Source organism: Antennarius striatus, chromosome 13, assembly GCF_040054535.1.
Source record: "Antennarius striatus isolate MH-2024 chromosome 13, ASM4005453v1, whole genome shotgun sequence".
Classification (NCBI taxonomy): Eukaryota; Metazoa; Chordata; class Actinopteri; order Lophiiformes; family Antennariidae; genus Antennarius; species Antennarius striatus.
The window spans coordinates 9907540-10020040 of record NC_090788.1 but is presented as its reverse complement, the minus strand read 5'-3'; the positions used below and the strand labels follow the sequence as shown (position 1 = coordinate 10020040).

The window sequence follows — 112501 nt, the reverse complement described above, 5'->3', positions numbered from 1 at the left end:
TTTTTTGTTTTTTTTGTTTTTTTTTAACTAATTTGTATATGTCCTACAGTGTAGGAATATTGGTATAAATCAAATATTTTGTGGGATAATAAGAAAGATTTTTTTATATTACCACCATAAACAGATGACTCAATTGTTTATCAAATTTATTTTCAATAAGTGTGATAAATGATAGTATGACCTATCCTTTCTGTAATGCAGTCACTTTTTCTTATTCATATATCTTCTCTCTTAGGTCACTCAGACATCCTGATTAAAACATTGACATTTGTCAGAGTGGAATGATTTACATGTCTCAATTATAGTCTGACCCTTAGGCATGTCTTTAGAAACAAGATGAATATGTCATAAGTATGAATGGTATGAATTGGTTAATTTGGTAGTTTGTGTACAAAGCCCAGACGTAAGCTAACTAAAGAACAGCGCCCCCCTGTGGCTTATTGGTGTTGCTGTAAAACCCACCAGAGAATCCACTGAACACTAACAAAAAAGATGTGTCTCCGCACAATGTGGACATAGATCATATTATGTGGTCCAGACTACTGTGTTTCCTAGTCATTTCTTGGTTTGGTATGAATTTGGGGGTTTTTGTCAGGAGATGAGATGAAATAAGATGAGAGATAGTACATTATTGATCCCCAAGGGGAAAAAACAGAACTGCAAATCAGACAGGAATTAAATGAATAAATATTGTCTTTGGTATAAGACAAGAGTAAAATACAACTTTGAAAAAGGACTGTATTTCAAATGTATATATTTTTGTTTAAGATATGTAAACTTGTCGAGTATGTGATGTAGAAGTACCTTTTTTATTTTCATGTCTGCACACCACTTTGTTTTTTCACAGCAAACAGTAATAAAACATAACAGTTCTTCATTGGGGCGGTAAGGCAGCACAGCTCCCCACTGTGCTGCCTTACCGCGAGAAGGTTCAGGGTGTGAGTTGGTCACATCAAATTGTCTGTGGTTGGTACTGTGAGTGTGCATGGTTGTTTGTCTTTTATGTGACCCCAAGATAACCTGGCATCTCTTTGGGTCAAGATAACCTGCCTTTCACCAATAGCAACCTGGAACATGCTCCAGCAGGCCCGTGACCCACAAGACGGATAAACAGATATAGACAATTGCAATCAACTTGTCTACAAAAAAATGGATGAAAGTTATTGATTAAGATTAAAAGGATGAAATTAAGCGTAAAAGATGGCTGATGTCACAATTAGAGTAGAGTAGAGTAGGACTTTATTCATCCCTTCAGGAGGTTCCATCAGGGAAATTATTAATTAATTAATAATTAATCATATTTAATTATTGATTATTAGTTAAGTATTAATAATTATTAATTATTAATTATTAATAATTAATTGTTTATTAATTAGTTGCTTTTAAAGAACAAATACGGGCAAAACAAAATTTTGGAACAGCCAATTAACCTGAACAAACATTTATCAATCATCTGTCCCTGTGGAATCAATAAAGATGTGACAACAGACCATTTATAAACCTATTCATAGTCATAGTCAGCTTTATTGTGATATGTACCATATATATGCACGGCATACAGCTCAGATGAAATTACAGTCCTCTCAGACCCACAAGCATTAAAAACACACAAAAGAACCACTCTAGCGGGAGAGGAGCCACTGCGTGTGCATGCACCGCCATCCTATCCTATCCAAAATAGGTTTGTCACGGTGAAGCTATTGCAGTCTGTTATATTGCTGTCTAGACTATAGGTGTGAACTGTGAGCTGCCACACAGAAAAACTTGAACAAATAAATCATACTGAGAAAAAAACCATCATCAATGAACATAGCTGTCCATCTCAATTTGATATTTAGACACTGAACCACAATGGGTTGTGTTCTTTTACAGACCTGATCAAAATTTTAAGACCAGCTGAAAAATTGCAAGAATTCACATTTTACGATGTAGGATCTTAAGGAGGTTCTAGGTAGTTCTTCAAAATGCAAAAAGAAGAAATGGGAGTGAGACAAAAAAAAATTGAATAAGTAATTTATTGCAAACAACCATTAAACTGAAATAGGCTGTTCATCAGCTGATCAAAAGTTTGAAGACCACGACCTTTAAAAGCCCAATTTTCTGTCAGGCAATCACACCCTTATGACCTCCTGATGGCAAATGCAAAAAAACTTTAGAACGTGTTTGGACTGTCTAGTCGCATCAGCAAGGCATCTTCCAGCGTGCTGTTGCTGCTGAAGTTGGATGAAGTAAGACAATCATTTTTAAATTCTTAAAAGATACTGAGGGTTGTAAGAAAAAAAAATCAATTGGTAGACCCAAAAAAATTTCATCAGCCCCAGTCTGGGGGATCCAATTGGCTGTGGGTTGAGACGGGATGAACCTTGACCCAAATTAAGCTGATCACTGGTGCCAACTGCAGTCCCATAACCATTAGACGACATCTGCCAGAGAACGGTATAAGAACAAAAAACGTCTTTAAAGACCTTGTCTCCTTCAACGGCACAAAATTACCTGTTAGGAGTTTGCATGACAGCAGCAAATATGGGACATTGAAAGGTGGAAGAAAGTTTTATTCTCTGATGAGAAAGAATTCAACCAGGACCATTCTGGTGGCTTCCAACTTTACTGACATGACTAGGAGATCCACCTGAGATGTTTCCTACATGGCACAGTGGAGGGGGCACTATCATGATCTGGTGGGCTTTTTCCTTCAATGGAACAATGAAGCTTCAGGTGGTGCAGAGGCATCAAAACGGCAGTTGGCTATGTGGAGAAGTTGCAGGGGGAATCCCTCATGACTGAAGGCATCGTCTGTGTGGTAATGACTGGGTTCTTCAACAGGACAATGCTGCAGTTCACAATGTCCACCTGACAAGAGACCTCCTCCTGAGAAATAACATCACTCTTTCAATCATCCTGTGTGTTCCCCTGATCTAAATCTAACTGAGAACATTTGGAGTTGAATGGCAAGGAAAATTTACAAAAATGGACACCAGTTCCGGACCGTTGATGCCCTCCATGAAGCCATCTTCACCACTTGGAGCAACATTTCAACCAGCCTCCTGGAAACACCAGCATCAAGCATGACTAAACACATTTTTTAACATTTCAACAAGAATGCGCATCACTGAGTGCATTTTTGGAAATTCTATTTCTATTTTACGGTGGTGTTTTGGGTTTTTTTGAGATGTGGTCTTAAACTGTTGATCAGCTTATGAAGAACCTATTTCAGTTTAATGGTTGTTTGCAATAAATTCCTTACTCGAATTTTTTTGTCTCACTCCCATTTCTTCTTTTTGAATTTTGAATTAGTACTTAGATTCTTGTTAAGATCGAACAATACAAAATGGAAATTCTTCCATTTTTTCAACTGGTCTTAAAATTTTGATCATGTCTGTATTTTTCACCAATCTATGTGGGTCTTCTCTATCAATCTATACTGTGATACAAGCTTTAGTGGAAAAATAGAAGTTTTACTAATGACATTTGGGAGCAAGATAAATATAGGCGTGGTGGTGGTGGTGGGTTGGATTTCTTTACACATGGAATTCAGCAAATGCATGATTTTGATATAAGAATTATTTTTCTTCACCCTGATGTTGTGCAGGTTTCATAGATTTTTATCCATCACAGACAAACAACGGCCTTTGGGATCTATCCACTTATATAGTCTTAATGTGCATCATTGTCTTAAAATACAAAGTGTAAGTTAGGTTTAAGTTGTTTTTATGGATCATTTCCACGATATATGTAATCATAGTACAGCATGATATAATATGCACAGTCTTATGATGTCTTCATTGAAACTAGTCAAATGGACGTAGGAAAATCTTGAAAACATTTTACCTTTCATCCAAGGGGCTTCGCCAGTTGAGCTAGCTTTAGTCAACCCAGAGATCTATTATATCCTGAATGAGAATCTTCCCAGAAGTCTCATGAGTTTTCCTGTTCTGTCCTGTTTAATTAATGCTTGGGTTACCTCACTGAAAGGGAAGAAAAACACAAAAAGCCAAGGTTTATGAGCTTCAATGTTATTGAAAGGCTTTAAAAACATCTGATAGCTTCAACAACAATGTTTCTCACTCTGGTTCTCACACCTGTTGTGTGTCTTTCTCATTATTTTCCACCTGGAAATGTTCTCAAGCAACATCCGAATGAGACCTTGGCAGTTATAATGTGATCCAGAACTGATGTGAAACAGCTTGTCTGCTGAGCTCCATGCCAAGATATGAGTGCAATAACTCACAGGCCTCCTCCTGCATCCCTGTACAGATGTACCTCATTCAGAGAGCTCAGTGTGTCCCAGTGCGCCATAGTTGCACCACAGCTCCTCACTGTCCTGGTTTCATTCTGTCAAATTATTATATAATTTTGAAGTAGAGCAGCAGGGTGACCTCCAGTAAATAGTTTGGGGAGAAAGATGGGTAAGAAAAGGGATGGGAGAGATAGAATATGAGCCCAACCACCACAGAAATAGCATACCTGCCCCTGGGAGATGACTCAAAAAGTGTTGGGGATAAAAATATCTTTTAGTGGGTCACATTGGCCAGACTCTAACCCAGTGCTACCTGTGGCTACTGAAGACATCAAACATTTATTGCTGCTGGATAAATACAGTTTCAGTTAAATTTGGAAGCCATTATGCAGCAACATAATGATGCTGCAATGACTTGAATATTTCAAATCTGTCACTTAGAAACAGCTTTCTTCTTCCAATTCACTGTTTTACGACATGGAATGAGGAATATTTTATTGATCCCTGCAGGGAAATTGTAGAATTGCAGTCATCCACATTATGTGCAAGAGGCAGACAGCAAGATAAAAATATAAAATTTCAACAGGAGACAAAAAATATGAGCCAAAAAAAGAAACTGCAATAAAATACAAATCATGCTACAGTATTCATAGTGCCAGAAACGCTATGATTGCACTATAATAAAAGCAGCATAATCCATTCTTGCACATTTATCCTCAAATGTTACAGCAATGGGCACATTATTGCACATACTGTACTGCAGTGTGACGAAAATGAGTCTACCTCCTGCCTCACAGTGTGTGTTAGTAAAAGCCATGACTTGTAACATTTAATGGCTGCATAAATGAATGAACTCTGAGGCATATCTCTAAGGGAATCAGTCATTCACTGACAGGGCTTATGGGCTGAACATCATCACATGAGGAGAACTGGAGTTCTGCAGGACGGGACACACTTCACACAACCTCTTCTCTGATGCTGCTGTCAGAGAGGACAACTCCACCCTGGCTGTCACATACCCAGCTGAAAGTTGGACAAAAAAGGGGAGAACAAACAGGCTGTAACTAAAATAAACTTTCCATCCATCCATTCTCTTCCGCTTATCCGGGGTCGGGTCGCTGGGGCAGCAGCTTAAGCAGGGAAGCCCAAACTTCCCTCTCCCTAGCCACTTGGTCCAGCTCCTCCAGGAGAATCCCAAGGCGTTCCCAGGCCGGCCGGGAGGCATAGTCTCTCCAGCGTGTCCTGGGTCGTCCCCGGGGCCTCCTCCCGGTAGGACGTGCCTGGAACACCTCACCAGGGAGGCGTCCAGGAGGCATCCTTACCAGATGCCCGAGCCACCTCATCTGGCTCCTCTCGATGCGGAGGAGCAGCGGCTCGACTCTGAGTCCCTCCCGGATGACCGAACTTCTCACCCTATCTCTAAGGGAGAGCCCGGACACCCTGCGAAGGAAACTCATTTTGGCCGCTTGTATCCGGGATCTCGTTCTTTCGGTCACGACCCCCAGCTCATGACCATAGGTGAGGGCAGGAACGTAGATTGACTGGTAAATTGAGAGCTTTGCCTTTCGGCTCAGCTCCTTCTTCACCACGACGGACCGATACAGAGTCCGCATCACTGCAGACGCTGCACCGATCCGCCTGTCGATCTCCCGTTCCATTGTACCCTCACTCGTGAACGAGACCCCAAGATACTTGAACTCTTCCACTTGGGGCAGGATCTCATCCCCAACCTGGAGAGGGCACTCCACCCTTTTCTGACTGAGGACCATGGTCTCAGATTTGGAGGTGCTGATTCTCATCCCAACTGCTTCACACTCGGCTGCGAACCGCTCCAGTGAGAGTTGGAGATCACGGCTTGATGAAGCCAACAGCACCACGTCATCTGCAAAAAGCAGAGACGCAATACTGAGGCCACCAAACAGGACACCCTCAACGCCTTGGCTGCGCCTAGAAATTCTGTCCATAAAAGTTATGAACAGAATTGGTGACAAAGGGCAGCCTTGGCGGAGTCCAACCCTCACTGGAAATGAATCCGACTTACTGCCGGCAATGCGGACCAAACTCTGACATTGGTCGTACAGGGACCGAACAGCCCTTATCAAGGGGTCCGGTATGGTACCCCATACTCCTGAAGCACCCCCCACAGAACCCCCCGAGGAACATGGTCAAACGCCTTCTCCAAGTCCACAAAACACATGTAGACTGGTTGGGCGAACTCCCATGCCCCCTCAAGGACCCTGCGGAGGGTGTAGAGCTGGTCCACTGTTCCACGGCCAGGACGAAAACCACACTGCTCCTCCTGAATCCGAGATTCGACTTCCCGACGGACCCTCCTCTCCAGAACCCCTGAATAGACCTTGCCAGGGAGGCTGAGGAGTGTGATGCCCCTGTAGTTGGAGCACAACCTCCTGTCCCCCTTCTTAAAAAGGGGGACCACCACCCCAGTCTGCCAATCCAGAGGTACTGTCCCCGATGTCCACGCGATGTTGCAGAGGCGTGTCAACCAGGACAGCCCCACAACATCCAGAGCCTTTAGGAACTCTGGGCGGATCTCATCCACCCCCGGGGCCCTGCCACCGAGGAGCTTTTTAACTACCTCGGTGACCTCAACCCCAGAGATAGGAGAGCCAGCCTCAGAGAACCCAGAATCTGCTTCCTCATGGGAAGGCGTGTCTGCGGGATTGAGGAGGTCTTCGAAGTATTCTCCCCAGCGACTCACAACGTCCTGAGTTGAGGTCAGCAGTGCCCCATCCCCACTATATACAGTGTGGATGCTGCACTGCTTCCCCCTCCTGGACCAGAATTTCTTTGAAGCCATCTTGAAGTCGTCCTCCAAGGCCTCACCGAACTCCTCCCACGCCCGGGTTTTTGCCTCAGCAACCACCAAAGCCGCATTCCGCTTGGCCAGCCGGTACCTATCAGCTGCTTCAGGAGTCCCACAGGCTAAAAAGGTCTGATAGGACTCCTTCTTCAGCTTGACGGCATCCCTTACCGCTGATGTCCACCAACGGGTTCTGGGGTTGCCGCCACGACAGGCACCGACCACCTTACGGCCGCAGCTGCGGTCGGCCGCCTCGACAATGGAAGTGCGGAACATGGTCCACTCAGACTCAATGTCCCCCGCCTCCCCCGGAACGTGAGTGAAGTTCTGCCGGAGGTGGGAGTTGAAACTCCTTCTGACAGGGGATTCCGCCAGGCGTTCCCAGCAGACCCTCACAATACGTTTGGGTCTGCCAGGTCGGACCGGCATCTTCCCCCACCATCGGAGCCAACACACCACCAGGTGGTGATCGGTTGACAGCTCTGCCCCTCTCTTCACCCGAGTGTCCAAGACATGCGGCCGCAAGTCCGATGACACGACCACAAAGTCGATCATCGAACTGCGGCCTAGGGTGTCCTGGTGCCAAGTGCACATATGGACACCCTTATGTCTGAACACGGTGTTTGTTATGGACAGTCCGTGACGAGCACAGAAGTCCAATAACTGAACACCACTTGGGTTCTGATCGGGGGGGCCGTTCCTCCCAATCACACCCTTCCAGGTCTCACTGTCATTGCCCATGTGAGCATTGAAGTCCCCCAGCAGAACGATGGAGTCCCCAGTGGGAGCGCTCTCCAGCACCCCCTCCAAGGACTCCAAAAAGGGTGGGTACTCTGAACTGCTGTTTGGTGCATACGCACAAACAACAGTCAGGACCCGGCCCCCCACCCGAAGGCGAAGGGAGGCTACCCTCTCGTCCACCGGGGTGAACCCCAATGTACAGGCGCCAAGCCGGGGGGCTATAAGTATACCCACACCTGCTTGGCATCTGTCACCATGGGCAACTCCAGAGTGGAAGAGAGTCCAACCCCTCTAGAGAGGACTGGTACCGGAGCCCAAGCTGTGTGGGGAGGTGAGCCCGACTATGTCTAGTCATAACTTCTCGACCTCACACACCAGCTCAGGCTCCTTCCATGCCAGAGAGGTGACATTCCACGTCCCAAGGAGCCAGCTTCTGTAGCCGGGGATCGAATCGCCAAGGTCCCTGCCTTCGGCCACCGCCCAGCTCACAATGCACCCGACCCCTATGGCCCCTCCCACAGGTGGTGAGCCCATGGGAAGAGGGACCCACGTTGTCCTTTCGGGCTGCGCCCGACCGGGCCCCATGGGTGCAGGCCAGGCCACCAGGCGCTCGCCTTCGAGCCCCACCTCCAGGCCTGGCTCCAGAGGGGGGCCCCGGGACCCGCATCTGGGCAAGGGAAAACGTGTTCCAATGTTTTTCATCATCATGTGGGGTCTTTGAGCAGTACTTTGTCTGGCCCCTCACCTAGGACCTGTTTGCCATGGGTGACTCTACCAGGGGCAGAAAGCCCCAGACAACTTAGCTCCTGGGATCATTGGGACACACAAACCCCTCCACCACGATAAGGTGACCACTCAAGGAAGGGCTATAAAGGAAGGGCTATAAACTTTATTGTTCATAAATAACAGCAACTGAGAAAATCAGACACAAAATACCCAATTCAAACAGCAAGGAAGCGGAAAAAGGAAAAAGAAACCATCTGACTGCCACTAGTTTATGTAGATCGGATGAGTTGAATTACCCTGATAAACCAACTCCACCAGTCACTACTTCTGGAGGAAGAAGAGGAGTGTTTTCACTCTCGTGGAAATAAGTAGAATAAAAAAGTACATTAAAACATTTCCCACTACACTACGGTGTTTTTTAAGGATGTTCGAAGTTTGCAGAACTCTCTCTGGTAGTTGAAGTCTGTGGATTTCATGGTGAAGAGGAACGGACTCTTCACAACGATGTGGCAAACGACACAGTGAAACAGACACACACCTTGAAGACTTACAGTCAGGTAGCTGATAACCTACGACGTAAGGAGGACATCAACATGCATCACTGTAAGCGTCTCACACACTGGAGCCACATCGTCTGTGTCAAAATTACTGGAGAGGTCAAGGAACTCGAATCTCTCAGTCAGGGAGTGGGTGAATTAATTAAGGAGGCAGATGATTGTGTCCTTCAGGTCAACAAGCCTGTCACTTCAGGTTAGTCTTTAGTCATCAGTGTCTCTGTAATTGGAATAATTGATTTAAATTAAACAGTGAAAAGAATCAATGGGAAAATAAATAAAAATAAACAAGACATTCTATTAGAATGTCTTGTTTATTTTTCTCCATCAAACAGCTTTGTGTGTTTTTGGTACTAGTCTCCTCTGTGGATTCCCCAGTGAGCAATGGTAGATTTATGAAATGCATTTAACCATAGATTGTCTGTGGAAATAAAAGATGAAAAGGGCAACTGAATTGATAACATACAGTGTAGGAACCCATCCCTGAAATAACTTAATAAATGAGATAAGTTGCCTTGCCAGTATGCCTTAGCAAGGAACCTTTTCCATGCCCAGCCAAATGGAAGCAGAATTGCCATCAGAGCATCAGAGGGGATACTAAGGATGCAAACCAGTACTGCAGCTTTATATAGAGGAAGCACATCTCACAAAATAACGTACTGTAGCAGCTAAAGATAACTTAAACTGATAGATCTAAACGTTTAATCCAGTGGCAATAAGATATCTTTGCAGTACAATGATTTTTTTAGTTCAGATTTCACTATGGGATTTGTTTTAATTGGACAACTGACATTATATTACAAGTATTAGCTTCAGGTTATCCTGTGTGTTTAATACGCAGCTCCAGGTCACAGAGACCTGTTGGATCTATCTGGAGTAGATCAGATGATTTTGTCAAGGATTGCTTAGAGAAATCCTGCCAAGAATTTGAGTCACGTGACCCAACTTCAAGGTCAAATATCAGTCGCACATTGTGCTCCAAAGAAAAGACTGATGATCGTGTCTACCCAGCTGGGATGCCTCACAGTCACACTAACTTTCCCAAAACACAAGACCCCCAATTCTACCCTGGTTACTGTATGCACTGACGTTGACCCCACTCACCCAGGTCCCATCTATAGTGAGCAGACAGAGGGGGGGTTTAGCTCAAACTGCTGTAATCTGCAGAAAGTACTGTGTTAGACACACTGTGGCAGGCGGAGACAGCCTTATATCCTACGCTCAGCTCTTTCCTTTTATCACAGTGGATTGTGGATGAGCTCTATGCTGGGGTGTTAGGGTAGAGGTGGGGACAGGGGCTGTGGCCGTAAACAGGTTGAATGTGTGTGTGTGTGTGTGTGTGTGTGTGTGTGTGTGTGTGTGTGTGTGTGTGTGTGTGTGTGTGTGTGTGTGTGTGTGTGTGTGTGTGTGTGTGTGTGTGTGTGTGTGTGTGTTTGCTATCAATATAGAAACAGACCAGAGTTGTGAAGCCCCTTAGCTATAAATATTATTGTACAGCATCTGGACGAACAGACAGACAGACAGACAGACAGTCAAGCTGACTGACTGATTGACTAACTAACTGACTAACTGACTGACTGATGCATAGAACTCTTCAGTGACTACATGCACTTGACTTAAAATGTGTCCTTATATTAGCAGCCATGTTGATCTGTTCTTTGAATTCCTCAGTGATGATGACAGTCCTGGGGCCTCTTTTGTAGTTATTGTCTAGTCTAGCGTATAAAGCTCAATGTGAAAAAACAAAATAATATAGAAACAAATGAATGAATGAATCAGTCAGTCAGTCATTTTCATATTACCACCGCTGTATCCGCCACAGCGGGTCACGGGGAGCTGGAACCTATCCCAGTGGCATAGGGCGTGAGGCGGGGGACACTCCGGGCACGACGCCAGTGCACCGCGGAGCCACACACAAAGACAAACAACCACCCACACACACACTCACTCCTACGGGCAATTTGGGACCGGTCAATAAACCTGAAGCGCATGCTTTTGGAGGTGGGAGGAAGCCGGAGAACCCGGAGAGAACCCACGCAGACACGGGGAGAGCATGCAAACTCCGCACAGAGCGGGACTCGAACCCAGGTCCGCCGTGTTGTGAGGCGACAGCGCTACCCACTGCGCCAATGTGCCTCCCTGAATGAATGAATGAATCAATAAAATTAATTAAAAGCAATCCGACTGAAAAGTCAATAGTATTAACTGGAGGAGTAAAATATCAACAGTTTTCCATTTCAAAGTGCTTTCCAGATTAATAGATATACAAAATAAAAATCCAAAGCGAAACCATATCAACACCTATTATGAACATGACAGAACATGTATCATGCAGCCCTGATACCAATATTGAACACATACTGATCACACTGCAATAGTATAAAATGACAAAAACACAACACATAATTAACTCTTAAAGAGGGGATGATTAGGTAGATAAAAAAAGCACTCATACCCAGGAGGTCTGATAAACAGGTAATAACCATCTGGCAGATAGATTTTCAATAAAAGAAGGACGTTTTACATTTCAAATAAATGAAAGTGTATTATTTTATATATAGTAGTAAAAAAAAACTAGAACCAATGCAGTCACAGACCTGAATTAAAAATTTTACCCTGACTTAGTAGCATACGTCAAAGATCAAAGCTAGTGCTCTGACCTACTGTCATTGATCAAATCACTAGCTTTTATCAAAGCACTAGCTTTGATCAAAGCACTAGCTTTGATCTATGGTCCTACTCACACTGGTCTTCTCCCTCGTTTTTCTATCTTGTCCAGTTCCTGAAAGTACAAAAGTTGAAATTTGACTTTGACCTAGTTTTCTCAAGGTCAAGGTCATCATCTCATTTTCATCCCCTTTGCTGCCGGAGTAATGTGCTTTTTGTTTCAAATTTCTATCTGCAATGGTTGCGAAGTTATTTGGTGGACATACTAACGGACGGATGAACGAACACATGAACACTGACAATAACAATACATCACCACTTTGAAGCAAGATGTAATCAAATATATGTAATTATATATAAATATATATAATTATAAGATGTAATTAAATATGTCATGACAACAAATAAAACACAATAATTAGTAACATAAGAGGAAATATGAAGGACTGTGGTAAGAACAACAACAAAGGCATGGGTTGCCTTGTAAAACAGTTAAAGAGGCCCTTAAAGCTGCTGTGGAATCTGCCTGTCTCGCACTGAGGGTGTTCCAAAGCTGAGGGGCAGTAACTTGAAATATCCCAGTAACTCTGGCTGGTGGAACAGATAAAAGGTCTCCATCAGCTGATCTAAGGGTATAAGCAGTTAAAAGTGTTTTTAAAGTAATCCAGAGCCAAACCATGGATAACCTCGTGGGTGATTACTACAATTTTAAAGTGTCAGTCAGCGCAATAATGCTAACATACCTCATAGTCATGATGATAATGGAACTACTGTGTTATGAATGAACCACAATTGAAGAAGACGAAGAAGAAGTATACTTTATTGATCCCCGCAAGGGGAAATTACATGGCCACTCAGGTTAGTTGACAGTATACAGGGCCCCTGAACACAGCACACAAGGGGGCCTGTAAGCATGCAGTTAATATATTCACATCAAACTACACACACACTGGGAGGCAGAGTGACGGGCAGCGGCTTCGGACCGCGCCCCAAATTGAGCAGCTTGTAGGGGGGATGGCGCCTTGCTCAAGGGCGCCTCAGCAGTGGCTGGGAGGTGAGCTGACACCTCCCACCGTCAGCTCACACTCCTGGTGACATCATGGTGGGAGCGGGATTCGATCTACCGATGGCTGGGGCTATCTGTCTAATAGACATCTGCTCTACCGCTGAGCCACTGCTGCCCCAGAAATTGTGAAACTAAGCAGGGCTGGAAGAATTCAGGCACCAACTTTAAGTGGTAAGACACTGGTGTACAGAATATATGATGTACTGAATTTATGGTGAAACCAATATCTCTGCCAAGAATACTGTGTTTTGGGTCAGGTTTCTCCATTTGGAATTTTATACTTGTTTTTTGTCAAACATAAAAACCACAGGGATCAACATGAAACTGGGTGGGGCTGCTGTGAGGAAATTAATCTGGAAAAAACAACCCTATAAGTGAAAATTGGTTTTTCTTGAATAACAAGCAGAATTGGTGTCTGTGCCTCCTGAATGTTGTCTGGTTGAGTTTACAAAAACTTCAAGATGTTATAACAACTGCACAGTGTCATAAAAACACAGGGATCTAAATAAACATTTGACCACAACAACATGGATGCCATTTTTTTCAAATACTTACTGCAGCTTACAGGCATTTTCTCCACTGTAGGGTGGCACACAAATGAATATTGTGGGTTTGTGATGATCCAATGTGTTTAAAATGGTCTTTAGCTGTCTTATGTGATTTTATGTGATTTTATGTTATATTGAAAAAGTTTTTACAATAGGACTTAATAAATGTCATTAAGATACTTAACACACCAACAATGTGATAGAATAAATGTTTTATATCTGGTGTGTAAACTTCTGGTGCTCATGGAAAATTCACTATTGTGAGATAATATATAATAATACTAGAGGCCTGAAATATGTTTAAGATTAAATATATGATTGGTTTTAGTGCACAAAACATTGTGAGCAGGGACATATTTCCTAAAACATGTGGGTACATATCAATAGTGACCTCCGATGCAAAGCTGTAGTTTAAAATATCCCTCCCACTGACAAAGCTTGAACCACACTAACACATTGACAGTAAAAAATACTAGAGACAAGCCACGGCAGCAACACAACAGAGATTTCCATTATCACTAACTGCTTATAATGAGCAGCATGCTATTCTAAACTTCACCACCACCATTTTGTTGGTTCAGCTACACCCATACTCGTATTCATCCTATAGAGGTACTGTGCACATAAAAAACACTAAGACTCAAACATATTTCAAATATTAGAGCTCTGGTCCAAAAAGCCTCTCAGTATCAGATCACTGCTCATATTATGGCATGGAAGAGGAAAACATCCATCCATCTATCCATCCATTTTCTGCCGCTTTATCGTCCGCAGCGGGTCACGGGGAGCTGGAGCCTATCCCAGCTGGCATAGAGCGTGAGGCAGGGGACACTCTGGGCACGATGCCAATGCACCGCAGAGCCACATACAAAGACAGACAACCATGCATACACACACTCACTCCTACGTGCAATTTGGGACTGGCCAATCAACTGCATGCTTTTGGAGGTGGGAGGAAGCCAGAGAACCTGGAGAGAACCCATGCAGACACGGGGAGAGCATGCAAACTCCGCACAGAGCGGGACTCAAACCCAGAACCGCCGTGTTGTGAGGTGACAGCGCTACCCCCTGCGCCACCCTGAAAGAGGAAAACAGAGGAATAAAAACCCATCATGGTTTTCAGCCTGTCTCAAATATGGATATTTCAAGGACTTTGTGATAAATCTAAATCCTGATGGTACACAACAACGAAGTGCTTTATATTATCTCAGGAATAATTTACCAGAAGGAAAAAATCAAAATAAGTGAGGGAAAACTTAAAGAAAGGTATTACGATATTAACTTTATATTCAGTATTATGCAAAAGCATCGATGGTTTGATTTTACCTAGTGTTAGAGAGAGCATTCTTTTATCTGCCTATGCTGATGATGTTGTTGTTCTTATCAAAAACCAAAGGGATGTTGATGTTTTGGTGGGTTTGACAAACTCATTCAATGTTTTAACTGCTGCAAAAGTAAACTGGAACAAAAGTGAAGCCCTTGCTGTTGATGAGTGGCATGGCAACCTCCCGGTTCTTCCTCAAAACTTGTGTTGCAAGTGTGATGGTCTCAAATATCTCGGTGTGTACCTGGGAAATGAGACAACAACCAGGAAGAACTGGGAGAGGGTCATTGAAAAAATAGAAGGGAAACTTAAAAAATGGAAATGGTTGCTCCCCAGAATGTCGTACAGAGGTGGAGTTTTAGTGACAAACAACCTGGTGGCCTCACAGCTGTGGCACCGCTTGGCCTGTATGGACCCCCCATCAGGGTTTCTAGTCCAGATCCAGACCAAACTTGTTAACTTTTTCTGGGATGGGCTGCAGTGGGTGCCTCAAGGAGTGTTGTTTTTATCAAGAGAGGAGGGGGGACAAGGCCTCATCCACCTGGCTAGTACAACAGCCAGGTTCAGATTACAGTTCATCCAGCGATTTCTGACCGGACCAGCGGATCTGACGTGGAGAGAGGTGGCCTGCTGCATATTCAGACGAGTGAGTAACTTGGACCTGGATGCTGCACTGTTTTAATGGACTCTAAGTTTCTAAAGTTAAATGGTTTGCCTCAGTTTTATCATGGCGTTTTTAAGTCATGGGCCCTATTTAAAAGCAGCCCAGGAAAAAGCTCTGACTCTCTGTTCTGGTTACTGAAGGAACCACTAGTGCATGGAGCCAGGCTGGATGTCTGCAGTGGAGCCACACCTGGGCTGTCTGCAGTGCTTTGCAGAACCAGGACCATGACCCTCCAGCAGCTGGTGGACAACGCCGGGCCAGCGCTGGCGGATGCCCAGGCTGTGAGCTCCCTGCTGAACATCCAGTCCACCAGGGTGGCTCAGAGGGTGCTACAACTGTGGAGGCAAAGACTCTCTGGGAAGGAGAGAAGCCTCCTCCTAGGCTATAGTACACGGACTGTGCTGGACAGCAAAGATCCTTTCCCTGAGGTCCACATCAGTCCCCTGTTTGGAGAACTGGAGGGTCCTCTCCTCGGAGATGAACGACAAATCAGCCTGCACAAGGCCAACAAAAAATACTGTACAAACAATGTGTAAAAGTAATCAACAAGAGAAGCCTGTGTGACAGAGCACCCTCTACCTGGTCCAACAGGATGACAGGAAACGGACCTGACCCACAGTGGAGACTTTTATACAAACCTCCCCTCAATAAAAGACAGAGGACCTCCAGCGGAGGATTTTACGTGGTGCCATCGGTTCCAATGCTTTTATCTCTGTTTTCAACCCTGCGGTGTCCAGCCAGTGTCCCTTCTGTCCCCTTCGTGAAGCGGTCTTTCAAGCTTTCAGTGAGTGTGGAAGACTTGCAGTGCTCTTCACTCTTCTAACAAATGTTTTTAATTTGTTCAGTGAAACTTTTAGTATCAGGAAATTCATCTACGGTGCTGGGTACAATAAATCGAATCAGAGAAAGTGGCAGCTTTTAAATTTTATCTCTGGAGAGGCAAAGCTCGCAATTTATGTGACTAGGACGAGGAGAATTGAAAACAATACGGTTCAAGACGCAGCTACTGTTTTTTGCTGTAACATCAGATGTCGCTTAAAGGGACAGTAAAGTTAATTTTAAGTAACATATATGTTAGTCATTATTATGAAAAATAGAAGAAAAAATAATTTTTATATGTGTAGCATCATCCGTTTGGTCAAAAAAGCTTAAAATCTGCGCCGCAGCAGCTTCCGCGTTCAGTGGTCACGTGGGCGTCATACGTCACTGGCGCCCAAACTAGCTTAGCAGCCATAAGAAACAATGCAACTCTAGACGCGATTAACTCCAAAACTATCATGGTTATCTGCGGTTGTGTCAACAGATCAGCAAGAAGACACAAAGACAAGGACCTGTCGTTCTTCAGAATAACTTCTGAGAAGCTAGGAAGGAGAAGGAGAGCAGGCATAAACCGGATCAAAATGACCCAGGATCCAAGGATCTCCATGAACACTTTACCTCGGAGGGTTTCAGAGAGATTTGAAGGTAAGATCATTTTCAGACAACCCATAGTATTTATTCTGAATTCACAAGGTTTAGTGGATAATGAATTTATGGCTGGAGCTAATGTATAAATGTTGTTATCACCAGGAGAATTGAAAACAATACTGTTCAAGTAGCAGCTACTGTTTTTTGCTGTAACATCAGATGTCGCTTAAAACTAGAATTTGGTTTCTATAAAATGACAAAAGACCTGAATAACTTTAGGAACATCTAGTGTTACAAAAATATCCTATGCACTTCAGTTGATGACCACCTCACTTTTGCAAACTTCCTATTATAATGCACTAAGTTTTATATTGTATTTCCTTTTGTTTATTGGTGTTTAGTGTTTTTGAGTGTTAGTGTTTTTGAAGTTTCATCTAATGAAAAATTGTAAAATGTTCTAAATGTTCTGAATGTGATTGAAGTTTTTTTGCAAAAAATCTTCTTCTTCTGAAGCACTTTAGTGCTTTCATCTAATGTAAAATTGTAAAATGTTTGAATGTAATTAAAGTGTTTTTGCAAAAATAAAAAAAAATCTTCTTCTTCTTCTTCTTCTTCTTCTTCTTCTTCTTCTTCTTCTTCTTATTATTATTATTATTATTATTATTATTATTATTATTATTACTATTTACCAAAGACATTTACTGTTAAGGCTTAAATTTATATGAAAGATCCCTGCTTGCTGCCTAAGCAACAATATTTCTCCCTGCTGACCCAAAAGCACAAGAAAAGTCAGGTCCAGTTCACTCTTAACCAGATAAGCCAAAGGATATTACTGTGGAATGATGAAACAAAACTGTGACTTCACAGGCCTGTGCATCAGCAGTATGTCTGGAGGAGGGCAAATGAAGCATTGCTGAAAATAACACCTACAGTGTAACATGGCGGTGACTCAGTGATGCTCTGTGGCTGCGTTGCTTACTTTGGCACTGGAAATATGCAGCATGTGGAGTTTAATATGGATTTCATCAAGCATTGTGCAATCTAAGAAGAAAATGTCTCACCATCTGTGCAGTAGCTGAAGTTTATTCATCCATAAACATTCCAAAAGGACAGTGATCCCAAGCAAACCCCAAAGACCACCGAGGCTTGCTTTCAGGAGAGGTCCTGTATCACTCTAGAGTGGCCATCAGTTGCCTGATTTTGTATCCTATAACATATCTCAGGGATGGGGGGGTTGAAAGTGGTTGCAGGATTCAAACTCATGATTATTACAGAACTGGAAGCATTTGCCTGTAAGGAGTGGGCTAGGTCTGTTATTTAATTTATTTTTGTTATATTTGATGAAATCACTTGTAATAGCTAGATAGCTAGATAGATACTTTGATAATCCCGGACTAAATTGCACATATCCACTGCTCAGCCAAACACCAGGAAAAAACAAAAACAAAAACAAAACAGAATATATCACAAGACATACACTACACACTACACTAACAGACACATGTAGCATTAACAGTACATATACTAAAAAATAAAAATAAAAATATAAACAGTTTAAAATTAAAATATAAACAGTATAAAATTAAATTAAATTAAATCCATTAAACCGTGTGCTGACCTCGCCACCTCCCCCCGCTCCTCCTGAGAGAGTCATTGTACCCCCTGATGGCACGGGGCACGAAGGAGGACCTCAGCCTCTCTGTGGAGGTGCTGTGTGACAGCAGTCTGCCACTGAAGGTGCTCCTCTGCTGGGAGAAGGTGGTGTGCAGGGGTTGGCTGGTGTTGTTCATGATGAATATCTGTTGCAATAAACTATCCCCACCTATATATTTGAATAAGCTCACTTCAAAAGTCTCACGCTGTCACCGTGTCACCAACTCCATCCACTACCTGTCAATCAAGTGCCCAACCAATTACGGCTCATCTGCCAGAAGGAATCACGTGAATAATATGGCGTAAGGCATCTGCTTATGTTAGAAGAAGAAATAACTATACATAGACTTCCCAGTTAACATAATTTTAGATTGTCATAACTGTTCCAACAATTTTCTTGTTTTTGAGCAGAAAGTCCAAACAGCAGGAACGACACAGAAAACGGCAACGAATTCTGAGTGAAACTAGCTGACTAGCACGAACAGTCTGTCCAGGGCATCGATGTAGTATCCAAAATGCTCCTCGGGCATCTGACAAAAACGGTCTTTAAGTAACTACATCCGGTTCTGTTCATGTAGTCAGCTAACAGAACTATCACTTCTCTAAAATTTCTTTTCCACTTGCTCTTATGACAGGGGCCTTTTCCTTTAACGTTAGCTCCTTTCCCAATCTCACGATTTGTTAGCTTTCTTTCTCCAGATGATTGCTAACATTCATCTACGGCTTCGCAATGCCCGCCCAGTGCAATCCTTTTTTCTTTTTTTTTCTCTTTTTAAAATAAAATTTAGTACAGAAAATTCAGGACAGTATACAAAAACAGTACACAATACAAACAGAGAACATATAAGAGAGTTGACAGGGGGCATGACCACATGTCCTTACATTACACAAAAACATCTAAAGCAGAACATATGTTTAAGGTCTTTACAGCTTATTTGTTGTCAGAGCTATCAATAAGCTGTATACAGTATATTGTTCAACATCTTTGAGAAAATGAATAAAACTAGGTTTTTTGTTGCTGAATTTACCTTTATGAGTAAAGAATTTAGCCAAAATTATTAACAGATTTATAAGAAAAAAAAGCTTTTTCCTCTTTCTTAGAGCACTTGTAAAAACAGAAAACAACATTTTCCCAAGATAGAGTGACGTCTTTGGAAACATAATCTATAATGAATCCGCTGAAATCCTTCCAAAGTTTTTTTTGTATAAGGGTAATGCCAAAATAGATGTAACAGTCTCTGGGTAGTCCTCACAGAAAGATCAGTCTGTATTTATGTTCCTTTTGAATTAAACCATGTAGTGATTTGCAGGATAGTATTTATGAATAATTCTGAAGGAAACTTCCTTCACCTTATTGGAGATGAGATATTTATGTGGAATCATCCAAACCTTGTTCCAATCAATGTCATTCACAAAACGATTCCAACGCCCAGCGCAATCCATGAATTTGCCAATACAAAGTCGTTACGTCACTACGTTGATTTTGGACTACACTGGGTTGTAATACCAATACATTTGTTTTCATATGTTTGGTATGAAGTCTGATAGTTTTGTTTTATCGTGGAATTTCCAAGGGTTCTCGCTAGTTTAATATAAAATTATATTAAATATAATATAAAATTAATATTAAATTATATACTATATATTATTCCGTTTGCCGTGAATGTGATGGATTTCAGTGCTAGCACCAGGGACAGCACCAGATTGTCTGTTCGTCTTTCAGTGTTGGGGAGTTATTGTTGTGAATACTGTTTCACGTGTGACTGTGGGTCAGCAGAACCCACCCACACACCCACACACCCACACACCACCACCACCTCCACCACCTCCACCACCTCCTACCCACACGCTCCACGCACACATCGACTTTTTCATTCTTTCCCCTGTTGAACGGGAATACGGGCAGCGGGAGTGAGAGAGAGACTCGAACGGTCTCTTGGATGCCCGGTCGTGGGGGGGGGGAAGCAGCCGCTGCGGATATCCGACTCATACCTGCCTCCGAACGGTTCTTCTCATCGCTTTCTATTCCCTCCCTGTTGATTATTCTGGGGTGAAACCCAGAAACCTATATAAAAAGCTTAATTTATTTCGTGTGGCGCTGCTACCGTTACAGCGCGGAGGCAGAATTGTGTCTCTTGGGGGATGCGACGGATGTAACGGAAAGACGTTATCCGTGTCACCTGGAGGTCTGTGAGCGTTACGGGTCGGATTAGCTCCAGTCGCGCGCGCGTCGCTAGTCAGGTCAGACATCGTTCATGTCTGGTGAAATATCCCACGTAGAGACGCGGTGAGAAGAATATCGACAGCCACTGTAGCTGAAGACAAAAACAAAGGGTAAGCGTGATGTTTTCTTTTTTTTTTATTATTATTTTTATCCTCCCCTAGCAGCAGGCTAACCATTAATAACAAAGCTAATGAAAGAGTCTGCTATCCAGGTGAACGCTGCTAGCTTCCCTCAGCTATTAGCTGCCCACACAGATAATGTCAATATATCGTAGCTAATACCGTTTGAGGAAGTATACGTTGGTTTACATTAACCCACAGTTAGCGTAAATTCTGGTGTGTTATTTGCCTGCTTGAAACGTGTGTTTAACTGCAACCTCTTATTGAGAAGTATCTGTGTGTCTTCCTTCTTGCCTTTTGTTGGAATCGATGTCAAACGCAGCCACATTTTATCTGCGTGGTCCACACAAGCAGCCTGTGGATCTTTTGATTCTACATCTACTGTTCAACCTACCGACCGACCTTAGCTGTGTGGCTGCAAGCTTTGGTATTATTAGTGTTTCAAAAAAAGATTTGGTGCGATGCTGGCTGGCATTTTGTAAATCTGCAGTTTTTGGCTTTGGACAATGCCGTCTGTGTTATGATGGAACTGAGATTTATACTGCGCTCCTGGCCTGGATTGTGAATCATAGCGGGGTGCATCTGGTCAAAGTGTGAAATGTAACAAGCAAAATATCAATGAATAAAAAGGCCAGTGACAAAACTAGTGGTTGTATAAATTCTGAGCTTGCTTCAAACATTTTACACGTTCAAGGCCAATACCTTTTCATTTTTGTTGATATTAAGAGCTGACGATAGCTGGCCACCACGTGTAACCGTGTTTCATCTGCCCTCTGAAAAATATGACCAAAAAATACGCAACACCTCGTTTTGTCCGATAATGAAGGAGAATTCTTCTGATGAGCTGTTCTATGTTTCAGGCATTTGTGCACTTCATTGAGGATAGTTAAAGTTCTATATCAGGAAGGCAGGCTTTAATTACTGTAAGAGAGCTGAAAAGAGAAGCCCGTCTTACAGTCTGACCGATTCATATAATTAAAGATATCTACATTGATAACGATTTGAGAAAGCATTAATACATTCAAGTGTTACAGTGACTTTGAGAATTATTACTTTATCAATTTCTATCTAACTACATCCCGCTTCAAAGCGGTGATGTATTGTAGTTGTCAGCGTTTATGTATTCGTCCATTCGTCTGTCCGTTTGTTAGTCCATCTTCGCAACAGTTGCAGATAGAACTAGAATCAATGCAGTCACTGACTGCAACATCCCGTGACACCCTGGAATTCAAAGATTTACCCTGACCTACTTGCATAGCTCAAAAAACAAAACACATTACTCGGGCAGCAAAGGGGATGAAAATGAGATGATGACCTTGAGAAAACTAGGTCAAGGTCAAATTTCAACTTTTGTACACTCAGGAACTGGATAAGATAGAAAGACGAGGCAGAAGGCCAGTGTAAGTAAGACCTTTGATCAAAGCTAGTGTATTGATCTATGAAAGTAGGTCAGAGTACTAGCTTTGATCTTTGACCTATGCTAATAGGTCAGGGTAAAATTTTGAATTCAGGTGTGTCGCGGGATGTTGCAGTCTGTGGCTGCCTTTTTCATAGTTTGTATTCAAACATTCATGGCAACTATTTATTTTGTATAAACTGCCTTCTACCATGTTAGTCAACACAACATCATTGCAGGAGACAGAAAAAGGTAGTACATTTAAGACAAAATGTACCTATGCAACACTAAAACCCTCCATTTTCAGATGCAAAATATTAGAAATTCTAGCCTCTTCATCTGATATGTATTGAATCAGCAAATTCTTTCAAATGCACATTGTAAGTAAGAATTATTGCTAGCTATAGCAACAGACTACCAAAATATATATGGCTAGGTGTTTTTAAAGGACTATTTGGTGAATGCACAGCTTCTCATTTACAGGATGGTCATTTATTGACATAGGACTTTTTTGTGTAAAGTTAGCATGTTCTTTCTGTGTCTGCATCTTTGCTCATTTTTATTCGTCCCACAGACACAAACCATGCAATATAGGAGAATCTGTGACTGTAATTGGCTCATAAGTGTGAATGTGAGTTTAAATTGTTGTTCGAGTTGTTTGGCCCTGTGATGAACCTGCAACATGTCCAGGGTGTACCCTGCCTTTTGACCATGTGTGTTTTGGAGTTGGACCCAGCACCTCACAATTCCACCACAGATGAACAACTTCAGAAAATGAATGTATAGAATAGATTTAATAAAGTGACATAATGAGATGAGAACACTTCTAACTTAAGGAAATGACAATGTAGATCTTAGGTATAATTGACTACTTTTACCAATTAGTGCTATGCATGTTTTAGCTTTTCCTTTGTGTCTTCAGATTCTGAGTGCATCCTTTTCATTTACATTGTTATTTAACAGAAGTATACTGAACTTACACTAATATGAAGTTTCATATTGTCTGGGATTTTAGCTGTTATTTTATCCTTTAAGTATGGTGGTGTGACTATGTCAGCTTTAATTTTCAGTAATTTAAGAATGCAAAGTAATGAAGATTCGTTCATTTAAATATTTAACCCGTTTACAGTAAGTACCCAGGCTTTGTTTGTTTGATTTTAGACTTCCACCACCAGAGGGCGACAGGATGGGTTTCCATTTCTGTAGAAATGGTGTTCATGGACCTTTGTCTCCAGGCAGCATTATGTGTGAGGTTGACTCAGGCTACAAACAGTACTTAATAATTAACAATATCTCTCTGGAGCCCAGGCTGAAATATAACCGCAGAAGCGTGCTACGATATCGCTCAACACCATCTCGCACACACAAGCACGTCTGAGATCTGCTTAGGACTAGTGACACAGATACAATTATTCCATAAACGTGAAGAATATATACATATATATTATGTCCCTTTTTTGTTGTCTGTTTTTAGAAAATGGTTTGTAATCCATTTAAGTTTGTAGTGTGTCCTGGAAGAACATTTCCATTTTCCAAGCTAACTGGGTAAAATGTGCTCACACTGGCTAAAATATGTTTGCATTGTTGTATCTGTGTAGACTTATTGTGGTTGTTCTTAGAAGCCCTTGTGTGTACCTCGTTGAAGTATTGGTGGTCAGACAGACTGTACAACCCTTTTGATGAGACACAGCCTGGTTGTGATGATAGACGAATGAGATACGGCTGTTAACTGGTCTGCTGGATGGCTGGCCAGATGAACAGAGTTCAACAATGGAATTGGTCTGTGAATGTGGGCCCCCCATAGTGCTGATGCTTAAAATCCCTCTGGAACACGCCTTCTTTTTTAGTTCCTGCCATTCATGCTGTCATTGTGCTGCAGTGAACCATATTAGTACCCCTGCACACACCTCATGTATCAAGGAGTGCTCACAGATGTACTGTTTTCATATAGCATTTCAATCTCTGTATACTTCAACATTACATTACAATGGAAAGTATCTTGAGTTAAAGTGCTTTCTTCCATATTTATTTGGCCTCTCACTTGCAGTAATGTCAGATTCAAACCATCTGAAAGCCCTTTTGGCACGTGTGGCCTTTGTTCTGAGGCCAGAAAGTGACATTGCACACAGAGAGAGCAGTGATGGCCATCATTTCCCTTCAAGACTAGCAGTCAGCAGAGTCATTTATTAATTGTATGGTGTTATGTTCCAAAGTTTTGTTTTCTGTGTGTGTATGTCATTCAAGGAGACCAGAAAATATTTTTTAAATTTAAAAATTTTTTTTTTTTTTTAGGGACATGAAATACTTTTATTTCCATCAATTAATTTTTTAAATTAAAATAATGTTTTTTGTCCCTGTAATTCACCTGTAAATGAGTTAAAACTGTTACAAAATTTTGATGCTTAATTGGCTGTTGCGTTCAATAGATAGCAGTTTTATGGCTTTTATTTATTTATTTATTTATGTAGTCCCAAGTCAAATAAAAAATGCTCTTTAAACATGCAATGAATGCAATATTCTCACTGACAGCGGCGTATACTCGTATTCTTATTGGTTTACTCCCTAATATTATGTAACATGAAATAATTTTGCTAATATTTATTCAGAAATATTGAAAATACCAGACATATCTGGAAAGTGTCATTACCCATTACTGCATTACAGTTTTTAGTATTGTAAGCACTAGTTACAATATCATAACTTTATAGCATAGCAGTAAAAGTTGAAATTCCACATATCTACATGACAGAGGTTTAGATAGAGGTCAGTGCAACACACATGAAGTGTAAAAGGAGCAATAATAATCATGTACAGCTAATGATTAGGTAATTGTTTATGCTCTGTGCATTTTTTGGGTGCAGACTTTTCATGCAGATGCAGAAATTTAGAGCAGTTGTTGAATTTGTGTGTCATTTTATCAAACTCGAAATATCCTATTGCTTGCTCATTTTAGGCTCTAACATTTACAGTTAGAGTTCTAACATCTCGGATTTTGGCCTGTGGATTATTTGCAATGGGTACTGATAAACAAAGAACTGTTTGTTAATATCTGTAATCAGAATTATATTTTTCATTGTTTGTGCTCATTTCAGTCTAATCATTGTGGGAGAGACTGCTCTGAAACTGTGATAAGAATGTACAGCTTCTAAGTGCTCTTTTTGTTTTATCAAAGGGTGCTCATAAGTCATCATGACCTCATTCAGTGGCTCTTACTACATATAAAATGCTGACATAATTTGTGGTACACTATCACATCAGTAAATTCCATTATTTCTAATTAAATTCTATTGTTAACTGCAATCAAAAAATATTTCATCAACTTGTGGTCAATATCTTAATGTCATTTAATGATCTCTAGCACTCTTTCAAGGTCAAAAGACATTGACACCCATAAAATGTGGTCACATACTTGATTTGGGTCCATATTTCTGTCTATGGTGATATTGTCTTGTTGGCGCGAGGTACGGTTAGCTTCTTGAATTGTCAAATCATCAAGCATGCCTCGGCATCATTCCTCGCCCACAATCGATCAGCCTGATCTGCATGAAGAATTCATTCACTGATGTGTTGAACATGACTTTGTTGTTGTCGAGGTGGCCGCTACTACACAAAACAGAGCTGGAACCACCATGACTTTTGCTTGGCTTTTTTCACAGTCTGGCTGTTATGAAACAAAAAAAAATTGAGTAAAGAGCAGAGCTGTGCTTTCGGAAAGGCCAGACTGTTACCTGTCAGATAAGAAAAATCAGCTTGGCTAAAATAATGACCTGTGATGTGTCAGGGCTCCACTGTCTCACAGTGGACTTATTAAAACCATGGAAAGCATGACGGGAACACAATTTAAGCCTCTGTCCATTAAAATTTTAAAATATAATGCAGTGGATGTTTGTATTTGAGACATAAAAAGAAAATGCTTAGTTATTGTCAATAGATTGTCATTTCCTGATTCATAAGAACGATTTGTAAATGTCCAGAATTTTGAGGTTACCTTTGAATTCTAAAAAATAAGTGGCAGAATTTGTCAAAGAGGTAATATTTTGTAATGACTTGGGCAGTTATTTCAACTTAAAATTTTTTATATGGTACCTGCAGTCAAAAATAGTGTCCCAAAAGTTGTCCCTTTTTAAATGAAACATTTATTAAATTAAATGCCATTGTGTTGTATATAGAACTGAAGCCCAAAGTAAATTGTCGATCCGTGTGTGGAGAGTATGCTGACTGATTTAGTGTTTGATGAATGTGATGCTACAGGTCAACAAAGGACCATTGGTGTCCTATTCAGCAGGGCTTTCAGGCTGGGATCAGCAGCCAGTGGATGGGCCTCTGGCTGCCTCATCTCTACAAACAGGAAGGGATTGAACGGCTATCCTCAACTCTCTGCTGACTCCTTGCATTGTATGGGGCCAGTTAGTTGAGCCACGCTTTGTACATTGCATTCTGGGCTCTGCCTCTCCACCATGCAGGCACTTTCAGGTATCGCGGATCTGATTTTGGTCTCATTCACTTAGCTGGCAGCTCCTTTAGTACATTATATATACATTTTTGTAAAAAATTTAAAACTTAATTTATATTGTATGCTATTGACTTTTGGTAAGGGTTTTATGGTAACCCAGATACCTTCTTTGTTTTGTGTTATATGAAGCGTTTGTGTCTGAGTCGTAGCGTGGATGGCTAATGTTCACTGGCCTATTTCCCCACATGTGACTGTTTGTGGCACTATTTCTCCAATTAATGGGTTCACTGAGAACAAAACCAGCTGGGAAGCATCTCTGGAAGGGAAGATGAATGGAAAGATTGCGAGGGAGACAGAAAGAGGTGGTGGTGTCTGTCACATGGCTGGCTCCGCCCGGCTTTCATCGTGGGTCTCATCAGAGTGACAGTCTGCTGTGAGTCTGCCTGGTCAGAAACTGGGGCTTTGGCCTGAGGCTTCGTCTGTGCCCCACTTTCATTCTTTTTTTAAAGAAGGACTGTTCTTATTCAGAAATACTTCAGTAAATATTCTGCTTTGCTATCTTGAATTTAGAGAAGCAATGGTGGTGTCATGTATGGAAAGATTAGCTTCCACATAGGCCATGGCTTGTTAGCTTTATAGTGTTTCACAACAGCACTGATTACACACTATCTATGAATCTAATTCCATTAAAGCATTACGTTACGGTTGCTGTTTTTTGTTTGTCTTGATAGCACACTCAAGTGTTGTTTTTCAAAGGATGAGTAATACGTGACAGACTCTAAATCGTTCAGTACATTAATGTGTGTCTTTTGTGTGTTTGAGGATTAGGCCTTGTGGAGATTTCCTTTCACAGAATCTCTTTTATGCCCCTGTTGTGTGGTACATCTGTCTGACTGCCTAAATCCTGTCTTCTTTTGAGATGAGCAGTGTTGTTGAAAGGTGCATCACAGATATTTGATCTTTCCAGAAGTTTCTTATAAAACAAGTTGTGCTCATAAGGCTCCATCATGCCTTTTAGCTTTGAGGAATGAAGTTACAGTTTACAGGTTCTGTTTAGTTTCTCTCGGGACTTGAACGAGTCAACTACACATCTGTCTAACATGATGGTGGGTGTTGAGCTGACCCATTTTTTGTGTAGACTGCTGATACACTTTATGGTTACATGTGGGTAGTAGGTGGATTGACTGTGTTCTGTTTAGAATTTCAGCGGTTTGGTGTTGATGGGGGTGTAAAAACTTGATCTGCCTGTGTGGGTTTGTGCTACACTTGTGTGTGTGAAGAATGAGTACAGTGTGTTGAATCATAGTGGGTCAGGGGATTGTTTGTCTGATCCATTGAGGAGCGATTAGCTCAGACATTGAGCCTCTCTTTAACCACAACAACACAAGGATTGCCCTCCATTTGCCACAGCCAGACCTCACTGGCCCCACCCCTCTCCAACCCCACCCTGGTCCACTCCCACAGACAGATTGACTCCATTGCCACCCAGCCTGGATAATGTATGGCTCTTTCCTAGATGCTGTGACATTTTGATTATTTAAGCTGAGAATAAATCTCACCCTGTAGCTCTTTGTCCGTAACATCACTACTCGCACAACAATGACTTGATGATATTTAGGGGTTTATTGAAACGTGAACATTGTTGACTGTTTAGTTAATTTCAGAGAATGTTAAACCCTTAAACATCTCACCCTTAATTTGTTTGGTTGCTAGAACACGTTTACAGGCCTCTTGGATATCCACTATGAAAAAAGATCCAAATTCCAATGGACAGACTGAACGGTTTACGTTTCCCTGAATTCCGTTGTATTCTCATCAAAGCCTGCAGCAGAACTATTTTTCCTGCTGTATTAAAATCTTCATGGCCTGAATTTGGGCCAGGGTGTGCAAATTGACGAACCTTGTTTTAAAACAAAGTTGAATGCGTCTTTGTAGTTTAAAAAATTAAAACCATACAGTATTCCACATACTTGCAGTTTTTCTGGTTTGGCTTTTTGACCTTTACTGCATCAATTTTCTCTTTGTGTCTTGCTTGTATGATATCCAAAATGAAAACTGAAATGAAATACGCCAAATTACAGAACCATAAACATGTTCTGCAGCATCCTAGCATTTATTTGTCACCATTCTCCCTCTGTCATGCATCACATCCACAGACAAAGCTACCAGACATGAAGATAGAATATATACATTAGCAAACTGCTCAACATTGTCTATTAATCTGTTCAATGGTCTTAAACAAATGGCTCATGTCGCTTAATGTGCCTCTCAGTTGGGGGTTTAATCTACATGTACATCCCCCTTTAGACATCAGTGCCTGATACTAAGGACGTGATGTGTGTGTCTGAATGGGTGTAAGCAAATTCTCTGTCTGCCTGTGGAAAGCTGAACTATGAGTTAAACCTCCATGTTAATTAAATATTGATTATTGCTGTTCAAGAATTTTGCTGTTCTAATACAGGTATAGTTGGAATTAGCAAACAGGATGAAAATGTGCATGCTACAAGCACCTCATAAGCGATAGTAACAATTATCTGACAAGTTGTGAATTTAATTTCTAGTGTGGAATGGTTGTCAAGCACAGCAGACATAAAATAGACATAATATGATTTGAACAAAGTAAAAAAAGCAAATTTTCAAATAGCTAAAGTTGAGGTTTAGTGTGTGTGTGTGTGTGTGTGTGTGTTTTTGTGTGGAGGGTTATATTTATAGATTTTTTACATAGACATGTAAATCTATTATTACTCCAGACAGCAGTTGCTGCTATCAACACACAGGCAAAAATTAGATTATTGGAGTTTCCATGTTTCACAGGAGTAGTTATGCTCAGCTGAACGTTACAAACCTAACTACTTAATGATGAATGTTTTACTTATCTGAAGTATTTATGTCATCACACACTGGGCAGTTGTAATGTCCAAGCTACTACTTGCATGTGATATTCTGGCACATAAAACTTGAGTGCATCATCTGTGAAGCATAGAAGAAGGTGCTGATGACACCATCACACAGTTTAACAAATTTTGCTTACAAACATTTCAAGGGCCATGTGTCTCTGTGTCTGAACTGTAGGTTTAATGTGTTTTCCTCCAGGCCAGACACCATGAGCACCATCTCACCAACGGACTTCGACAGCTTAGAGATCCAGCAGCAGTATAATGACATCAACAACCGCTGGGACCTAGCAGCAGAGACAGACTGGGACAATGAGAACAGCTCTGCACGCCTTTTCGAGCGGTCACGTATCAAGGCTCTTGCAGGTAAACTATAATTCAAGTTCCATAAATATATGAAGATGCAGGGTGTCACCATGTATCTACATGCAGTGTATGTCTGTTATGACGGTTGACAAATAATTAGTCGTGTGTGCAAAAAATTTTCTTTTGTCATCAATTGAAACACATTTCTCATTGTGTGACAAAGAAGACTTTTTCTTCCTGTAGCACCCCCCCCCCCCACAAACACAAAAACCAAACAATTTAATTTATCCTCCCGGATTGACTGTGCTGTACCATTAGCAGAAAACCATAAAAATAGTGTGGCTTCTTTACAGATAAGTATGTAAGGAAGTGGGTGAGTCAATGAATAGCTAAACTTCCCAAAAGCAAATTTTACAGAGGAAAAGAAACATGTACAGTATCTTCTTCTTTTCCTTTTGGCTTTTCCCCTCAGGGGTCGCCACAGCGAATCAATTGCCTCCATCTAACCCTAGTCCTTTGCATCCTCTTCTCTCACACCAACTACCTTCATGTCCTCCCTCATTACATCCATAAACCTCCTCTTTGGTCTTCCTCTAGGCCTCCTGCCTGGCAGTTCAAAATTCAGCATCCTTCTACCAATATATTCACTATCTCTCCTCTGGACATGTCCAAACCATCTCAGTCTGGCCACTCTGACTTTATCTCCAAAACCTCTAACATGTGCTGTCCCTCTGATGTACTCATTCCTGATCGTATCCTTCCTGGTCACTCCCAGAGAGAAACTCAGCATCTTCATCTCTGCTACCTCCAGCTCTGTCTCCTGTCTTTTCCTCAGTGACACTGTCTCTAGACCAAACAACATCGCTGGTCTCACCACAGTTTTGTACACCTTTCCTTTCATTTTAGCTGAAACTCTTCTATCACACATCAAACCCGGCACTTTTCTCCCCCCGTTAGGGTGCAATATGTCAATCAACAAATGTTGCAGCTTCTGAACAACAAAAAAGTTTATCTGGTGTTCCCCAGCTTAACTTAAAGTAATTTTGGGACACAGAGAAAGGTTGACAATGCTTCTAATATCACTTTCAGACACTTTCAAGCCTTGACTTTCTATCATTAGCTTCTGAGTTTGTAAATATTAGTCCATGTCCCTTGCTGAAAACTGCTGCTGTGGTCAGCAGGACTTTTAGCTACATTTAATCCCATGTTAGATTAAGGTTAGTCAGACAGTTAGAAGCTGTGACTTATGTCATTACTGATCATGGGCAATGTTTTTTAGGATTAACCTTCCAAGCTGTAGTTTTGTTTCATTGTTGAGTCGTATAATTTATTTTTTTAATTCAACCAACTGGTGTCAAATTGACAGTATATTGAACAAAGCTATTGCTGGAGACTTGGGAACATACTTTATTCTCCTCTATCCCAAAAGGCACAATTCTCATTTTGTAGGGCAAGACAGAAATACTTCCAAAAGGAGGACAAAGTCAGGTGGCAACTTGTGCAATTCACAGAAGAGCAATGAGCAGTGATAGAACAAGGTATTGAGGATAGACTTTAGGCCGAGAAAAAGTGAAAATCTTCAATATCATTACAATTCAGCCATCCAAAATTTAAATTATAATTGGTTTCCAATGTAGACACTACATGACTATTCAGTTTGTCTGGCTTGAAGTTGTTTTAAGTTGACAATTCTTGGAACCCTTTACATTGGAAATTGTGTTGTGTGTTGTATTTGATCTTTAATACTTGAGTATTAAATGCCAATATCAATTTGATTATGGCTTTATACCGTCCAATTTCAAATGCAGTAATTACAAAGGGGCACCAGTGATGTTGTTTAGATGTTTAGATGTTGTAGAGACAGTGTCACTGAAGAAAAGACAGGAGACAGAGCTGGAGGTAGCAGAGATGAAGATGCTGAGGTTCTCTCTGGGAGTGACCAGGAAGGATAGGATCAGGAATGAGTACATCAGAGGGACAGCACATGTTAGACGTTTTGGAGATAAAGTGAGAGAGGCCAGACTGAGATGGTTTGGACATGTCCAGAGGAGAGATAGCGAACATATTGGTAGACGGATGTTGAGTTTTGAACTGCCAGGCAGGAGGCCTAGAGGAAGACCAAAGAGGAGGTTTATGGATGTAATGAGGGAAGACATGAAGGTAGCTGGTGTGAGAGAAGAGGATTCAAAGGACAGGGCTAGATGGAGGAAATTGATTCGCTGTGGCGACCCCTGAAGGGAAAAGCCGAAAGGAAAAGAAGAAGACCGTAGATGATGATTCTGTGGTGATGACTGATAGCTGTTCTCAAATCTTTGTCATAAGATTGCTAATCTTTGGTGGAAGTTTGTAATTCTGTCCAAACAATCACTTTGTATAGATAACTTGATAAGAGGTATTTAGTTCATATAAGAAGTAGAAAATTGGACACAGTTTAGTTAGGCAGCATGCAATATAAACACAATAAGCTTACAAAGATGATATTACATGTGTGATAAAAAATTTAATAAACACTATTCTGCAAAAGTTTCAGACAAGTGTCAAGAAAGCCGTGAGGTAAGAATGATTAAAAAATTCAGTCAATATTTACACAGTTCCTCTATTGAACACTTTGCACAGAGTTGGGAATTTTACAGGATCATCTTCAGTCAGCATTCTCTCTATAGCACATATGTCAAAATCATAGCCCGGGGGCCAGATCCGGCCCGCGACTGAATTATCTATGGCCCCCTGGATGTTATTTAATTACTATTAGAACCTGACCACAGGCCACAGCCACCTGCTGGTCTTTTGTACGCACCAACACTGCAACGATAGCCCACAGAGTCACTGCAACAAACTGGCCTCAGCTTCATTATTCACCAGCCATCAGAGCGGAAGTTAACTTTCAGCTCCTCCAAATGTGTAAATGGAAGGTGGACGCTGAGAACAGGGGGTTTTCAAGCAAGGTGGGAGTCATAAGACATGTTCACAGAGGTAAAAAGCAAACCTGTGCGCCTTCTGTGTGGAGAAAGTTTGGCTGTAATGAAAGAATATAATCTAAGAAGGCACCATCAAACATCTCAAACACAAAGACGTGATTTTTCTTTTGAAAGAAGTTCATTTTTGTCTGTGTACCTGTTGAAAATGTTTTTCACTCGAAATTACTGACAGAGCCATAAGAATGTATTGCTTTATTCATTTAAGCATTTAATAATGTGCCCTCGTTCCTCACGGTTAATGCATTCCAGGAGCCACACGCGATTAGTGAATTCTGCGATAGAGCGACAAACTATTTATCTTATTATTCACGGTAATTTAAACGTTTATGAACCCTCCCCATACTGATAAACCACCTTTTGTCTGTATTACCTTTCCCCACACTCTTATCAACTGTTTAAAGCACTTTTGTGTCTCAAGTAAGTCCGAGACTCACAGAACAGAGTGCACCGAATGCCATGAGCCAATAGAATGTGTATACGGTGTCATGTGACTGCCTACCAAAAATGAGGTTAAGTCGTGAGCGCTGATCCGCGAGTGCGCACTGTATACACTGCTGGTTTAATAGGCTATGTGCAATCATTTCAAATTGTTTTAATAACCATTGAACCAGTACGGCCCTCGGCTAGAAGCAAATTTGTTTTTTTGTCCCTCTGGGTATTTGACTTTGACATTCCTGCTCTACAGCATTTCATCACACCTACTTATGACTGTGTAGGTGTCAAGTGGACGTTTGTCAATTGTTTGAAAAACAAATGCAGTTGAAACTTCTGGGGAAACATTAGATTACACTACAGCCTACTTGCCGTTACAAACGTGTCTCACTACTTTACCTTGTCCTGATATCTGAAGTTGACATTTGTCCGCAGAGTAACCACAGAGCATTCCAATTTTTTCTAAGGCAGGCTTTTGGTCTTACTGTTCTTACCGCTGACGGAACGCTGTTGACCTCAGGAATGGTGACATGTGATGTCATCTTGAAGATTATGTCACATGATGTGTGTGGATGTCAACTATACTTGACCTTCCTGCTGTCATATTCTAAAGATCAAAACTATCATTACCCAGGTTGCAGTGTCTTCAAAATCCCAGCAGAGGGGAGCAACAGACAGATGGGCACTAAGACACACACACACACACACACACACACACACACACACACACACACACACACACACACACACACACACACACACACACACACACACACACACCACATTAGCTTTGAGTATTGCAGTAGTCAACATGTCTGATAGATAAATGACTTACAAATACATGCCAATTTAAGTCTTCCGACCTAGTGGAGCACATTTCAAGTGTTTTCTCTATGATGGTTTGTAATGCATTTAAAGATATTGTTCTGTCATGTAATTATGGTGATGTGTGCGGATGTTCTGCCATTTGAATTCCTGTAATGCCATCATTATTTGACAAGTCATGGCTTGACGTGCACATTCCTTGACATGTTGCAGCACCTATATCCCCCCCAGGATAGCTCATGGACACCTACATTTGACTTTTTACCTCCAAATGTCAGACCTTCATTACACTGCTGCTTGCTCATGCTGCTCTCTAAAATAGTGTTTTTCATTGAATCTTTCTTTGTCTTTTCCTGTAATATGATCGCTTCATTTCCTGGTTTAGACTGGGTACACTCCTCTGGTCTGTTGGAATTGTCTCACTCCAGGTGTGAGGCAGCAGAGACACACATTTCTATTTACCATGTTAAGATCACTGTAATTTGCATAAATAACCACTCTCATATACTCTTGTCTAGAGAGGCAAACTGTGCAAATTAGTGCCCTGCTTCTTGGCCAGACAGTTACGTGTACTGTATTTGTGGAAACTGCGACAAAAATACCTTTAATTAACATTATGTTATCCATTACAACATATCCATGTCATTGTAAAAGATATGAATTGAAACTGGAAGGCACTGATGTTATATTCAGGTTATGCCTGTATTTTTAATGCGTTAATATTACCAAGAAAAAAACCCACTGTAACACATGCTGAAAAAAAGGAGCTAAGTTTTCAATATTGATAATACCCAATGAATAAATTAATGCCAACAGGGAAGAAAGCATACAATTGGCAATGCTTTTATTTTACATTCACAAGGATGTAAATGCAGATCAGAGAGGAGAAAGGAAGTTGGGAGAGCAGTACCTCCTGAATGCAAATAAACTGGCAGCAGTATTTAAAGGTGCTCCTTTGTCAGCAGAAAAACTGGTACGTTTACATATGAGAAAGACAGTTTTCCTTTTAATGAGGCCCTGGACAACATTCTGGGAAATTAGTCATCAAGTGTAGGGAGGGGCTGTTTGTATAGATGATACAAAACAGGATCATGGTATGTCAGGAAAAGTTCATTGTATTTTGAAAAAAAACAAAACTGGTTTGGACTTCTGGGTGCAAAAGACTTGTATGAAATGAACTGCACATACTCTAAGAAATTTCCTTCAAATCATATGTTTACAGGCAACTTTTGGAGTGTGGTGTATTCTTCTGCACTGCTGTCCTTAGCAGGGGTTGTGCTTTAGGATTGTTAAAATATACATGTGAAGCAATATACCATTCCTTTCTCCCTCTGGCAGTTTGCACTCCCCTAGAATGTGCTATCATTTCCTCCTTTTCTGAGTTCATTCATCCCACCAGACCACCATTAATTATCATTACTTTCTCGTTGCTCATTGCAGGTTTTTCAACACAGCTCTGCTTCTCTCTCATTGGCATTTATAGAATATAGAAATGTGTTTATTAGCATTTCCAAACATTGTATTGGCTGTCAATGGAAGAAACTATGTTAACATGATACTGTTAAATTATATACTGGGCTTGCACTAGGAGGTAGTATGACTAAGCCACTGTGGCTCAGTGCAAAAGAATTGAGTAAGCTACAAAAAGCCACATTCGGTGAACAAGACAACGGCGCAGCGCGCCCCTCCGACGAGTGTTTGAAAGAGTAAGAGAAATAAGAATGAGAGCGAGAGAAAAAGTTTGTTATGTTATCACTCAGGGATTTTTCCTGAAAATAAGAACGCCATTGTGGCTTCACAGACTAAAAACCTTGTAGCCACTCTGGAATTTACTTCGCCTATGGTGTAGTGGCGATCGGCTAGCGCAAGCCCAGTTTATATATATATGACTTCATGTAAAGCTGCCATTACATTTGCATCAGTTTAATTGTGCCTGTGATAATAAAAAAATGACCCTTTCTTCATTTCTCTCTGCATGTGTCCATCACCTTGTGTCTGTTCCACAGACGTAAGCGTGTTTCCGATTGGATCTCATTTGTTGAGCCCCCCTTCATAAATTCCCAGTCGTAGAAGGCCCGAGGCATTTGCTCCTCTAATGATACTTGTCCAGATGCTCCCTACTCATCATGACGCATAGATAAAAACAAAACAAAACCTTAACTATTAATTTAAACCACAGCCCCCTTGCACACCAAAATGGTACCCTTGGAGACTCAATAATATGTTTGAAGGCTTTATTTACCATTTCTGTGACATTATGGTCCCTTATTCAGTAATGATAAAAAATTTTTGGCTTGCAACTTTAATCAGCCAGCAGCTCCATTTTCTTCAACTGTGTTCAATCACTTCATTTGACATTTAAACAAAATTAACCAATTAAACATTTAAAAAGCCATATTTTATTCCTTAACAATGTGTGCAAAGCATCTATATTTTTACTTAATGTGATTGAAATGTGGTTTATTTAGCTTTATAAATGTTTAGGACAGGTTGTACGACACCCACAGCACCACCTAGACATCTTTCTGAAAAACAGATGCACACTTTTGCAATTTAAACTGTTATTCAGGCCGGAAAGAGATTTTTTTTGTTGCTAAGACTGACACAGTAACTTCCTTCCTGTCTTAAGGTCTTATCGTACGGCAAAACCTGTAAACGGCATTAAATGATGCCTTAGAATTTGAAAGAGGTAGAGAGAACCACACAGCCTGCCAGTGGGATAAGAAGACTTTTGTGGTATACCTTTATGGCTGGCCACGCCTCCGTGCTCCATGGAATTAAAGTGGAGTTGAATAATCCCCCTGAAGCTACACTGTGTGGGGCACTCTAATGGTTTAGTCCACTTTGACACCTCCTACATCCGTTCATCTCTCCACCATATTCTCGCTTTGTGCTCCTCCCTCAAACACACCTTATGCAAATGTACAATTTTCAGACGGCGCAGCAGGCTTTGTTTACACAGCTTTCTGACTGCAGCCAGTCACCCTGCTCTGTTCTACTCCGTTCAGCAAATGCCTTTCTAGAGGTTGGAGGAAAGGAATCACAAGCGCTTTTTTGTTTGTTTTTTGCTGGACCAACAAGGGAGTGCAACCAAAAGTTTTAATTTTGCTTAGAGGCCACATGTGTGGTGAAATTCTGCACAAGAGGAGGTAAAACAAGAGAACGTTTTGTTCCTCAGTTTGAAATGATTCCTTGAAAAAAATCCTCCACTCATGCACTCACTACTGTGTTTTCATTGGGTAAGGTGGACAAATTGTAGATGAAGAAATGAACACTGTCACATTTTCAAGCTTGTGTTTTACATTACTGAGCACAGCATTGCAGGAATCAAGAAGAGAAGGATAAACCAAGACATTGTGGAGAGCTGAAACTTTTATCTTGTAGAAACCCTCTAAAAGGATTTCATAAATTTTTTGTGGGAAAGCTTGTCTCCCACTGTGCTATGTACGAAAACTCCCATTCATTCGCAATCTGAGGAATATTTACAAGTACGATTCAGAAAATAGCTATGGAGTGGGACCACAGGGACAGACAGCCTTGCTTATCCCCAGCAGCGTTTGTTAATCAAGTACAATACTCCAACATCCTGGAAGGACGGTTTAAACAACTGCAAGGTAAGAGTCATCATGACACACTGATTCGATGGAAAGTTTATTTCCATTCAGTTTTCTGAACACATTTTTCCAAAGGATTTAGATCAAGCATAAATTGTCATATGTTACCATTTTATTTCAGTTTGTCTTGCTGTTACAGGCAGGAGTGTCAAGTTGTTTGATGTATTACTCATGGAGGTAGTCGTTACTGTTAAACCATTGATTAGACTGTACAAGAGTTTATTGAAACAGGAAGTGATAAGTGGAATTCATCTATTTAGCTGTCATTCTAGTGGTAGGTCTGTAGCAGGTACCTACAGTTATTAAAGATTCCCCAAAAAGCTCAGCATTTTTTGGTGTAAGTAGAGGCCCCTTCCATACTTCACCTGTTCTGAGCTTCAGGAGGAGGGAATTGAAAGTAGCAATAGTAGATACATTGTAGGCTTTTGCCTAGCTCAAAACCAGGCAGGCAGTCTGGCACCTGATAACTGGGCCACCTGTCCGTTCTTATCTCATTACAATGCATGACTCTGTCTCGGGCTATGGCCTGTGAGATCTGCAAGGTCTCGAAAAACAGATCACAAAGGCCAAGGGTTTTTTAATAAGGAAAAGTGATGTGTTCGAAAGTAATCCTTTAACTCTCAGAGCAGTCTTTCTTAACTACCATTTATAAATTGTATACAAACCTACCAAGCATCAGTACATTTGTGATGAATTGCTGTAAAACAGTTAAACTGTGACGCAGAATCCTTTTTTTAAACTTTGTTACCTATTTGACTTCTTATATGGTGTATGAAACTGACACATCCCTCGGGGGTGTGTGTGTATGAAGATCATAGTTTTGCTAGCTTCCGGTCCCACCCTGGTTGCTGTCTGGTAGGAAGAGCTGTCTTAACCTTTACTTGAGGGACTGTCTACTTACTGTACATGTTTGACATTCCTAAAGTGGTCCAGCAATTTTTTACTTCCTATATAAGCAATATTCTTATTGATGTTGAAGAAGTTGTCTTTATAAAAAAAAAACATACATCTGTGTGATGCCTGAATGAAACAATGTCTATGCCTTCACATTGACAGCTCCAACACTCTTGACATAGTCTCTCTTTTGTGATTCTTATCTATCTTGTAGTGAAAAGAATGTACAAAATGTATTTTGTTATCAGATTCAGCCCTGTAACCTCACACAAAGAGCCTGAGGATACTTGGCTATACTTCTTCTTCAGCTTGTCTGACAAGAAAACCTTTAACTGGATGAACCATTTCAGGGGTCAGAGTTCAGTCCAGAAAATTTTGCAGTCAGTTTTTTTTCACCACTTCACAACAACAAGAATATTGCAATATGAATTCAAATGAAACTGTTTCTCAATGCGTATTGATGAGTGAAATAAGATGACAAAAAAAGACGTGTCATTCCAGTTCCTCCTTTGTTCTTTGTTGCTCATCTCTATGCATGAATGATTTCTTAATAAAAACATTTTCTGTAAATATACATGTGCATATGCTCAGTCAAAGAAACGCAGCTTGGCAACACCCACTTGTATTTCCAGTTTGACTGCCCTTGAGGCTCATTCCTGGAGTCACTCCCTCCCTCCTTTGCTTCGTCCTTCCTTGTTTTGGACCATGATATCTGGTGGAATGATGAAGTAGAAGATATGCAAGCATTCATATAATTGTTTTTTGTGCATGTACACAAAACAGATACTGTATGTATATGTACATATGTTGACATCAGTTTGACATTTTCAGCTTCTTGTGTGCTGATATTACATGGTTACCAAATTTCTTCTAAAGATAAACCAAAACCTTAAACTTGACTTTAACCATGCTTCTAATTTGAATATTCAACATCAACATAAATACTCCTGGAGAAATACTTGTGACACTTTTTCAGATCTCATATACTTGTGAAAACACTGAACGCTTACAAAAGATAAGAAGGCATAATATTTGACTCAGTGGTAAATGATGTCCAACTTGTAAAGGATAAACTGAGTAACTATAACTGCACCCAAGGAAGACAGGTTTAATGAAACACTGGGCCACGTGGATTTAGCAGCACGCAAAAGCCAGGCCAAAGCCTCCATTTTTGTGCCACTGTATTTTTAAAGAAAAATGTGTATTTCTCTTTTTGCCCATCTGTGCAATATCCTTTTACATGACCTCTTAGGAGAAAATAGGCCTTACTTCAAACTATGGCATTTCTTACATGATGAAGACTAAAACACATAGCTGCTAAACCCATTTTTACAAGGTCTATATGTAAGACACTGTGCTTTGGTAATTTTTGACTTTGATTCAAGATGTACACGGCTAGTTTCTTTTTAAAAAAGTCTTTTTAGTAATCCAAATCACAGTAGCTTAAATTATGCAGTCTCATTTTGCCATTTCTGTGTTAAGTGCCCGAGATACGGTGTGAAAGTTCAAGTTGCATTATATGTCCAGTTACTGATCTTGATAAAAACAACGTCAGTTTGGTTTGATATTCCGGTACATAGATAATCACGGTCATAGTCCAAAGTGTGGCTTTCTTGGCTCACCACACAGTCAACTTCTGTGGACTTGAATTTACATAATGGCACAACAGGTAGTATTAGCAAAAGCTGTTAATTGAAGATTGAATGCGAACATAAGAATTGAAAAGATGTTGAAAGGAAGTATTCCGCTTAGATATGTTTGTAATAAATTGACTAATTTCACACTGCACTATTAGGTATTTGCTTATTGATATCTACCATCTATCTTTTTTCCTCACTCAATTTAGTTTTAACATTTTGGTCTTTTTAAATCAGTTCAGACATGAATGAGTTCGCCAAACATGTATCTCAGTTAATTAATACTACAGATGTCTCTGTTGGAAGCATTTTTGTTATACTTTATTGAAGCATTTGAAATAATATTGAGAGAGCAATGTCTGTTCAAGTTTCAAGTCAACTGACACAATGAATTGAACATTGTAACTTAATATTTATAATACTCTGAGTTAAAGCTCTGTCTCGAGTGGCTTCCAGCTGTGACTGGGCATCACATTACCTTAGTGAGGGTTCACCGTATGTAGAAACACACTCGCAAAATGCCTCTTTGTTTGTACAGTTCTACTAATATTGACCCTCTGCTGCATGAAAGAGTAACAACAAAGTGCAGTATTGGGGGCTTTTAAGACACGTTTGCACAACCCTGTTTTCAAGGGGAAAAGAAAACCCTTGATATTTTTCAAAACTTACGCATTCATGAGGCATCATTTCCAAAGCTATACTCGTTCACATGAATCCACAAACATGATTTATATTCTCTAATGTGTATGCCAAGGATGGTCAGCTACACCCCATACACAGGACAAGTATTTATAGAAAATAAATGAATGCATGCTCAGGTGAGAATAAGATCACTGTGTTGCTGCTATTGTCTCTGCACATGAAAAAGACTACCACAGTTATTCCTGAAGCACAGCTGTTTCACCTTTTGTGTTCAGTCATTGTTGTGTTTTGAAAAGTCTCCACTATTGAGCCTGTTTTCAAAATTCAGTGGTTTCAGAGCAGAAAGTCACATTCTCATATAAGCAAAAGGCTCAAAGGCAACATAGGTTTTCATTTTTGGGTGAAACATTTGACATGACACCTGGGTCCAATAAAACAATTATTTCTCTATGGTATTTCAGCCCTTATCTGTGCTCATTTCTTATAAGTTTTCTTACATTTGTCTGGCAATTTTTGGAGAAGAAATAGACACAATTTCAGTACAATGTTCAAAAGTGTGTTCCTCCATTTGATAGTCTGGATATGAATGCAGACCTGTTCTACAAGCGCACGACTTAGTTTGGCTGCAATCCTGCTTTTCCAGAGAATGTTTTTGGTAGCTGCTCCTCAATAGATAAATCTGGTGTGGTTGGAGCCTGAGGACAGTTTTTGCCTTGTCAACATTTCACACCCATTTGTATAAGATGTTGTGTCTAAAAGGCTCCTGTCTTCATCTTATTTCCCATGAGACTAACCTTGGCCAATTCCCACTTCCCTATCTTTCCCTTTATTTGTAACAGGTGCAAATGCAACAAAGGTACATGACCTGAGGGGCTTGCAAAATGCTTTCACTACTTTTAGAGAGGCAATGAGGACATTGTTCATAAGGGCTTCTCAAACTATTTACTCTGTTGGTTCATTCAATGTATGAACAAACTTGGTACAGTTGGGGGAAAAACACTTTTCCTTTCTTTATTTGTGACGTCAAACTTATATGTGTAAAAATAACTGCCACATGTGGCAAGGCAGTGGTTATACCACAGCCTTACTTTCAAAGTCATAAGTAAAGCAGGGGCAGTTCTCCTTTTTCAGGAGGACAAATGTTTTTTACAGATTTTTTCAGTTTTGCACTCATGTTACTTCATATTAGAGTAATTTTTGTGATTTGTGCAGACAATATAGTTGGAGAAAAACATTTGGCAATTTGGGCTTTAGCAATACAATAGAAAACTCATCAAAATAAATTTTATCTTTTGGCCATTTTATTCTCATTGTTTGCATTGGTTACATGATCGAAAAAGTGTCACGCACGGCAGTGTTAGTTGACTCCCTTCTAAAAGCAGTTCTTGTTATTGAACAGATGCTGATTACCCATATCACCTCGAGATAAATCTCTTTATTTCCCAGCCTTCCATAGCATACAAACCAGTATTCTGTGGCGCCTTCCCATGACTGGTATACAGTACTAGTAATGGTGTGATCAACCAACAAGACCCATTTACCTAAGTTGAGTGTGGAGTGACTGGTTCTTCTAAAGCAAACAGCAGTATGGTGACACCTACCTTGCCAAACACATGCTCACTGTGTTGGTTTAATTTATTCTCACTGCTAGTTGGGAAGACATGTTATCTGCACTTTAAGGTTACTTTATTGAGTATCTTTGGTGTACTCTTTAATCACAGAACATATCCAAACTTTGATGGTTGAGACATTATTCCTAGAGCAGTTGTTACTGTCTTGGAAGAATTCACTTTATTCACATCACATGTATGCATTTTACAGGCACTTTCTTAAGTTTAAATATATTTTTGATTTGTAGTTGTGGGAGATAATACCAGCTTTTTTTTAACCTTGTGTATTTTTTTGTACACTGAATCGATGCAAATGTAATTTCAAGTCTTGCTCTAATTATTTTTAAATGCTTTTTATATTAACCCAGCAAAGAATGTGAACTAATTGCATGTAGTATATTGGATTGGTCAAATAGAATGATATGAGGTGCTACTTTGCCTTCATGCAAATTTATCAAAATGTATGTCAAACATGGCAAATGTTAAGTGATAAAGAGACCAAACAAGGGCAGAGCAGACTCCCACTGATGAGCTTTCTCTTTACCCTTTGGCACAAAACCATAATCTTGTCTGTGTAGGAATGTCTAAGAGAAGGTCATTAAAGCAGATTAAAGCAGACAGATTGATGGAAGTAGTTTACTCATTCTTTCTGAGGACAGAGTGACCACAGACACTCCTTGTGCAAGCTCAAACTGGGTGAGGGGCATGGTGTAAAAAGTTGGAGTCAAGAATATTTTAACCCACCCTGAGAGGGAGCCAGCTAGTGAAAAGGCATAGCCTGGGCAGGAAATGAAAGGGATTAAATTGTCGGGAGTATTTAATGTTTACCAGGAACATTAGGTCAAGAATGGTTGCTTTTTTATGTCCTCTGAGAACTACTTTATTTATAGGGGCAAAGAAATAATTACAAAACATTGCAGTGTCTTGACAAGGGCAAGGCGTTTGAGAATGTAGTCTCTCTATATCATTTGTATTGAAGGCAATGCATGCTTTGCATATTGTGAGCAACAATAACAAAACTTGACAAATGCATTTCAGATTGTAGAACTGCCACAGTTAATCAGTAGATAATAAGAAAATTACCTCACTAAAATGGCAACCAACTTTACAACTACACAATATAGCAACAGATATCCATCACTACTGATAGTGGGTTTATTACTTGATAATTCGTTGCATGATTCACCTCATCAACCCCTGAATGTACATGAAACTTGATGTAATTATATGATTTTTTTTAAAATCAGTAAACACTTCAAATATGTTGACTGCATAGATGCAAGGTTCCTTCATAGATGTGCGTCATCCTTGGCACATTTATTATTGTTGTGTTCTGCATTTCTCTCTGTTTTATCATCAAACACAATCCGAGCCACTATGAGCCACACATACAGGATTAAGTCTGGCGGCATATTTGCTCAGATTACCTGTAGATAATCGTTGCTATCAACAGTGAACAATTTTGTATTTGGGGTTATATAAAAATGGCAGCAAGCTAAATTCCTATACCTTCAACATTAGTAAAGTATCAGTAGTGGCAGAGATATTCTGTTCCCTGACCCAGATTTATACTTAAAACTTGCAGACATTTCCAATGTGACTGGTCATATCCAAGCATGCGTTTTAAACATCTGATAAAGCCCGTAACCACTAGTTCTAATCTACCATTAGTAAACAATGTCGAAAGAAAAAAAAGCAACGTAAAGGATTGAAATCACTTATTTTGGTAGTTTGTACACAAACAGATCCTAGATGAACAGTTAGCACTAAAAAAAAACAGTGGGGGAGATTTTAAGCAGCTTTGAATCTCATTTCTATGAAGACATTTAAATATTTTTCACAAAATATTGGCATGTTTTAAAAATGTTTAGAGTTTGAAAGAATCTCCCATAACAAGGACAGAGATTGAATCCACCTTAGACATACTGTATTCTACACATGATACTCTGTCCAACCATAATCTCTGTTGAGTTGTAGGTTTGTCAATATACTGTAAGACAGTTTCATCAAATCTTGCAACCCCTAACTTTGGAAGACAACTGATTGTCAGGCTAGTATTCTGAAGTGTGCATTTTCCCACTCTATTATCTTGTCTCTGACTGTGTAGCAATGCTGACAAGTTCTGCAGGTATTTTGCATGACGTGAGACTTAAAACATTTGCCACCATAGAAGAGGTCTTGTTCCCTCATACATTTTTTTACCTTCATTGTCTGACTCAACACTTGAAACTTTCTGTGCAATAAGAGAAACATATACTAAACAAATAGTTAAAAAGACGTTTAAAACCATTTCAATGGTTAATGGGTTCTCAAATATTTGAGTTGACACTTCATGCCAGTACTGTCACAAATGTCACATTATTAGAAAAAATGACTAGACTGGTTTTGTCCTTATCTGCGACAGCCAAAACTAATAACAGGTTTGTGTATGCTTACCATAATTACCCCACACGTCAGACTGGTGTCTGTATGTTATTTTTTTGTACAGTAGCCCTGTTATTAGCACCAGCATTGTAGCAACGTTTGTTCTTGAGGACAACTGCCCCCTGCCTCCCCCCTCAGAGCTGGGTGCTGTCACAACATGACCGAATGTGAGAAGGAATGTAGAATGGTGCAGTGGAGCCAGACCTGGTGGGTGCAAGAGATGCGTTTAGAGTCATTTCTTGAAAGTTTAAGATGGGATAAAATGGTTTGACACAGAAGCTCCTTAACAACCGGCATGCCCAGTTGCAACAATTGGAGGAAAAACACAGATAAAGAAAAGCAGGGTTGTTTGACTGCTAGTCTCAATCTGTGCATGATGCTATGACACTTTTTTGGAATGTCCTTGAGTTTAGGTAGACCAGGGGAAAAGCACACATATCTAGGAAACAACAGTACTGCTGAGATAACAGAGAAATGCCTGTCTGCCTCCAGCCCTGGCTGGTGGGTTGTGTCTATTTCAGTGTCTGTTGCCAGCTTTTTATTATTATACTTTTGTTTGTTTTAACTGAATCTGGTGATTCAAAACACATTTTTGGAACCTTCTTTGTAAAACTGTATACTTTTGTATACATTTTATCTATTTATTGTAATCTTTTTGAATTTGACTGCATAGATAACCTGATGCCATCTCCCTATTTCATTGTGCTGTTTGATAGACGTACAGTGTTATCTCATGTTCAGTGCTTTGTTTGTGATGCATATGCTCCCAAAAAGTTACCCAAGAATTCAAACAGGAACTTTATCATTGCACCTGGTGAACATGCTTTTCTTGGTTATGCTGTCTTTTGTGAGAAAACTTTGTTAACCACAAACCATATTGAACATATGTGACCTGTGGGGAAAATCTTATGCCTTCACTGGTGAGACTTTCAGCATTCAGCAGAAAGTTGTATTCCACCACTCAAATGCACATGCGTATTTCTTGTAGCAATATTACTGATATGACAGAATACAGAAGCCTGCTTTTTAAAACCTCACTGTGCAAGGTCACCAAAGTTCAGAAACTGCACAAGATAAAATGCAGCTGTCGCAGCTATAGGGCAAAGTTGACACTGGATGGCTTTCAGTAGATGTTGTAATAGCACATTGCATTATTTGCATTGTTTATTTCAAAAGAGGTCCCCTGTGGTACAGTTTAGAAACAGGAAGCACCCTCAGCTTGTAGCAGGTCAAGAGTTATGTTCTGTGGTGTATTACTCCATTGTAGGATTTGTGTAAAATTTCAAAATCTGTTTTTTTTTTTAAACTGATGGTGCAGTTGAATACTCACCAAAGCCAAACCCACTAAAATACCTCAAAACATTTGGCAACATTTAAGTGCTTGTTTGTTGGTAAGCCAATGTTAGTACTTCCTACAAAGTTATATAATGATGGGGCCTAATGATGAGAACTTTCATTTACGTATACCTGTGAATCTCATACTAGATCTTGACCCACACAAATTCTCTTCCCCCTCCATATTTTGGTTTTGCATTTTTTTAATATATACTATATAAATATTTTTTTCTTCATCCAGCATCCATAGCACATTAGATATACAGCAATTTGGACGTTGTATATTTAATTTATGACAAATCTTTTGAAATGAAAAAACTGAAAACTATTTTTGTTTTGCAACTAATATATATAATTTCTTTACTTAATTATTGCAGAGCTTTTTGTCTGAGCTGTTTTGTGTTTGCTTCAGTGTTGTTCTATAGTGGCTTGTGTTCAAAGCTTTGCATTAAGTACAACATTGTGTTTTCAAGGAAGAACTTGTCCCCAAGAAATGAGGTCACCTTGTTAGGTGACAGAGCAGGATTAGCTTCTTATTCCCTTGGTCCATATGTCTGAGCTGCTGTTACAGCTTAATTTATTGTGATTCTTTATTTAGTGCTGCTTCAACATGGATATGACACTTATGCTCAACAATTGTCATTGCTGTCATATGCAATTTTGTGTTGGGTTTAGCTCTTTTGAACATGAACACAAACATATCCAATTTCAAACTTTATGTTTGGTCTGAATAGTGAAAACGTCACTAAGCTGTCAGTACAGTGATCGTAGACACTTAATGGTAGAGCTTATCTATAAAATGAACTGCTCAGGACAGGTGCTTAAGACAGTTTGTTATTTATGGTTAACCGTTTGCCTTCACAAGTTGTTGTTCACATTGGTTTATTGGGAGAAAATCGGTTATTGGGAGAAAGTCAATTACTGTAATTTAAATGTTTACTAGCAGGAAGCCGTGGAAATTCCACGATAAAACAATATCAGACTTCATATCAAACATATGAAAACAAATGTATTGTTATTATAAGCGCACCAAACGTAGTCCTAAATCAACGTTGTGACGGAACGACTTTGTGTTGGCAAATCATGGATTGCGCTGGGTGGGCATTGCAAAGCCGTAGATTAATCAATCAACTTTTATTTATATAGCGCTTAATCACATCTGAAGACATTTCAAAGTGCTTTACAGATAGAAAGCCAAAAATGCTCTCCAGAGCAAGCATAAGCGATGGTGGCTGGGAAAAATTCCCTCATTGAGGAAGAAACTCCGGGCAGGACCCAGGCTCTGGAGGGCAGTTATCCGCCTTGACCTGTTGGTTGGGAAAGTGAAATACATTGGGGAAAGAGATAGGTCAAGAGATGGGGCGGCAGTGGCTCAGTGGTAGAGCACGCGGTAGAGCGGGTCGTCCAATGCTTCAAAGATCGGCGGTTCGATTCCCGCTCCCGCCCAAAAGAGAACACCCGGAGGTGAGCTGACATTGGGAGGTGTCAGCTCATCTCTGGAGCACTGCCGAGGCGCCCCTTAGCAAGGCGCCGTCCCCCTTACAAGTTGCTCATTTGGGCTGCACCAATAAAGGAGCTGCCCGCCACTCTACCTCCACTGCATGTATACAGGCCACATGTGTGTGTTTGTGTTTAGGGCCTGTACACACACACACACACATACACATTTTATATATGTATATATATGTATATGTATATGTATATATACAGTATATGGGCTTGCACTAGGAGCTAGTATGACTAAGCTACTGTGGCTCAGTGTAAAAGAATTGAGCAAGCCACAAAAAGCCACACTCGGTGTCCAAGACAGTGGCGCACGGGCGGACGAACCACACTCGTCACGGGGGTGTGGGGGTGTCCGGGTGTCCGGGGGCCCTCCCCAGGAAATTTTTTAGAAATGGGGTTGTTTTCCTGCATACTGAGGGCAGAATCTTCTGTTCAGTTTACCTACAAAATTACACTAAAGTCAACAGTTCAAGCTGAACTATCTTTATTTCTGTCCTACTTTATGCAGGTATGAATGTGAGATTCAACAATTGAAAACTTCCATTCACTATGTGAAGATACATTCATACAAAATATTACTCAATGTTTACTTGTAAGTTTTACTTAGACAAGAAGATATTTTAACTTTGACCACCACCAACACCATTGGTATGCCATAGTTTGTTTTATTTTATTTTTTTATTCAATAACATGATTTTTCATTTCAATTGAAAAAGGCGTGAAAAATATCAAGCGAGGTGAATACACATTTATATGCATCGCTGGTTATTCCTGGCGATCATAGGGAACAAAAGTCTAAGACTACAAACAAGTATTGATAATATCTTTCATTTACCTTCTGATCGGTCTGTCACCACTCCTCCCCCCTCCCAGCATTCACCATTTGTTTATTAATGAGGACTTTAACACAAACTCTACTATAAAACACTGGATTCTTTTGATCGATCGTCTTCGCCTTGTCTTACACCAATTCGTGGGTTCAGCTTGTAAAAAAACAATTTTTTTGTTTTTCATTGAATGAAAGGAGGTCATGACCCGATTGTCTATTTAATGATAGGGAACGTTCGGGTCACTTCAGCTAAATTCCATCAGCATGCGGAATTAGCGGCGCTATTTTCGCTAGCGCCGCTCGCCATCGGAAGTACCGGCACTAGCGCCACTTGCTTGCGGAAATAGTGAGCGCCGCTAGCGAGCGAAAAAGTTGTAAGTTTTAGCCTTTTTTCCATAAAAATAAGAACGCCACCATGGCTACACAGTCTAAAAACCTTGTAGCCAATCTGGAATTTACTCCGATTATGGTGAAGTGGCGAATAGCTAGCGCAACCCCAGTTATCCATCCATCCATCCATTCTCTTCCGCTTATCCGGGGTCGGGTCGCGGGGGCAGCAGCTTCAGCAGGGAAGCCCAGATTTCCCTCTCCCTAGCCACTTCGTCCAGCTCCTCCGGGGGAATCCCAAGGCGTTCCCAGGCCAGCCGGGAGACATAGTCTCTCCAGCGTGTCCTGGGTCGTCCCCGGGGCCTCCTCCTGGTAGGACATGCCCGGAACACCTCACCAGGGAGGCGTCCAGGAGGCATCCTGACCAGATACCCGAGCCACCTCATCTGGCTCCTCTCGATGCGGAGGAGCAGCAGCTCTACTCTGAGGCCCTCCCGGATGACCGAACTTCTCACCCTATCTCTAAGGGAGAGCCCGGACACCCTGCGAAGGAAACTCATTTTGGCCGCTTGTATCCGGGATCTCGTTCTTTCGGTCACGACCCACAGCTTGTGACCATAGGTGAGAGCAGGAACTTAGATCGACCGGTTAATCGAGAGCTTTGCCTTTCGGCTCAGCTCCTTCTTCACCACGACGGACTGATACAGAGTCCGCATCACTGCAGACGCTGCACTGATCCGCCTGTCGATCTCCATTGTACCCTCACTCGTGAACGAGACCCCAAGATACTTGAACTCCTCTACTTGGGGCTGCGGAGGGTGTAGAGCTGGTCCACTGTTCCACGGCCAGGACGAAAACCACACTGCTCCTCCTGAATCCGAGATTCGACTTCCCGACAGACCGTCCTCTCCAGAACCCCTGAATAGACCTTGCCAGGGAGGCTGAGGAGTGTGATCCCCTTGTAGTTGGAGCACACCCTCCTGTCCCCCTTCTTAAAAAGGGGGACCACCACCCCAGTCTGCCAATCCAGAGGCACTGTCCCCGATGTCCACGCGATGTTGCAGAGGCGTGTCAACCAGGACAGCCCCACAACATCCAGAGCCTTTAGGAAGTCCGGGCGGATCTCATCCACCCCCGGGGCCCTGCCACCGAGGAGCTTTTTAACTACCTCGGTGACCTCAACCCCAGAGAGAAGAGAACTCTGCTTCCTCATGGGAAGGCGTGTCTGCGGGATTGAGGAGGTCTTCGAAGTATTCTCCCCACCGAGTCACAACGTCCCGAGTTGAGGTCAGCAGTGCCCCATCCCCACTATATACAGTGTGGATACTGCACTGCTTCCCCCTCCTGAGACGCGTGATGGTGGACCAGAATTTCTTCGAACCCGTCTGGAAGTCGTCCTCCAAGGCCTCACCGAACTCCTCCCACGCCCAAGTTTTTGCCTCAGCAACCACCAAAGCTGCATTCCGCTTGGACAGCCGGTACCTATCAGCTGCTTCAGGAGTCCCACAGGCCAAAAAGGCCTGATAGGACTCCTTCTTCAGCTTGATGGCATCCCTTACCGCTGATGTCCACCAACGGGTTCTGGGGTTGCCGCCACGACAGGCACCGACCACCTTACGGCCGCAGCTGCGGTCGGCCGCCTCGACAATGGAGGCGCGGAACATGGTCCACTCAGACTCAATGTCCCCCGCCTCCCCCGGAACGTGAGTGAAGTTCTGCCGGAGGTGGGAGTTGAAAATCCTTCTGACAGGGGATTACGCCAGGGGTTCCCAGCAGACCCTCATAATACGTTTGGGTCTGTGTTTTGTGAAAAACTTGAATAAATAGGTTCGTAGGAGGTGGGTACACAGAAAACTCACTCACACAATGAATCAAGCCACTCCTCTAGGGCTATAATAAATGTGTGATTTATTACACGCAGAGAATAGAGATATTAAGAAACAATACGTACAAACAACAAACAAACAATAAGTCAAAAGACCTCTATGATGCTAGACCAAATGTGTCGTTTAGTCCCCGCAGCGCATAGCAATGCAAACAAACAAATTCTATGATGCTCGAATAAACTTGTAGTTTAATTCCCCACAGAGCACAGAAACAATTCTATGATACTCGAATAAACTTGTAGTTTAATTCCCCACAGAGCACAGAAACAATTCTATGGTGCTAGAATAAACTTGTAGTTTAATTCCCCACAGAGCACAGAAACAATTCTATGATACTCGAATAAACTTGTAGTTTAATTCCCCACAGAGCACAGAAACAAACAAATAGTTGGTTGAGCTAAGGCAATATATGGTGGCATTCCAAATATGCTTGGCCTCTTACCTTGATACAGGGAAGGAGATCCTACAACCCAGGCAGAGTAGCTTCAACCAGGCTGGGCGTCCGTATGTAACCCGCAGCTGACTCTCTCTATCTTCCTATCTTTCTCTCTCTTACCTTCTTTCTCACTTCCTTGAGACTGAAACTCCTCACCTTTTATACCTTTTAAGAAGAAAGGCCTGCATGCGAGCAGGAATGGCCAGTTCCAGCTCTCAGGCAGCCCTCCTTTTGGTGGTACCCCCCGCTGAGGAATAAACATCACCATCCTCGAAAATGCAGTGTAGGAAGCTTTCACGCACTCGTAAACCATCTGTATCAGGAGACCTTACACCTTTGGAATGCACCAAACTTATCACACCAAAACTAAGAAAACTAAGAGATCTTTATTACACATTGGAATGTAATTTAAAGGCTTTCATGCACCCATAAAACATCTTACACCTTGACTGAAAACAGGTCTCCATCTCCTCTCCATCGGTTCTCCTTTGGTTCTCCATCTGGTTGGATGGGCTGTGACCTGCTGTGACCTCTTTGTCCAAACAAACTAAGATGTGACTTAGCCCAGCAGTTGCATGGAGAGGTTTTGAAGCAAGTTCTCAGTAATGACATGATAAGAGTCAAATCAGGACACACACAATACAAATTTCCATTACAGTCTGCCAGGTCAGACCGGCATCTTCCCACACCATCGGAGCCAACACACCACCAGGTGGTGATCGGTTGACAGCTCCGCCCCTCTCTTCACCCAAGTGTCCAAGACATGCGGCCGCAAGTCCGATGACACGACCACAAAGTCGATCATCGAACTGCGGCCTAGGGTGTCCTGGTGCCAAGTGCACATATGGACACCCTTATGTCTGAACATGGTGTTTGTTATGGACAGTCTGTGACAAGTACAGAAGTCCAATAACTGAATACCACTCGGGTTCTGATCGGGGGGGGGCGTTCCTCCCAATCACACCCTTCCAGGTCTCACTGTCATTGCCCACGTGAGCATTGAAGTCCCCAAACAGAACGATGGAGTACCCAGTGGGAGCGCTCTCCAGCACCCCCTCCAAGGACTCCAAAAAGGGTGGGTACTCTGAACTGCTGATTGGTGCATAAGCACAAACAACAGTCAGGACCCGTCCCCCCACCCGAAGGCGGAGGGAGGCTACCCTCTCGTCCACCGGGGTGAACCCCAATGTACAGGCGCCAAGCCGGGGGGCTATAAGTATACCCACACCTGCTCGGCGTCTCTCACCATGGGCAACTCCAGAGTGGAAGAGAGTCCAACCCCTCTCGAGAGGACTGGTACCAGAGCCCAAGCTGAGTGTGGAGGTGAGCCCGACTATATCTAGTCGGAACTTCTCGACCTCACACACCAGCTCAGGCTCCTTCCCTGCCAGAGAGGTGACATTCCATGTCCCAAGAGCCAGCTTCTGTAGCCGGGGATTGGATCGCCAAGGTGCCTGCCTTCAGCCACCGCCGAGCTCACAATGCACCCGACCCCTATGGCCCCTCCCACAGGTGGTGAGCCCATGGGAAGATGGACCCACGTTGTCCTTTCGGGCTGCGCCCGACCGGGCCCCATGGGTGCAGGCCCGGCCACCAGGCGCTCGCCTTCGAGCCCCACCTCCAGGCCTGGTTCCAGAGTGGGGCCCCGGTGACCCGCATCCGGGCAAGGGAAAACGTGTTCCAATGTTTTTAATCATCATTTAGGGTCTTCGAGCAGTCCTTTGTCTGGTCCCTCACCTAGGACCTGTTTTCCATGGGTGACCCTACCAAGGGCAGAAAGCCCCAGACAACTTGGCTCCTAGGATCATTTGGACACACAAACCCCTCCACCACGATAAGGTGACCACTCAAGGAAGGGAAGCCCCCAGGAGTCCCCAGGGACAACATGCCCCTGAAGGCCTCCTTCTTCAGTCGGATGGCTTCCCTGACCACCATGTGTTCGAGGGTTACCGCCCCTTGAGGCACCAAGGACCTTGAGACCACAGCTCTCAGCTGTAGCTTCAGCAATGGAAGCTTTGAACACCGACCATTCAGGGACGATGCTCCCATCCTCCACAGGGATGCACCAGAAGCTCCTTCGGAGGTGGGAGTTGAAGGCCTCGCGGACCGAGTCCTCCTCCAGACGTTCCCAGTTCACCCGCACTACTCGTTTGGGCTTACCAGGGCTATCCAAAAGTTTCCTCCGCCTACGGACCCAACTCACCACCAGGTGGTGATCAGTTGACAGCTCTGCCCCTCACCCGAGTGTCCAAAACACATGGTCGAAGGTCAGCTGATTCGATCACAAGATCAATCATTGACTTCCGACCCAGGGTGCTCTGGTACTAGGTACACTTATGAGCATCTTTGTGTTCGAACATGGTGTTAGTTATGAACAATCTGTGACTAGCACAGATGTCCAACAACATAACACCGCTCGGGTTCAGATCAGGGAGGCCATTCCTCCCAATCACGCCCCTCCAAGTGTCTCCATCATTGCTGACGTGTGCATTGAAGTCCCCCAGAAGAAAAATGGAGTCCCGTGCAGGGATCCCATCAAGGACCCCATTTAGGGACCCCAAAAAGGCCGAATACTCTGAACTGATATTTGGTGCGTATGCATAAATAACAGTTTTCCCTCCCACAGTCTTAAAGCGTAGGGAAGCTACCCTCTCATCCACCGGGGTAAACTCCAGCACAGCGGCGCTCAGCCGAGGGCTTGTGAGTATCCCCACACCCGCCCTGTGCCTCACGCCTGACGCAATTCCGGAGTAAAACAAGGTCCAACCCCTATCCAGGAGTTTGGATCCAGAACCGAGGCTATGCGTGGAGGTAAGCCCCACCAGATCCAACTGGTAACACTCCGCTTCCAACACAAGCTCCGGCTCCTTCCCCGCCAGTGAGGTGACATTCCACATCCCCAAAGCCAGCTTTTGCCGCCCGGGTCTGGTCCGTCGTGACCCCCTTTCGTCACTGCCACCCATATGGCAGCGCACCCGATCCCATTGGTCTGCCCAGCGGGTGGTGGGTCCACAGGGGTGGGAAGAGTCCACGTTGGCTTTTCTGGCTGAGCCTGGCCGGGCCCCGTGGCAGAACCTTGCCACCAGACGCTCGCTGACGGGCCCTCCATCCAGGCCTGGCTCCAGACGTGGGCAGGGTCACATTATCCGTTTTTCATGGGATCTTCTGGAACCATTCTTTGTCTGGCCCTTCACCTGAGACCTGTTTGCCTTGGGTGACCCTACCAGGAGTACAAGACTCCCGACAACATAGCACCCAGGATCCTTAGGGCACACAAACCTCTCCACCACGATAAGGTGATGGTTCTTTGGAGATGTGCTCTAGTATCTAGAGGATGTTAAAATAAGTAATTAGTAATTTAGTAATTTAGTAATGGCAGGTCACTGTGTGTGTGTGTGTGTGTGTGTGTGTGTGTGTGTGTGAGTATGTGTGTATGTGCATTAAAATAAATCAAATAACTCAACGAATAATTCCTGTTGGGAAAGTCTTCAAAGTGGTGCTGTTATACTGTATGTCAGAAAATAGCCAGTTTTAACTCTGTCTATTCTGTGTGTACATGTAGACACGAGTCGCACACACTAACGTCACAGCTTTTTGTCGCAGAGAGACACCCCCCGGATAGAAAACGTTTCGGTTACAACGTCCACACGACAACGCATACCCGGCGTTTTCAAAAAACTTCACTTTGGCCAGCGTTTTTATCCCAGTTATCTGCATTGTCGTTAGACAAAAGGAGTTACCGCAACAAAAATCCTTGCTCTCCGATGCGTTGCACCATATTGTTCACGTGATTCCTTCTGGCAGATGCTTGATTGGTTGGGCGCTGTAATTGGTTTGGCACTTGATTGACAGGTAGTGGGTGGAGTTAAAAAGCGTGACAGCGTGAGGTTTTCAAGTTAGCTTATGAAACTATATACAGGTCCTTCTCAAAAAATTAGCATATTATGATAAAGTTCATTATTTTCCATAATGTAATGATAGAAATTAAATGTTCATATATTTTCGATTCATTGCACACTAACTGAAATATTTCATGTCTTTATTGTTTTAATACTGATGATTTTGGCATACAGCTCACGACAACCCAAAATTCCTATCTCAAAAAATTAGCATATCATAAAAAGGTGCCTTACACGAGCTATTAACCTTATAATCTGAATCAAAAAAATAACTCTAAACACCTGCAAAAGATTCGTGAGGCTTTAAAAAACTCCCAGCCTGGTTCATTACTCAAAACCACAATCATGGGTAAGACTGCCGACCTGACTGCTGTCCAGAAGGCCATCATTGACACCCTCAAGCAAGAGGGTAAGACACAGAAATAAATTTCTGAGCGAATAGGCTGTTCCCAGAGTGCTGTATCAAGGCACCTCAGTGGGAAGTCTGTGAGAGGAAAAATGTGGCAGAAAATGCTGCACAACCAGAAGAGGTGACCGGACCCTGAGAAAGATTGTGGAGGAGGGCCGATTTCAGACCCTGGGGGACCTGTGGAATCAGTGGACTGAGTCTGGAGTAGAAACATCCACAGCCACTGTGCACAGGTGTGTGCAAGAAATGGGCTACAGGTGCCGCATTCCCCAGGTCAAGCCACTTTTGAACCAGAAACAGCGACAGAAGCACCTGACCTGGGCTACAGAGAAGCAGCACTGGACTGTTGCTCAGTGGTCCACAGTACTTTTTCGGATGAAAGCAAATTTTGCATGTCATTCGGAAATCACGGTGCCAGAGTCTGGAGGAAGACTGGGGAGAAGGAAATGCCAAAATGCCTGAAGTCCAGTGTCAAGTACCCAGTGCCCACAGTCAGTGATGGTCTGGGGTGCCATGTCAGCTGCTGGTGTTGGTCCAGTGTGTTTTTATCAAGGGCAGGGTCAATGCAGCTAGCTAACAGGAGATTTCCCTGGCATTAATGAACATGCCATTGACATTTTGGTTTTAATCAGATGAGAGATAGTTGTTTACTGCAGTAGGTAATACAGTACAGTGCGCCCTCACGCATTTGCGCATCAAGCATTTGCGCATCAAAGCATGTGACTTCACCTCATCGCGGATTTTTGGTAGGCAGTCACGTGATTCCGTACACGCATTCTATTGGCAGACAGCATCCGGAAGTGCGCTCGGTTCCATGAGTCTGACTTACCTGAGACACAAAAGTGCTTTAAACAGTCGATAAGATTGTGGGAAAAGGTAATACAGATAGAACGTGGTTTAATATCAGTATGGGGAGGGTCATAAACATTTAAATTACCGTACATAATAAGATAAATAGTTTGTCGCTCTATCGCGGAATTCATTAATCGCGTGTGGTTCCTGGAATACCGCAAAGAACGAAGGCCCACTGTATATGATAATTAAGTCATATCAGACGTTCTTTGGGGCTTCGAAAATATTAGGAGATTTTGTGATTGAGGAGATTTTGACCTGAGCATTAGTTAGAGAACTTTCCCATGGAGTTGAGACACTGGTGGTGGCGGCCGCTGATGACTTTTCTGAGCCTGGTAAAGTGATGAAATTAGTTGATCTGTGAAAACTGAGCAGATAGATATAACACAGCTCTCCTTTTGTTGTGTATTTTGCAGATGAACGTGAAGCAGTACAAAAGAAGACCTTCACCAAATGGGTAAACTCTCACTTAGGCCGAGTGACCTGTCGCATTGGTGACTTGTACACCGATCTACGGGATGGCCATATGCTGATCCGCCTATTGGAAGTACTCTCAGGAGAACAACTGGTCAGTATTTTCCACCCTCCTTCTCTGTCCTAACTCTGGCTCTGACCCTCTACAAATCTGTGTAGAAGACAAAGTAATGCATGTCTTCTCTTTGCCCTTTATGTGTGGTTTGCTTCCGTTTGTGCAACTTCTTGTTTTTCATATCCTAAAATTCTTCATGTGTTGTAATCACTTTATTCATTTTTTTGTTTGATCTGGTGCTCTTGCTCTGCTCCTGCAGCCAAGGCCCACCAAAGGACGCATGCGTATTCACTGCCTGGAAAATGTTGACAAAGCCCTGCAGTTTCTCAAGGAGCAAAAAGTCCATCTAGAAAACATGGGGTCACATGACATTGTAGATGGGAATCATCGTCTCACCCTGGGTCTCATCTGGACCATCATCCTTCGCTTCCAGGTAACAAATACTTAACTACAGCAGTAACATTGCCACTTTTAACTAGAGCTTATTTAAAATTATATAATTTTATCATATCTGAACAAAACATAGATCCAGGACATCAGTGTGGAGACGGAGGACAACAAGGAGAAAAAATCTGCAAAAGATGCCCTCCTGCTTTGGTGCCAAATGAAAACTGCTGGGTAAGGAAACAGAAGGAAATGAGAGACAATTTAATCATACTGGACAAACAAAAAGATATTTGATCATTTGTGCTTCTCATGGTTTTACAGAGGCAGCTACTGATGGATGTTGGTGGTTTAAGTTAATGATTAATGTCTTGTCATCTGGCCTTTACAGATACCCCAATGTCAATATCCACAACTTCACAACCAGCTGGAGAGACGGTCTAGCGTTCAATGCCATTGTGCACAAACACAGGTCATTGACTTCTTCCTGTACTTGATGATACCTACGGCACTGGACCGGCAGATACTTAGTTTGAGGGGTTTCTGTCTTGTGAGGATTTCATTTCCTGCCGATTAAAATATTACATATTTTTACACTGTAATTTTTTGTCTGTTGCAGTACCCATCAAAATTTCTCTGGGTTTTATTTTAATTAATTCCCTTTTTTTGTTAATGTGTCTTGTTACTCCCATCTGACAGTCTTCTGTATGGTTGAAAGGATTAAAATAACAAAAAGGAATAAAACGACCTAGATCACAGAAATAATTACATTTTTTTCCAATGAAGGGCCATACTAAAGAACTCACTCGCACACCCTGTTGGTTACAGTACCAAAGCCATATCCTTAACTCCCAAGTCAAATGAAACACAGTGTATTGGTCATGAAGAAAACAAATTGTGATTTACTGAATTGTAGGATATTTTGTGAAAACATACACTGTTGTGTACATGATTAGGTCCCATTTGTGATAAAGAAAATTCTCGATGGCAGATAGTTTTGTTTTTCTCCCTAAAGGTGGGTGCAACAAATTTGATTCAAAATTATTTTTCCTACATTCACATATGTTATTTATTAATTTTTTATTGTACAGGCCCTTTAAACCAATGCCCAAAAGAGCTCACAATGTAAAACATATTTCAGGCATAAAAAAGCAGTTATTGGCAGCACAACAACAGATTAAAAGCATGAAGATAACAGTACTTGCATTCAGTGGATTATGTAATGCGTGTTGGTCATAAAACACCGGTTTATCTGAGAGGGTTGTTTTTTGTTTCTTTACAAGGAGGTGATACTGTATGTCAGCATGCATACTGTCATCACTGTCAACACTCCCCTGTAATCTTTTAGAAAAATTCTAAAGCAAAATTGTTTCTTTGTCTTTTTCAGACCTGACCTAATTGAGTTTGACAGCCTGAAGAGATCCAATGCTCACTACAATCTCCAGAATGCTTTCAATGTTGCTGAGAAGGAAATGGGCCTCACCAAGTTGCTTGACCCAGAAGGTTAGTGGACAAAGTCAAACATTTTGGCACCAATTAAATTCTAATTCTAATTAAATTAAATAAAAGGCAGATGAGTCCATGTACAGATTGTAATGATACCCCTCCTACCCAGATGTTAATGTTGACCAGCCTGATGAAAAATCTATCATTACGTATGTGGCAACCTACTACCATTACTTCTCCAAGATGAAAGCTCTGGCAGTAGAGGGCAAACGAATTGGCAAAGTAAGTGAGCTCTGTGGTTGTTGATGGTGTCCATTCAAGTTAAACAGGAAGCACTAGCGCAAATGTTTGCCCATCAATTACTTTGCTTATCTGTTTTGGATACAGGTGTTGGACTATGCTATTGAGGCTGACCAGTTAATAGAGAAGTATGAAACCCTGGCCTCAGAGCTTCTTCAGTGGATTGAGCAGACCATAGTGACACTCAATGATCGGCAGCTAGCTAATTCACTGAGTGGTGTACAGAACCAGCTTCAGGCTTTCAACTCTTACAGAACTGTGGAAAAACCCCCTAAGTGAGTAACAAACCGGCTTCATTTTACCCAGTGAATGAGCCAAAGCCTGTTACACGATATCCATGGTAAAACAGTGTATAGTATGCTGAATGGAGCCGACTGTCTCCACAGATTTACAGAAAAAGGGAACCTAGAGGTTCTTCTCTTTACTATCCAAAGCAAGATGAGAGCAAACAATCAGAAAGTCTACATGCCAAGAGAGGGTAAACTCATCTCTGACATCAACAAGGTATGGGCCTCTCTGGACCAGGATAGAAATGGTTTTCCTAATGAAAGCCTGAAAGGATTATCACCAACTTTACATAAAGAATTTGTCCCATTGTCTATCTAGTATTAAGGATATTACCAACCTCGTCTTTATATATTTGTGTGTCAGGCCTGGGAGCGACTGGAAAAGGCAGAGCATGAACGTGAGCTGGCACTGAGGAATGAGTTGATTCGCCAAGAGAAACTGGAGATGCTTGCTGCTCGTTTTGACCGTAAAGCAGCGATGAGAGAGACGTGGCTTAGTGAGAACCAGAGGCTTGTGTCTCAGGTAGATAAAAACAATTAATTTATCAATGTGTTGCTCATCGATATATTCTTGTTCCTGACTTGAATACATAGATTTATGGTCATAACCAATATATATATGTGTTATTAGGACAACTTTGGAACTGACTTGGGAGCTGTGGAAGCTGCCACCCGGAAACATGAGGCCATTGAGACTGACATCGGAGCATATTGGGAACGTGTGGCTGCTGTGGAGGCTGTTGCCAAGGAGCTAGAAGTTGAGCGATACCATGATGTGCGGCGTATTGTTGCGAGAAGGGATAATGTGCTTCGACTCTGGGAATACCTAAAAGAGCTTCTGGCTGCACGCAGAGAACGTCTGAATGCCCATCGGGACCTACAGAGGCTGTTTCAGGAGATGCGTTACATCATGGATTGGATGGCAGAAATGAAGGTACTGATCCACAAAATGCATACATCTGTTATTTTAACTAACTTGAAATTGATTGGCCTTGTGTGCAATCAAAAAAGGAATTTCCTCTCAAATTCATATTTATTCGGATATGACAGCAGCAGTTTTAAAGTCTATGTTTTATCTGGTCAGTGGTTTCTGTCATGGCATAATTTTGGTGAAACAATTCATTCAGATGTAATTCTTTCAGCTTGTGTTAAGTGACTCTGTCTCCATGTGCTGCTATAAAACTATATAATTTTATAAAATTTAAATGGCACTAATGTCATAATGTCTTAGCACAGACACACATTATAGTAGTATATCTTCTTAACCACATTAAAGGGTTAAATGGTTAAATAGAGAACCTGCTGTAGGGCTGCAGTAATAAATAATTTCTTTCATCTATTAATCTGTTGGTTATTTTTAGAATAAGTACAGTACTGCATAAGGAATATTGCATGCTCTGCAAGACCAATACTGTATAAAAAATAACAAGTAAGTTAGGCCTAAGATGAAAAACTAATTGTTTTCCTTTTTTAACTGCATGTTAAAGAAATCCTTGAACATTATCACATGTATAAAGAAAACTCAGTGCATTTTAGTGTGACATCACATTTGGTTTTTAAGAAAACATTTTATCAAATATAAATACAAATAATATAAAAGTTCAAATTCAAACACATCTATCTATCTATCAAAAGAAACATACTACATAAAAGAGCTCTGCGAGCGTGCGTGTGTGCGTGCGTGCGTGTGTGAAGTCTTCAAAGGAAGTTGTAGTTGAGATGATGAAAACATAACTTGCTCAGAACTGAAGCTTTATTAAATATGTTCTGCCTAAATTCTGGGTGATACTCATTTGTAATTCAAAACATATTATTGTTGTAAATTATTATACAGGTAAATGTAATGGAGGATAGCATGGTTGGAGAGTCAATTAAGACATTAATTCTGTTATATTGACTGGTAACTTGAATCTATGGGATGTGCTGGAGAAGACCTTGCAGAGTGGTATGACTCCTATGGTCAATACAAGAACTTGGCCAAAAATTAATGCAATTCTGGACAGAAATAAATGCTGTGACGTTGTACGAAGTTGTCGAAACAATGCCGCGGCAAATGCGCACTGCAATCAAAGCTATAGGCAGTCCCACGAAATGTTAGAGTGTGTGACTTTTTTTATGGCCGGGCAGTGTATTATCTCTGCTTGAATTTTAATAAGGTTTTGGCTACTAGAGTGTTTGAGTTAATGATATGAAGCTATAGCTTGTTGAAATTCTGCTGTTTGTGTATATTATATTTGGTTGTTTGAAATGTGACAAATCGTAACAATCATTTAATTGTTTTGAATTTTTTAATGAAACAAGTATTATTCTTGTCTGTTTTAGGGTCGTCTCCAATCTCAGGACTGTGGCAAACATTTGCATGATGTGTTAGACCTGCTGCAGAAACACACTTTGGTTGAGGCTGACATTTCAGCTCAGGCAGAGAGGATCAAGGCAGAGCAGGATGCTGCACAGCGTTTCACTTTCTATGAACAGAGTTAGTCTTCAAAAATGCTTTTCAACATTTTACAATGTTTTGCTAAATCTAATTGCCTTATATCTCTTTTAAATACTAGCCTATAAACCGTGTGAACCGGGGCTGGTTAATGACAAGGTTGAACTACTGGGACAAGCCTATGAGGAACTTGGGCAACTTGCTGGGGAACGCAGGGAACGCCTGGAAGATTCACGGCGCCTGTGGCAGTTCCTCTGGGATCTTGGAGAAGAGGCAGCCTGGATAAGAGAGCAGGAGCAGATCCTGGCTAGTGGAGACTGTGGCCGCGACCTCACCTCTGCCCTTCATCTGCTAAGTAAACATGAGGCATTCAGGGATGAAATGGCAGCCCGTTATGGCCCCCTAAGTAATAGCATTGCTGCTGGTGAGACTTTGATTAAGGAGGGACACTTTGGAGCCCCACAAGTCACAGAGAGGATCGAAGACATCCGCGCCCAGTGGGCACATCTGGAGGAGGTGATCATGAATCTCTGTACCTGTGTACAACATGAATACAGTGTGCCCTCATTGCTTGCGGTTAATGTGTTCCAGGAATCACACGCGAATAATGAATTCCATGATGTAGCGACAAACTATCTTATTATTTACTGTATTTTAAATGTTTGTGAACCATCCCCATACTGATAGTAAACTACCTTCCATCTGTATTACCTTTTCCCAAACGCTTATTGACTGTTTAAAGCACTTTTGTGTCTCACGGAATTCCGAGACTCACAGAACGTTGTGCACTTCTGGATGCTGTCAGGCAATAGAATGCGCGTGCGGTATCACGTGACTGCCTACCAAAAATCCGCGTTGAGGTGAAGTCGCGAGTGTTCATGTGCGAATGCGCGAGGGCACATTGTAAATGAATAGCATAAACCTATTTTCTCAAATATTGTTTTTCTCCCTAGACCACCAAGCTCAGAGAGCAGAGTCTCAAAGAAGCAGTGGCCCTTCACCAGTTTCAAACAGATGCCAATGACATGGAGGCATGGATAATAGAGACGCTTAGACAGGTGTCCAGTCAGGAGGTTGGACATGATGAGTTCTCCACCCAGACTTTAGCTCGCAAACAGAGGGAGGTAGAGGAGGAGATACAGAGTCACCATCCCCTCATCGACTCCCTGCATGAGCAGGTGCAGGCGCTGCCACAAGCTTATTTGCAGTACCCTGAGGTATGTTTGTAACCCCCCCCCATACTTCATCAGTGATGAGATGCTTTCTGCTATGCTATATTGTTGGTTTTCATTGACTGCAGGTAGATGGCCGAGTACCTGCAATTGAACAGCGCTATGAAGAATTGGAGTCTCTTTCAGCAGCACGACGCCAGGCTCTGGAAGGGGCCCTGGCTCTTTACCGTATGTTTAGTGAAGCTGGTGCCTGCCTGCTCTGGGTGGAGGAAAAGGAGCAATGGTTACATGGCATGGAGATCCCTACCAAACTGGAGGACTTGGAGGTCGTGCAGCAGAGGTTAGTGTGTTGTGAAGGAAGGGAACATTGATAGGCAACACAGCAGTTCCCTGAGAAACAAACATCCAACTTATGAATGTTTGGATGTTTGTATCTCTGGGAACGGGGAACTGCCGGGTGTAGTTCCCCTTTATGCTGCAACCCCCGCTAGGCAGCACTGCTCTGTAGACGTATCTCCAACACTCCGATATTAATTTGCAATCTATAACTTAAAGAACTACCTGGGCGAGACAAGGGAGATAACTGTTGGAGATGCGCATAAGGGTTGTGGCAGAAAGGGAAACTACATATATAACGACTTATGAACAATTCAGCTGACAGACTCTTGGGACCTATTATCTTTGCAAGTCGGACACTGTTTGTACAAAAACTTTAACAAGGAATGAACCTGATGAAAGCTAAATTCTTGTCCCTCAAAAACTGCTTGAAAGCTCATTTGTTTCCCTCAAAAAAAAGTTTTTTCTTTCACATCTGAAGTTAAAAACTGTTAAATTCCACAGAAGGGTCGTTAAATTTCACAACGTTATTTCACATTGACTTTAATTGTTTGTGTAAATATCTAGAATAGGTTTGATGAAACATTTCAGAATGAGTGAATAGATATTTGTGTATTATTTGTGGCTGCAGATTTGAGACACTCGAACCTGAGATGAACAATGTAGGTGCCCGTGTTGCTGATGTCAACCAGGTGGCTGATCAGCTGCTCAGCTCTGACAACTGCAACAAAGACCAAATCAACCAGACAAGAGATCAGCTGAACAACAGGTAAAACTTTTCTTTTAAAACAAAGAGCTTCCTCCAGAAATGCATTACAACTCACTGGAGAGCTATTTGGTTTGGTCCTTAGATGGAAGGAGTTTGACCAACTGGCTGGTCAAAAGAAACAAGATCTTGAGTCAGCCCTAAATATCCAGAACTACCACTTGGAGTGTAATGAGATCCAGACTTGGATGAAGGAAAAGACCAAAGTGATCGAATCCACCCAGAGCCTGGGCAATGACCTAGCTGGGGTCATGGCGCTGCAACGTAAACTTACTGGCATGGAGAGAGACTTGGAGGCCATTCAGGTAAAAGGAACAGACATGCAGTGATACACAACAGACCGTGGTATAAATGTGTATAAAATGGTTAGTAAGTTTACCTTAGATTTGTTTTGGACTTAGCCTTTCATCATAAATGTTCTTGTACTTTCAGGGCAAATTGGATGACTTGAGGAATGAGGCAGAAAAATTGGCAGAAGAGCACCCAGATCAGGCGGGAGAGATCCAAGGGGGCTTATCAGAGATACAGGAAGTGTGGGAGGAGTTGAATGACACCATGAAGCGGCGTGAGGAGTCATTGGGTGAAGCTAGCAAGCTGCAGGGCTTCCTTCGTGATCTGGATGACTTCCAGTCCTGGCTGTCCCGCACTCAGACAGCTGTGGCCTCAGAGGACAGTCCCACCTCTTTGACTGAGGCAGAGAATTTGCTAGCTCAGCACGAAAGTATTAAGAATGAGGTGGACAACTATAAGGAGGACTATGAAAAGATGCGTGCAGTTGGTGAGGAGGTGACCCAAGGGCAGACAGACGCCCAGCACATGTTCTTGGGCCAGAGGCTCCAGGCGCTGGACACTGGCTGGCATGAGTTGCGTCGCATGTGGGAGAACCGCCACAGTCTTTTGGCCCAAGCCTTTGACTTCCAGACATTTTTGAGAGATGCAAACCAGGCAGAGGCTTTCCTCAACAGTCAGGTTAGGAATCATGGAATTACAGCCCACTCCAAAATTATAGCATCTTTAAAACAAGTATTATAATATTGTCTTTAAAATGCAGTCTACTGTCCAGCATTTTACTGTCAAATTCAAGTCAGACAACTGTAGACCCTAAATACTGTAGAATTCAGTTTAATTTTACTGGACAGTATACGTATATGTACTGATAGAAAACTAAATCTAATCAAATTTCTTACTAGATATATTTCCCTTTTGCTCCTCCCTTTGTTTTTCTCACATTATGGTAACTTACATAGTGACATTATGTAGTTATGATAACAATTAGATTGTGTATTAAAACCATTAATAGTAATAGTAAAAATAATAGCCATTATGATATAGTTCTTTTAAAATAAACATACGCAACTTCAGCTTGCTCTGCTCCCACAATGGCTTATGTGCAAAAAGGTCTTCTTTCTGTCATCATAAATATTTTTTTATGATGGTCACGTTGGCCATGTTTATGGTTGGTTAACAGAAAATTAAAGATGAAGTCATCTTTATTTGTCCCACAGCGGGGAAATGTACAAGGTTACAGTTGTAAAGAGCAATATGCAAGCACTATAAATGTGTTGAAAACTAATCAGTCTGTAATAATCCAGAGGATTTTCTCATACCTAGCTTTCATATCAGGTAAAAATAAGGTGTGAGGAAAGTGGACCACAGATTTCTATCTTTACAGTGCACATAAAGTCTGATAAGTCAATTATGTCATAAATGTCATGTTATAAAACATAGTAATTACAGTTCTCAATTGCTGAAAGTAAATTAAAAGAAAAATTAACTGACATTTAAGGATTAAAACTCCATGAGTAAGTATTCATAGACTCGTGTAGAAAAGTGATAATTTTTGTAATGTTGAATATTACAATAACTTTTATTAATTGTTGAATTTTAAAAAATGATTGGAATTAGATAATTGCTTATCAGAAATGTAAAAGAAATCTAAAATTCCTTTGCTCTGTGTAGGAGTATGTGCTTTCCCACACTGAGATGCCTACAAGTCTTCAAGGAGCAGAGGAGGCCATTAAGAAGCACGAGGATTTCCTCACAACCACAGAGGCCAGTGAGGAGAAGATAACTGGGGTAGTGGAGGCTGGACGGCGCCTCATTAATGACTGTAATGCAAACTCTGATAAGATCCAAGAAAAAGTTGATTCCATCCAGGAAAGGTTAGACCACAGCTGGGAACAAGTTTAAATTAACTAAGCTTTTCATTGTTTGGATATTTCAGAAATAGCTCATTCATCTTTCTGTTTAATTTTCTCCAGGCATTTTAAGAATAAGAAAGCTGCAAATGAATTGCTGGCTAAGCTTAAGGATAACCGTGAACTTCAACATTTCCTCCAAGATGGACAAGAGGTAACATGGTTTTGAAAGAAATAAAAGCATAATCAAGAAATAAAAAATGTGAAAGTTAATAACAGTTGTTAGTAGAAATGTCTTTAACTACATATTTAACCATAGAGATGTATTTTTACATTACGTTTTCATTGGATTGTTTCTTTAAGACTCAGCCAAATGAATGTGACAGGCATTTGTTCTTTCTCGCAGAAATAATCAGAAATAATATGCGTTATTTTATGATTCTTCTGTTGTTAGCTCACATTGTGGATCAATGAGAAGATGTTGACGGCGCAGGACATGTCTTACGATGAGGCTAGAAATCTTCACAGCAAGTGGCAGAAACATCAAGCCTTCATGGCAGAGCTGGCCTCCAACAAAGACTGGCTGGACAAAATTGATAAGGTGTGACCATTTTCATGTTGATCTTTGGTGATATGGTTACATCCACTCATCAGTCTGATGATGGGCTTGCTAATGGGCAAGCAGACCAATAAGGCTGTCCTTGTCACACAATACTGCATTAACATTAACCAAATTTGTTCTGTTTTGGTGTCCTCAACAGGAAGGCCAGGCTCTGGTGGCAGAGAAGCCTGAGCTGAAACCTGTTGTTCAGCAGACTTTGGAGGACCTGCAGCGTCAGTGGGAGGAGCTGGAGGGAACCACCCAAACCAAGGCCCAGTGTTTGTTTGATGCCAATCGGGCAGAGCTCTTCACGCAGAGCTGCTCTTCTCTGGATGTGTGGCTGAAAAACCTTGAGAGTCAGCTGCTAAGTGACGACTATGGCAAAGATTTAACCAGTGTCAACATCTTGCTCAAGAAACACCAGGTAAACCACCATGTACAAACAAAGCCCAAACTTTGCTATCAAAATGTATAAAAGAAAATAAGCATTTTGTTTGAAAAATTACTTTAATGCTGTAATTAAGTCATGCTGTAATTCATTTAATTCTAATAAAACTAATAAAACACATGAGTTTGCTAAACTGGGTGTGTGGGGGAACTTGTCAAAGCTGTTGAGTTGACATTAGTAAAGGCTGTATCAATGTGTTTCACACACTTGCACTACCCCTGTGTAGATGGTGGAAAATCAGATGGAGGTCAGGGAGAAGGAGGTGCAGTCCCTCCAGTCTCAAGCTCTGGCCCTGTCCCAGGAGGATGCTGGACTCACTGAGATCGATGGCCAGAGAAGGCGTGTCACTGACACCTTCTCAAGTCTTCAGGAGCCTCTCAAACTGAGGAGACAGCAGCTGCTTGCCTCCAAAGAAGCGCATCAGTTCAACAGAGATCTGGAGGATGAAATTGTGAGTTGAAGGGCTTGTCTGACTGCATCAGATAGGCGCTTAAACTTTTATGTATGGCATTAATAACTCTTTCATTTTGTCGTGTTTTGCCTGATACTGACATTGAATTCTTTTTTGTCCTCTTAGCTATGGGTTAAAGAGAGGATGCCCCTGGCGACTTCCACAGACCATGGGAAAGATCTACCCACTGTACAGTTGCTTATCAAAAAGAACCAGGTGCTATAATTTTGTTCAAAAATTTTGTAATGCAGGACAGTTAAAAGAAAGTGATACAATGTGAAATCTAAATTATGAAACCCCTTCAATGTCTCTGAATTAGACCCTGCAGAAGGAGATCCACGGTCACCAGCCTCGCATTGATGACATTCATAGACGAGGCAAGTCCCAGAGCCAGGTAGATGGTGATAGACAGTCTCACCGAGAAGAGCGCCTTGTAGAGCTGCAGGGCCTGTGGGACCAACTTATCACAGAAACAGACAAGCGTCATACCCGTCTAATAGAGGCGAATCGTGCCCAGCAATTTTATGCTGATGCCGCGGAAGCAGAAGCCTGGATGGGAGAGCAAGAGCTGCACATGATGTCAGAGGAAAAAGCCAAGGTAAAATTTGGCAATTATAAAATATGATCTTAGTGTTACTCGTTCATGATTGTCTGTCTTGAAAGAACCTGGCAATTTCCTTTTTGTCTCTCAGGATGAACAAAGTGCCCTTGTAATGGTCAAGAAGCACCAGACACTGGAACAGGCACTTGAAGACTATGCCCAGACTATTCACCAGCTTGCCAACAGTAGCCGCCTTATGGTCACCAGTGAACATCCGGAGAGGTCAGAGCACACATAATGACCCGAATCTTTCCATTTTTCCTTTAGATGCATTTTATAAGCAAAGTTGGACAGCTTAAACATTTTTTCTGTGTTTCATTCATTTTTGTTTAAACAGTGAGAGAATCACTTTACGGCAAGCTCAAGTCGACAAGCTGTACGCAGGGCTGAAAGACCTGGCTGAGGAGCGCCGTGGGAGACTTCAGGAGAGGCTACGACTGACCCAGCTGAAGCGGGAGGTGGATGACCTGGAACAGTGGATTGCGGAGAGGGAGGTTGTTGCTGGCTCCCATGAACTAGGACAGGACTACGAACACGTTACAGTGAGTTCATTTTGTCAGTCGTATGCATTAGACACACAGTCTCAGGTACATCTAACTGAATAATTTCTTACTATCTCCCTTATCTCTCTACTTTGCACAGATGTTGAGGGACAAGTTCAGGGAGTTTGCTCGTGACACCAGCACCATCGGCCAAGAGCGTGTGGATGGTGTAAATGTGCTGGCAGATGACCTGATTGAGTCGGGTCACCCAGAGAACGCCAGTGTAGCTGAGTGGAAGGACGGGTTAAATGAGGCTTGGGCTGATCTGCTAGAACTGATCGACACGCGCACACAAATGTTGGCAGCCTCGTATGAGTTACACCGCTTCCATCAGGATGCCATGGAGGTTCTTGGACGTGTTAAGGAGAAGAGGGAAGGTTTGCCTTCTGACCTTGGCCGTGACCTGAACACTGTTCAGCATCTACACAGACAGCACAACACTTTTGAAAATGACATCCAGGCACTCAGTGGACAGGTCAGACACTAGTTACCTGATGAAATTAAATTAAATTTCACCGTGGCCACGTGTAAACTGAATGCCCTGGCTCCTTTTTAAAAAAAATTGTTCTCTTAGGTGAACCAGGTGCAAGATGATGCAGCTAGGCTACAGAAGGCCTATGCTGGGGAGAAAGCTGATGACATTCAAAGAAGTGAACATGCCGTGACTTCAGCCTGGGAGGGTCTTCTCGAGGCTGGTCAGGCTCGCAGGGTCCTCCTACTGGACACCGTGGAGAAGTTCCGTTTTTTCAACATGGTCCGAGACCTCATGCTCTGGATGGATGGTGTCAACCTGCAGATCGATGCACATGACAGCCCCAGGTGAATCTCATTTTATTTTAAGTCTTTCACTTACTGTAAAAATCATAATTGCATATCAAATAAAATGTAAATATCCTCTCTCTTCTCTGTTTTCTCAGGGATGTATCTTCTGCAGGGTTAGTCATTGCCAATCACCAGGACATCAAGTCAGAGATTGAGACAAGGGCAGACAGCTTCACTTCCTGCTTTGACATGGGAAATACTCTCATTAACAATAATCACTATGCATCTGATGAGGTACTGTGTAATAGGTCAGATGCATGTATTTACAAGAGACAATATAAAGGGACATGCTCTAAAGCTTTGTGTGGGTTACTACTTGTTGATTCACAGATCAGAGAGAAACTGGCTCAACTCCAGGAAAAGAGGGAAAGGATCAACAAAAAGTGGCAAGACAAGATGGACCATTTACAAATTGGTATGTGTTGGCATATTCAGTGTAATATTTAGAAGTACGGGAGTTGCAGACTTTTAGCTATAACCTGAAGATTGCAGTTAAAAACTGAAATATAAACCCACTCCTAGGGCTTTTGAAATTTAAATGTTTTCTACCATCAGGACTGATGAGATAGTAGTCAAACTCTGTACTGTAAATTTGTATACAACTACAGTTTCATCTACATGATGCTTACATTTACTGTACTTAGTGTTTATTTTGCAATGACTCAAGCAAAAGTACTTCTTGTTTGGCCGTAACATGTTTCCCTCTTTGCCAGGACAACCAATCTGACACTTGCACGCCTGACTCGGTACTAATTTCTTTTGATTTATATCCTCATGCGTTTGTCTGTCTTTTGTTTTCTCTGCACTTCAGTCCTTGAGGTCTTGCAGTTTGGACGTGATGCCTACATTGCAGAGTCTTGGTTGGCAGGGCAAGAACCTCTGGTAAGAGCAGCAGAGCTGGGGTCGAATGTGGATGAAGTAGAGAGCCTAATTAAGCGCCATGAGGCCTTTGAGAAACTTGCTGCATCCTGGGATGAACGCTTTGTGATGCTGGAGAAACTCACAACAGTAAGTAGAGAGTTGATTTAAATCAACTATAAAGGCTGGAAAAGAATGATTGCACAGTTATGAAGATAGACACTGATTTTCCCTGACTGATGATGTGGTAAGTTTAGATGACAATACTGAGTTCCCATTTTTCAGCTTGAGGAGCAGGAGATCCAGAGAAGACGAGAGGAGGAGGAGAGAGCACGGCAGCCCCCTACACCACCCCCAGTAGAAGTTGTCCAATCTGAGGCAGAAAGTCAAGCACATGATTCTGCAGCCAGGTAAAAGCAAAATGTAGCTGGTAGAGCCAAAATTTTTTGCTGTACTGTATCAATGGATGTTATTTTGTTGGTTTACATTTGTGCATTTCCCATCACCCTGAATCTCAGAACCAGTCTAGACCAGACCACACTTAACCAATCAGTGTCGGTGAATGGCGTCCACAGCGACAATGACACCTCACAGGTGAGACATTTGTATCGTGCTTGCTATGTCATTGTATTATGTTATGGCTCTTGCATGAGCCATTGACGACTACGTTCTCATCTTAACCTTAAAATGCATTTAAAGGTCTCATCGAAAAGTCAAAAACCACTGGTAATTAGCTTCTTCCATACAAAGATTTGCTAACTATATATTACTGACCAAGAATCTGAATCTGAGTCTGAAATATGATATATAGGTAACTGAATGTGAGCTCTGTCTGCTCAATCAACAAAATGTTGTTTCATGATATTAAACAGTGTCCCCTCGTTCTTTGCCATTAATCCGTTCCAGCAACCACACGCAATTGAGGAATCCGTGATCAAGACTGAGATCTAGTTATGTAATTGTTTATGGTAATTTAAACATTTATGAACCCTTCCAATACTGATATTAAACCACCTTCTATCTGTGTTATCTTTTCCCACACTCTTACTGACTGTTTAAAGCACTTTTGTGTCTCGCGAAAGTCCGAGACTGACAGAACAGAGCGCACTTCCGGATGCCGTCAGCCAATAGAATGCGCTTACGGTATCACATGACTGCCTACTAAAAATCAGCGATGAGGTGGGGTCTCAATTGTAATGTCAACTATTAAGTAAAAGTCTTTTGGGAATGTTTTTGTATATGAAATTCAAGCAAAATACAATTTATAATATATGTTAGTAAAATTTTGAATTGTGGGTGAACCGCTGAAGTTCTGCTGATACTAAACTCACTTCCTGTTCTCTGGGTAGTGGCGGTGGTGGATGATCTGAACAGTAAACTTGATTGCTGTGCAAAGACTCCTAGTGAAAGGTTTATTTGTTGTCTTTATGTGTGTCAAAGGAGACGATGGAGAAATTGTGATTTCAAACCCTTCACTAATTTTGCATTTGCTGCCACAGGCAAACACCTCTTAACAATTTCTTATTGCATTTTTACCAGCGGTCAATGTCAGTATCGTTGTCAGTGGGAAAGAAATCAGAGCCTAAACGTGTCTGTAAACCAAAGCACCCGGAGCGTGTGAGTACCAAACCATGGCCCACTTTGTAGACTCCCCTCGTCCCCATCACAGCCTCGGGCGCCACTCCTGGTCAACTGCTGTGACTGTTTTTATTTGAAAAGCCATTGCTCTCTACATCAGATGCCAACCATCGCTTTATTTATTCATGCGCTACGTGGCTTTTTATTTATTAGTCCCATTGCTGTTTAAAGGCATGATTGAGATTCATGAACTGGTTGTTTTCATGGATCGGTCTGCTGTCGTAAATGTTCCCACTTTGACCAGGGTGAGAGTGACTGTACGTGAAGTCCAGCGTAGTAGTAAGTGTGGTGATAGCTGTAGCTGTTCAAAGCCTTTTTATGTGTAGTTTGTTTTAGTCTTATCTCACGTGTACATGTTGTGTAATGAATCTGAAAGTAATTTAATGAAATCATTAACAGCTACTTGTAGAAAACTCAGTTTTATTTATGAAAAGAAAAAAATACAAATATCACTTTTGCTGAGAATGTTTCTATTACTTTGCATTCAAGTACTGTGCATAAAAACACATTATGTTGTCTGTGGATTGAGAAGTAAAGGTGTTAATGGTTTAATGTGGAAAGCTAAGTTTGTTTATTTGTTTTTTTTTCTCTTTGGTAAAACATTGATTATCATTGACTCATTTATGATGACTCAATGAATAACAAAGCTTTGACTGTAGAAGCACAGATCATCTAGTAAAATATAATAATAATAATAATTACAGTTATATTGGAAGCTATATCCTCTTATGTTCCAATCTGATTTGATCAGGCTCTTATTTTTGAAAATGTAAATTTTTTTCACCAAGTCCGCTGTAGTGTGACTTTTAACTGTAACGTCTTGTGTTTAATATCAGTGTACTGTGATTATTTGGACATTCTGAGCCCATTCTATGCTCTAATCTCCAGTAATCATACGGTGCCATCAAAGCAAGCGTCATCATGGCTTTTGGTGTTTGGCTGTGAATGGCTTCTTTGCTGCTCACCGTCTCCATCCGACCATGTTTTTCTAGCTCCTTACCTTCATTCATGTGCTGGTTTGAACCATAGGGCTCTGAGTCCGAGTCTGTGAATGGACCAGGTCGGGACAGTGGGCTGGCATCCTCTCGCCTCGAGCCATCTGCCACTTTACCAGGCAGGGGGGCAGCAGAGTCCGAGCCAGAGACCATGGAGGGCATGCTCTATCGAAAACAAGAGATGGAGTCCCACAGCAAAAAGGCAGCTACCAGGTAAGCACTGTCAAGATGTCAGACAACGAAGACTTGAGCACGGGTAGAGTTTAGGTGGTCTGTTTCAGAATGAAAAAATAATAATGCTCGACCACTACAATCTTGTGTCTCTGCCTTACTTTGTTTTGGGGTTTTTTCTTTTCTTATTAAGTGCATCTAATCAAATCTTTGCTGCCACAGGTCCTGGCAGAATGTATACTGTGTCTTAAGAAAAGGGAGTCTAGGTTTTTATAAGGATGGGAAGAGCGCCAGCAACGGCATTCCATACCATGGAGAGGTACCCATCAGCCTGGGAGAGGCTGTATGTGAGGTAGCCCACGACTATAAGAAGAGGAAATATGTGTTCAAGCTCAGGTGAAAAAAATACAAAAACCTCAGACATTTTAAAAATGAAATAAGATAAAATACCAAGAATACTCTGTAGATGTTGTTCCGACTAATGCTTTTCCTTTCCATCATTGTCTGCAGGCTAGGCGATGGAAAGGAGTACCTGTTCCAAGCAAAGGATGAGGTGAGATGTAAAACAGTGACTGATGTATTTCACCATTCTGCCTGTATGGTGAAATACAATAAAGGTTTGTGTTTCTCTTAGGCGGAAATGAGCTCCTGGATCCGTTCCATTCTCAGTTCCATTCCAGCAGGAGCCGGAGACTCCCCTGGAGGTCCAAAGGCGCTGAGCCGTGCCATGACAATGCCTCCCATCTCCCCCAGCTCAGGCGATGCTGGCAGCGTGACCATGCGCAACAAAGATGGGAAAGAGAAGGATCGTGAGAAGAGGTTCAGTTTCTTTGGAAAGAAAAAATAGAACTTTTCTAAAAACACTGGAAGCTATATTTGTCAAAATTTCAAAACACTGAAGGAGGCAGCAAGGAAACTGGTCCCACAAACACATTTTTCTTTCAGACCACAAGGAATATTTCAGTTTGTGGCTTACAGAGAACTGTTCCTTTTTTGTTTCTCCCTCACCAGTTCTGTCACTTTTAGTTCAACCAATCTAATGAAAGCTTTCACCCAACTTCAGGTAATGTCAACCAATCAGCAACGCGTATTCTGAGTGAGTATCAGATGTGGTTGACGATAGCAGGGATTCAGGTTCAGTTCCAGTCCACCAAAACAGTTCTCGTTCAGCACCAATGTTTCCTCTAATCTGAGTCTTGACCAGTTGATTCCGTTACCAAGCTTCAATAATGAAATGATGGAGGTGATTTTCTACTGTGGTGCATCTTCATTTTCCCTCTTTAGGAAGGATCTCATCATTCTCTGTTTCTGTTATTGGTATAAATGTTATTAACTTGACAGATATCGTTATTATTTATCTTTTGCTTTTGATGGTTTGAGAAAACAAACAAAAATAATGTTACGGTAGAAAATCTTGGTTCATGTTGTGGAGAGAAAGACATTTGGTTAAAATAGTGGGGCTTTCTCTTGTCTGTATTTTTTAATTATTTTTAGGAATGACAGTTTATGAGGTGTTTTTGGAAGAAATAAAGTTCATTAAATTTTAGGTGTGTGCAGTAAGTGATCACAAGTTTCATTGGGAAAATTATATATATTTAATAAGTGGTTTTATTTTTATTTCATCCCTAATTTTGCCTGTATTTGATTATGTCTTTCGAGTGATCTTTTCTGCTTGATTTTCAACTTTCATTTTTCTGTACAAAGCAGAGAAGAATAGTTTTCTAGTGTGCATGCGTGTGTATGTGTGTGTGTGTGTGTGTGTGTGTGTGTGTGTGAGAGAGAGAGAGAGAGAGAGAGAGAGAGCGAGAGTGAGTTGTGGTGCTGTGAATTTTGCACGTTTATGTTCTTCGTCATCAAACGTGGCCAGATGAATGCTGCTTTTAAATTCACAAATGTAGACAAAAATCAGACACAAGCAACATAAAATAATGGAATAATTTCATACAGTAGGCTTTTTCTTTGCTTTTTTGTTTTATTATGTGTAAAAACTTGGCATTAACAATGAAGTTTCTATAGGTTTATTCATTCTGTTTTATCTTCCGTATAAACTGGTGTGAAGGTTTGTAGATAAAAGTCTGAAGCACATTTTCCGTGGCAGACCACAGGGATGGGAGCAGCGCAGATGGACAACAGGCAGGTCTCATTATAGAAGAAGTGAGGAGTGTGGAAGTGAATTGGATAGATGGTGAAGAATGAGCTCTATGTGCGAATCAACAAAGGTGTACTGAAAACTTAAACCCATTATGGACACACAGTGGGTTTATTGACCTTTTTACAGGTCAATATTTAGCATACAATGTTTTAAAACAATCTGATGTATGTCTGGATTATATAAACAGGTAAAGAAAAATTCTTTAAAATATTGGAAAGCTTTGCACACTATTAGCGTCACAAAAACACTTAACATTTAGGTTTAATAGCACTGAAATACATGTAAATGACATGAACAACAATGTAAAACTAAATGGCAATCCAGCATTGATAGTGTTTATTAGGGGGAATTCTTTGTGCTTGAAATTGTAAGGGCATTTGCAGCATTGTGCAGTAGTGCAGAGACCGTTGTATTGGTTGTGAAATGCTATGATGGACAGTCTCTTCAGTCACGTACAAGTTTGCCTTTACTGTCTGCCAAAATAAAACAGGAATTTACTGGATAACAATTTTAATTTGAAGACATATTGAAAGTAATGAGCTGGATGTCTGTGTTGTGCCTGAGAGGACTGATAAGTCCAGAGTAATAGGGCACCAAAATGCTCTGACAACATCTGGTCATAAACTTGTAAACTTAACAGGTTGGCCTTATTTTCCAGTCCCACATGAATGGAGTCAGTGGTCTGCCCGTAACAGCACCTGGTGCAAATTTGATCATGCTGCCTTGTCTTTGACAGTGGGACTACGTATCTTGTGCATGTAAGAGAACTCTTAGGAGAAATTACTGCTAACAAAGATCCAACCTAGGAGCACAGATAAGGTCATTTCATGAAAGAGTGGAGGAGTCTGCCACTCCCCAGTGGCTGGTTTTAGTGATAATTACTACCTTTTTTCTGCTCAGCACATCAACACACGGCATCCAGTCGATGTTGGGGAGTTCCTTTTTTAATGTCATTCAGTGCATTTTCTTATCCACTCATTTGAATGTGAATGATTCTAATTAGTTTGGCCAAATTGGTCACATACAGCAAAAATGTCTCACATACTTGACGTATGGTGCAGGAGTACTCTCGTACGATCCAGCGTTGCATATGACATTCTTTTAGAAATGACTCAGTGCTGGTGGTGAGCTGAGACCAGAGCATGGAAAGTGTGAATTATTGGTGTTAAAGAAATGGGTTTTTGATTTTGTGAGTACAAATAATGAAGTACTTAATGAAGAGGGGAAAAACAACTTTTACATGTAATGTATTATATACCAGGGAAAGTGGACCGGTGACAATTTGAGCTTCCTTTTTTAAAGAAGACAGAATACTTGCTGTTCAGTGGGAGCTTGTATTTTGTCATCAAGTGGTCTGTCCTGCAGCATTTGATAAGCCTGTCCACCTTCATTTCTCATTACTTTTGACAAATGTTCTTTCCTCTGCAATCCAGAGTTGTTGATACCACTACTCTTATTAATTGCTATTACATGATTGCTACTGTTGTTACTGTTACTACTGCTGTTACTAATGCAACTTATTGCAAAAATTACAACTGCTGTCCATTTTCAGGTACGTGTCTGTAATACCAGACCCTTCTACACGATGTCGGTGTGATGTGGAGCATTTTCATTACGAATTGAAAAAATGTTTGTTGACTTGTGTATCTACATCTAATATTAGGAATAATAAAACATGGTTTAATCAGAAAACAGTGGTGTGAAGAGTTTATGATTGAAAAAGACTGGCCATGCTTATCAGCTATATTCTGATTGGTGCACAAAAGACATTAAGTTTTATATTTTAACTATAACATTTTCATTCATTTCATCTGGATTGTGAACTGACAGTGAGAGATGCTGTTCAAATACTATTCTTGATCATAAATGTCATATTGAAACAACTACGAAAGACAAAAGAATCATTAAATCCCGCTTCAAATCAGTGACATATTGTAATTGTCAGTGTTTGTGTGTTCGTCTGTTAGTCCATTCGTTCGTCCATTGCTTGCAAATATCTTTGCAACCATTGCAGATAGAAAGATTAAACAAAAAGCACATTACTCGTGCAGCAAAGGGGATGAAAATGAGATGATCACGTTGAACTTGAGAAAACTAGGTCAAGGTCAAATTTTAACTTGTACACTCAGGAACCAGATAAAATGGAATGATTGGGAGAAGGCCAGAGTGAGTAAGACATTAGATCAAAGCTAGTGCTTTGATCTATGAAAGTAGGTAAGAGCACTAACTGATCTTTTGATTTTGAAGTCATGGTTGTTGCAGGATGTTGTCGTCTCTGACTATTGGTTTTTGTTCCACTTTAGAAATGTCAACACCAAGTCATTGGAAGGTTTGGTTTGATTTTAAATTTGAGTTAAAGTATAAACTTTGACGTATATTAGTATCACATTACATAGCTTAAATGGTGGTGTCCTAATTTTTGCATTACGATTAATTTTGCTTTTATAACATTACTTATTAGCACAACAGACTTCCAGTCCAAACTGCAAAAATATGGCTAGAGGAAAAACTTACATGAAGGCTTTAAATCTTCAATAAACAAACATCTATCAAGTACGTAATATGATGAATCAGTGGATTCTGAGAATGATAGATAGATAGATAGATAGATAGATAGATACTTTATTAATCCCGGAAGAAATTGTATAATTAAAGGGCTGAGGAAACCGCTAATGAGACTTCCTAAATGGAACCTGAGCCTTATGTTCATCACGGTGACAATAAATTCCATTGAAAAACAAGAGGCTGAGGATGGAAAACAAACACAAGAAAATGAGCCGGTCACATCATGTAGTCTATATTAAAGTGACAGTAAAGTTAATTTTAAGTGACACATTGTTATTCATCATTAAGAAAAATAGAAGAAAAAATAAATTATGTGTGTAACATCATCCGTTTGGTCAGAAAAAGTTTATAATCTGCGCCGCAGCAGCTTCTGCATTCAGTGGTCACGTGGGCGTCTACGTCACTGGGGCCAAACATAGTTTAGGCGCTATAAGAAACAATGCAATTCTAGACGCGATTAACACCAAAAGTATCATGGTTACCTGCGCGGTGAACGGTTGTGTCAACAGAACAGCAAAAAGACGCGAAGACAAGGACCTGACGTTCTTTAGAATACCTTCTGTGAAGGTATCGCGCTATAAATGCTAACGCGCTAGCCCGTCAACGGGATTATCTATTATATGATAGCATTGAGCTAACCGTCATTTATTACTATTGGACTGTGGAATTAATAACAACTGTAGTTGTTATTTATTTGAAAGTCACGTCTTTTTGCTGTTCTGTCGCGATGAACACAACCGTTCATCGCGCAGGTAACCATGATACTTTTGGTGTTAATCGCGTTTAGAATTGCATTGTTTCTTAAGGCTGCTAAACTAATATTTGGCCCCTGTGACGTAGACGCCCACGTGACCACTGAATGGGGAAGCCGCTGAAACGCAGATTTTAAGCTTTTTTGACCAAACGGATGATGCTACACACATCAAATTTATTTTTTCTTCTATTTTTCATAATGATGAATAACATATATGTCACTTAAAATTAACTTTACTGTCTCTTCAAGAAAGGGCTGTATGTGGGATGTGAAGTCCATAGGTTATTTATGTGTGAGACAAATCTTTGAAACTAACTCCATAACTCAAGATGTTAAATTCACAGGGAAATATTTAATTCAACCCTATATAAAGCAATTTGGTTGTAAATGTAAAAAAAAAAATCACAGTTCAGATACTGACACATTTTTGGGTGTCCTTGTGAGTCTTCATAATGGTGACAGAGAGCCTTCCTGCACAACACAAGGGCCCTGACAGAAATGCTACAAATAAAATTGATTCAGTTTGCCATGACTGGAAAATCAACACCAAATGAAGGTTGAAGAATTAGTTGAGTGCATTCTTAACATTCCCATGGTCCAGAAGGAGGTCTTCCCTGAGAGGTACAAACAACGTAATCACCTTTTCTGTGGAGCATGTGGTTTTGAGATTTTTTAAAAGACTGGCAATTTCACATTACCACCAGAAGGGGACGCTAAGTTCCACATTTTTGCCTTCAAGTCCTTTCGGAGGGCATTGACAACCCACACCCATTTCCCCCATGCAATAAAGCAAGATGGCAGCTGTTGTTGAGAATGTTGTCAAACTGTAAGTGTTACACTTTTCGACAAACCTTTCTCCTGGTTAGTTACCACAACACGGCAGGCAGGTCATGATTAAACAGTCACCGGCCATGTCTGTCGTTAGTTTAACGACATTTCTAGTGAATTAGTATTGTTAGCCAGCGTTATCGGACCGTCGTGTGTGTTCACATCCTGGAATGGAAGTGAACGATAGCAGACACGCAGAGGACGTTTCTGAAACATGAATCATGAGCCTGAGTAATAATAGTAACATGCGTCACTTTGATCATAAGAGTGTTTATAGAGACACTTTTGCTCGCGTTAGTTTGTGTATCTTTAAAACCGAGCAGCTTCCGTGGTGCTACCGTCAGTTAAGTCCATCAGCTAAGCGGCTCTGACGCTAACAGGCTAAAGGGAACAGGCTCGTCTGCTGGAGCCAGCTGGAGATCACTGACAATGAATGAAAGGCTGGACTTGAAGTCACTCCTGTCGGGTTGGAACCCCAGAGCTGTGACCATCCGAGCTGTTAGAACACTCGTAGAGTCTGTAATAGTACCAGTTGTCAGCGCACCTTTCCCCTATGAACTGAAACCTGCTCCTTCTCCAGCCGTGTGTCTGAAACTGCTGTATATCAGACGTTTTACGTAACTACAAGAACTAAGTTACCACGGTAACTTCTGAAACTTAAAAACTCACCTGAAACCCTGTTCCACATGCACGTTTCTTCTGAATTGACTCTTTTTTGTTGTACTTTCTATATCTGGTACATATAGACAGGTCTGTCTGTCTGTTCTGGATTAGATTTCAGGAAAAGATAATGTCTTATTAGTGATTTGTCTTTTTTTTGAAAGTTTGAAGTGAGACTTCACTTTGAAATGGCAGCACACGTTGATTTTAATCTTTTAATACACCAGTCAATCACATGTGGCTCTGGTTTCCTGACAGGCTGGGAGAGCAGTACTACAGAGACGCCATGGAGCAGTGTCATAACTACAATGCCAGGCTCTGTGCTGAGAGGAGCGTCCGAATGCCGTTCCTTGACTCTCAGACCGGTGTGGCTCAGAGTAATTGCTATATTTGGATGGAAAAGAGACACAGGGGACCGGGTGAGGCACGAATACATAGTGTGTCACATATCACGCTTGCAAGGCTTCTTTCAAAAATTTTTATTTATTCATTTGCAGCTATCAGAAATGCTCAGTTAAGTGGACTGAGATAATAATTATAATAATAATAATAACTTTATTTATACAGCACCTTTAAAATGAGACTGTTCTGATTTCCTTTAGGCCTGGCTCCAGGTCAGCTCTACACATACCCTTCCAGGAGATGGAGGAAGAGACGGCGAGCCCATCCTCCAGAGGACCCCCGGCTTGTCTTCCCTCCTGTCAAGTCAGGTACCAACATCCTCCAATTTGGCATGTCAACCCGTGAAAGTATTTTTAAAAAAACATTGAAGTATAACTCCTTCCATGAAAGCTTGATGATATCTATTTGTCTTCTAATAAATACTTCAGTGTTCTTCTGTGCCAGTGTCTTAACTCATGTGTTTTATTCATAGAGGCAGATCTAGCACTGAAGAAGGATGCTCTGTTGTCAGGGGATGGCAGCAGCTTGGAGGCCCTGCTGAAGGGGGAATCTCTGGAACGACGGCCAGCTGCAGATCTCCGAGGGTCCGAGGAGGATTCGAATCAGAGCGATTATACTGGAGGCCTCAACCCCGCCTCTCGGATCAGAAAGGTTCTGACCGTCAGAACAATGACTCGAGAGCATGTTTGGCCTTTGTGTTTGTTTGCCTCTTTTTCTGATTGCATCATTGTCTTGACACAGAGAATAATTGATCCAGATGACTTCCTAGATGATCTGGATGATGAAGACTACGAAGAAGACACGCCGAAACGGCGAGGCAAAGGGAAAGGGAAGGTAAAGTTAGAAGTTTCTTGAGAATTTTCTGCTTGCCTGATGCTTCATGAGTGTTTTTCCAATACTAGGGATGAGTGTTTGAGACCTGTTTGACACCGGTAGGAACTAGACAACCTTCCCTTAAAAAGATTTTTGAGATGTCTAGAAATAATTTCCAATGCCAAATAAATTCAATCACAAAGGAAGACAAAGTCCTCCAGTTTGTTAGGTTAATGTGAAAATCGTTGCATTTAATGGACAAAAAAAAAAACACTTTAGAAAAAAAATAGTCTGACCTGTTTTTAAAGGTTTTTAAATCCTGTCTCTTCAACTTTCCACACAGTCCCTTATCTTCCCATTCATCCCTAAAACCCATTTACAAAACACAGTGATAGGGGCGTGTGTACATAGGTACACTCAAAAGTTGTGTGTCTGTGCTCAGGGTCGAGGGGTCAGCGGTAGCCGGAAGAAGCTGGACCTGGCGGCGCTGGAGGACAGAGACAAGCCGTACGCCTGCGACAGTGAGTCCTGATGGCGAGGAGTCGAGCGTCATGCTAACATTAATAGCTGTAATGTTTCTACACTGTTGAAGAAAGAGTTCATCAAAATCTTCATTCTCTGTCTCCTTATTCATCCCTTTTTCAAGCATCTTTTTTCTGCTCTTTCTTAGACGTCCTAATGCTGATACTTTTAAAGTTAGCAGTTGTGTGTATGTGTTAGTCATTTTGGCATCACATATTTCTGAAACTGTACTTCTGGTGTTGTCAGACTGTATCTGCTCTGGCTGATCTGTCTCCTCTTTTAAGCATTTCCACACGAAGCTGCGGCTCACAGCAGGAAGACGCTGACTGTTCCTCTGTTAGTCTATGAACCTGTTCTTTCGAATCTCTGCCTGCTTTCTTTTCTTCTTCTCTTCTCTCTTTCAGACACTATCAAACAAAAGCATATTTCAAAACCTTCTGAAAGAGGTATATTTCTCTCACTCTTTTTTAGTCTACTTCGCTTTGCCCTTGCTCTGCACTATCTGTTTTATTGTAGTAGATTTACTCTGTGTTTTTCGGTTTGTTGGGTATTGTTTTGTTTGATACAGTAAACTTAAGGTAATGACTGGATTTAAAAAATACATATATTATAACCCAAATTAAGTATAACTGGGTCAAAGTATTTTGTCTCAGCCAACAAAAGATGCATGAAAATGATTAGATACTTCGATTCAGTCTGGCCCTGAACTAACTACAGATACATGCTGGGTCCAGACTGTGTAATCTCTGCTCTGCTGTGTCCGTTGTTTAATAACTGTACGATTATTGGCTTTTCCAATATTTTCTTTTCCAGCATTCCTTTCCAACACCACTACATTTTACACCTCAGTTCATTTCCCATTGTTTAAGATGAACGGATGCTTTAGTTCTGAGCAAATCTGAAGGCTGCTTAAAATCCGGATCACTTGATATGTGGCTATCTTCAAATCCCTGTCCGCAGCAATGTTCCTAAGATGCTATAAAGTAGCCCCAAAGAGTATTCAGTCAATTTGAGTGATTTAAAGATGGATGCTGAGCACTGAGGAAATGAGAGAAAATGAAAGAAGAAGTAAATTGTCTCTGGGTTTTATCTTGTGACAACCCACACACACTCCCTGTGACACACACACAGTGGCCTCTTTGTTCTCCCTAAAGCCAGTTAATCCTCCTGACACAATCCCACTGACTCCTCTTAACCCTCAGAATAATGGATCATGAAATCAGACATACTAATTGTTATTGATGGTACTATTTATTTATATTTGGTTATATTCCACCTCCTGTCTGAATTTTATTCACAATAGACAGTTTATAAAAGAGTATAAAATGTAAGCAGAAGCAGAGATTGTCTTTTTCATTCCGTGCATTCTTCTTCCTCTTCATCTACATTACCCATGATTAAACATTACTCCTTAGGTTGTTATGGGAGTAGCAGCTAATGTACCCTTCAGCCAATAGCCATGGAGCTTTGGTTTAGACAACTCCTCCTAAACTCCTGTCATTCTGAAACAGAACAAAACAGAACATAATGTTTGTTTCTTTATGTCGGACTTTCAGGATATTTTCTTCTGAAGTTTTAATGCATGATGACACCAAAACTAGCAGTAGTGAACATTTGCATGAGCCCCCTCCTCTCTGGACTCGACAGATGTATTCTTTATTTTCAAACATGCTGTGTTTTGTGGTTTTGGTGGCAGTCTGTGGGAAGCGTTACAAGAACCGTCCAGGCTTGAGCTACCACTACGCACACTCCCACCTGGCCGAGGAGGAAGGTGAGGAGAAGGAAGAAATGGAGATCAACGAGCCTGCCGTGGTGCTGCCCGATGAACCCAAAAGTAAGAGGCGTTCAGAGTTTTCACCATCTGGTGAGTTTGATGTGAAGCTCAATACTATGCCTGTCTTCGTTTTCACCGTCCCGTCTTTCAGCTCCAAAGAGAGGCCCAGATGGTCTTGCCTTACCGAATAATTACTGTGACTTCTGCTTGGGAGACTCCAAAACCAACCACAAGACCGGCCAATCAGAAGAGCTGGTTTCCTGCTCTGACTGTGGACGCTCAGGTGAGTTGGAAACATTCATGCTGACTGAGAGAAAACTGTTCATTTATGCGTCTAAGAGTCTCATCGGGTGGATGTTGTACCGCACACACACAGGCCATCCCTCCTGCCTGCAGTTCACTCCTGTAATGATGGCTGCCGTGAAGACGTACCGCTGGCAGTGCATAGAGTGCAAGTGTTGCAACATATGTGGTACCTCAGAGAATGATGTGAGTTTACCTGCAGTCAGATATCGCATGTTTCTGTAGTTTGCTCAGAGTTGTTGGGTCTGATCGTTGGGTGCTTTTTGTCATCTCTGTAGGATCAGCTCCTGTTCTGTGACGACTGTGATAGAGGCTACCACATGTACTGTCTCAATCCACCCATGTCTGAACCGCCAGAGGGTAAGTTCTCCACATGATCTCTAACCAGAGTCCAGGATAAAGTACTGGAATAAGAGCTTGATGAGAAGGATGTAGAGCTCTGACTACATAGATGAAGCTGTCACAGTCTGCTTCATCTGTGTAGTCAGATTGGTACTGGATTGGGCGCATTGGATCTGTAGCTTCTTAAGTTTGTGATGATGACTTTTGTCTACTGATAAAAAAGGCAATTAGTGGTGTCAAGAGTAATGTAAATGTCTACTCATAGCAGAGACCAAAGATTGTCATTATAGGGTCATGAAATGTAGAAAACAATGTAGAAAATAGTGATGGAAAAGTGATGCTTCTGTTAAATCCACATGCTTCTATAGAAATGAACAGAAGAGACTTTATCCCTTATGTCGCTGAAATAATCACCATGAGGTGATGGCACAGTAAATGTGTAAGAGCTGAGTAATTACAATTAGTAATTAAAAAATGTAAATTTTTAATTTATTTACGGAATATGTAAATAGTTGTTTTTGTACATGGTTGTATTTGATTAAAGTAGAGATGAAGAACCTGATCAGACAGCTGAATTGAACCTTTCTGACAGGAGCATCTGTGTTATTTTGGCCCACAGGGAGCTGGAGTTGTCATCTATGCCTGGTCCTCTTGAAAGAAAAAGCATCCATATACCAGAATGCTCCTCCATCGTGATGGCTGCCCCCCACCCCTGCACAAACACTCTCACTCAGCTGTCACACAGCAAGATGGTTCACCCTTCCGGAAAGAAGATTTATCTCAGCTGACCAAGGAGGGAGCATGTTCAGAGCAGAGAATACGTTTTGAAAAGGGAATAATCCCTTCCAACAGGTCTGACTGCTGCATATCTCCAAACTTTAATTCAAACCCCAATCTTTATTTTCTCCTGTTTGCCAAATAGGCATTTAGAGCAGTACTGAAACCCAACCAGGTCCTCAGCATACGTTAAAAAAAAGTGACTTCCTGTTCAGGTTTTTCTTACCCATCCACCTTCACAAAGTTGCTAAAACCTTCTCCATCCTGCAACTGACTTTGTAACCAGAGCAGGAATAGATCTGGGAATCAAGTAGACTTACTCATCATTTTGTAATATTTATATATTTCTATGGTATATAATAGGGTTAAGTATCGACAAATTGGAGAGAAGGCTGGTCATGTCATTTTCTCTCATTTCATCATTATGGATGATTCCATAATCTTATGTTCATTAAAGGCACTGCTGGTGTTCATTGAGACTGAGAGGGATCTGTTCAGGCTAAATTAACTCCCATCTCATCTGCTGCCACTGCTGCCTATGAATAAAAACCCTGACATGTTTGTCGAACCAGCTTGAATGGATGAAGGAGTTCAGGAATGACAGATTAGACGTTGCTTTAGTTGTTGAAAGTGTCCGATCGAGCTGCACTAGATTCAAGGAGATGCGCTAGGTCCATTTTCCATTCAGGGTTCAGCTCCCCTTTTTTAAGGCATTTGTTGTTTTGACAACTCAATTCAGACGTGATGTTGATTATAACACGATATTGATCCATGCAAACAGATGAAAAACAAATTTCGCTCGTGTCGTCAGACAGGTTAAAGGATGAAAACGCTTGATTGCTGTGTTCTAGCAGTTTGCTGATTGGGCACCGTATCCAGTGTCTGTTGACATCCTGACACCACTGTATGATTTTGAAGTAATTGGAGGTCATGCGATCTTGCAGCTGGCCACTTGCTGATGATGATAAAGCAATATAAGAGCTCCGGTAGGACTCTGGAATAACAGGGACTGAGTTGTTTTATGTTCAGTCAGGAAATAACTAATACTATTAATTTTTGTTATTGCAAGTTGTTCTTACAGATAGGGACTGGCAGAAAATATGAAGGGGTCTGCATTGTTAAAAGAGTGATATATTGAGTCAAATGGAGAAAGAGCTCATTTTGTTACTGCTCACATAGTTTAAATAAGCAACAGTTTCCTTCTGTGACAAGGCTGAAAGAAAGTCTGAGCTGCTAAAGCAATTACTTTACCTCAAATGGAAACAGTATTTAAAGGGTGAAAACATGCTGTTGGTAGATGTGATGGATGGAAACGACGGCTGCAGTGTCTGCTTCATACTCTACTGGTAAACCAGTGCATGCTCAGTAACTGTTTGCACTCTCTTATGCTACATAGTCGTCTCAGCGTTTAGCTTGGGAAAGGTGGAAAGTGGTGTAATAAAATTTAACCATGCTTTCATGTTCTTACAACAGCCAACTAACAATAACTGAAGCATTACACAGTATAACTTGGTTTCTCATCACATTTAAACTTAGTTATTTAGAGATGGTGGCTACTACAATATTTTAAATCTTTGTTTTCCTGGATGTTTGTGTACCTGATGTGGGGACAGTTTAGGTCGGACATTGAGGTCGCTTTCTAGTTAATCCTGTGATCCAGTTCTCAACTGAGCCACTCTCTTCCAAAGCTTGAGGCAAAGCACATAATGTGATTAAGAGGCAAATTCTGGAAACGCAACTTTAATGCTAAACGGTTAAGTTTAGCATTAAAGTAGCTAAACGTAAACGTTTCTAATCAGATTTTAATAGCAAACTTCGGTCTGGCTGAGGAAGAGAAGGTGGATGTTCAAACTGATATCATGGGGAGCTAAATGCTCTTTCGGTGGACTTTCATTTGGATTGTGATGGAATATTTTATTGTATGAAAATTGTCTGGAGGAAAATAAAATACTAGGCACTATAATCTTCTGATTGTTTTTTGTCTTCCTCACTGAGACAAAGTGTATGATAAAATAATGATGAATTGGGATTATATCTGCTAATCTTAAAAGCACGCTAAGACTCCATTCTGGAGCCTCTTCAACAACCAGCTCCTCCCACTGCTTCAAATTAGGAAATAGAGTTTACTATTCAGAACATTCACCAATTCATAGAACTTAACCACTGAGTGACTGTAGTCTCGATAGAAACTGGGACCACAGTCATCGTAGTTCATTTACTGTCATACTTTTATCACACTTTTATCAATCAGGGATGAGTCCTGCTTCTGTCCCCAGATTCAATACTAGACCAAACTAAAAAATGCTCTTCTAATCAAATTTTCCTGCATACCACTCTTTTGGTATCTTCAGGTCTTCAAAATTGATCTTATTACAGTATATTTTAAGTACTGTGTTGTATTATGTACATTGGTTGGAAAAGCTAAAAAATAATAATCTGCCTGTTTTATTTTTCTGGTTTGCTCCATTAGATGGCGTTCATCCACTAATCTGTGTCTGCTTTAGCGTTCGGCAGTAATGAGTGGCTACTATGTAGAGAAAAACAGGAAGTGTAAGAAAATAATTTCAATTGATTTTCTTTTTATTGAACTCAAGATACAACAGTCTTCTATGATCCCATACAACCTCTAAACAATAGATCTGAAAATTGTCTCTTACATCACAGCAGATTTTACAAAACATTCTTGAAATGCTTTGAAACCCCAACAAGTTCAGCTGTTTGGTTTGGTGCTGTTGTGTCTCACCGTGGCTGTCGCTCACGACTTTATTATTGGATCTGAATACAAGATTTTATGACAAAAACTCTTGGGAGCTAAGTGATAGGGCATGTCAAGTTTACCAGACATTTTGTACCTTGGATAAACTAAAAAAGAAAACAAAAAAACAACAAAACAAACCCAAAAGACCAAACCTTTAAAAAAATGCAATTAAGAGCAGAGAATGAATGATTCACCTCTTGATTAGTCAGTCAAATGGCACACAAATAAATAGGGCTTTAAGAAAAAGGTGGCAAGTCATCTCATTTAAGAACCCAGAAAAAAGTGACTGCTTTCCATTTTATCCAACTGGTCATTGTTCAGTAAATTTATGATTAATTACATTACTCATACTAATTGCAACATTAATTTCAGCATTTCAAACAAGCTCCCACCGTGTGTAAAAGTGCATCTTCTCTACCTTTACCTTGGAGCGTGTGTAGCAGCATGATATCCATCTTTTTTTTTGTTAGGTGTTAAAGCAGTAAATATATCACTTTTAACATGCTTTAATGACACCTGGTCACCTCCTGGTTCCATATCTGAGCTGCGCTGATAGTGTATGTTTGATATTTGTTTGACACTTAAACTGTAGCCAAAACAGAAAAGTAAAATACTTTATTTGGACAAAGGCATACTTCTGGTAATTTAAATAAAGTTGTATGTCTTGTCTTTTTAAGGAAGAGGCTTAGATGTATATTTGTACACCAATGCTCCCAAAGAAACTTAGAAAAAGAATATTGCTCATGTTCAAGGTGGTGATTTATTTCTATAAAATATGTCTGATATCAACTATTGCAACAGGAAAAATACAGATTAACTGCTTGTACATTCACAAGGTTAAATAATTAATCAACTTGTTAAAAAACATTTTTAAAATCACCTCTTTGTGCTTTTTTTTGGCAGGTTTTTTATTTTAATTAAAACTTGTAAACTGGAGTTTAATTTTCTATGTTTCCTTCTGCAAAATAAGTTTGTCAGTGAGTAATACTGAAAAGACAAATTCATAGTACGGAGAGAACTTTAAGACACAACAGCAATTGTATTATTAATGACAGAGTCTGAGTCTCAGCACAGCCTTCGTACTCCTTAGCAAATGAACAAAATAGGCATTCATTCTGTTTCATTATTAAACAAGTAGGCTGACAATTTATATTTTCAAAAATATCAAAAACACCACAAAACTAGCCTCTGTTCGACATTCATTATTGTAGGTAAATTTAACATTTACAAACAGTAAAAAGTATTGTGATGTAGACAACAATAATAATTATACAGCCATTAACAAAATAGACAAGATTTCCTGGATCCCTTTGGTGGAACTTTTTATCTTCAGTTTATTGTAAGAATATGCCTAAATTCCATATTTTCATGAGGCTGTTGTAAATGTGTAATATGCAGCAATATTTGTCATACCTCACAAAGTGTTTGTAGGTGTGAGTATATAATGAGCTGTTTCATCCTCATCAGACAAAACGTTACACCAAAGGGACATAATCTCATAAAAAGTGCTAGAAACAATACGAACATCGATTGTCGTACCTAGACGTGAAGTATTACAACTAACCTGTACTCAGTCATCGAACTTTGGGACACTCATAGAAGCATATATTATATATTATATTTCAGTCATAAGACCTCCCAAAATACTGTAACACTATGTTAATCTCTTCATGTACATTAATACTTGCTCACAGCAAGCAAGAGAGGCAGAGTCTTCAAAATATGATCACAATAATATTATATCTAATCTAACACGTCTTCTGACACATGCGTTGTGTTGTTTATTAGCTGTAGGACTAAAGTACCTCACAGGGTCAGTGCCGGCTGCTACATTTGAATGCATGTAAGTATTTCCACATGTATGGAAAAGTCAACGAGGCTATACATTCAAAACATACGAGAATATTCAACCTAAGGCCGACAGACGATATTAATCTGATTCTCTGAGGTTTTTTTTAGAGCAGCTAACAAGAATTCTAAAACATGACAAATTAAGAACAATTTTTAAAATCTAAATTGAAGTTTATCTCACCCCACTGTGAATCACGAATGCTGTCAGCTACCAGCTACCTGTGCATACCCTGTACAAACACACAGCCCTACCAACAGGGACTGACAGGTGCAGCCACGCAGTTGAGGAAATGCAGGCAATAAACCCTGTTAAAATTCACTGTTTGTTTTTTTTTTGTTAGTGATAAAATCACTTTGCTGAGCTGCAGCAGGTATTGAACATTAAAAACATAAATAAATAAATAAATAAACAGTAGACTCAGATGAAAAGAGCTACGTTGTTGTCAAGTCTCCTTATTTTGGGCTTCTTTTCTTAAAAAGTCTCAGGGGTTGCAGGCTGAGGTGTGGCTGCTAGTTTTGGGCTTGTTTCCCTCTCTCCACATCAGCCCAGGTGCATCACCAAATGGAAGTTATTCAGCAGCATGAGACGTGGAGAAAGGTTTCAAGAGTACTGCACAGCCCGACATCCATGCTAACCATGAACTAGTAGTGATGGCACCTTAACCAGTTCCAGGGAGGGTCATGTGATTAGTGTTTCTCATAGATACCATCATTCTGTAGACAGATCTACTGGAAATAGTGGCCAAAGAATTCAAATGAAATCTTTACAATGTTGTATTATATAGAAACAATTTTTTTTTATAAATTCTCTCAAAAATGTGGTGTGTTTCTGATTTCTGCTTCTGTTGAGACAAACGATGGTGTGTCTCGCTCTTTTTCAAAGTCAAAATGTCAAATTGCAGCTTTTTAAAAAAAATAATGGTTGCTTATGGTATGCAAAATAATTTCACAATGAAGTGACAAAACCAACCTCTTTCTAGCAACAGTGGAAGCTACAGTCCAGAAGGATGAGTCCCATCAGTTGTTGATGTGCATAATCCATGTTGTGAGCAAGTGAAAGGGTATTTATGTGCTTTCAGAAGATCAAAACTGTACATGCTGAAACTGAGTCTGCAAAACAGCTGCAAAACTAACGTCTAAGGATTTATTGCTTTGATTCATACGTCATGTATTCATAGTATAGTTATACAGAAGAGGCAGATAAGATTTAAGCATGAGGCGACATTTTAGCTCAACTAAAGTAAATGTGAGGATGATTTTTTACACAAAACAACAATATGTCTACATCATCTAATGAGGACCAAAACGATTCATTTACTTATATCACCTATCATTTTGTTGACATCCCTTCCTATTTAATCTTGTCGCTAAGCGCTACCATTTGCCATGAAATCAGACTTTTAAAAGTCACCCAATTCGATATTTAAAGTATGGAACAAAAAGGAGAAAGTTGGGCTATTTATAGAAGACATAAGTGTGTAGTTGTGTAGTTGTAGGTTTACAGTATTACCCCTACGGAGGTGCACAGAAAGTCTCTCAAGGAACACAGAAACATCACTTTTTGGCTTCAGGGAAGCCCAGAATGGCAGGTTCTGGGTTTGCTGTCCAACAGGATGGATCTTTGAAATCATGGCCGCTCACATCTGCCCAAAGAGGATGGAACAGAGCAGGAAAATGGCGTAGAGAAACATCAGACCCAGACCCAGCCGGCGATCCAGCCTCCAGCGGTTCAGATGAACGCTCATCACCTGAGGCCGGAGACAGAGAAGAGGAAATGGAAAAATGTTTGTGGAGCCATGAGGTCAGGATTGGATCAGTGCCACTGATAACCGGTGTATTTTAAGACGCATATAAATATTTCCGGGTTAAATAAAAAGCTTACCTTCATTTTCAATACAAGAAAACATATTCATTCATTCATTCATTCATTATAATACATTACTGCTACTATAACTACCAAACTAATAACGCTATCACTGCAAATTTATAGGCTGGTGTTCATGATTGATGAGTCATATATTGACAATCTATTGGGCTTTAGTTTTTATATCCAATGACATCATGTGGAAACTGAGCTGCATTGTGGGAGATGTGTTACATTTATCAGTATTCAGTCATTTCAAACCCACTCTTCTGACTAACAGTCCATGATGCCTCAGACTGAATTAAAATCAACCCACATGGATCTGTTTTATATCATCTGTCATGAAAAGAGCTCTGCAAAATTAGGGAAGTCACATTTCTCACCGTCAAAAACACAGATGCCAGGAGCAGGATGACAGAATACACCAGCCCTTTATTATTAATGGAGACCTTTGAGGGAAGAAAGAATCAGGAGTCACAATGTCATAACCGTCACATTGGGATGAGAAAGCAAAACAGCAGATACATACTGTTGATCCGTGGTCCACCACCAGAGTGCGCAAAGCCCAGGGGAAACCTAACCCTAACAAGATGTCAAATATATTGCTGCCTATGGAGTTAGACACGGCCATGTCTCCCATTCCTGAAAAAAGACGAGGACAGTGACAGATATTCTCAATTTAATGCTCCACAGAAAGAGAAGATGCAAAAAAGCTTCTTCTTTTTTTTTACCTTGTCGAGCTACGATCAGACTTGCCATGCAGTCTGGAACACTCGTTCCCGCTGCCAGGAACGTTATGCCCATGATGTAGTCTGGGATGTCTAGAGTGTAGCTGATGATGGTGACCTGAAACATGAGAGAACATGGCTGATGAATGCTGTCACTACATCATTTCAAATAGCTTCTGTTTTGTGATTAATAAGGATGATTAGACAATCAGATCAGATGGATAATTGATATTTGTTAAGCAGGCATAGCAGAGCGACAGCTGTCAGACACATCTGTAAGCCTCCTTACCATCCACACCATGAGGTAAGAGAAGACTGCAATCCACAGGGTGGAGGCCACGAAGGTGACCATGAACCAGCGGTGCCAGCGTGGTTGAATGCAATTCGGAACAGTGCAATAGAGCAAGAGGCCCAGAGGCCATGTGATCACCCACTTGACCCGTGCACATACACCATCTGTGAGGAGCAGCGACATTGTTAGGAGGCCATTTTTAAAACTATTTTATCAAACATATATTGGACTGAGGAACATTTGCTTCTCACCTGGTATGCGCAAGGGACTGAAAATCCCATCTTCATCGTCATCCTCTTCCTCTGGCTGACATGCTGGGTTTCCCGGCTTGTCACCCAACTCTGTGGCTCCTGTACCGGGTGCCTTCCCTCCGTTCTCCAGACTGCAGGAGCCCGTCCTCTTCAGACTGTTGCTGGTCGATGCCCCTCGTGACCCGGGGCCGGCCTCGCTGTCCCGCTGGCCCTTGGAGCTCTGTATCAGCCTCTGCCTCTGCAAGAGAGGGAATGTTTTGTTGCAAAGATCTGAGTAAATGAATAAAGCCTGATGTGTGCCTCAGATACCTCGCTGATAAGCATGCGCCCAGCCATGGAGAGTCTGGTACGAGGGGAGAAGTGGGGTGTGATCATGATTCGCAGGCCGGCCTCGGAGAAGGACAGTTTGTGGGGGTTGAGGGTGAGAAGCTCATCCACCATGATGACAGGAGGAGGCTCCTGGCCGTTGGCCTGGCCTGGGAAAAGGATGTCAGGTGGGATTTAGTTTCCTGAGAGCAGTGAGGTCTTTAAGAGACTAGATATTCTGAGGCCTTTGACCTTTGTTGAGAAGCACCATGGACGTGTTGCATGCAGAGGCATCCTCTCCCGCCTTGTCGTCTCTGTGATCCTCTGATCCGGAACAGCAGGGCTTGAAGCTCGCTAACTGATGCATCACAAACGCCAGAATCTGGGAGTTAAACCTGCAACCAAACCAGACAGATACTGACTAAGCACAACAAGGTAGACATGTGTGGAGGTGCTTCTTATTTTCTAAAACTTACTTCATGATTATAATGTAGATGCCATACATGGTCATGAGGAGCAGAGATTCCCACCTGCATGAGAACAATAGCTTAGGCACAACATACAAAAAAAACGTTATGAAATCATATACGTTATCATTTTGTCTTGCTTTAATGGATAATGATGGGAAGTTTATTCTATTTGTGTAAAATTTACATTTTTGATCTCACTTGACCTTACTGGGGCCAACAGTGAACATATGCAGAGAGGGTTGGAGTTGTTGCCATGAAAAAACCTAGCTAAAGGTAACACATATGATTTAAATTGTTTTTTTAAAATGAAAGATTTTTGTGTTGAATAATGAGGTAAAAAATTTACATACAGAGAGGACAATACAGTAGCTATATCCACTGGCTTTGTACAGCAGGGAGTTTTTAAAGCAAAAAATTATAAAAATAATCTGACGAGAAAATGTATTTTTATTCTGCTAATATATCTTATTAATATGTGTGTATTGTTAGAAGTTCTTCATTTTGAATTCATTTTGTCAAATAAATCTCCTCATATCAATTTACTTTTTGTATTTTTCATTATTTAATGCAGCAAAAGAAACTTTTGAAATGTATCAGCCCATGATAAGTGCAGCTGTAAATTTTATAAAATGTTCACATCTATATTTGTATTTTTATCTCTGCATAGTTAAAAGTGAACCTAATTTGGTTTCAAATACAAACAGTGACAGATTTCTAAGCAGTTTTTAACCCTGAAGAAATAATTATGATTTGAAGCCAAATTTCCAGACTTAATGATTTAGCAACTGCTTATCAACGTCCTCAAGAATAGCTTCATTAAGCACACAAACAACACAAAACGACAATGGATCGATACGAGATGACCATTGCTGCACATGTTCAGACTCCTACGTTTGATCTTTTGACTGGATGAAGTCAGGTCAAGCCCAAATCGGTATGCATGAGCAGTGGAAACCCAGCAGAACAGCCTGGACTTGGCACACTGCGATTCAATAAACAGTCTGCCATATATCACAGCTGAGTCAACTGCTGCTGTCCACATTAAGGCAATGAATGAATCCATTCTTCCATTAAAGCCTCTGACACGCAAAGATCTAAAACCATTGTTGCACATGAAGCCAGAAAGAAAATGATGGACAACAAAGATTTTCAGAAGACACCAGGAGAAGTAAAAATAAATGTAAGCTATGCAAAATAAATCTAATTTTTCAACAATTTTCATACCAAACTTCTCCCTCTTCACTTCTGTTGAGGAATGAGTCACAGCTGACCGCAACATACAAGTAATGTTGATTTGTTGAGCACCCATCAGGAACCCAAGTCAATATCATTTTGTTCCACAATCACGGATCATTGATGACGTCTTTGACAATTTGATCTTCCTGATTGTAATAACTGTCGCTTGAGGAGGAGCTGATGACGCCAATCAGGTGACAGCGTCCTGGAAAACAGTCGTCTACTCTAGATGCGTTGGTATGGAAATGTGATGGTATGAAAAGAACTGCTTGGTCTGTGAGTACTGCAGTAATGGAAGAAGAACTTCTACTTCGTTACAAAAGTATTTACAAATACATGTAGTGTCTCGTGTAAGGTGTCTAATTTCAGGATTCACTCACCAGTCAACTCTGGCATCGTAGATTACCTAAAGAGAAGAACCAAAAGACTCTTCAGAATACTGTTTATTTTAAATGCTTAAAATATCAGTCATTCTTTACTATTCTCATATCTCACCATGATTAGAGTCAGAACAGCCAGGATGTAATAGGAAGAGTCTCTGAAAAGCGACCACCACGTCAGAACAATGGTCTGTGGAGACATTTATCTTAGTGTTCCGTTTCCCAGGAATAACTTTATTTAAGATGCCAATGACAGTTTTTTATCTACCTGGCCTGCAAATATCCCACTCAGCCCGATGATGACGAGGATGTTGAAGACGGCTGAGCCGACGATCGTGCCGACGCCGACGTCTCCTTTGGTGATGAAGACACCTGAGGATTTATGAGAGGAGGAAGGAATTTATTTCGAATCTGTCTAAAATCCCTGCTGCCTGTCTGCTCCTATTGATCTCTACCTGCTGTTAGTCACAGACCTTAGAAAAAATACCTTAACGGAATAATGATAAGAAAATCCATTTTGTGTTTGTATTTTAAAATTTGCTGACATCTCTTTGACGACTTTGTCGCTGCAGAAACTGGGAGGATTATTTTAAATGCCATCATTTCTTTGATAAACTGGAGATAAGTGAAGCCTAAATTTGTCATGTCTTATCCTAAGCTATTACTTGATTTTGATTGGATGAGCTACCAACCAATGAGAGAGGTGAAAAGCTCTGGAGCAGAGCTTCCTGCAGCCATAAATGTCGCTCCGGCCACATCTTCACTGAGCTGCAGGTTCTGCAACAACAGACCAGAATAAAACACTATTAATGGAAATAATCTGTTTAAAACATATCAGAGGGCTAAAAGCTGTTTCCTCACCGTGGATATTTTCTCAAGGGAAGGGACAAAGTAGTCATCACAGACGATGGCCAGAGCATAGAACATGTAGATAGCCTGCAGAGGGAGAGGATGGACACAATAACTTATTCATTGCAATGCATGTTGTTAATAACGATGCAAAGAACATGATGAGACATTAGGTGATGTTGTGTGAACTACTCACACAGAGAGCATGCAGAAACACAGCCCCCTTTCTCCTTTGCTCCTTGGTAAAGATGTCCTCAGGAAACTCATGGATGGCTGTGATGACAGACACGATGTGAAATAGGCTCTTTCAAAAAAAAAATCAAACTGACAGCGTGGCTAAAAATAGTCTGTAGGACGATGATGTAACTACATAACAATCTGATCATGTCTGACATGAGGGATTACAAATGTTTTCATTCATTTAGGGAACAGATTTACTCACTGCCATCTTGATTAGGTCATATGTAATTTTTGATGATATATTTTCTTAGCATCTCATCATTTTTAATCACAGTATCAAGTCAAATCGAAATCACAGGCATAAAGAATAGAAGTTTGGGATAGAATTTTGTATTGTCGTCCGGAGTCTTTGTCTCAGATGTCATATTTCCAGACATCTCACAATAACAGCAGTGCAGACACAGTGTTTGTCTTGCACAAGAGAGTGAGACAGGAAGTGAAAGTGCCAGCTGCTTCCTGTCCTTCCTCAAGTGTAATCGGCAAAAAAAAAAAAAAAAAGAATCTGTTAATGACAGCTTAGCTTCCTTCGTCTCCCCTGATGTTACGAAAGAGAGCCTTGAGATTGTGGTGCAGCTCCAATTTACAACTGTAAAGTGAGCTGGATGAATTTAAACTACTAGGGGAGCGTGGAGCTATTAATAGCTCTTCTGCTGTGTGAGACAACTGTGGGTCGACAGGCACACAATAAGCCCAGTGAGACCATCACAATGAAGGCTGCACCGTAGCCGCATGGAAACTGAACAACAGGCTGCAAGGATTACGAGAGGGTTGCTTGAGATGAGAGATATGAGATGTGATCTTTGACATCGAGGAGAGATAGAGAGAGAAAGAGAGAGGGAGGGAGGATGCCATATGGTCTGGAGAAGGGGACAGCGATTTGGCTGTGTTCAGTTAGAAAATGTAAATGTGCAGCGTTGTTTACACGCTCACGTCAGAGCACAGCGCCGTCTGCCTGGACGCTCACTGTGCCATGAGCGGGTTTCTTGTGCATCACTTCCAAGTCGAAGTGAGTTTCTAAATGCTGGCAGAGCAGAGTGTGTCTATGTTAGGGAGGAAGAAAAGCCTATTTTCTGCATGCCAGCTGTCACTGCATGTCAGGGTTCCTCCTCTAAATCATCGAGGCTTAGCATGTGAAGTTTCTGTTGTCTCATAACCCGATGGAGGGAGCCTGAATGTGCAGCTGCACTCAGTACGTCTTATCAAGCAGCTTGTCAGGCCGGTCAGCTGTTAGGCATCTGCGGCTTTATTTCCTTCATCCTCTAATTCTCTCCTCGATGCATCCCGACCGACAGACCCAAGAGCCGCCGTGTCTCTCCTCAACTGCGAAGCATGGACTCCCAGGTTATTGCTGGAAACGCCAGGCTGCAGCATGTAGCCCTGATGGATGCTTTGAGGAGTCACTCTAGTGAAGGCAGTTGCTATGGCGACCCTCTCCCTGGGGGTTGCTTTTTTTCCATGGGTGGCAGTAGGAAGCCAAAGCCCAAGCAGTGAGAAAGGGGGAGGCAAATATATGTTTCCCATGGTTAGGCAGAATGAAAAAAAAAGAGAAGCGACAGCAGCTCTGGACAGCAATGTCTAAAAATATTTATTTTTCCTTACAAACTCTCAGGAGAGCTCTGACAAAGTGAGGGAGGGTGGGAGATCAACTGTACTGGTTTGCCGTGGGCTGCTGAGCAGGAATGTGCTCGACTTGTATGGCGGGCTGATGATGACCACACATCTGCAACTCCCCCCAATCAGAGATTCAAGCCAGATGTGCCATCAGCCTGACATTCAATCAGAGGTCAACCAGTGCACCCGCTGACTGAAGGACCAATTCAGGCTCCTGCACTGATGTGTTGTTACATCATTCAGTGCCATTTTGATTCCAGAACTACAAAATGCTTCTACAACTTTCACCTCTCTTCCAACTCACATCCTCCTTTCATTCCTAAACAAGCTGAACATCTCAACTCTGAAAAAGACAGAAGAGTATTTATTCCACAATATTCTCACATCAACTACTGCAGTAAATCAGTGAGCAGCAGGAGGCAGACGGAACGAAGGATGGAGACAGTTTGAGTCTATAAATATCATCAAGAGGTAGCAGAACACGCTGGCCTCATAAAAGAGGGAATCACATTGTTTTTGTGCACATCAACTCTGGTAAAAATAACAATGTCTTTTTTATTATTTACCCATAAAAAATATTGAATAAAAAACAGTCTGGGTAAAGTATTATTATTTGTTGGCTGGATTATTTAGATCTACAACGCTATGCCTGGAAGTTATTTCAGTTATTTGCGTTGGTGAATTATGTCAGCAAGAGACAGGTAACAACAAACAAACCAACAAACTAACAGAAAAAAATGGTGCCAGTAGAAGAACGTAAAACAATTAGTTTAAATTCTGCAGCCTGGTGGAATTTAGGATCTCAAAGTCAAAATGAAACGCCTTTTTTTCAAGAAGCAGATCATAAATGTACCCTCATACATCAGCTTTTAGCTTGAACACACTGAATGTCTGCAAGACATTTTAAGTGAAATCTCAAACGCTGGTGTGAGTCAACCTGCTGCTGGGGGGTGGGGGGCTTCAGTGCAGCTGAATAAAGGGAGCGGTACAGAGTAATGTTATTGACCTGAGAGTCTGCAGGGTGTCCTGGAGTGAAGCTACAGTATCGACTGACACACAAACATCTCTGCAACAAGCCTGCATTTTTCATGAGGAATCAAAAAATAAATATTTCATCCAGGTGTGTTATGTAAATTCAATTATGCATTTGTTCTTTGATTTGCTTCCCTTTGAGGTGGTTTCAATGCAGCACTGATGAAACGACGACGAGGCTTCACGCCGCCTTGCCTACTAAAAACATCGAACATAATGGCGGCAGAGGAGAATCAAGGAAAAAAAAAACAGTTGGGGCTTCGCTTGATCTTGCGACTTGATCATCTATGTCAGATGGACGGGTGAGGAAATAAGGGGCAGAGTCAAGGGAAAATGTCTTCTTTTTCAAGACAGATGGATTTAAGACTCACAACCTTTACATCTGATTTTATTCCCTGAAACTCATTTTTTGTGAGCAGACAGTGAAGGATTCGAATAATGGTCTCATTAGGTGCTGTTTGCTTTGTGCAGCATCACAACGTGGCTGATCAAAGAGGATTGGAAGACAGCTTCTGTCAGATTATCTTCAAGCCTCCATTTCTCAGCAATTTTCCAATAAAAACCCCTGAAAATATGGCTGTGGAAAAAAAAACCTATTCTCAGCTGTTTGTCGTTTGCCAAAATAAACACCGTGACAATCCTGGACAACACACAAGTTCTGAGTCGCTAGCTTCATTTACATCATTTGGATTCGCTTACGCCCACCACCCTCTTGGTTGGGCTATTTTTAGGTCTTTGCTTTGCACTTTTAATATTTGAAAGACGGGATTGTCAAGGTTTCGAAATTTAGCATACAGTTGCCTAGCGACAGCCGCGATGGAAGCAGGCAGCAGCATCTTCATCTTGTTGAACAAGAGAAGAGGGATGAAAGGAGACGAAGGAAAGTGTGCTGCTGGACACAGTTGTGTAACTCTTGAGGTAATATCCCTTGAGGTCCAGGGCAGCTTTTTAATCACTCCACAGATTATGTAATCACTGTCAGGCGGCCTGCTGAGGAACAGGGCAGCAACCTGAGCCTGCGTGCCGCCTCGCTGCTGCGTCTGATACTACTTGTCCAATCTTTTGTTCGCCTGCACCTCTCCAGTGTATTACAATGACAAGTATCCACCCAGCAGTATGCTTGTGTATTTGCAGGAGATAATGAGAAAGATCTGTCTGCAAAGCAGGAACTCAATAAAGGTTGTGTGTGTTATCAGGTGGCAAAACACAAATTGGGAGCAAATGGAGCACTCGTAGAGATGCAGAGTGGAAAAAAAAACAAGACTTGTAATATCGCTGACAGGAAGAATGGCAGAAAGGGAGGTGTCAGCTGTGCTAATGTCATAGAGCTGATGACACTCCAAGAAGATATTATGAGCAGCTACATCTTTTTATTACGCATTTTTTCAAGTGCTGGAAATAGCTTTGAGGATCTGAGATAAAATATTGAAATAAAAGATGTTATTAATGATCATACAGCAGATAAAGGAAGCCAAAGCTACAAGTGGAATAAAGAAATGTTCACAAACAGAAGTAGTCGCTTTAAGGAAGCATCCTACCAGAACATTAGCATTCCCTGACATGCCGATCTATCCTGACTGCTCAGATAGAATATATTTAAAAAGTGCCTGGAAGTCTCGCTGCTTTGCTGCTCAGGTTTTGGCGACATGCAGACATACTCAATTTGTCAAGAAAGTGTATTTCACTCAGATCTATTTTTAAACATTTACAGAAAGATTCATTATGTGTCCCCAAAATTTAGATTTCACACCGACAATCGGCAGAAATGATGGAGTGTGACGGGAACGAGCTGTTTGCATTATATATTCTAAGCAGAGTGTAATTTTTATACATTCATGTGACAATGAAGCTGAAATTTAGCACTCAGGGTTCTAACAATAATGTGTGCCTCACATACAATACAGCACTGTGACTGACAGCCGAGAGTTGGGAAAATGATCCAAAGATACAGAATCATATTTTGTCATTAAGGGAGAAGATTTCTTGCGGTACAGCCCCGTTATTTAATCCACCCTGCTATTTTCCCTTCACAACAATAAAGAGAGCTCGTCTCCAATCAAAATTTTTAATAATAAAACTGTCAGCTGTGATGAATTTGGTCCGTGTCAGGGAGCCAGTTAATCAGCCTGTGAAGAGGGAAAACAAGGTTACGATTATCCCTGTCGATCGACCGCCTCGGTAACAATTTCATGTAGAGAATTTTGAATTTGTCTGAATTGTTAAGAGGCTGAGAAACGAAGGAAAGAGTCTTTGCCTGCCTTTGAAAATCTAACCTGACAGAATGTCACTGCGGCAGCCTCTCCCTTCTGTCTCTTTCGGCCTCCACTACACAAACCTGACACTGACTACAATGCTCTTGACAAACAACGATTTGTGAGCCTGACCTTTCAGAACACCTGCAGGGGACAAGCAGAAATCTCCCGTATTCACTGGCTTTTTTTCTGACTTGGATGTAACTACAAGCATCTGAACCAAATCTAATTCCCAGCGACTTCTGAGTCAAAATGAACTCCTTCACCAATACCATGACAACCATTCAGCTTTTGGGTTTTTGTTGGATGTATTTACTTCCAGATAAAATAGACTCTATATTAAGCAAGACAAATATGATACAATTATACACTGACAGGTGTTGGTATGATCTTGGGCCCTGCTAGGATAAACAAAAATAAATACAACATTATTGCCTTGAAGATAACATTTATTGCAGGGCTGATGTAGTATCTCATTAACAGCATGAATTAATTCATTGGATTGTCTTTATCAGCTTTGTCTGTTTATTTTTATTTCTTTTGTGTTGATGCAGATGGATGTTGTTATATAATAATACAGTGTGATAGAACACGCTATACATTTTAGAAAGCCTTACACTGAAGGATAAAGAAGTTGTCTGGGGGCATTTGGCATTCAGGCATCTTATACAGGAACAGAGGTTTACCTGCACGGGGCTGATCCAGGGTCTGGTTGTCTGACTTCTCCTGCATCAGCCTACGAGTCCATCGCTGCATTCCATCGTTTACACCGGACCAAAGTCCAGACGTCTCTGTCTCTGTTGAGAAAAATACACAACAGGCATCTTTGGGGCAACACAAGAAATTCATAAGAATTCCCACACTCCATCAACAGCAGTTTCATTCAGGAACAGGCTAAATGGTTTCTGTTACTGGTTAACGGTAATCTGTTATATGAAGTGATTTGGATAAAATGTAGGGATGAAAAACAAGTAATTCTCAGTAGTTGTGTGGGCCTTAATCCCGTCAGTCATCACTCAGGTAAAAAACATTTCAGGTTCTCAGTTTTGAGGATTTTATACTTTTCAGTGACATTTTATTAATAAAAAACTTCATCACTCGATTTAGACAATGAGTTGAAGGTAAAATATGAAAAATATGACAAACCGAGTTCTTTGTTGTCCAACAAACCACATAAATATTCAAACAATAGGGACGTCCCTTAAATCAATTAATTAAAACTATTAATTTTCTAATGGTCGGTCATTCAACTGATCACTCCAGCCCTTCCTCCAGCCATGAACAAGGATTCTTATTTAATCATTTGAATTTTGGATTTAAAAAAAAAAAATCCTCAGAAAATCAACTAAGCATTGTTTTCCCCGCAACACTCATTTCTCTGTAGTGATTGTCTCCAGTTATTTTTGACTTCGGCCCAGGCCCAGCAGACTGTAGTTTCATATTTCTGGCTCATGGAAATAACAGCATGTTCAGTAATGCAGGCCACGCTGCCGTCAGCTGTCCTGAGCCATCAGCGCTGAAATCTTTATAGTGTGCATTTCATTCCTTGATATCTCTGTGTGAGTCTCAGCTCCTAAGGCTTCACTACAGCAGCGGCTGAGGAACTGGCCACAGATTGGTTTATCTATGAACAGTAGATAAAACAAAGATATCCTCTCCACCACCCAGAGAGGACATGAAGCTGTTATTACTATCTCTACTGCACCCTGTCCTTCTGTCAGTGAGGCAGCTTGGTGTGTGAATGTAATGCACTTTGTGATTTCTGGGCGCTGTAGTGCTGCTTTGTACATTAAAGCTCAATGAGCTCATCGTATAAAGCAGTGGTCGTAGCTGAGGGGAGACACAGAGGCTTTTACGTCAAGGCATCAAGAGGAGGTAAATAGTATGATATTCAGATGGGTTCCTGTCAAAGATGGATCTTCACCATATTCACACTTACAGCCGGGAAAAGGTGACATCTCATCTCATTTGAGGCAAAAGGGGGAGATAAAATATGACATTTATGTCTCTTACAGACGTCTTCAGATTACTCAAGTCAAGGACAGAGAAAATGTGTAACCCAATGAATCCTGCACAAGAAATTAATCCCTCAGTCACCTGAAGATGAAGCACCAATCAATTAATCAGGTGAGATATGTAGGAAAATGTGACAAACTGAAGACATCACTTTGGAGTCAGAACCCTGACACAGGCACCTTTATTATTTGCTGGCAATATATGGGCAAGTTATCCCAAATCTCATGATACCATATATAGTGACAATAAAGGCTTTCTATTCTATCCTAATAAATTAATTTTAATCATTAGATAATAGACAGTTGCAGCCCACACAATGAACAAACAGCAGCAAAAAAATAACAAAGAAATAACATGCCACATAAATTACTCGCAGAAAGGTAGAAGACTCCTAATTTCCATGTAACCTTGGGCAGATCTGACAGCAATAATTTAATTCCAAATGTACTGCATACAGTATGGCAAGTCATTATTCCCAGTGCGAACACTCATTAATTCAGGAGATGCTTGTTGCTCATCTCCCGGATGCTCGTGATTACACAAAAGAAGCTCTTTGATTCCTTTCCAGGAATTTATACCTTCCAGTAAGTTTGAAGCGTCTGTTGTTGCTACATCTAAACAGCATCTCTCCCAGGAAACCATTTAGCAGAGCTGGAAAACCTCCCAGATCTTGACGCTTCTCAGTTTATTTAGAAATACACATAATATTTTGCACATTTTGCATCAAAAAGATCTTTTCCTAAAGGCATCTTGTGATAAAATTATGTCTATTTCCACAATAATGAAGGTGCTAAAAATGGGTTTGAAATGGACTCTGACCTTGACCTTTCACCGAGAAGCAGCTGAGAATTTAAAATATATAAGTTTTTTTTTAAAAAGATTGTATTTAAATATGGATATTAAGTTTAATATTTAAAGTGATTTCATCAAGGTAAGCCTGTCAAAGGCATAAAACCTGAAAAACTAATGTGACGTGTTGTTTGTATGGATATCTTTATGCTGTTTTCACATTCCTCAACAAACATGCTGGTTGAGTGCAGAGTTATAAGTCAATACAGTACTGATAATTCATGCCCCAATACATCACCACAATATTATATTGCAAGGAACCTCCATGCTCTACATAAGAAATGTTTAATGAGGTTACAACCATTCCTGATTGTTTAAGGCAGTAAAGAGATTAAAATTTATCTTGTTGCAACAACAAAGGATGCACGATCAGCTTTCCAATTTCTGTTAGTAACCGAAGAATGAAGAATGCTCTTAAAGTCAAGTCATGTTGCCTTCAGCAAAGACAAAGCGCTGTTGATTCCAAAAACAAGCCAAAACAAGACATTTGATTCTGTCAATCACACTTTGACTGGATAGACCAGCTTCCTCGGGTCTCACCCCAAACAGGTAACTGCCTCCACAGGGCAAAGCTGCAGGCAGTGGTAGTAAATCTGTCTGGCTTTCACGTCCTCAATGGTGGCAATGCAGGTAAGTCTGAGTGTTTTAATAGCACTGTACAAAAACTAGTCAGGGCTCATTTGACCCAACATGACTCCTTAACAATGAAAACAGACCCAAAGTGGTAGAATATCATTTTTAATCACTGTTAGCTTAACCGATAAAAGTAAATTTGCCATTTAATTCAATCAAAACCGGTTCATTTACAACAATTTGATCTGAGTTCCAAGCCTGTTTACTATCATTTATTCCATCAGCCCTATGCTTTAAATATAATGGATCACTAGATCTGGAAAATGATTGTGATTCAGATGAAACTCCTGGACATTTTTATCCAAACATTATAAGGATTACCTATGAAGTAATCCTGTTAACAGACACACGAACAAACAAACAGAATGTCCTTGGCAGAGGTTCTGCACAGGAGGTTGAGCACAGCAACTAAACTACACAACTGTTTGAAAATTGACATCAGCACATGTACATACAGTAGACATCTGATTGGTCATCTGCCTAATGATCTGTTTTGAGACTCCAGCATAGAGTTAGATCAAACCCTAAGTGATAAAAACTGCTATCAAATTGATCATTTCAGTTAAAATGATTAAACGATAGCTGATACAGCTTTGCTACTGATGCTATATCTACATGTCAACAGAGATCATTCATTCATTTTCTGCTGCTTTTCCGCCGTAGCGGGTCACAGGGAGCTGGAGCCTATCTCAGCTGGCATAGGGCATGAGGCAGGGGACACTGCGGGCACGACGCCAGTGCATCACTGAGCCTCATACAATGACAGACAACCATGCACACACACACACTCAGTCCTACGGGCAATTTGGGACCGGCCAATGAACCTGAAGCGCATGCTTTTTGGAGGTGGGAGGAAGCCGGAGAACCTGGAGGGAACCCACGCAGACACGGGGAGAGCATGCAAACTCTGCACAGAGCGTCAACAAAGATCAGACACCACTTAAACTTCTCTCATGTACAGGATGTGATTTTGATTTGACATCCATTGATATATTCATGAGGGTATTGACCTTACAGGCGTCATTATTTTATTCAGATTCTTTTAAATCTCAAGAATCCCCCTCAGTATTTTCCTCTGATGTGAATGTATCCCTTCTCCAAAACATTGTGAATATATTGGATTTTTATGTTCACATAGCCTTCAAAATTTTAATTTGTGTCATATCCAAGCAAAACAAATTATATAAATAAAACCACTTTACTGTTCAGCCTGGAAATCTGAAGAGTACGATAAACTTGGATTTACTGACTTTCCTGAAGTTCCTGAATTTCCCTTGGGATCATTAAAGTATCTATCTATCTATCTATCTATCTATCTATCTATCTATCTATCTATCTATCTATCTATCTATCTATCTATCTATCTATCTATCTATCTATCTATCTATCTATCTATCTATCTATCTATCTATCTATCTATCTATCTATCTATCTATCTATCTATCTATCTAACTGATCTCACAGGTTGATCCCAGTGTAGGCCGTCAGGATTGTCTGAATTCTACAAATTGATTTGGAGCATCTATAATAAATATTCTGTCCAAACAATCATCATGACTTCTTGTTTAAGTGATAAAACATGCACAGCCTTATCATCCAACTTCTCAAATTCCAAACATTTCAGCATCTAAGGGGTGAAAGGTCAAGCAATTAAAGCCAAAGAGAGAAGACAAGCAGGACTCCACATCATTATTATGTTGTTTGTTTTACGTTATTTTTTATAATATCACTTTCAAAGAGTGAAAAGACATGAGCCAGGTTCCTCTGCTTCCACGAGGCCCAAAATGTCTCTTTATATCAGGAGCGAAATAGCCCGTCGTATTTGCATTATTAGACTCTTGTGTGCCATCAAACTGTTTAACCTTTACTCAGTGCAATAACTCAGTTCACCCATTGTTCTGTCAGATGCTGTCACATTATGAGAGACATACAGGATTGATGTGTCTGCTGTTACATACACACATTTTGAACTCAAGCATAAAAACCTCATGACAATGATTTGTATTAAACGAAGAAAATACAGTGCCTTGCAAAAGTATTGGCCCCCCAAAACCTTGTTGACATTTTGACACATTTCAGGCTTCAAACTTATTATTTGTAACACAATAAATGTTGAATAAATTTGGTTCCACTTCACAATTGAGTCTCATATGTTGTTGATTCTTGAAAAATATTTTTAGTTTTTTACCTTTAAGTTGGAAGCCTGAAATGTAGCAAACTGTCAAAAAAGTTCTGGGGGGGGTGGATAATTTCGTAAGGCACTGTAGGTGAATTTGTTGGAACCACTGCTTCAAATCATGGATTTTGCTGGAGATTTTTTTTCATCTCCAGCAAACACAGTTGTTGTTAATGACGGCGGTTTCATTCATTTTAACAGATTTTAAAGCAACAGTGTGCTTTTTTTTTTGCCAGACGCATACCAGGATGATGGTGTTGGGTTATGCACTGTCTTTACAATCCATAAATGGTTGTAAAACCCATTGTGATGTATTGTAAGTGTAACCTGCCTGTCGCCATTACAGACAGCAGATCACATGCTTTACTGGTGCCGTCATACGGCTCAAGTCAAGTGACCTCGGTCTTGGTTCCATCAAACCTCTTCTGGATGATGGCACCCTATCAGTTTAAAGGTGAAGTATAAATATTAATGACATGGCTCATTCACTGGGATGCTTTGCCAAGAAGAACACCATGAAATGCCACCTGTAAATCAAATGCTCCAGATAGAACAAAAGCAAAGTTCGTTCATTCGTATCATTATAATCCAAGTGGGATTACAGGGGAAAAAAAACATTTGTGGTGCTGAAGCAGCTGATGAGTGGGTGTGATAGACTGTGGCCGAATGAGTGAAGGTGATGAGAAGATAATGAGCTGGAGGGATGGGGGTGTGTGTCAGATTCTGCTTGATGAGACGTTACAACACCTACCTCAGACTCATTACCAGCTACAGAAGAGCTTCAGTATGGATGTTGACACACACGACCATTACAACTGGTGCATTAAAGTACTGAAGCAGTGTTCCAAGGAGGCAGAGGCCAAACCTAAATTTATTCCAAATTAATGTGACATTTGCTACAATTTTTGTAAAATTTACATTATATTTCGTGCATCACTAAAATGTGTTTTCAGTTTACTGTTCTATAAATTTTTCCAATTAAAATACTATTTACTGTTCTAATTTCCCAGTTCAGGATGAGTAAAGTAAATGTCTTATCTTGTCTTATCTTATCTTATCTCATCAGTACCACTATATAATGAGCTCATGGAAAAATAATCTGCATTAATTAGATGCGTTGCAGATTCTGGGATTAATTTATGAATGGAACTGAATGACTGCTGAATTCAACCCACAAGGATTTTATTATCTGCTTCTATTTTCCAACAATTCATTACAGTGACAGCCTGGGAAAAGGCATAAATTAAAAGTGAAGACAGTCTATTTCGAGATCAGCCAAACAGACCCAGAGGAATGACTCATTAACATCTGCAGTCATAAACAGCATTGGTTATGAGAGAAAGATAAAATATCCAAAGAATGTCTAATGAATCTGCAGTAACTCCTAACTAAACGTATCCCCAGTGATTGGATTCATAATCTGTGTCTCTGCTTCATGCAGTGGACAAACTGTCACCTTCCTGCAGTGAGAACAGGGGGACAGAAGCTGGGAGATGGAGAGCAGAAAATACTGAAGGAAGACAAATATTTAACATGTAATAACAGTGCTCCAGTGTCCAGACACAGAGAACCGTTTTATACCTGAAACAATGGACGTCATCCCGACTGTACTTTCAATCTGCTCTACTTTAACTAATCTAAAATGCATTTTCATTGAGAACCACCTGCGTCCGTCTGGATCAGACACTGCAGCATATAGCCATATTTATCCATAAAAAGTCAGAGATTAAGATACGAGGTATGTTTGCTCTTTGTCCTAAATGATAAGAAAGCATTACGTAAAGCACTTTACACTATGTTTAAATAAGACAATTAAACTGTGATTAATATTTGGATACTTCGTGCGCTCATCAGTTTTTCCACATAAATGAAATGTGAATTTATAGAGCGAATAATCTATGAATTGTTCGCACACGCAGACGCGCGCAGCCTCTCGGTCTATATTAAGGTCTCACCTGGTGCCTGAATGCCCTGGGTGAACCAAATGACAGCAACCAGCCCAACTGCACAGCAGCAGAACCGCTGGAAAGGCCGCCGGTGCCTCGCTGCTGGTCTCATTCCTCAGCCGGCCGCATATCCAGCAAAAAACATCTGTTGCTCTCTTCTTGACACTTGTTTCACACTTGCTCCGCTCAGAACAAACCGCCAACCTCCTCCAACAGCAGGAGCAGCAGATGGCGACTTCTCTGCCAAGTTGTGTCCAAAAAAAAAAAAAAAAAAATCCCCGCAGACGAGCTCGATCTTCCGCTCTCGTCTCAGCGCTGACGCCGCGCTGCTTCACTCCGTCAACCCTCCGGGTCGCACATACCGAGTGGACTGGGGAAAACGCATCGTGTGAAATGTGCGCGGGCTGAAAGGTCGACAGCAGATCCCACAGTGAGGTGCAGCAACAGGAGCCGACATGGTTTAAGCTCCGTCTGCCTTCGCTCTCTCTATCGCTCCCTGCGCGCACTGCGCATGACCACCAAGGGGCGACAGACTCAGGTCTTGGGTCAGAAAGGCACCGACAAGCGTTTGTGGCGCGTCTCTTTGGAGCGTATAAAATACTTGTGCTGTACGGAGATGTTGCAGGTGGGCTGATTACAGGGACTAGTACAAACACTATGACCGTGCGGTCAAGGCACAGGGAACACTCAAGAATCCCTTTGTTGTAATTTATTATTTCTTTGAGGGCAGCAGATGAATCAATGGATGAGGCTGACAGCAGTGAAGGCTGGTTTTCTATGGTAACGCAGACGAACATTTGCTGTCAGGTGTGGTAGGGATCTGCTGTATGGTAAATGGAAAGGCACACGCACCTGGTCTCTATCCAATTTATAAATTGTCCAGCCTCAAGCTCCTCCCACTTCCCGATCCTCCCATCAGCTCCTCCTCCAAGCCTGCTCTTCACAACAGTCACCTCTCAAATATGAATCTCATATTTGACTCCTGTGAGGAGCATCAGGGAGTGGTTATAGGGTCAGTGTCTTTCCATCAGGACTTGGTAGGAGACGTTGGACCCATCCAATGGGTCAATGGGTTTTCCACTGGAACTTGACCACGGCGCCATCTATGGTTGGTTAAGAGTTCTACTGGAATATGACTCGTGGAAGTAATGCATCTACCCAGCCGATCAGAGACCGGCTAGGGCATGGAGACAGGGGCAGGCTGGGGTCCGCTTGCGGAGATGAGGGGCAGGCTTGGGTCCAGTTGTGGAGATGGGGACCAGGCTTTGGTCCAGTTGCGGAGATGGGGACCAGGCTGTGGTCCGGTTGCGGAGACGGGGACCAGGCTGTGGTCCGATTTCGGAGACGGGGATCAGGCTGGGGTCCGGTTGCGGAGACGGGGACCAGGCTGGGATCCGGTTGCGGAGACAGGGACCAGGCTCGGGTGTGTAGCAGGCGCAGGGTACGCCCGGACTTGGTCAGTTTTAATCCGAAGTAGGGGGGTTGCGTATTGGTTGATACCATCTCCTGTGACACTTGTTGTCTTAGAGGTACGCTGATCCAGAGCTTCAAGGTCCTGCTTGGATCCAGTAGCGGGTTTGCCGCTCTTAAAGGGAAAGATGTCAACTTGCCACAGCTTCTGCACATTGTGGCAGAGCTTGGACTGGACTGAGTGGCTCTCAAGACACAGGGTTTGGACTACATTTACAGATTCTGTCTCAGCAGCAGTAGAGTCTTCAGGAGTCAGGGGAACCAATGTTGGTCCCTGACGAACCCAGCCCAGGTGGGTGTGTACAGCAGCGGGGTCCTCACCATGACCAAGAAGCACCCTCTCAATGGGGCAGAGAAGATGGGGATGATCCGACCCAATAAGCAGGACAGGCTGAACCCGGTTGAATGGCTGAATGGGTAGGCCTTGCAGGTGTCTGAAGCGGCGGAAGATCTGAGCAGGGCAAGTCTGCTCAGCTAAGCCAAGATCAACAGATGTAAAGGCTTCCTTGATTACAAATTTCTTAAGGGGGTTGGTAGCAGAGGAGATGTTGAATGTCACTTTTTTTCCCTCAAGCACTTCAGTGCCTTGACGAACAGTTCTTAGAGCAAGGGACTCTGCCGCCCCATCTCGCTCAAGGTAATAAGCAGCAGTAGGCAATAGCATCGTCCTTTGGGAACCATCATCAAGGATGGCGTAGGCTTCAAGCTCTTTTCCTCTGTAACTTAAGAGCACTTTCACAACCCTCAGGAGTGGGGGCCTTTCTCCTATTAGCTTCATGCAGGATGCCAAGGTGCTTTCCGTTACATTTTGAGCATGGCTTCTTGAGATCACAGTCCAGTGCTCTATGCTCACGTGCACATCGCCAGCAGCGGTTATTGGTACGAATCCAATTCCTGATATCGTCAGGGTTCAGATGGCGGAATTCAGGGCATACACTTAGGTGATGGCCTTTGGTGCCAAAATATGAACATGTGGGTTTTGGTTTGATGCCTGTTGACTGGTAGGTCTCAAGGTCTGTGGAGCCGGAGGTGGCCGTGCACTGCTTGTGCCATGTAGTATTGTGGCTTTGATTGGTGGTTTCCTCTCCTTCCCAAACTGATTAGTTTGCATCCGATGGTTGGAACCGACTTGTAATGTTAACATCTGGCACTCTGCCTCAGTTTCAGCCAGGTAGAAAAGTCGACAAGGTTGTATGAGGTTCCTGGATGGGTGGTACGGACATAGTTGGTAACTAACGTTGGAGGCAACTTAGCCAGAAGGTTCTGCACATCGGAAGCACAAGCTAACTCTGCTTGTTCTTTAACACTACCTAGAGACTGTAGCATATCAAAAAGTGCTCTAACTCCGCTGGCAAAATCACTGAAGCCTTTTGGGTCACCAGTTTGAAGGGACGGGAGAGCTTGAATTGCACTTATTTCACTAAGTACCAGCTGATGGGGCCGGCCATAACGTTGTTGCAGGGCAGCTAGTGCAAGAGTGTAAGGATATGGGCTGTTGACATAGGAGAGTGCAAGGTGGCGAGCAGAATCCAGCTTTAGATAGTCAAGCAGTATATGATATTTAAACTGTTCAGGTTCCTCTGGGGATAGAAGGTTATGGAGGGCCATCTTGAGCATAGAGAATTCCTGTGGGTCATCATGAACAAAATAAGGGAATGAAGGGCCTTCATGGCGGGATCGGTAAGTAGTAGTCTGGTAAGCTGGCCACGTGACCACTTACCCTGCAGGTTGCTGTAGCACATCAGGATGGAGGGGAGCAGCTGCCTATGGGTGTGGAGGCTGCAGGAGGGCACCAATTGCAGCTGGTATGTGGTGACTCAAAGGAACAGCACTATAAGTTTATAGTGGAGGAAAAGGACGGACACCAGTGACAGCTTGTAATGGTTGAGGAGAGAGAGCCCCAGTGGCAGGTTGAGTCTGTTGCAGAGCAGCCACAGTAGACTGAGGGAAAGAAGGAACATCAACAGTAGCTGATGTAATTCGAACTGGAGGATATGGGGCTCTCGGGTAAGGAAGCTGCCGGTTGGAGGGCTCCATCACCACGGTCGGCTGTGCTGCAGGTTGTGTCGAACCAGGGGGTGCTACACAGGAGGCTAAGGAGTCAGCATGTGGGGGAAGGATTGATGCTGAAACTGCATATGACGT

At 41.4% G+C, this 112501-nt stretch overlaps 3 protein-coding genes across 6 annotated transcripts; 2 read left to right on the top strand and 1 right to left on the bottom strand.

The window, feature by feature from the left end:
* Positions 1-20563: 20563 nt before the first annotated feature.
* Positions 20564-76079, top strand: sptbn2 (spectrin, beta, non-erythrocytic 2). Of its 3 annotated transcripts, XM_068330675.1 has the most exons (40): positions 20564-20742; positions 29694-29860; positions 56752-56903; positions 57124-57297; positions 57391-57482; positions 57640-57720; positions 58636-58751; positions 58864-58976; positions 59082-59269; positions 59381-59498; positions 59646-59804; positions 59913-60215; positions 61604-61757; positions 61837-62231; positions 62669-62932; positions 63016-63227; positions 63855-63992; positions 64075-64294; positions 64422-64958; positions 65949-66151; positions 66251-66341; positions 66582-66728; positions 66889-67152; positions 67403-67627; positions 67754-67843; positions 67947-68225; positions 68320-68450; positions 68566-68770; positions 68871-69245; positions 69345-69589; positions 69688-69826; positions 69923-70007; positions 70404-70600; positions 70736-70860; positions 70969-71044; positions 71990-72067; positions 73118-73296; positions 73477-73650; positions 73765-73807; positions 73889-76079. In XM_068330675.1, the coding sequence occupies exons 2-40, from the start codon at positions 29704-29706 to the stop codon at positions 74099-74101; spliced, it is 7137 nt and encodes a 2378-aa protein (XP_068186776.1). In that variant the 5' UTR covers positions 20564-20742; positions 29694-29703; the 3' UTR covers positions 74102-76079. The 3 variants fall into 3 exon arrangements, with proteins under 3 accessions (XP_068186776.1, XP_068186774.1, XP_068186775.1); XM_068330673.1 differs by lacking the exon at positions 71990-72067 and having other exon boundaries at positions 20566-20742; XM_068330674.1 differs by lacking the exons at positions 20564-20742; positions 29694-29860; positions 71990-72067 and adding an exon at positions 37004-37649.
* Positions 76080-79420: 3341 nt separating this feature from the next.
* Positions 79421-87933, top strand: dpf2 (double PHD fingers 2). Of its 2 annotated transcripts, XM_068330736.1 has the most exons (12): positions 79421-79551; positions 80472-80632; positions 80816-80923; positions 81088-81266; positions 81357-81449; positions 81871-81949; positions 82355-82396; positions 83647-83784; positions 83876-84007; positions 84101-84213; positions 84306-84387; positions 84989-87933. In XM_068330736.1, exons 1-12 carry the CDS (start codon positions 79520-79522, stop codon positions 85063-85065), a joined length of 1236 nt encoding a protein of 411 aa, XP_068186837.1. In that variant the 5' UTR covers positions 79421-79519; the 3' UTR covers positions 85066-87933. The 2 variants fall into 2 exon arrangements, with proteins under 2 accessions (XP_068186837.1, XP_068186838.1); XM_068330737.1 differs by lacking the exon at positions 82355-82396.
* A 147-nt stretch (positions 87934-88080) lies between these two features.
* LOC137605868 (sodium/potassium/calcium exchanger 3) lies at positions 88081-109365 on the bottom strand. Its single transcript, XM_068330735.1, has 17 exons — positions 108896-109365; positions 101953-102063; positions 96328-96404; positions 96144-96218; positions 95975-96059; positions 95551-95654; positions 95398-95472; positions 95283-95308; positions 93673-93726; positions 93449-93591; positions 93200-93366; positions 92891-93128; positions 92637-92803; positions 92351-92465; positions 92149-92261; positions 92003-92068; positions 88081-91503 (listed from the first exon to the last, which is right to left on the bottom strand). The coding sequence occupies exons 1-17, from the start codon at positions 108996-108998 to the stop codon at positions 91393-91395; spliced, it is 1830 nt and encodes a 609-aa protein (XP_068186836.1). The 5' UTR covers positions 108999-109365; the 3' UTR covers positions 88081-91392.
* Positions 109366-112501: the final 3136 nt, after the last annotated feature.

What these genes read in the sequence shown, in the direction of transcription:
- sptbn2 (XM_068330675.1), top strand. Translation starts at nt 29,704, where the DNA reads ATGAGCACCATCTCACCAACGGACTTCGACAGCTTAGAGATCCAGCAG. An exon ending in TACTCTCAGGAGAACAACTG is followed by an intron (nt 56,904 to 57,123) that starts GTCAGTATTTTC and finishes CTGCTCCTGCAG; the next exon opens with CCAAGGCCCACCAAAGGACG. An exon ending in TGCTTATCAAAAAGAACCAG is followed by an intron (nt 67,844 to 67,946) that starts GTGCTATAATTT and finishes TCTCTGAATTAG; the next exon opens with ACCCTGCAGAAGGAGATCCA.
- dpf2 (XM_068330736.1), top strand. Translation starts at nt 79,520, where the DNA reads ATGGCAGCTGTTGTTGAGAATGTTGTCAAACT. An exon ending in CAAGCCGTACGCCTGCGACA is followed by an intron (nt 81,950 to 82,354) that starts GTGAGTCCTGAT and finishes TCTCTCTTTCAG; the next exon opens with ACACTATCAAACAAAAGCAT. An exon ending in CATGTCTGAACCGCCAGAGG is followed by an intron (nt 84,388 to 84,988) that starts GTAAGTTCTCCA and finishes TTTGGCCCACAG; the next exon opens with GGAGCTGGAGTTGTCATCTA.
- LOC137605868 (XM_068330735.1), bottom strand. Translation starts at nt 108,998, where the DNA reads ATGAGACCAGCAGCGAGGCACCGGCGGCCTTTCCAGCGGTTCTGCTGC. An exon ending in CCCTTGAGAAAATATCCACG is followed by an intron (nt 96,060 to 96,143) that starts GTGAGGAAACAG and finishes CTGTTGTTGCAG; the next exon opens with AACCTGCAGCTCAGTGAAGA. An exon ending in ATCTACATTATAATCATGAA is followed by an intron (nt 93,592 to 93,672) that starts GTAAGTTTTAGA and finishes GTTTGGTTGCAG; the next exon opens with GTTTAACTCCCAGATTCTGG.